Here is a 144179-nt window from a genome sequence, read left to right on the forward strand (position 1 = left end):
CTTCTTGATACAGTGTTCCGGATACCCCCGATTTAACAACTTCTCACCTAAAACTAGTGCTTGTGCTTTAAATTTGGATTTAGTGGAATAAATCCAACAGTAACGCAAAAATTGCAAATTAGGCAAGCTTTCTTTTAGATGTAATGGGTGGGAGCTGGAAAATTCTAAGAAAGTATTTCTGTCCATGTTCTTCCAGTGGACAGTAGTATAAAAGTCTTCTCCTTGCACTTTTATCACAACATCTAAAAAGGAGATCGGATGAATATCAAAAGACATCTCAAAATGTATAATTGGAAGGCAATTTTTCAAAAAAGAGATGAAAGATCGCAAATTCACTTCAGAATCGTCCCATAACAATGAAACAATCGAGCCCAGAGTTGTGCCGCTGAAGTTCTGTGAAGAACTGTTAAGCTAATGTTTATACTTGAGGGAACATTATTGTTGTATTCTTAAGCATATTCCTGCAAGTTAAAGAACTGACTGGTAGAAGATTGAATACATGCCCAAAGGTAGGCATGAATCTGTGGACTTAGGCTAGTATTCTTTAAGGACAATTCTGTGATCTAAATTTTGGCACTCTTTCTTGAATATACTCCTTTGGACCTAATATTTTTTAAAGACACACAGGCACCTATGGGGATCATAATCAAACAATAAAGATGTTCAAAAATCAGCATAAGTCAGCAGTTGGATGTCCTAATTGACGGTACATCCAAGTGCCAATTTCAAAATTGTCTTTCTCAATGTCTTGTGAGGCATTCTAGCCACTGTGCATCCAATGATCCAGTGGACATGTTGGGAGGTGGGCTATAGGTGTGCTTAGACTTGGACATCCTGCACCTATTAATTGAACCTTTCCCAAGATATCCTGTTTGGAACTTAGATGTTCTGAGCTAGACCTGTCAAAAAAGTACCCAAACTGACCATTGGAGTGATTAAATAATGACCCCCCACACACTCTCCAAGTTGTCACTAAATCCCTCCTATCCCCCCCCATATGAATGAAACAGTACATATCTCTCTCTAGAATAGCAGCATTTGGTATGGGAAATGTTATGAGCCTGGTGGGTGGGCCAATGAGCCATAGAGATGACCCAGGCCCATAAGCCCCTCCAACCACTACATTTATGGTAAAAAGTGTGAGCCTACCAAAACCCACCAAAATCCTACTATATGGCAATATAAGTGCCACCTGCAGTAATAAGGGCTATTGGTGTGGTAGACATGTAGGTATAGTAGGTTTTGGAGGAGTTTTGGAGGGCTCATCATACATTATAACAGATGTACACATGGCACCCTTTATGTGAAGTTCACAGCAGTGCCCTATAAGGTGCTCCAATGCTCTGCTTGCATGTTTGTGTCCATTACAATGCTGGCCCTTCCCATGTCCAATTAGTCTAGATTTGGATGTTTTCAACTTGGAATTTTCTATGGTCGGAAATGAGGAATAATGTTAGGCACCCTAAGGTTGGACGTCCTGGTGGGCAAGATGTTCAAATAGATGAATTTCCCCCAAAATTTTGGATGTCCAACAGTTTTGAAATGGACATTTCCCCACCCCTGACATTAGACATCTTGTGGAAAACATCCAAATCAAACTTAGATGTCCTTTTCGAAAATGGCCTTCCATGTGTCTTTATAAAGTAGGCTGGAAATAGGGATCCACTTGGCCTTCATGCATAGATGACCAGTTATAGAAACCTAATGGCAGATAAAGGCTAAATGGCCTATCCAGTCAGCCCATCCACAGCATTCACTGTCTCCTTTTCTCTCTAAGGCATACCTTTCCTATGCTTTCTTGAATTCAGACACAGTCTTCATATCCACCACCTCCACTGTGAGACTATTCCAAGCATCTACCACCCTTTCTGTAAAAAAGTATTTCTTCAGATTACTCCTGAGTCTGTCACCTCTTAACCTCATTCAATGCCCTCTCACTCTGGAGTTTCATTTCAGTTGAAAGAGACTTTCCTCATGTGCATTTATGCCACATGGGTATTTAAACGTCTCTATCATATCACCCTTGTCCCACCTTTCCTCCAAAGTATACCTATATTTAAATCTGTCTCCATACACCTTATGATATAGACCATCAACCATTTTAGCTGCTTTCCTCTGAACCTACTCCATTCTGCTTATATCTTTTTGAAACCACAGTCTCTAGAATTGTACCTTTGACAAAAACTGCAATTCTGTAAACAGCTCCATTGTGTGATTGACTTGCAGGTTTTTTAGGCAGCCTCCGATAATGGCACCGTTTACAGAATACAGCCCTAAATGTCTAATATGCAGTTTTGTTGCTGTATAACAAAGATACAGATGAAAATTAATTTTACAAATAGTTGTGACTTATATCTCTGTTTGACTGGGAAGGACTACTACCGGTAAATATTTGGTTTTTGTTTGAGCTCTTTTTGTGGCTCAAGGTATGGTTGGAAAATGCAACATCACATTCTCAGGTTACAGTACTTCTGAGTCTGTCCCTTTATCCTATGTCCCCTTGTTCCAGAGCTTCCTATCAATTGAGACTCCAGTGGTATTTAAATGTCTCTATCATATCTCCTCTCTTCTGCCTTTCTTCCAAGGTATACATATTGAGATCTTTATGTTTGTCCCTATACACTTTATAATGAAAACCAGTCACCATTTTAGTAACCATCCTCTGGACCTTCTCCATCCTGTTTAAATCTCTTTGAAGGTTCAGTCTCCAAACTGTACACAGTATTCTAAATGAGAATTCACCAGAGTCTTATACACAGGCAACATCACATCCTTTTTCCTACTAGCTACCTTAAGATCATCATATATGATGACACCCAAGTCCAGCTTCTCTTTCATGCACAAAAGATCATTGCCTCTTGAACTGTAATGTTACCTCAGGTTTTTGCAACCCAAATGCATAATGACCCTGCATTTTTTTAATATGTAGAATTTAGTTGTCAAATGCCAGACCATTCTTCAAGCTTGCTAGGTCCTTCTTTATGTTATCTGAACCATCAAGAGCGTCTACCCTATTGCAGATTTTGGTATCATTCGCAGAGGCAAACCTTACCAGAAAGTCCTTCAACAATATTGCTTATAAGAAATGTTAAACATAATTAGCCCCAGAGTGAGTTCCAATAACCACTACTCTCTGTTGCCTTCCACTCAACCACTTCCTAATCCAGTCAGTTTAGAGCCTAAACTGAGGGTACTCATGTTTATTTATTAGTCATCTATGCAGAACTGTGTCAAAGGCTTTGCTAAAATCTAACTATACCACATCTAGCACTCTACCTCAATCCAACTCTCTGGTCACCCAGTCAAAGAAATTAATCAGATTTGGTCTCATAAGCCTGCCTCTAGTGAAATCATGCTGCATTGAGTCCTGCAATCTATTGGATTCCAGAAACTTCACTAATCTCTGTTTTAAAAGTATTTCCCTTAATTTATATTATTTTTGTACTTACCATACTGCAAGTCCAGACAATCAATGTGGTTTACAATCTACAAATATAAGAAACGGAAGGGACCATCATAAATGACAGGAAAGAGCACACTCACCTCCTTTCCCTCTCCCCCCAAAAAAAAGTGCTTCTCAAACAAGAATATCACTAGTTTACATTGCATGGGAGATTAATTAAGGGCCTGCTCGAAAAAGTGTGTCTTTAGCAACACCTTGAGGCAAACACAAGCAAAGAATCCTACAGAACTGTAGTGATGTGTCAAATCAAAAAAGAAAAGAACTGCAGGAATGGTGTACAAGACGCCAAGTCTTTAATGAACAAACATATATATAATCAAGCACATAATTGTGAAACAGTTTGTATCCACAAGGGTTGGTGAACCCAGACCCGAAATGGTCCGTGTTTTGAAGAAACACTCCTTCCTCAGGGGTCTGAAAATATACCATATACGGAAAACCTTATGGATAACAACTGGAAGTAACGGTGTGGTGAACTGCTGAGCAAACTGTGTGAGCTCCTACGTGATGCAGGAATAAAAGCAACACCTTTAAATTCTTGAAAATAGGAATGTTTCTAATAGAAGGTGGGTGCTGCAAAAAAAATAAATAAATAAAAGCAACCTGGCGAGCAGCCTCATAGTGTGGGGTGTACTAGATGGTTCGCTTCCAGAGATCAGAGTGCTCTGGCTGAGGTATAGGGGAGGATCATATTTGCAAGGTACATGGGTGATCTCTGATGAAGAGCCTTGTGGACTAACCATAACATTCTGAAATGAAAGTAAAAGAAGACTGGTAACCAGTGTAAGGATTTCAGAAGTGATGACCAATACTCATATCTTTTGGCATTGCAGAGGAACCTGACAGAGATATTTTGTAAAGTCTGTAACTATTTAAGTTCACATGTTTTAAAGTATTTCCATTAATTTACTTACCACAGAAGTCAGTCTTACCATTTGGCAGTTCTCAATCTCTTCTTTATTTCTACTTTTGTGTAGAGGGACCACATCCACCCTTCTCCAGGCCGCTGGGATTTCTTCCAACACGAGAGAAGCATTGAAAAGGTCAGTCAGTAGAGCTGCCAGAACCTCCCTAAGTTCCTTCTGTACTCTCAGATGTATACCACCCAGTCCCGTTACTTTATCCGCCTTTAGTTTATCTATTTCGCACAGTCTTCTGAAAATCATTCAGGGTCTATGACACCTCCATTCCTATTTGTGTTTGTCTTCTGCACTCCTGCTCATGGCCCTTCAGCTGTATTTGTAAAGCAATTCTACATTATCTTTATCAGTTTCTACATATATCTCTCCTTCATCTTAAGTCTCACTATGACACTTTTGTACATCCTCCTATCACTAACATATCTAAGAAATGTTTTCCTCCCCATTTTACATTATTGCCTATTTTTTTTCTACCATTTGCATGTTTGCTTTTCTGACTACTCTACCAGCTTCTCTTAGCTTTTCCAGATATTATCAACTATCTTCCTTTTCTGTGATCTCTTGTATTTTATGAAGGCTAACCTCATTTTCCTTACCTTTTCAGCTGCTACTTTTGAGAACCATAATCAGCTTTCTTTTCCTCATTCATTTACTTTCCTTACAAAAAGATTTGTTGCCCTTAATAGAGCTCCTTTTAGTTTTGCACATTGCTTTCATACTTTTCCTTACTTTGCTTTTAGTAAAACTAAATTTTTGAAAATGGCTGTCACTTAAGCAAATGTGACTTAATAATCAAGCAAAGTTAAAAAGGTGCTCAACACTAGCACAAAGTGGATTGTTCAGTTTGATTTTTTTATTTTTTTAAAGTTCCTTCAAATTAGGCAAGGCTGCAGTATTACTGATGTCGTCTGACTTGGTCTGAAGGTATTGATCAAGGGAATCTTTCTGAATCACTTGACTTCCATATAGCAAAGAGTACTTTATCATCATTATTGTCATTACCATCTGCATTAGAAGTAGTGCTGTCTAATTCATCACTTGCATCTTCATCTTTATCTTCATTATCATCATCATGCTGTCCAATTATAAAGAAAGCTTTCATAAAGTCAGAATCATTGTTCTAACAATTTTTCATCTAATGGCAAATATCTTTGAGAACTAATGCAAGAACATTAAATGTGTGGGAACCCTTCGGTTTTGAGGACAGACAAGAAGACATCCCCTCTAAAGACTATACTAATCCAGTAGACAGTCACTCTAATGTAAAATTTTCCATGGGATCAGCAGTCTGTTGTTATAGAGACATTTGTCTGTTCACCAAGAATTCATGCTGGCTTCAGCTTCATCTCTACTTCAAAGTGACCCAACTCATCATTGTTGTGTTTGCCTGGAGATCAGTAACAACGCCACTGTTCTTAAAGGCTTCATTCACTGAACAGCAAAATTTAGAAAACAGAAAAATGAAGGCAGATAAAGACCATATGACCTATCTAGTCTGCCTAATCTGCCATCTACTATCCCCGCCTCTCCCTTCAATTCAGATACACTTTTTTGTCTCCACCACCACCATGGGAAGCCATTCCACACATTCACTACCGTTTCCATAAAAAGTAATTTTTTTAGATTACTTTTGAGCCTATCACCTTTCAAATTCATCCTATGCCCTCTCATTTCAGAGCTTCCTTTCAAATGAAAGAGACTCGCCTCATGTGCATTTATGTCATGTAGGTATTTAAATGTCTCTATCTCAGGGATCCCGTGGGGTTGGAGGCAGCTTGAGCCGAGAAGCTCATCTTCTTTTCCTACCTACAGCACGCACACGACCAAAAGTCATCCATCGATGTCAGAGCCTACGTTGGAGGGAGGGCTTCACGTCAGTCACATACAGCATGCAGGGCAAACCAGATGAACCATTATGGTCTTCATCTAGCATCATTTATTATGTTACAATGCCCTACAGATATCCACATACTAGAGCTGCTCACACCAAAGAAGCCGTACACGACAGGCATCTCCAACCAATCATCCGTAGACACTGTTAACCTTCATTTATTTTTCTGGGTATTAGGAGATATACTCACACTCAGCGATTCCACTTCCCTGATAGACAAATAAACCCCTAACACCACACGGCTGCTAAAATCGAGACTGATTACCGGCACCAGCCAACTCACGCCAACTTCAAATGGCTGCAGCTCACTCCGAGGTGCTTGGCCAATCTCAGCGCTCTGTCTGAGTAGACTGGCCAATCGCGACCAGCTATGGATATGAACTGTTTCGTGGTACATTGTATCAAGTATAATCTGTGTTGATCGAACCGGTGATCATATTATAACTTAGTAGGTAAGTTCTCATAACATCAATACTGGTAGGAAAAGAAGAAAGTAATTTGTGAGGTTTTCCTATCTCTCCTTTTCTCTCTTTTTTTTTTTCAACTAGGTTCTTCCCACTTTATTTCATCTCAGATTAACAGCCTTGTTTTCTGAGTGTGTGAGCAGTCCAATTTTGAAGGGCCCCTATTTCCTACAGATTTTACAGGTCCTTTTCATTTCCAGCATTCAGGTGGCCCTGCTGTCTTTTATGCCCGATAGCGTCCTGTGCAGGTACTGTGTATTTTATAAGCCATCACAGTATATAGTAGGCTAGTTTTCAAAGTAGGACTGCGGTAGTATGGGGTTGCTTTATAGAGGTATCTCTATTCTACTCCAAGCCAGGTGATGAAATGGCTTAGCTTTATAAAGTTGCAATCCTTCAACTCTGCACGTGACTGATGCGAAGCCTTCCCTCCAGAGTCAGCTCTGATGTCGGGGGAAGACTTCTGGTCGGCTGCGTGTGCGTGCTGCAGACAGGAAAAGAAGACAAGCCTCTCAGCTCTAGCTGCCTCCTGCTGTTATCTGGAACGCAAACATGGGAGGCAAGCACGGGACACAGGAGGGATCAAACGTGGGAGGCAAATGCAGGACAGAAGGGGTTGAATGTGGGAGGCAAACGCGGGGCACTGAAGGCGGGAGGGAGTGCATTTTTGGACACAGAAGGCATGAACTTGGGAGAGAGGATGGAGAAAGGGATGGAAAGAGATGCTGAAGTGGGGGAGGGAATAGAAAGGGAGAATTGGGTGTGGGTGTGTCAGTGAGAGGAAAAGAGAGATGGTCATGTACACAGGGAATGGAAGAAATGAGAATTTTTGATCATAGGGAGGTACAGATGAGAGGGAAGAGAAAGATGAGAGGGAGAAATGTTGTGGCGGAAAGGGAACAGTGGGACAGACTGAAAGGGATGCAAGAAGGAGGACTATTGGACATAGTGGTGAAGGGAATGGAGGGAGAGATGTGGCATGGTGCTGGAGAGGGGTGATAGAAGAAGAAATGTTGGGCATGGGGCTGGTGGGCAGGGGCGAAAGATGCTGCACATGGTCCAGGGAATGAGAGAAGGATAAATGCTGGACCACATAGGAGGAGCCAATGGACAGCAACAGAAGAATTTACAGAAGATGGGAAAGAGGAAAAAAGAACCAACTTGATGGAAAAATAAGTCTCCAGACAACAGAGGTAAAAAAAATAAACAACAGAATTTATTGACTAAAATATGTTAGCTTTGGAAAATGTATATAGCAGATGTCTTTGTATTGTGTTCAAAAGAAAAGGAAATGCATTTCTGGTTTTATTTCTACAGTGTTGACGTACTTGCTGACCCTTGCTATGGCTGGTAAGGATTCCCAAGCACCGCCAGCAGAGGACCTCCTTTAGAGATGGCCAGAACTCCCTCCACCAAGCGCAGCAGTCGCTGGCAGCATTCATGAGCCACTGAGGTACCAGCATCTGTTAATCAGGGATGCTACTGATGCCTACCAAGCTTGGCAAAAGGGACCTCCGTCCAACTGCAAAAGAAGTTCTCAGTTGACAGCTTGGGGGGTCCTCATCAGCTGAGTATTTATATTTTATATTTACATTAGAGGCTCTGGTAGAAACCCGTTTCTTCCCAATTAATATTTTCAAATTAATAAATTGTCTTTGCTTATTTGTAAATGGGTCTCTACCAGAGCCTTTAATTCAGTAGCATAATTAAATGAAATGACTACTTCAAGTTTATAGGGACAGGTGGGGACAGATTTGATTCCAGCGGGGATGGGTTTGATTTCTGTCCCTGCACAACTCTCTACTCTCAGAGAGATAAAAAAAAGAATGGTTACTGTGGATGGGCAAACTAGATGGGCCATTTGGCCTTTAACTGTCATCATGTTTCTATGTTTCTATAACTACTGCTATAATAACTGTAGAATCCCCACCTATTCCACACCCCAAAATACTAATATCTGCATTAGCCATTTAACAAAAGGAATTATAGCATGTTAACAGTTAACGCACTGCTGTAACTGGTAGCAAAGGCCACCATTAACTGAGCATACATTATTTCCCATGTTAAACTGCTAATGCAGCTTAGTAAATAGGACCTATAATGTATTAGTTTAATATCATATCCCTTTCCTATACCACAGTCTAGAATCAACCTGAGGGTGAAATTATGTACAAATTACTGCTATGCCATAAGCCATCCTATTAATCATGCTGCGCAAATGCTGCAGAATCTAACATATACTAAACAACATTTTTTTCTATAAAATAATGAGTCATGGTGTATTCTTTTAAATTACGCAGCACTTGGGGACCACATCCATTTACCAAAATAATCCCAAATTAGTATTGTAAATATTGAAATCAGACCTTTTAGACTAACCAGTGGCCTAATTTTCTCTTCAATCTGCTCTTAATCTGAATTCATCAATAACACTGCCTTATTATAGGACTCTGACAGCAAGCTAGGGCTTTTGATAAATTATACATCTCAAGCCAGATTTAAAATCTGAAGCTCAAGTGCTAATTATCTGTACAGGCCTAGTTAATAACGAGATTTCTTGTTAAGTATCTGATCACAGCATGGGCATCATTTGTCAAGAACCTCAAGTCTACCTTGGAGACCAACTCCTCGAATTCTCCCTTGCCTACCATATGTAAAATTGGGATCTTTGTTTCTATAATAACCTTTTATTAGGAAGCTGACATAATGATTAAGTTCACTGTAGACACATACAATGAATTAGACAATTACCCTTGCTGCTTTAAACTACTCAGGCTCCTAGCAAGACAAAATAATTAATATTGAATTTTAATTTGATGTGTTCCACATTGAAACCCCAATTTGCAAAGTACACCTGGAATGCTGCCGCTGTTTGCTTGCAGTTTGTGCTGATGACATAAAGGCTCCTGCCGTTTGAATGCAAAAGCACAGAAGGCGCGATGCACCGCAATCACTTCTCAGTGGAGCAAAGAAATTTCTAGCATTAATGGGCAAGGTAATTACCTAGGTCTAACTTTATAGCCTTATCTCTAATGAAACTATAATCTCCCAGGCCTATATGATTTAAGCATTTACATTTTAACTGTTTCAGTGCACTCACTATCACCACATCAGTAATTTCAAAACTAGACACCTACTAGTCAAGTTGCTAATTATATTTCTGCATTTTTATTGGAATAAATTAGAAAGTCACAGAATGAAATAAGTGAGATGCAATGGAAAGCAATGCTATGGAGGTCACTGTGGTGCCGGTAAGTTATCTGATTTGAAAACGGCAATTGATGTTGAAAGAATTTTGCATGCAAATGATTTTCACGGAGGTCTGCCATAATCCCATCCAATCAGTCATTGGAGAAAGCAAATGGCACATGCGTAGAGCAGACAGGGGAAGTTCCAAACAGCCGAGCGGCAGGGGAAGCCCTGAAAGAGCCTCCTGCTGCTCAGTTGTTTGGAGCAGGAAGAGTAGGTGTTTCTTTTTTTTAATGGTCACAATGTGCCCATTAAAAAAAAAGTTATGATAGCCCGCCCCGATGCCTCCCCCCTAAATTTTATTTAAAAAATCAGCAGGAGGGAAGGCCACTCCTTCTTGCATCAGCCACCTACTCCCCCCCCCAGACCCTGACCTCCCACCTTTAAATTGAAGATCGTCAGGAGGGATGCCCACTCCCTCCTGCCTCTGAGGCTCTCCCCCCCCTTGCAAACTCCCCAACTTTAAATTAAAGATCAGCAGGACAGATGTCCACTCCCTCCTGCTTTGGTCCCCCTGGACCCCCCACCCTGAGTCCCCACCTTTAAATTGAAGATTGGCAGGAGGTATGTCCATTCACTTCTGCCACTGGTCCCTCCCCCCATGAACCCCATGCCCCCCCAGTACCTCTAAATTGAAGATCAGCAGGAGAGATGCCCACTTCCTCCTGTCGGCAGGCCCACTTCTTCAAAATGTGCCCATTAAAAAAAGAAAGAGCTGGCTTTTTTAACACAACCAGCACCTCCAGACCTGTCAGAGATTTTGGAGCGTTAAAAACCAGCGTTTCATTTTGTGCATCATCTGGGCATCGATCAGAGTGCTCATTTTAATATTGATGAGTTCGCTGTCATGAATTTATATATGATTATTGGAGGCTGCTAGTGCATTCCTTGCTCTTAAACTGCTCCCAGGAAGACTTCTACTAAAGGCAGATTCAAGCACACTTTAGTACCACCCTTCCCTAAAGGTGCCAATCCCACTAGAACCTGAGCCTAGTACTTATATTCAAGAGTAAGCACCAACTACAATGCATGGACCCCCAAGAAAGGCAACTATCACTTACCTGTAACTTACCTGCTTCCTTACCTGTTTCTATAACCCAATTAATTTCTGGATAATTAACTTCCACCGCACTGCATGGACATTCTCCAAACCTGCTCAAGTAATATTAGTTAATTTTGCTTGCTAAGGGTATGCACAAAATTTTTGTTCAGTTTCATTTCTTTTTTTTTGTTTGTTTGTTTAGTTTTATTTATTCAAAATGGTTTATTATTAAATTTGTTTAATAATTTTTGTCAAAAATGTATAAGGGAGAAAACGGTAAAAACCATTTTGTTCTCAAACCAGTACATACCTGCCCTGAAACCTTAGAGGCCAGGTCCTAACGGTATACAAACAAAACCAATCATCTAAGACTCATTGCTGATAGTAGGGTATTTATTTATTTATTTAAAACATTTATAGCCCGCATATCAAATATCTATGCAGATAACACCATTACATACATAATAAAACTTAAACAGAACAGAATTGTTCACTACAGGTACCTTTCCACCAGCCCCATGTTTCCAGTTTAGTTGTGAATATACCGCTGTCACCATTACTACTGACCTGAGTATATGACAAAAGTACCCCAACCAAATGCCTCCATTACAATGTGAATGCATCGCTATAGGCCCTGACCCGAGATTATGCCAAATGTAATCTAATCAAATGCCTCCAAGTCAGTGTAAATGCGGCCTCATATGCCTCCGGCACTTACAAAGATACATCTATAACTTGTGCCAATCTAAACCTAAAGCCCCCAGCCTAGAGTGAATTTACCTTTGTAACCCCACTCTACCTCACCACTATACTGTGAATATACCCTAATGCTTTGCTCCAATATATTGTGAATGCACCTCCTTTCTCTTCTCCACCCTGCAGTATAATGTGAATGTGCCCTTAATCCTGTACCTCCAAAACACTGTGAATGTATCGCTGTAATCTGTTCTGGGCTCCTCGGTAGGACAGACTATAAAACTGAATAAATAAATAAGGAAAGGATTTGAGATTTAGCTCATGCCTTTTACAGTACTAGCTCAAGATGAGTTACATTCAGGTAAACAGGATGTTTTCCCTCGGATGTTTTCCCTCTTCCTGAAGGGCTTACAACATAAGAGGCTCTTTTACTAGATCTGAAAAGGTTATCATGCCATTATACTGGGCCGTGGTATGCCCCCATCTGGAATACTGCATCCAACACTGGTCGCCGTACATGAAAAAGGACATAGTACTACTCAAAAGGGTCCAGAGAAGTGCGACAAAAATGGTTAAGGGACTGGAGGAGTTGCCGTACAATGAGAGGCTAGAGAAACTGGGCCTCTTCTCCCTTGAAAAGAGGAGACTGAGAGGGGACATGATCGAAACATTTATGATATTGAAGGGAATTGACTTAGTAGAGAAAGAGAGAGTATTCACCCTCTCCAAGGTGAAGAGAACGAGAGGGCACTCTCTAAAGTTAGAAGGGAAAAGATTCCTTACAAATGTAAGGAAGTTCTTCTTCACCCAGAGAGTGGTAGAAAACTGGAACGCTCTTCCAGAAGCTGTTATAGGAGAAAGCACCCTCCCAGGATTCAAGTCAAGGTTAGACAAGTTCCTGCTGAACCAGAACATACGCAGGTAAGGCTAGACTCAATTAGGGCACTGGTCTTTGACCTAAGGGCTGCCGCATAAGCAGACGGCTGGGCATGATGGACCACTGGTCTGACCCAGCAGCGGCAAATCTTATGTCCTTATGTGCTACATTTTGGGCTCAATGCTTTATGACACTGAAGTTTAACTCACAGCAAGCCCAAAACTAATGCTGCATCAAGGAGTGTCCACACAGGTTTTTTATTGCATGTTATTAACATTTGGATTAACACATACTACTGCCCAGTGGTGTAGTGAGAGAGGAGGGGGGAGCGGTCCACCCCGGGTGCCATCTTGCTAGTGGTGCCAGCAGCCCTCCTCCTCTCCGCCTCCTGCTCCTCCCTCTGCTGCGCATGCCCCTTGCCTTCCCCCGTACCTTTTTTACTTCTCCGGCACACGTAACATTGCTGCCCTTGTCGGCATCGGCGCACTCTCCGCCACCGTTTCCAGCTCCCAAGCCTAGGAAGTGATGTCAAAGGGCGAGCCAACACCAACGAAGGCATGCTGCTCGTGTCGGCGAAGTTAAAAAGGTAGGGAGAACTATATATAAAACTTCAATAAAACTTACTGAACTTAAAAAAAAAAAAGGTAGGGAGAACGAGAAGGGGTGTGCGTATGGCAGGGTGGGGGTGGGGAAGAGGTGCCACCGCCCCGGGTGATTCTCACCTTTGCTACGCCACTGCTATTGCCAGTGGCGTACCAAGGGGGGGGGGAAGCGGTCCGCCCCGGGTGCATGGCTTGGGGGTGCACAGCCGGCCAGGTCTGGGTCCTCCTGCCCGGCCCACACCACTGCAATCTTACCTCCCCCTGCCGACAAGAAGTCTTTGCGACGTCAACTCTGACATCGGAGAGGATGTTCCAGGCCAGCCAGGCAGTGATTGGCTGGCCCGGAACATCCTCTCCAATGTCAGAATTGACATCGGAAAGACTTCTTGTCAGCGGGGGGAGGTAAGATTGCAGCGGCGCAGACTGGGGGAAAGGAAGGAGGCACTATTTTTTTTTCCACGGCAGGGATGGAAGGATGTCGGCAGGCAAGCTGGCTGGCTTTATCGCGGCAGGGAGGGAGGGAGATAGGTAGGCAGGCAGGCTGGCTTTGGGGGTGGACAAAATCTGGAAGGTAGTGGGGGGACATAAGAAGGAGGCACTGGGGGCACCAAGGACACGGGAAGGGGGCAATGGGGGCATTAAGGACACAGGAAGGAGGCACTGGAGGCACTATGGACACAGGAAGGCGGCACTGGGGGCACCATGGACACGGGACAGAGGCACTGGGGGCACCATAGACACGGGACAGAGGCACTGGGGCACTAAGGACACAGGACGGGGGCACTGGGGGCACTATGGATACAAGACAGAGGCACTGGGGGCACTAAGGACACAGGACAGAGGCACTAAGGACATGAGAAGGAGGCACTGGGGACACTAAGGACACAGGACGGAGGTACTGGAGGCACTAAGGACACGGGAAGGAGGCACTGGGGGCACTAAGGACATGGGAAGGAAGGAGGGAGGGAATAGAAAGGGACAATTGTTGGGCCTGAGTGCAGAAAGAAAGAAATGAAAGAAAGGATATACAGTCAATTAATAGATGTTCCCTTTTGATGAAAAAAATAAATGGTCACGTTACCTCTGACTTACTTTCTCTGCAGCAGAGTCGGTAGTTGCGCTGAGGTGCAGGAAGGTCCCGCAATGATTTGTCTGCCGGCTCTGCTCTGGAAGAAGTAAGTTACGTTGGAGGAGGTAGACCTGGCAGACGCAATCATTGCGGGATTTTGCCACAACTCCCTGCATCTGCCGGGTCCACCCCCTCCGACGTAATATACTTCTTCTGGAGCAGAGCCAGCAGACGAGTCATCGCAGGACCTTCCAGCATGCGGATGCTGAGTGCGCTCCAAAGCAAGTACGTCGAAGTGGGGTGGACTGGCAGCCGGCAGCTACAGTCATCGTGGGACCTTGCTGCATGAAGGGAGAGAAAGGAGCAGGATTGCTGGAATGAAAGAGTGGTGAAGGGAAAGAAACGGGGCAGGGTGGTATGGAAGGGTGGTGCTGATAGAATTGATGTACAGAGAAAGGGGAGAGACATAAGGGGGAAGGATATTGGAGGGAAAGAAATGGGGCAGATGCTGATTGAAGAGGGGTGGATGGCGAGAGAAAGGGCAGACATTGGATGGTAGTGGGGAACCTATGCTGGATGAAGTGCAGATGGGAGAGATAAGGGAGCAAATGCAGGAAGGAAATGGGAGGAGAGAAAGAGGGGAGCAGACGCTGGATGGAAGTGGACAGAGACAGGAGAAGGTACTAGATGGAAGGGTTGGAGAAAGAGGGTACATATGGAAGGAGGGGATAAATAAAAGGAGGGCACATGATGGGGAGAAAAGGAATGAGTTAGGGAAACACTGGAGGGGTGAGGGAAAGAGGTGGCAAGCTTTAGGTACACAGTAAAAAAGGACATTGATGAGAGGGTAGTAAGAATGTAAACTAGACAGATGCAGAAAATAAATTGAAAAGGAAAATGAGGGATAAAAGGGAAAGGGATTGCAGAGGAGAGGTGTGGGAGAGGGAAGGAAAGGAAAGAGATGCCAGTCCAATGGGGGTGAAAGGAGAGATGGAAGGGGGAGGCATACAGTTTCTGGAAGGGGCATAGAAGGAGAGAAGATGCCATATAGGGGAAGAGAAATGGCATACAGTGGATGGAAGGAAGAGAGTTTCAAGAAGATGAGGAAAGCAGAAACCACAGAAGACAAAGATAGAAAAAACATTTCTATTTATTTATTGCTTTAGGAGACGTGTCACTGTTTCTGTGGTGCACTGTATGCAGAGTCCAGCTTCTTACTGGTTCAATTTAACCTTTGTCTATGTATTTCTATTTTATCCCCCCTTTTACAAAACTGTGGAGCATTTTTTAGCACCAGCCGTGGTGGTAGCAGCTCTGATGCTCAGAATTCTATGAGCAACAGAGCTGTTACCACTGTGGCTAAAATCCACACTACAGTTTTGTAAAAGAGGGAGGAGATAGTTTGTGATTACATATGCCATACTAGGCGAAGGTGTTTTCTGTGTTCTGTGTGTTCGAAAGACATGGTTTTCAGTTAGGATTGACTGTGTAGAGATCTGTACTAGTCTGGCTTGTTTAGTTTTACAATGGGTGTATTGATGTTGTACTGCTCACTGCAGTATGTAAGATGCTGCCTTTTCCTAGGTACTCATGTGTGACATGTGGCTTGTTACTAAAAATCATGTTTTTCGTACAGATGGGGGGGGATCAAAAAATGATGGGCCCCGGGTGTCACATATGCTAGGTATGCCACTTGCTACTGCTACATTAACAGTGTGTTAACTGCAAAACCCTTAAGGCGGTCAACATTAGCCTGTTTCTGCATGTTAACCCCATGTTAGGGGCTTAACGCCCTTTAGTAAAAAGACCCCCAAAGGTTGTATGTGAAACAATGGAGGGCCAAGTGAATTGCCTAAGATCGCAAGGAACAGCACTGGGATTTGAACTAGGCTAGGTTTTTTAATTTAGCCCATGAAGTGTCTTCCCTTTCTAGTATGCTTTTTCGGTCTTGTACTTGCAGCATACGAGGATCTGAGGTTTTTTCCTCACACCTTATACATACTCAGATCAAGTGTAAGATTTTTGAAATTTCAAGCATTTGAAAAGAGAGGTATTTTTTTGTTGATTTGAACTAGGCTTCCCTGCTGTTACTGCTGCTGCTTCCCCCCAAAAAAAATTCCCAGGCCAGGCCTCCAAAACCAGCCCAACTCTTAGGACAAAACTAGGATGCAGCTTCTTTGGAGCAGTACACAGCACCTGCAGTCAAAGCAAACAATACATCCCGACAACTACACAAACTCAAAGAACAATCAGCACCCACTTTAACCTGCATTTTTCTAGGTTTGTGTGATGATCATTATTGTTGAGTTTAATTATCAAAATCCCTGGGGGGAGAGGGGACGCTGCAGGCTAGGGGCCTGAAAATTAATTAAGGGGGTATAAGGCTAAAATTTCATCTAGGGGGCCTAATACCTTTGAACCGGCTCTGCAGGCTCCACCGTAATCCTTCTGCAGCCCCTTTTACCACAGGAAATCTTTCTTCTCAGATCACAGCAATAACCAAGGCCAGTGCTATTTTTAATTTCTGCTATATATCTTGGCATCAGCTTCCATCATTGGCAGCAGCATATGGTATGACTGCTGGTGCCTCCCAGCCCTTTTCAACCAATCTATTAACTCTAAATTTAAATCAAAATATGAAGATTTTGTACAATATTTCTATTGTTTCTTATAAGGTAATAACCAGAACTAAGCTAACATTTATAAAATATCTTCTAAGTGTGTAAAAGCCTGACTTACGCAACAGAAATGTTTCTAATTGGAAAATAAATGGAGACACCATGTTTCACAAAATGCCATTTTTCATTATTTTCATACAGAAAGGAAATCTATGAATTATGGCAATAAAAATTGTATACTATATTTAGCTATACAAGGGTGGTTTGAAATTTTTGATTAAAAAAAGCAAGTTAAACAATGTAGTCTCCATCGAGGGATATATATACACTTAGGCCCCCTTTTGTCAAGCCACATTAGGGATTTTTATTGCCAACCGCTGCAGTAAAAGCTCCGCCACTCATAGAATCCCTATGAGTGTCAGAGCTTTTACCGTAGTGGCCTATGATAAAAAACCCTAATGCGGCTTGATAAAAGGGGGGGCAAGCTTTTTTTAGAATGGACATTTCCCTGCTGCCTACTTTCTGCGTCTAGGGACTTAGGCCAAAAGGGGACTGCCGATGAGGAACAGGAGCAGGAACAGGAGCAGGCCCAACACACAGCTCCATCTCCAGGGACAACTGACCGGCTCCCCCCAAAGAAGCGCAGAGTAATAGTCATCGGGGATTCCATGCTGAGGGGCACCGAGGGACCAATTTGCAGACCGGATATGCAATCTAGGGAGGTCTGCTGTCTGCCTGGAGCCAGGATACGAGACCGCCAGTCACCACCAGTCTGGATAGACTACTCACGCCCCGAGACCACTTTCCTATGCTTCTTGTCCACATAGGAACCAACGACACTGCCAGGAACACACCGGAGACCATCACCAGAGACTTTGGAGCACTGGGTGAGAGGCTGAAGCAGACAGGAGCGCAGGTGGTTTTCTCATCGATCCTCCCAGTTAGAGGTAAGGGAAGAGCCAGAGATGAACGTATCCTGAGGGCGAACGAGTGGCTACAGGGATGGTGCCGGGATATGAACTTCGGATTCCTAAACCATGGGGAAGCGCTACAAGGACTTCAGGGACCAGACGGACTCCATCTGACCAGTAGGGATAAGAACGTCTTCGGACACCGACTAGCCCGCCTGCTTCACAGGGCTTTAAACTAGGTAAGTCGGGGGAGGGTACCCATTCACATATTAGTGCAGAAAGGAATTATCATGATGAGGTGAGTCGAAACTCTGCTTCCATGTCCAAGGTAAGTACCCACATTGCAAACAGTTCTTTGGGAGTCACACTGACTCGGGTAGGATACGCCTCACAGGGACTTAGCAAACACAAGGGCCATGTATGTCAATGCACACAGTTTAGGTAACAAAATTCTAGAATTGGAGGCTGAAATAAGGAATGCCGACCTAGATGTGGTGGCAATATCTGAAACTTGGTTCACAGACTCACATGGGTGGGATATGGCTATACCGGGCTACAATCTACTTCGTCAGGACAGAGAGGGCAGGTTAGGAGGGGGGGTAGCTCTATACATTAAAGAGGTCATCAAAACCACCAGGATCACAGATGTCAAGTACACCGGGGAGTCCCTCTGGGTAAACCTGGCAAGAGGCAGAGAAAAATGCCTGTATCTAGGTGTGGTATACAGACCCCCAAGACAACTGGAAGACATGGACGCAGAATTAATTGAAGACATAGAGAATATCACTCTATGAGGAGAAGCTGTACTGCTAGGGGACTTCAATATGTCTGATGCAGACTGGAACTCATTTTCAGCGACAACCAGCGGTAGCAGGAGGCTCTTAACCTCCATAAAGGGAGCACGTCTCAAACAAATGGTAACGGAGCCCACTAGGGCCCAGGCGATCCTCGACCTGGTACTCACCAACGGGGAAAGCGTCTCAGAGGTCTCAGTAGGAGATACGCTAGCCTCCAGCGACCACAACATAGTATGGTTCAACCTTAGGAAAGGCTTCCCTAGATCAAACACGAAAACAAAGGTACTCAATTTCCGGGGCACAGACTTCGCACGCATGGGAGATTTCATCCATCAGACGCTGCAGGACCAAGCGGAGACCGATGATGTAGAAGCTAAGTGGTTAACACTGAAATCAACCATACATGAAGCAACTAGCCGCTTCATAAAATCAGTAAATAAACGACAAAGAAACAATAAACCCCTATGGTTCACCGCGGAGATCTCGCACCTCATTAAGGAGAAGAAAAAAGCGTTTCTCTCCTACAAACACACGGAGAAAAGAGAGGCAAAAGTAGAATATAGGACCAGGTCTACAGCGGTCAAAATGGCAGTTAGGGAGGCAAAACTTCGAGAGGAAGAAATTCTGGCAAAAAACATTAAAAAGGGGGACAAATCCTTCTTCAGGTATATTAGTGACAGAAAAAGGAACACAGGCGGGATAGTACGCCTTAGAAGACCGGACGGAAGTTACGTGGAAGCAGATTCCGATAAAGCCGAACTACTGAATGAATGCTTCTGCTCAGTCTTCACCTGTGAGGCACCGGGACACGGTCTGCAGTTGAAGGCAACACAAAGCACAGAAGACCCATTTCAGAATTTTGAGTTCACACCAGGTGAAGTTTACAGTGAACTGGCAAGACTCAAGGTGAGCAAAGCCATGGGACCAGACAATTTGCACCCAAGAGTGCTCAGAGAATTGAGCGATGTCCTGGCGAAACCGTTGGCTGAGCTATTCAATCTCTCCCTAAGTAAGGGGAAAGTTCCCCTGGACTGGAAATTAGCTAATGTCGTTCCTCTGCATAAAATGGTTGCAGGGCAGAGGCTGCGAATTATAGACCGGTGAGTCTCACATCAATAGTGTGCAAACTCATGGAAACACTAATTAAAAGCAAATTGGACACGATCTTGAATGAAGGGAATCTTCGGGATCCCAGTCAGCATGGATTCACCAAGGGTAGGTCCTGCCAATCCAATCTCATCAGCTTCTTTGACTGGGTAACAAGAAATTTGGACTTGGGAGAGTCTTTGGACATCGTGTACCTGGACTTCAGTAAAGCTTTTGACAGTGTCCCACACCGCAGGCTGCTAAGCAAGATGGAATCGATGGGGTTAGGAGAGACACTAACTGCATGGGTCAATGATTGGCTGAGTGGCAGACTTCAGAGGGTGGTGGTTAATGGTACCCTCTCTAAAACATCGGAGGTGACCAGTGGAGTGCCGCAGGGCTCGGTCCTGGGTCCACTCCTTTTCAACATATTCATAGGGGATCTGACTCAAGGGCTTCAAGGTAAAATAACACTATTCGCCGATGACGCCAAACTATGTAATATAGTAAGTGAATGCAGTTTACAGAATTATATGGCACAGGACCTGCTTACATTGGAAAGTTGGTCCTCAACCTGGCAGCTAGGCTTCAATGCTAAAAAAATGTAAGGTCATGCACCTCGGAAGCGGAAATCCATGCAGGACGTACTTCTTGAACGGAGAAACTTTAACTAGGACTTCAGCAGAACGAGATTTAGGAGTAATCATCAGTGCAGACATGAAAACTGCCAATCAAGTGGAGAAGGCTTCATCTAAGGCAAGGCAGATATTGGGTTGTATCAACAGAAGTTTCGTCAGCCGAAAGCCTGAAGTCATAATGCCGTTGTACAGGGCCATGGTGAGACCTCATCTGGAGTACTGTGTGCAATTCTGGAGGCCACATTACAGTAAAGATGTGCGCAGAATTGAATCGGTTCAACGGACGGCCACCAGGATGATCTCGGGGCTCAAGGGTCTCTCGTACGAAGAGAGACTGAACAAATTGCAGCTCTACACTCTTGAGGAACGTAGGGAGAGGGGAGATATGATCGAAACATTCAAGTACCTCACGGGACGTGTCGAAGTGGAAGATGATATTTTCTTTCTCAAGGGACCCTCAGCCACAAGAGGGCACCCGCTCAAACTCAGGGGCGGAAAATTTCATGGCGACGCCAGAAAGTATTTCTTCACAGAGAGAGTGGTTGATCATTGGAACAAGCTTCCAGTGCAGGTGATCGAGGCAGACAGCGTGCCAGACTTTAAGAATAAATGGGATACCCATGTGGGATCCCTATGAGGGTCAAGATAAGGAAATTGGGTCATTAGGGCATAGACAGGGGGTGGGTAAGCAGAGTGGGCAGACTTGATAGGCTGTAGCCCTTTTCTGCCATCATCTTCTATGTTTTTATGTTTCTAGACGTTTCTTTTGATTATGCCCCTCCACGTATATGGCGACTACGCTGTTTAACTTGCATTTTTGTACCAGACTTTTCAAACCACCCTCATATTTATGTTTCCCCATATGTGTAATAAGATTCCTTTCCACTCCTTCACCAGGTCTAGGTTTAATCTTTCTCTTTGGCAAGACTAGTACCTCAGTAGTTAGGAAAAAGTTGTGAGCTAAATGAGGTTAAATAAAATAAGCTACAAAAAATATCTGTTGTGACATATTAGACCATACCATAATTACGTACTTCCTCCGAGCCTTGAAATACTACTTGTATACTGATTTCCTGAGATTTGAGTACGTACACAAAGCAGAAGGGCTCTTCATGTTCCCAGAGCTGTTGTGTTAGTCTATTAAAAGAACCCATTTCCCTCCTGTATGATTTCTATCATACCACTATTGATGCACAGATTGTATGAGAAAAACAAATGTCCCTTAACAGTTGATGGTGTTAAGTGTTAGAATTTATCATGAATCACAGTGTTTGGAGTATTTCACCATTAAAATATGACAGCCTTTTTACAGTGCAGGGATGAATCCCAGTACTGCACGAATTACATTTCTAATGACAAGAAACTTATTTTCTGAAACCAGGTGGGTTGATTTACTAGTATAGTAATTAATCTTAAATTACAGTAGAAATTAAAATTAAAGAAGTTAAATATTTATTATTTTAAAGCTTAGAAGGAAGAGAGTCAAGAAATCAAGATTTAATTTATTCTCATCTTTCCAGACTGACTAAAGAAGAAAAGTCAAAAACATGAAACTAAGTACTGTATATTGATTTTGATTTATTCTATGATGTAAGACGCATCAGTATTACTTGCACAGATAGGCTTTTATACAGGTTTTCATGTATACTTCTTATCCATGCTCCTTCCTCATACTCATGTATGTTTGTTTTACATCACGTTCCCCAACTGGTAATCTTTTCAGGGTTCCCCCTTTCACTAAGACTTGAATTGATACTTCTTGATTTTCTGCTTTTTAATGTACTGTCCATCCTCTGTGGAACTCTTTCCCTGTAACTCCATCTCACCCTACTGAGATGAAGTTTAAAGCTGCACTCAAAACATGGTAATTCTGGTAGGCATTTACCATCTTTTCATTGATTTTTAAAATGTAGTTTTGCTTTAGATCTTTATCTTCCCCTCTCATGTTAATTAGTTCACCAATTACTTTGTTGTGTTATTCAGTTTCCTCCCCTTTTTTAGTGTCATTTTATCTTAATCTGGATACCACAGAGGTTGACCGACTACGGGACAATAGGTTAGTACCCAAGGACCCATAGCAGTAATGGGCCCACTCTCCCTTAGGCTTTATCTAGTTCAATCACTTTTGATAGTGACTAGGAGTCCATACCATTTAGGCCCAGATTCTATAAACTGTTCCTGAAGTTAGGCACCGAGATTGACATACCTAGCCAATCTAGGTGCCTAACTTAATTTTTCAATTAGGCTTAATTGGTGCTGATATTGAAGGTGTCATTAAAAAATTATTTAAAAAACACTTCAAAGTAGGCATCTACTCTGAGGTGCCTACCATAAAGTAGGTGTGATTAGTTAGGTGCCCTTGACTCATGTTCGAATCCTAGCAACTTGATGAATTACAGATCTAAATAGAAATTGGTTTAGGTAAGGGTGGATTTGGGGCATGATTTGATTTAAGCACCAATAAACACTTAACTTAGGCATAATCATTTAGGTCAAGAAAACCCTAGTATAAATGGGAGTGCACCTACTGGCACCTAAGACTGCTTAACCACCACCAGGCGTGATTCTATAAATGATGTCTAGTGGATGATTGAAGGTTGTGCTTATGGAATCAGAGCTTTACTGGAAAATTCTATAAAAGGCACCTAAAGTATGGAACATAAATAAATAGGTATCTAAAGTTAGGCACGTAACTTAAATTAGTAAATTTACTTCAATAATTAGCTTTAACAAGCTCATAATTGAAAAAAAAAAATTTATTTGGGAGGTAGGCGCCTTTCTTCTTAGGCTTCATTCTACAAAAAAATAGGTGCCTATCACATGGCGCCTAGCGGAGCCTAACAGCAAAGTAGGTAGGGTTTTTTTTGGGGGGGAGAAACACTTAGGCACTGCTAGACGCAATTCTCTAAAGGATTTAGGAGCCTATAATATAGGCCTTTAAAACCCTGGCCTACATTACAAGTGCCTACGTTTTAAGTTAGGTGCGATTCTATAATGGGCACCTAAGAGTGATTGACATGCGATAGGCACCTAACTTTAGACGCCAATTTCAGAATCTGACCCTTAGGCATAGATTCTGTAAAGTGCACCTACCTTTAGGCATGCTTTAGGCATCCGATTTAAGTGGATAATGAGCGATTTAAGGGTCTTAACAAGCGTTAATTGGAACTTAGACGGACATAGGTGTCCTTTAGGCGTCCGTAGAGCACAGACAAGAGATAGGTGCAGATTTAGGGAATAGTCGCGTCTAAGTTTGTTGACGTGGGCATAACATGGGCGTGGTTAAGGATATGCACCACATAGACGCTAGTTAGGCGACAGAGGGCGTCTAAACAGTGTGGAAAATGTAGGCATAGGAAAAGCTGGTCAAAGTGTAGTTTTTGCTTCATTTCAATGGATCTTAAGTTAGGCATACGTTAGGCTTAAGTTAGGCATACTTTAGGCCTAAATTAGGCATACGTTAGGCTTAAGTTAGGTATAAGTTAGGCTTATTTTCAAAATTTCAACTTTCTTGCTGATGAATGGCATGTGAGCTTGCTACACCCCTGCACCTCATCAGACACTGGGCTCTGCTTAAAACAAAGGAAAAGCTGGTCTAAGTGTAGTTTTTGCTTCATTTCAATGGAGTTTCAGCTTTCTTAGTCAGAGACTTCCTATAGACACAGATTAGGCGTGCTTTCAGCTTTCGCAATGATATTTCCTATAGTGAGTTTGAATATGTTTTTTTTTTCTTCTTTCTCTCTCCTAATAGATTTAATAAACCACCATATCAATAGAGCACATCAATATTAACATATACTGCATGGAAAACATAGTACTTTTCTGCTCATTACACCACCTTTGGCTTTCCTGCTTAAAAAGAACCTCCTTTTTTCTCAACAAACAGTGATGCAATCAGCTCTTTCTTGAAAGCAAAGAAAGAACATGAAAAACGTATCATTATTGCACACATTACTTCATTTCTCAGCGCTTAAAAAGAGAAAACCAGATACAAACCTTAACATGCATTTTCCCTCATTGCAAAATGGAGCTCTTTAGCTTCACAAAGCTGACCTCATTGTGAAATCATCAAGCTGCGGGGAGCCAGTTGCTGTTACTACCTGGGACGCCGGAGGATCGTTTTCGCTGCCCCGACCAGCCCTCTGCAGCAGCAGTTATTTGAATGGGATGCTTCTTAAATTTAATATAAATATTATGGAACAAGTGTCAAACCTTAAGAAAGGCAGTCATATTGAGCATTGGAAAATAACTAATTATAATTAACTAATACAAATAGTACACATTTAGGGCTCCTTTTACTAAGCTGCGATAGCGGTTTTACCACGCACTTACCTCGCGCAGAATTGTCACACATGCTAGACACTAACGCCAACATTGAGCTGGCGTTAGTTCTAGCCGTGTAGCGTGGCAATTCTGCACGCGCTAAAAACGCTATTGCAGCTTAGTAAAAGGAGCCCTTAATTTTCCCCACCACCAAATTTCCCCTTCCCGCCCCACCCGGCTACTTTTTCATGCCACCCGGCTGGAAAAAAATTTCTGGGGAGAACACTGGACAATGAACCTTGCTAGAGTCCTATAGATTGTGAGCCCACTTGGGTGAGAGAAAGTGCCTGTATATAATAAGTAGACTGTTTTGATTGTACCATAAAAAGGTAGTACATCAAATGCACTGTTCTGACCCCTTTGTATGCCCACAGTCAACACTGGGAGAACTGTTTGAAAATGAGAACTCATATTCCAGGAGTTAGAGCCTTTAATATATATGTTATGGGGCAGATAAGTGTTTTTTAACCAGTGTGCCACAAGTGCTCCCCAGGTGTGCTGCAGGAGTTTTCTATCACTCTTATCCTATCCCCAGCCAGTGGCCCAGCATTATAAGAATTCTTCTGCAGTAGTCAGCAGCTGCAGGCAGTGATTCAGACAGCCTGCTCACGCCAACCAGTGAATCTTCTCTCTGATGTAACTTCCCACTTCCAGATAGGCAGGAAGGTCAGACAGAAGCAATGGCGGGCCTTGACATATATATCATGCATATTCATTGTGGAAATTCCAAAAACCTGACTTGGCGAGGGCCAAGGTTGGTCACCCCTGCTATAAATGTCAAGGCCCGCCATTGCTTCTGTCTGACCTTCCTGCCTATCTGGAAGTGGGAAGTTACATCAGAAAGAAGATTCACTGATTGACCTAGGTGCCTAAGGCCCCAACCATAGGACAGGCCTTAGGCATCCAGGTCAATCGGGGACTTAGACACCCCCTTCCCGGTGCATCGTGGGATACTGTCCCCTCCCAGTTGTTGTTTTTTTTAGTATGCGGGTGTGTTCTGCACTTGTGCTGATCACTACAACCAGTGACTCATCTCATTGTAAGCAAATATATATCATGCATATTCATTGTGGAAATTCCAAAAACCTGACTTGGCGAGGGCCAAGGTTGGTCACCCCTGCTATAAATTTGCTTACAATGAGGCAATACATGCATTGGAGAAATCCTGAAAACCCAGCTAGATTGAGGCTCTCAAGGACCAAGGTTGGACACTCCTGTGCTAAACATCAGTGCAATGCATACCGTTAACTAAGGGCTCCTTTTACAAAGGTGTGTTAAACATTTTAGCATGCGCTAACCATGCGATAAATGCTAATGCATGCACTAAACCCGTACTAAAATATTTAGCGCACCTTTGTAAAACTGTTTGTGCTGAACGATGTCATGTCTTGGTCTATTTTTAAGTCACGTATAATATTTGCTACTTCTTTTGACTTCTGTATTGATATGAAATAAACTTAAGTTCTGGATCACTACCGCCTTTCATAAATCTATCCTTCAGAGTTATACATAGACTGACATTATGTGGTGTAGAACTGCAGAATCCATCAAAAAAATACTTTGAGCAATACAGACTTTATGATATTACGAGACTGAAGCAGCAAGTTATTGTAGATCAACAAACAAGAGGGAAAAGAGAGAGCAGCAGACATGACCTCCAGGGTGCATGCAACATAATAAAATAAGTTTTGCCTTGTCACCCATTCCTTCTTCAAGTCATAGTCAGATAGGGTGACAGTTGAAGATGCAAAGTCATTGTCACTATGAGCCAAACTGATGGCACAGTTGTCTGCAACAACCATGAAAATGTCCTTAACACTGGAAACAGAACTAGTTAATAAGCTCGCAAACCCTGTGGCTTTGGGCTGATTTGATGGTGCAGCTGCCTTTGACATTCATAAAAATGTCCTTAACACACTAACCAGAACCAGTTAATAAAATCTCAACATATAACACCCCCAGAGAAGCAAAAGGAGGGGGATCAGCAGCCCCAGCATATCACCTCAGACCCCCAGAGAAAATGGCAGCTCCATTATATCATCTCTCAATGGGAGGTGATAGGTTGGGACTACCGAGCCCCTCTTGTTTTTTTAAGACATGCTAGTTAGTTGCACCAACTTGAGCTGCCAATGCGGTGTCATAAGCATGCTCAGTTCATGCATGAGACCTGTGCATGCTTCTGGTGACAGTGTCAAGTTGCTGCTGACTGCCATCTATTTCTGAGACAGGACAGCAGAGGGGCTCTATATTACTTCAGCTGGTATGGATTGGGGATTCTTGCCATCTGAAGTATTGTTGCCTCCTTCCCCATGCCTTTTTGGCTACACTATTTGTGGAAATGCTCAATAATTTGAGTCTGTCTTCTTGATATACAGCTTTTCTACAAAATGAAAAACTTAAATGCCTTTCAAACTTCAAAAAAGCCATGGGGTAACCCCACACTGAATGGTAACTAACCCTAAACAAAACAGGAAAGGAGGTTAACCTGCATGGTACAACAGTTACAACCCTAAACAAAAGGTGAGGAGGGGGCGGGAGGTAATCCCCAAAGAGGGACACAGGTACATTTCTAGTTACCTTACTGGGCAGACTAGATAGACCTACCGTCAGTTACTATGCTTCAGTTGGAAGAAAGCCTGACCCTGGACCTCATCTCATTCCCTCCCCGGCAAATAGTTTTATAGTGAGGCTTCCCCTTCACCCATTTGGAAGCCTTTGCCTACTGAGATGAAAGAAGGACATCACTACAGATTGTGACATCATTAGAACAGTAACAGAACCTGAGCTCTCAAAGTTCCAAATAATGAGGCAACAAGGATCTATTCTATAATGTTACAAAATCTGATTAATGGCTCCGAATCCTCTGGTGAAGGATGATCCAGTTCTGGTCTCTCCTCACCCTCACCCCCACCCCTACCCCCACCCCCTCCATGCTGCCTTTCTTACAGAGATTAGACCGGTAGATCGGGAAGGCAACGTGAGTCGATCGCGGAGCCCATCCCGGGCTCCGAGTTCGACTCGTGTTGCTGTCCTGATCTACCAGGCCGATCAGCCTTCCTCTCCCCGACATCAAAGACGCTGACGCCAGGCATCCACTTTAGTCTGTTTTTGTCATTTCGTTGGGGGGAGGAGAGCGGTGGTGGCGGCAGCAGCCTGAACAAGAAATCATCCTGGCCAGGGTCGGTGTCATGCTCCGGAGCTTCTACCTCTTCCAGCAGCCTTCCTATCTGGCCCTCTCCGTTCTATCTGCATCCGGCCACACCCCCTGCTCCGCGGCTCTCTTCGGCAATAGCAGCGATCGACACAAGATTCTGACGTCGGGGCCTACCCTCTGTGAGTCCAACTTGTTTCAACTTCCTTTTTCCACAAAGGCAGGACTCGCAGAGGGAAGGACTCGATGTCAGCAGCCTGTCTTGATCATCGTTACTGAAAAGGGCCGCAGGGCAGGGTGTGTGGCTGGATGCAGGTGGAAGGGAGAGGGCCAGATGCAGGACTCGTGGGTGAGGGAGGAGAAGAGAGAAAGAAAGAGAGAGGGGAGGGAAACAAAAGGAAATATTTCATACTGGGCTGGGCCAGAGTGGAGAGAGGGTGGAAAGATTTTGGCTACAGGGTGCAGTAACAAAGGAAAAGGGGGGAAAGCTGAAAATGGAAATAGTGATACAAAGAAGAGAAAGGGTAAGCAGGACCTACTGAATAAGGATAGAGATACAGAGGGGACATTAAGAGGAGGTGAAATAGAGACAGAAGTAATGTTGAAAAGGGGGGGAGATAAAGACATTGAAAGGGTAAATGGTGAACATGGGGTAAAGACAAGGACAGAGACAAATGAAGATTCTGAAAAAGTAGTGAGATAGGGATATAAAGACACAAAGAAGGGTGATGCTGGAAAATAGGTGGAATGGTAATTCTGACAGACACAGAAGGGAAATGCTGGATCAAGGAGAGATGGGGCTCAGGCTGGATGGAATGGGGAGAAATGCCTGGTTGGCCCGGAACTTTCTCTCCTACGTCAGAATTGACGTCGGGGAGCGGAATGCTGGTCAGCGCGATGCTTCTGCAGGGAGAGCTTGGGGCGGCGGTGGCATGGGAGCTGTTCCCCGATGGCGATGGCGGCAAACCGAGTGGCTTGAGGGAGGGCAGGGAGAAAGAAAGAAAGGGGGCAGGCCGGGAGACAGAAAGAAGGGGCAACAGGGAGACAGAAAGAAAGGGAGGCAGGGAGACAGAAAGAAAAAGTTGGGAGGATGGCAGAGAGATGGCAGATGAAATTCAATGTTGAGAAGTGTAAAGTATTGCATGTAGGAAGCAAAAACCCGAGGTATAATTATACGATGGGAGGGATGTTATTGACTGAGAGTACCCAAGAAAGGGACTTGGGGGTAATGGTGGACATGACAATGAAGCCGACGGCACAGTGCGCAGCTGCCTCTAAGAGAGCGAATAGAATGCTAGGTATAATCAAGAAGGGTATTACAACCAGAACGAAAGAAGTTATCCTGCCGCTGTATCGGGCAATGGTGCGTCCACATCTTGAGTACTGCATCCAGTATTGGTCACCATACCTTAAGAAGGATATGGCGTTACTTGACAGAGTTCAGAGGAGAGCGACACGACTGATTAAGGGGATGGAAAGCCTTTCATACGCTGAGAGATTGGAAAAACTGGGACTCTTTTCCCTGGAAAAGAGAAGATTAAGAGGGGATATGATAGAGACTTACAAGATCATGAAGGGCATAGAGAGAGTAGAGAGGAACAGATTCTTCAAACTTTCAGAAAATAAAAAAAAAAGGGCATTCGGAAAAGTTGAAAGGGGACAAATTCAAAACAAATGCTAGGAAGTTCTTCTTTACACAACGTGTGGTGGACACCTGGAATGCAATTCCAGAGGACGTTATAGGGCAGAGTACGGTACTGGGATTTAAGAAAGGATTGGACAAATTCCTGCTGGAAAAGGGGATGGAGGGGTATAGATAGAAATTTACTGCACAGGTCATGGACCTGTTGGGCCGCCGCGTGAGCGGACTGCTGGGTGCGATTGACCTCAGGTCTGACCCAGCGGAGGCATTTCTTATGTTCTTAGGAGAGGAAACATACAGGAGGCTGAAAGAAGGGAAGAAGACTGGATGCACAGTCAGAAGAAGAAAGTGCAATCAGAGACTCATGAAATTATCAAACAACAAGGGTAGGAAAAATAAATTTTATTTTCAATTTAGTGATCAAAATGTGTCCATTTTGAGAATTTATATCTGCTGTCTATATTTTGCACTATGGCTCCCTTTACTAAACCGCAATAGCGTTTTTTAGCGCAGGGAGCCTATGAGCATCAAGAGCAGCATGGGGCATTCAGCACAACTCCCTGTGCTAAAAACTGCTATCGCGGTTTAGTAAAAAGGGAGGGGGTATATTTGTCTATTTTTGTAAGGTTGTTACTGAGGTGACATTGCATAGAGTCATCTGCCGTGACCTCTTTGAAAAACTCCCAGAATATAAATGATAATTAACATTTTCTCTGCCTTTCAGTGTGCTTTGTGGGTTTTTTTTTAATTTCATTGTTGGTAGATCATTTTGACTTGGTCATTTTAAATGTAGCTCGTAAGCCCAAAAAGTGTGGGCACCCCTGCTGTAGTTCCTAGCAATTATATAAAGCAACTAATATGTATTTAATTATTTTCCTTTTCTGCCGAGGGTGTGACATATTACATTACATTAGGGATTTCTATTCCGCCATTACCTTGCAGTTCAAGGCGGATTACAAAAGAATTATCCAAGATGTATTACAACAAGAACTTACAAAAAAAAAAAAAATTGATCATTTTCAAAAAGAGTAAGAAATGGGTAAGGTTATTTGTTTGGGGTAGTTGGCTTTAGTGAGAGGTGGAGTTTGAGACTTGCGGTATTATTTCTTTTTTCAGAGTTTTCTTGAAGAGTATGGTCTTTATTTCTTTTCTAAAAGTCTTGTAGTCGAGGGATGCCATCAGTAGATTGGCGATTTGGTTGTCTAGTTTGGCTGCTTGAGTGGCCAGGAGGCCATCATATAGTTTTTCCGTTTGACCTCCTTAATTGGGGGGTATGAAAATGGGGTGTGAGTTTTCCTATGTCTGGTTGCGGTGTTGTGGATGAGGCGGTTATTCAGATAGTTTGGACTGTCTCCGTATAAAGTCTTAAATAGTAGGCAGTAGAATTTAAATTGTATTCTTGCTGGGATCAGAAGCCAGTGCGATTGGAGATATGCTTCTGTAATGTGATCATGTTTCTTTAATGAGTAGATGAGTCTTAGTGCTGTGTTTTGGATAGTTTGTAGTTGTTTTGTTATGGTTGTAGGGCATGGGAGGTAGAGGATATTACAGTAGTCAAGTAGGCCTAGTATTAAGGACTAAACTATGAGCTGGAAATTGAGTTTTCTAGAAGAATTTCCAAACTTGTCTTAAGTTTCTCATGACTAAGAATGACTTTTGTATTGTTTTATTGATTTGCGGTTGCATGGTGCAGCATCTGTCGATAGTTATTCCTAGAAGTTTTAGGGTAGTTTGTATGGGGTAGTTGATTGCGTTGATTTCAATGTTGGTTATGGTTGGTATTTTGTTGTTTTCTAGGAGGATGAATTTCGTTTTATCTGGGTTCAATTTCAGTTTGTGATCTTTCATCCAGGTTGCTATTGATTTTAGTGTTTGGTATATTGTGTTCATCATGGAGAGTTCAGGTTGATCGAAGGGAATGAGAATGGTAATGTCATCGGCATAGCTGTAGGAGGTTATGCTTTGTTTGTCCAGGTGAGAGCTGAGGGAGGCTGTATAGAGATTGAAGAGAGTTGAGGATAGAGGGGATCCTTGGGGAACTCCGCAGGGGTTTGACCAAGGTTCAGATTTTTGTTGTCTGATTTTACTCTATAGGTTCTTGATTTAAGGAATCCTTCAAACCATGTGTATACTTTATCTGTGATACATATTGTATCCAGGATTTGTAGTAGAATGTTATGGTCCACCAAGTCGAATGCAGCAGTAAGGTCTAGTTGTATGAGCATCATTTTTTTCCTGTGCTGAGATGTTGTCTGGCTGTGTCCAAGAGAGATCCTAGTAGTGTTTCCGTGCTGAAGTTGTTTCTGAAGCCGGATTGTGTGGGATGGAGTATGTTATGGTTTTCTAGGTAATTGGAGAGGAATTTGGCAACTAGTCCTTCTATTATTTTGACGAAGAGTGGAATAGAGGCAATGGGTCTGTAGTTGGCTGTTTGGTCTATCGGTCCTTTGGGGTCTTTGAGAATCGGGGTGATTATGATTTTGCTGAGGTTAGTAGGGTAGTGGCCGTTTATTAGCAAGATCTGTATCCAGTTTAGAAGAAGAGTGCAGAATTTTGTGCTGGATGTTTTTAGGAGATATGGTGGACAGTTGTTGAGGTCACAGGATGCATGGCTGTATTTTTTGTAGTATTTGTTGAATTCGGGCCATTGTATGTTGGGGAATTGAGACCATATTCTATCTGCTGCAGTAGAATCTCTATCTGTGGGGAGAATTGTGAATTCGTTAGGATGGGTAGAGGTGTCATTGAGGGTAGCTCTTGCATTGGTAATTTTATTTTGGAAGTGTTCTGCTAATAGAGGCTGAGGGGGGGGGTAGTATTGTTAGTGGTCAGGTAGGGTTTGGTGTCGGTTAGGGTTTTTAGAATTTGGAATAGTTTTTTGGTGTCTTGGGTTTCAGTGCCTATTAGGTTGGTGTAGTGTGCTTTTCTCTTGTCCTTTAATTGTGATTTGTATTGTTTGTTGATTTTTTTCCAGGCGGATTTTGTATGATCCGAGTTCGATTTTCTCCATTTTCTCTCTAGTCTTTTGAATTGTAGCAGTTCGGAGTCGAACCATTTATCTGATCTCCTGCTGGGACTGGATTTGGTTTGCTGTGGGGCTAAATCATCAAAGGTGTTGGAGCAAAGTCTTTCCCAATGTAAGATGAAGTCCTCGGGGTTGTTTTCTTGAATAGTTTCATCTATTTTAGACCAGAATATGGAGGGTTCGATGTATTTGTGTGAGGTGTATTTTACTTTATTGAGTTTTGTTATAGTTTTTTTTGTTGTTTTTGGTCCAGTTGATGTTGAAAGTGTAGGTGTAGTGGTCTGACCAGATGGATCTGGACCATGTTCCGTTAGATGTATGAATTTCTGTTAAGGATGGAGGCTGCAATATCAAGTTGGTGGCCTTTTACATGAGTTGTTTGTGGATTTAGCATTTGGAAGGATAAGGCTTTGAGAAATGAGAGAAAGTTGTCTATTTGTTTGGATGATTGATCATCTAGGTGTAGATTTAGGTCTCCTAGGAGTAGGTTGTAGGTTGCTGTTAGTGAGTTTTGGTATACGAAGTCTTCCACTTCAGTTCTTGCTAAAGACCAGTTTCCTGGCACTATGTAGCAGAGCATGCAGTTTAGTGTGTCTTTTAGTGTGGTGCTTGAGAGTTGGCAAGCTAAAAGGTCCATGTACGGGTTAGATGTTTTCTCAATTATATTAAGGGTTAGATCTTGTTTGATTAAGATTGCTAGGCCTCCGCCTCTTTTTTTTTCTCTGCAGACCACTGTAATTTTGTATCCTTGTGGGCAGACTTCAGTTATTCTGGGGTCTGAGTCGGAGGTTAGCCAGGTTTCTGTGAGGAAAAGACAGTCCAGGTTTTCTTGGGTTATCCAGGTTTTTATAAGCTCTGTTTTTGGACCTAGCGCTCTGATATTTAAGTAGGCGCATTTGAGTGTGGATATCTCTGTGTGATAGTTGTGGGTTGTGTTTGGATATATAAGTGATTTGGTGTGCCGGTGTGGTTTAGTCTTAGTGTGTGTTGGTCTTCTTCCCCATGCTGTGGTAATGGAGTGTAGAGTGTTAGATTGTAGGTTTGAGTTTTTGTCACTTGATGGTCTCCTATTTTGGAAGAGAGATTTATTTATATCTGTAGCGGGTGTAGGGAGGAGGTTATTTGCTGCTGTCTTCCCGCTGGTTAAAAGAAGGATTAACAGTATGAAGTGCTGGGCTCGTGAGGTTAGCTTCATTTTGGGGTTTGTTTGTTTTTTTGTTTGGTGGTTGGTGGTTGGTAAAAGGTGGTAGAAGGGTCTTTGGTGGTTTGGCTGCTGTTTTTCGGTTGGTTTTACGTTTGGTAGTGTTGTGGGGTGGATCGCTTCTTGGTCGCTTCACAAAGGTGCTATGAGCGTCTTAGACAGCGTGCTGTTAGGCGCTGAACCTTTTATTGGTTCAGCATAGTCCCGTCGGGTGGGGAGAAGGGGTGGAGTGCGCTCCCACGCTGGCAAGTCTCCCTGCCTGCTCCTGGGTCCAGCGATGTCGGCCAAAGTGAGATTCAAATAAAGAAAAAAGAAAAAGAGGCAAACTAAAAACGGGTGCTGGGAGACTCCCTGAGCCTTCCAACTGGCTCAGTGTAGTCCTGTCAGGTGGGGGGAGGGGTGGAGTGCGCTCCCATGCCGGCAAGCCTCCCTGCCTGCTCCTGGGTCCAGCGATGTGGCCAAAGTGAGTTTCAAACGAGAAACAAGAAGTAAACAGAAACTAACAGAAACACGGGTGCTGAGAGACTTCCTGAGCCTTCCAACTGGCTCAGTGTAGTCTTGTCGGGTGGGGGGAGGGGTGGAGTGCGCTCTCATGCCGGCAAGCCTCCCTGCCTGCTCCTGGGTCCAGCGATGTGGCTAAAGTGAGTTTCAAATGAGAAACAAGAAGTAAACAGAAACTAACAGAAACACGGGTGCTGAGAGACTTACTGAGCCTTCCAACTGGCTCAGTGTAGTCTTGTCGGGTGGGGGGAGGGGCGGAGTACGCTCCCACGCCTCAAAGACTCAACAAAAGCACAGAGAGCAAGACAACTGCCCAAATGAACTATGCTTTTCTGGAGCACAGAAAACTATCACTGGCTGGTGTTTCCAAATTTTAATGTGGGTTTAACAGAGCTTAATCAGACCAAGTCTGAATCACATACCGACATCATCAACATGAATTCCCTTTGTTGGAGACATTCACTGCCATCCATCAGCAAAGAATGACAGCTTTGACAATAAACCTGAAACATATTATGCAGAAGAAGCAGTGACTCAGTAGCATATCACCCAGACAGAGAAAAGGGGGAAGTCTAACCTATATTGAGATATCTGAAGCTGATATAATACATATATGACTGATAAGAAATTGCATATGGCAATGGAAGGACTCAGCTCAACTATATCTCCATGATCCATCACTTGAGTTCCATTGCCTACTACTGTACCAGATTTATTCCAGCTACTGTTGGTGAGTGGAAGCCTGTGGAATTGCAGCAAATATGGAAAATAAACTAGAACCTCCCTCTTCACTCACAGTCCTTGAGGGCCACCAATGGGTCAAGTTTTCAGGTATCCTTAATGAACTGTTCAAAGTTATACACGAGTACTGGCAAAGTTATTAAAACACATGCAGACTGTGAAAAATAGCAGGCAGACCTTAGGAAATTGGAAGACTGGGTGTCCAAATGGTATGTAGGGGTGTTTCCTTATTTGCATCTGAAAGTTAGGCCTCTCTGATATCATCAAGCCTGATCCATTGTCTGCAAGAAATCATTCCAGCCTGAACCTAGCAAGAAGAGAAAGAAGAACACATCTTTGCTGTTTCTGCCTGATGCATTCTGGGTATGTATCAGAACTGTATTCTATTCAAGGACATCCAGTTATGCCTCCATGCTCAGCCTGTGTGAATCTTGGGGGAGGAATTGCTCCTGTGTTTCTTATCTAACGAAGGCGCCTCTGTCTCCCAGACTGTACGAGACTCTATACAGAAAGGCTATTCATCTAAGTTCTGTTTCTGGATTGGTCCGGGGAGGTCATCTGACGAGATCCAAGTGAAAACGTGCTAATTATAATTTAGTCTGTGTTAGGATGTGGGTGAACTTGCATCTTATCATAAGTGTTCTCCATGCACTTCTTTTATAATAATTAAGACCTGAAAAGTTACCTCTTGTGATTAGCTCTCGTCCAGGGAGTGAAGGAACAGGACTTTTATCCAGACCTGGTTTTCATATCACTTAAGGAACTTTGCTGCCAACCTAAATTACAGCTTCTCCAGTGGCTGACAAACTCTTGTTCCGGTACCAAAAGAATTCTTATCTTCAGAGCTGAGTAGAGGACGTCTTCCCTTTCACCTGATTTTGTGCCAAGGCCTAATTGGATGGTGAGAATACAAAATTCTATTATCTTATCAGCTGGGGTTAGATAAATGAATCCTATTGTGGTTCGGGATAAGGAGAAGTGAAGCTACTCTTGGTGATAACCTGTAATAGTTGCTGCTAATCAGGCATTATTATTATAAGGAATTATTTAGAGTGTAAGAATTAGTTTACTTATTTATCTAGCAAGTGTGTTGTAATAATTGTGTACTGAGTTTCATATATGTAATCAGATATTTTGTGAACAATAATTAGGTTATTGCTACTGGCTTTTGAATTATATTTTTCTGTTTTCATAATAAAAGTATTTCTCATTAGCCTGGGTCTGGTGTCGTGTAAGTTGGCAAAGATAGCTGAACCTGGATGAGATATTATAGTTTTCCCTAGAATACTAATAGGCACGTATTTGTTTATGTAACTGATTAGTGCACCATAAATCTTTCTACAGGTAGATGAAATTTAATGTGGACAAATGCAAAGTGATACACATTGGGAAGAATAACCAAAATCATAGTTACCAAATGCTAGGATCCACCTTGGGGGTCATCACCCAAGAAAAAGATCTGGGTGTTAATGTAGACAATACGCTGAAACCTTCCATTCAATGTGCAGCAGCAGCCAAAAAAGCAAACAAGATGCTAGGAATTATTAGAAAGGGATGGTAAACAAGACTAAGAATGTTATAATGCCTCTGTATCATTCCATGATGCAAATTCACCTTGCGTTCAATTCTTGTCTCCTTATCTCAGAAAGATATAGTGGAATTAGAAAAGGTTCATAGAAGAGCGACCAAGGTGATAAAAGGGATGGAACTCTTCTCGTATGAGGAAAGACTAAAGAAGTTAGGGCTCTTCAGCTTGGAAAAGAGTCGGCTAAGGGAAGATATGACTGAAGTCTACAAAATCTTTAGTGGTATAGAATGGGTACAAGTGGATCGATTTTTCACTCCATCAAAAATTACAAAGACTACAGGACACTCAATGAAGTTACAGGGAAATACTTTTAAAACCAATAGAAGGAAATATTTTTTCACTCAAGAGAATAAACTCTGGAATGCGCTGCCAGAGGATGTGGTAAGAGTGGTTAGCATAGCTGGTTTAAAAAATATTTCGACAAGTTCCTGGAGGAAAAGTCCATAGTCTGTTGTTGAGACAGAAATGGGGGACGCCACTGCTTGTCTTGGATTGGTAGGATGGAATGTTGCTACTATTTGGGTTCTTGCCAGGTACTTGTGTTCTGGATTGGCTACCATGAAGATAGGATACTGGGCTAGATGGACCATTGGTCTGATCCAGTAAGGCTATTCTTATGTTCTAACTCTAGTGCCCCCTACTTCCTAGTGGCGCAACTGTAGAACTGGTGAGGGAAAATCCCTTAATTCCTCACAATATCCATAATAATTATGTATAATAGAAACTAGAACATTTGAAAATGACAGAATTGGATAGAAATAATGACTAGGATGTAGATGTAGGATGTTCTTATGTGCATACTATTCAGTTGCATAATTTTGCAGTATTAGCCTCAATCATTCTCCTTCACTTTTCTATAAATACATATTAGATGAAAAAGTCTTTAGAAATCCTACTCACTAACCACATTCTGGGTTATGTAGGAGAGACTCCTTTGTATTTTCCTGATGGAATAGTGCTGACTTCAATCACCTAGGGGACTTCTGCACTGATGAAACCACTGATATGTGCCCTATCAGTCTCAAAGGAGTTTTCATAGCCCACTTTTCACCCTCTGCTTGCCAATTAAGCAGCAGAATTATGTAAAACAGTGAGAATCACTTATATTTCTGAATACTAGTATGCATTTGGAAAGATGACAGAAAGATACTAGAGAGTAATTAGAGTGAATTTTTTAAGCCCTGGAAACTGCATCTTGTTCTGCCATGTGCTATTTTTACCCTCATCTCACTCTCTTGGTTTGTAAGCCTTTTTTTTAATTTCTGTATAGCCTTAGCACACCAGGCTCATAATTATCTTAAATTAGAATTGCTAAACAAAATGAATGCAATAACCACTTTGCAAAAAAATAATAATAGCATAAAAGAATGCATTTAATTAGTACACAGCATCTCCTTTATTCTATCGAGTAAAAGGTCAATATTAGTGGCTCCAAAATGTTCTATGTGGTTCTTTCCTCTGAAATCATTAATTAATCCTCTCTCAGAGTGAAAATGTGCAGGTTAAAACCTTTTCAGTCGTGTATATTGCAATATTTATGTAATAATGCTCCTCAGCAGAAGTGTAACAGTGCCCTTTTTGATCATCAGCACTTAATTTGCCGAGATGATGTGTCTATGTGACCCTATGTGGTTTTCTGTCAAATTCTCAAAAGAACATGACCAAGCCATAATCACATGCGCTATGTAGTGCTATCTAATTAGCAGTATATTAGTAAGCTGTTTGCTTTATTTGTGCATTTTTGCAATTCCTAGACTTCTATAATTGGTAGTTTCGCTTAAACTCTAAAAAAGGAAAGGTTTCAATATGCCATTTCAGTGTCCTTCAAAATATGGCATCCGAGTAAAATGCATGCCATGCCATTCTGATTTGTATCTTTCTAATGAATTTTGAGGCCCTTTTACTAAAGAGTGATAAAATCTGGGCTTAATGGCCCTGCTTCTATAAATGGCGCCTAGCTGTATTCTGCGCAAAACAAAAAAATTTTCATTGGCTTAAATGGCGTGATGATTGAAAATGCCATTAAAAGTCAATTTAAAAAAAATTATTAGTTTAAGTTGTGTGTGGAATTCGGCACCTACACCGAGGCACATAGCGGCACCTATCCAAAAGATAGGCCTGGTTAGGGGCAGAGTTTGGGCATGGAATGTCTTAGGCGCCTAACATTATCATGCCTATTGATGCCTAAGTTGAATTAGGTCATGTAGGTGGAGAGGCCACGTAGTATCTATTTTACTTTATAAAGGCATATAAGAGCCTACGAGTGTGTTTTTATAAAATATCAGCATAAAACTTGTCAAAATTGTGACTAAAATGCTGCTGTGTATATTTACATCAGCTCAGGAGCAGAAGTAAATATAAGCAGTTGAAATATGCATGTAGGCATTTAATTTTTTAGATCCTATTGGCTTACTTCAGGACGCTGCCCAAATTCCTCCCCTGAACACACCTATAAGATGCTCAACACTCCAGCACTGTTAAGGTGCAGCACTGGAGAAATGCCAACCTAATTATAGCAACAGATGCTCAACACTAGCAGCATACAAATTATAAGCACACTGGATTTTGAACATCTGTCACTAAAGGGTCAGAATTTCGGGACATGTCTACAAGAGTTGTTCAGTAGGTACAACTCTTGTATGTATGTCCAAGGAACTCCAACCCCTGATCACTCCCGAGTCTTGCCAAAGATGGACCTGAGCTCACCCCACCCTCAAGACCTCCAAGAATGCCCCAATCTCCCGTTACCGCTCTCACTCAGCCCTCCAAAAATAGTTTCCCAATTCCCTCCTCCATGTGAGCCTCTCACCCCCCCAAAAAAAAATAACCTGGTGGTCTAGTGGGCTGGGCCACGCCCCCCCAGCTCAAGGACCTGACTCAAGGGCTGTATGTTCCGGGACCCCCACCTGATACCTCTGACACCCACTGACACTCCCCTTTTACCTAGATTTTAAGACTGGCAGGAAAGATGCCCATTCCCTCCTGCCTAAGGGCCTGCCTCTTCAAAATGGCAGCCCTGCCCCTGCCTGGTGCATACTGGGATGCACTGGGAGAGGTCTAAATACCATTTAAGGAGACCACAGAAGGGATACCCACTCTCTCCTGCCTCAGAGCCCACCTCTTCAAATTGGCAGCCCTGTCCCTGCCTGGTGTATACTGGGATGCACTGGAAGGGGTCTAAATACCATTTAAGGAGACCACTCTCTCCTGCTTTAGGGCCCACCTCTTCAAAATGGCAGCCCTGCTCCTACCTGGTTGGAAGAGGCTTAAATACCAAATAAGGAGGTTTTCTCTTTATATGGTTATTTAGGCCTCTCCCAGTGCATCCCAGGATGTACTAGGTGGGGCAGAGTCACCAATTTGAAGAGGTGGGTCCTGAAGCAGGAGGGTTGAGCATTCTTCCTGCCAGTCTTCAAATCTAGGGTTAGGGGTGTTGGAGGATCCTGGTCCATATAGCCAGGTCAGAGTGGGAAGGGTCAGGTTCTTGAGCTGGGGGGGACTCAGCCCGGCCCACTAGACCACCAGGATTTTCTTTTGGAGGATTGGTGGGAGAGAGCATTAGTGTTTTTTAGGGGGGTTCATAAGCAGCAGGTCCACCACCAGACCACCAGGGCCATTCTTGGAGGGCTCAGGGGGGATCGGTGGGAATTTTGGAAGGCTCAGGGGTGGGGGGGATCAGCAGTAGGGGTATGTGTTGTGGCTTCAGGGGGATTGGGGGTTTGAAGACATATGCAGGTCTGAACTCTCTATTATTTTCCTGTCAGTGCCTGAGCCAACCAGTGCTCAAGCACTGACAGGAAAGTAAGGCTATGAGAGCTCAGACCTGCTGCAAAAACTTTGCTTGCTAAAGGTAGGCATTCTTTGCTGTACATTACAGGGAGTGCTCATTGTAATACTAATGACCTCCTTGCAATACATTATTTTAGGATTCTCAGTGGCTGCTACCACCAAGAACCATTTTAAGCATTAGCGGCTGCAGTTACTCAAAAGCTAAACTGATTACAATCAGCCTTACTCAAAAGGTATGCTTTTGAACATCTGCCCCTAATACCTGGTTCACATGCTAGTATATGCTTACTTATAGCATATACACAGAGTGGGTAATTTTACAAGAAGCATATGTACATAAAAATCCTTTATCAAAATTACCCTCTTACTGCTGCTGGGCTTCAAGGAATATATGTTGGAAAGCAAGATCATCATTTGTCTTCTTAAATGCATATGTAGTACTGAACCCTTTTTGACGGTGTTGAAATTACGAAGGCAAGAATATTAGACTCAGAAGTACAGTTCTATGAAAACTATTTACCTTTTGTGGAAGATTACTTTTACGCTAAAATAAAAATAATCCTTTTCCTTTTTTATTAGGGTAGCAGCAGAGCCATCATCCCTGGCTACGCACTAGGGATGGCTGTTCATTGCAAGACCCAGATGCCAAGCTACAAAAGACATGCAATGGAACCTCAGGTAGCATCTGGCTTTTTGGCAAGCTCCACAGGCTGATGGGCTAATATCTCTGAATTTATTTTACAGTTTTCTACTAGTTAGGCAGTGGCAAGTTTTAAAGCCCCTTAATTTTTGCATATCTCATTTCATTCTGGCATCCTATATGTTTGAAATAATTCTCATTGTTAGATTTAAAAAATGTTCACATCAGTCTGGAACTCTATAAACCATGGGGTTTTTTTTTATATAGTAGTGTTGAAAGAGCTACAAATGTTCTTCTGTGGCAATGTAAAGATTACCATAATTGACGATTCAATCTAATCACAAATACATGTGTGCTTATTACAAGGAGAGGATGTAAGGTATATTTTCTTCTACTCAGATGAAACATATGCTTCCATGGCCATCAGAAGGCAATCCTGATTGTTAGACTGGAGCCTAATGAAGGTTCTGGAACATTTAAGATAACAAAACAAAGGTGAGATAAGGATGAGACATGTACTTGGACAGTGTTAAACATATACAAGCATAATGAGACCCTTTTGACTAAAGTACATTAAGCAGTTAATATGGCTATTAGAGCATATTGCTAGTGCATACCTGTAGGAACACAGCGGCTTAACACTTTCAAGGCGCTAATTTGTATGTTAACCCCATATGCTATAAAAAGTGCTAAAATTGCATATGCAGTTTTGGTTGCATACCAAGTTTCCAAGTTTATCCAAGTTTATTATATAGTTTGATTAATCGCCTATTCTACATTCTAGGTGATGTACAAATGGTTAAAAATATCTAAAATATGGGTAACATATTACATAGACATACAGTATATCATATTGAATTTAAAAAAAAAAGATATGGACATTCTTATACAGAGATTAAATTATTTAAATTAAATAGTTTGTAAATACAATATCAAAACAACAGGGAAATTATTTAGTGGTTACAATCAATATTAAATTTAATATATTAAGGTAAAAACATTAGGAGGGAAGACAAACATGAAAAAAAAAAAGAAATGTAAGATAAAGAGAGATAAAAGAATTATTTATTCACTAAAAGCATCATTAAAAAGGAAACTTTTAAGTTTGGTCTTGAATTTGTCTAAATTCTTTTCCTCTCTTATACCCAAATTATGCACACACTTTAACTGAATAACAAGCTAATTAGTGCTGATAATTGGCTTCTTAACAAGCAATTATTGGTGCTAACTAAAATCAATTACATGTTACGTGTGTAAATTTAGGCGTTGGATCCGTGCCTAAATTTTACATGAGAAAAAACAGGAGTGTGAAAATGGGTGGATCAAGGGCATTGCTTTCATTTACACGCAGAATTATAAACTACTACTACTATTTATTATTTCTGTAGCGCTACCAGGTGCACGCTGCACTGTACATTAAACACACAAGAGACAGTTCCTACTCAAAAGAACTTACAATCTAATTATAGCAGACAAAAAGGACTGAAGGGTGAATCCATACAGGCTGCCCAAGCTGCAAAGGGAATGATGAGGTAGATAGGGTAGGGGACTATAGAGGGAGTGACAAACAGATATGGGTGCTTTATAAGTGGGTCGGGGTTAGGACTTATACAGAGCTTCAAAAGGTGGACTTTCAGCCTGGATTTGAATACCGCCAGAGACGGAGCCTGAGTCAGGCAATTTGGTACAGGCATACAGCTCAGCAAGGTAGAAGGGCGGTGTCGGTAGTTGGCAGTAGAGGAGAAGGATAAAGGCAAGAGAGACTTATAGGGAGAGATAAGAGAGGAGAGGTACTGAAGAGATGCAGAGGTCAATAAGACTTGTAGGTCAATAAGAAGAGTTTGAACTGTATGCGGAAATAGACAGGGAGCAAGTGAAGTGATTGGAGGAATACGGACATCCATGCCTAAATTTAAGTACAGGATTTGCCCCATGTTTTCCGTGGTGCAAATGGCCATGCCTAAATTTAGTTACAGTTCCCAGGTGTAAATGCTATCCTATACACCCCACCTTACTTTAAATGCTGCTTATAGAATAGCGCTTTTTTGGCAGGTATATTTTGGGTACCATATATAGAATTTAGCCCTAACTGAGAAATGCAGAATGAGGAAGGGAAAGGGCGTGTATTGTGCCTTACATGTTAAGTCCATTTTAGACAGAATATAGAAACCAAATTGGAGATGTTCAGGTTGGGAAATGGGTTCTGCTAGTATTTTAGAAAAGGATCTGTCAGTATAGAGCCTGTTCTAAAATACATGAAGGAATGGATATGTATGGTTTATGGTTTATTTTATTTAAAATACCATCCTTCCTTATACAATAACAGAGTGGTTCACATAATTAATAAAACATACAGTAAAATTAGCTACATCGTGAGTAAAAACGAAAAAAATTAAATTAAAAATAATAGAAGTTAAAACCAAAAGGAAAAATTATTTTAAAAAATTGCAGGTTGTATTGCTAGTAAATCCGAACCATATCAGAGCCATCCAACTGAATACAAAAAACCTGTAACAAAGTTCTAAATCTTAATTATATGTGCACTGATAACATGTGGAGGGAGCATCCATTTTACAAAGATGAAGGTGGGTAACATCAACAGAAGAAACAGCTCAATTGACATCTATATGCATGCAGGTAGGTATTTCAGAACATATACGTGTGTGTGCCGGCATACAGACATGTATGCTATTGCGTGCCCAATATCATTTGGCAGTATTAATATTGGCAGAGAACAAAACACTAGACTAGGGAGTCAATATTCAATTTGATTGAACCAGTCAAAAATGGCTCCTGGCCGGTTAAATCACCTGTTTGGCACTAGCAGTCGTTTTCAGTGGTGGTTAACTGGTTAGCACCATTGAACAAAATCAGTTAGGACCAAACTCAAAACCAACTACTGTATTTTAGGAGCCTTCCAGGGGCACAGCCACCAATATTAAGCACTTAACTGGTTAGGTTAACCACATAAATAGGACAGCATAAAAGTCAGTCCGATCTTTGGGCTCCTTTTAGGAAGCCGTGTTTGGCCATTTTATTGCTGGGCCACGACAATAATAGCTCCAGTGCTCAGAGAATTCCTATGAACATCAGAGCCACGGCCAACAAAAAAAAGTCTAATACAGCTTCGTAAAAGGGAGGGTTTATGTGCCAACCCATAGTTGGTTCAGTGCTAAATATGGTGTTTAATCAGTTATATGTTAGCCAACTCTTCAAACAAAGAAAATCAATGGTGGTGTCCAGACATAGGTCAGCAATGAATTTCTGGGTTCATCGTTGTCAGTTGATTAAGGGGAAATCCTCCCTTAATCCCACCAGGACCTTTAAATTATTTTAGACATCCCTGATCTTAGAGGACATCCACTAATCGTAGAGGATATAAATGTGCATCCCCCTTCTGAAAAGGAGAATGCATGTATATTTTTAGCTCTGCTCTAGTCCTGCCTATATGACACCTAGATCATACCCCCTTATCATATGTACATATTTGCAATTTGGATGTGTGTAGCCTGATTTTCCCAAATTGGGATTTACAGATGTATGTAATATGCATGCCCAAATCATAAATAGAGCTTATAAAATAACTGAGTTAACGAGTGGGACTAAATTGAATGTTAGCTATTAATGCAACACATAACAGAACATTTAACTCTACCTCAATAAATAGAGTGCATTAAAAAGGTAATTTTGGAGAGACATCTTTTGACATGTGTAATATCACCCAAATTCTATTTAAAAAAAAAAGCTCTAAAAATTGTATGTGCAATTTAATTGAATAATGAGCCAATTAATACCAATAATTGGGATCTTAAAAAGCAATTATTGGCACTAATTGGAATTAAAATGTATGTGTATATTTCCAGGATCCTCGCATAAATTTTATGTGCAGTTCAAAAAAGAGGGCACAATCACGGGAGGATCATAGATGGATCAGGGACATTCCTCAAATTTACGCACACAGTTGTAGAATAAGGAGGATCCATGTTTCAGTTGATGTGAATTGCCACACCTAAAGTTAGGTGCGATTACCGGCACCAATCACTATTCTATAAAGAGCATCTAACTTTGAGCAACATTTATAAAAAAGCACTGAACACTTTTTTTTTTGGCACTGATATTTAAGGCAACTTTTATAGAATCTAGTATACAATATAACCGAATTGCACATCCTTTGATGCAACCTTGGTATGGGTGTATTCAGGTGTAGGTGTTAGGTGAATTATGAATGGAATCACTATTTACATTTGTACTTGAGATATGCTTCGTTAACTTTTTAGAACTGAGGTATGCTTTATACTGGTTTTCATTTTTTTTACATATATGTTGCTTTTGTACTTAATTCATTGTTGAGGCTTTTATTTATGAATTTATTTTTTTTTTAATCTAATATGAAATATGCTTCATTAACTTTTTAGAAGTGAGACATAATTATCCTTTCAGATTACAAACAACTCACCACTCTGTTATCTTCATCTACAGATTACAAAACCTTCAAGAAAGAAATTAAAACCATACTCTTCAAAAAACACGTTAAACCTATCCAGCACAACAATCCTAACCCAGCATCCAACACTCTATAAACCCTTAGTATTCTCTAATTTTTTTCTAATTACCAAACATTAGCTAAAACCCATAATTATCCCTTAAAATTTTATCTCATTGTTTATTCTATTACTTCAAAGTTGAAATGTAATTCTTGTTTTTAGTTTGGATGTAATCCGCCTTGAACTGCAAGGTAATGGCGGAATAGAAATCACTAATGTAATGTAATTACATTCCCATACTAGCTTTTATGAACTGTTTAGTATGTAGACATTACTATACATATATATATATATATATATATATAGGAATATCTACATATATATATCCTATATAATAAAACCCTAGCCGCGCATGCGCACTCCTACCTGCGTGTTCCGTTTTCCCTGATCCATGAGGCGTATGTCTGTGGCGGGAGAAGTGCGCATCCGCGAGTCCCCAGCCTTTCAGCACCTAACTACACTCGCGGCAGGACTGGCCGCCAGCGCTGAACTCCCTGCTCTCTCGCAGCAAAAAAACGGTAAGTTTTTCGCGGTCTCCCATCCCTTCCCGACGTCTGACCGGCCCCCCCTTCCCTTCCCGCGGTCCAGACTCCAAACCTGTCTGCAGCACTCTACAAACGTTGCTTTGGGGCCTTCTACTGCCCTGATTTGCTCTGCCGCGTCTCTGATGATGTCATCAGGGACGTGCCAGAGTAAATCAGGACAGTAGAAGGCCACGAAGCAGCGTGTGTAGAGTTCTGCAGACGCTGCTAGAGTCAGCAGGTTTGTCGGGACCATGGGAAGGGAAGGAGGGGGGGGGGGCAAGGGACTAAGGGAGCCGGCCACCGCGGCTGGCCGAACGGAGACCTATACTCAGTCCCCCAATCACAAAAGTCAGGATGGCTATGTGGTCTTATTCCCAATTTCCCTTTCCCCGGTATCTCCCCAGGCATACCACAACACTTGGGAAGGAAAATAAGACTGGTTTATTAGCATTCAAAAAAACCCACTACCGATTTATCTTTGTCAGGATATCAGGTTTCCAGGATTTTCACACATGAAAGCCAATAAGAAAACAAAGTCCAGCAAAACACTTTGCAAAAGAAATTCCTAGAGTCCCTCTCGGCTTTAGCAAAACTATAGTTCTCAGTCACCTGAGCAAAGCTCACACTTCTCGGTTCAATTGCTTTTGTTCTGGCAAACAGGTTTAAACCAAAGAAGAAAAAACGTTTCACAAAAAAAATGCTTTGTTATCTTTTCCAGCTCTGACCTTAGCAAGGCAGGTTCTCCTGGCTATGTCAGCGTCCCGCCCTACAAAGTCCTTAACGATAGCTTTTAAACAGAGCAAAGCTTTCTTCAGAGGAAAAAACCGTTTTAGCAAAAAGTTTACAGGGAGCACAAGAGTTCCTTCCCTGGGCTTTATCCTTATCAGTTAATTAGCTTTAAACAGTCTTTTCACACAGCAAATCAACAAGGAAAAATCAACTCAGCTTCAGTCTTTTCACAGAAAGGTTACTCACAATTCTCCATCTTGTAACACAGTTCAAAAGTCCCTGCTTTCCTCAGCATTATCTGGCAGTTCAAAAACCGGCTGCCAGTCCATACCTTCTTCTTGTGGGTCACAAACAGCCCTCTCTGAATCCAAATCCTGCATTTCAATATCAGTAACTTTTACCGACTCTTGTTTTCTCTCAAGCAATTTTCTTAGCCATGCCACATTTGGCTTCCTGGGCTGGTTCCTTCCTCTTTCGCCAGGTGCTGCTCCTCTCCATTTAGGTTCTGCTCTCCCTTTGCTAGGTGCAGCCCCCCCCCCCCCCCCCCCCACCTCTAGCAACCAGGGCTGCTCCTTAAAGTTCCATTCTACAGGGCCTCTCCCCCTCCCTCTGGCTGGGACAGGAGAAGAATTAAAGGGACCTGCACATTCAAACTGGGACTTAGCTTTTGCAGCTTTTAAAGGAGCAGTTTTCCATCTAGCACTTCTAAATAGGTTCTGTCTTTCTCTTAGGGGTTCTAAACCTTCCCTTTCTAAGCTGCCGGTAGGACAAGACTCATATTCCTGAGGTTCAGGCTCGGGGTTGGCAGGGTCCCTGTTACACTACATATTAAACAGTTCATAAAAGCTAGTATGGGAATGTAAGATATATATATATACACTAGTCCGTAAGCCCATTACATTAACGGGTGCTAGAATAGATGTGTGTGTCTGCCTTTCTTTCTTTCTCTTTCTCGCTCCTTGGCCGCTTTCTGTCTGTCTGTCTTTCTTTCCGTCTCTCTCTTTCCTCAGCTCAGGGCCGCCATCAGGGCAGTACTACCAGTCCTGCATTCAGGGGCCCGGAGCTGACAGGGGGCCCGGGCTCCCCCAGGGTCCTAGGCAGTGTTCTAAGGCAGGGGTGCCAGTAGCTCGCCAAGGCAAAGTGAGTCGATCACCCAGGACTCACTTTGTCTTGGCGATCTAATCTATCGGGCCGATCAGTCTTCCTCTCCCCGACGTCAATTCTGCCGTCGGAGAGGAAGTTCGGGCCAGCCAATCGCTGCCTGGCTGGGCGGAACTTCCTCTCCGACGGCAGAATTGACGTCGGGGAGAGGAAGACTGATCGGCCCGAAGCAGGGAGAGCATGCGTCGGCGTCGGCTTTGGGGCCTGTTATCCATTGATGGGTCCTGTTCCCCGATGGCAGCGGCAGTGGCAGTGGCTTGGGGAACGGCAGGGAGAAAGAAAGAAAGGGGGCAGGCAGGGAAACAGAAGGAAAGAAGAGAAACAGAAAAAAAGAAAGAAAGGTCAGGGAGAGAGGAAGAAAAAGTTGGGGGAGGGAATGAGGTGTGGAGGAGAGAAAGCATACAGGCTGATAGAAGGGAAGAAAGATTGGATGCACAGTCAGAAGAAGAAAGTGCAACCAGAGACTCATGAAATCACCAGACAAGGTAGGAAAAATGATTTTATTTTAAATTTAGCAAAGTGGAGGCAGTATTACCACAGTTTTCAAAGGAATTTGCCCAAATAACTTAATAGTTAACTGGGTAAATTCCCAGAGATGAAAACTTCCCTTCACTTACTATGCACAGTTCTGAATTTATATCTGCTGTCTATATTTTACAATATGGTCCGCTTTTACTAAACCGCAATAGTGGTTTTTAGCGCAGGGAGCCTATGAGCGTCAAGAGCAGCGCTGGGCATTCAGCGCAGCTCCCTGCTATTGTGGTTTAATAAAAAGGATGGAGGGTATATTTGTCTATTTTTGTATGGTTGTTACTGAGGTGACAATGCATAGAGTCATCTGCCTTGACCTCTTTGAAGAAAACCCAGAATAGGAATGATAATTTACATTTTCTCAGCGTATAGTGTGCTTTGTGTTTTTTAATTTTATTGTTGGTAGATCATTTTGACTTGGGTCATTTTAAACATAAGAACATAAGAAATGCCTGCACCGGATCAGGCCCGGGGTCCATCTAGTCCGGCGTTCCGCACACACGGAGGCCCAGCCAGGCACACAGTAGCTCACAAGCTTAAAAAGTTTGGGCACCTCTGAGCTAGAGCGTTGAAACTGTGTATTTCTATTTTATCCCCCCTTTTACAAAACTATGGAGCGTTTTTTAGCGCCAGCCGTGGTGGTAGCAGCTCTGATGCTCAGAATTCTATGAGCTTCAGGGCTGTTACCACTGTGGCTAAAATCCACACTACAGTTTTGTAAAAGAGTGAAGGGTTAGTTTGTGATGACATATTCCATACTAGGCGAAGGTGTTTTCTGTGTTCTGTGTGTTCGAAAGACATGGTTTTCTGTTAGGATTGACGGTGTAGGATTGATCTGTGCTGGTCTGGCTTGTTTAGTTTTACAATGGGTGTATTGATGTACTGCTCACTGCAATATGTAAGATGCTGCCTTTTCCTAGGTACTCATGTGTGACGTGTGGTTTGTTACTAAAAATCATGTTTTTCTTACAGATGGGGGGTGCCAAAAAATGATGGGCCCCGGGTGTTACATATGCTACGTACGCCACTGTATGTAAAGATACCAGAAAGCTGGCTTAGCAAAAACTTTAAGTAAATTGTTATTCTTCTAAGTTTTGAGTATTTAACCCTCCCACAATCTCACGGGCACTCGTTTCAAGTTTCAAGTTTATTGAGATTTTGATTTAAACGCAATATCAAATATTTTCAATGCGTATAACAAAAATAAATTTGGGGAAATAATAAAACCATTTGAACAATAAACATACAAACATATCCATAGATGATTAAAATTACATAAGGAGTACAAGGATAAACTACATTTGTTTAAAAATGCGTTCTCCGCGCCTGCTCATAAATTTGTTGACTGGAAGGATCCAGCAATGTGGCCAGATGCCATTCAGGACAAAGACAGAGAAAGAATTGTGCAATTTGGATTAATGATGGAAGATGATTTAAAGCAAATGGCACAGTCTATGAGTAAAGATCTTGACGGATGTTCTTTTTATGAATATCTCCTCTATGCCAAATCACTCAATGGACGTGAGAAGATTTTACGGGACTGGCTTAGGTGGAGCATTAGCAGAAAAGTATGTGTGTATTCGGCCCATGGAAGAAGGGGGGAGGGGTGTCGGGGGGGGGGGGAAGGGATGCATGGGGGGCCCAATAGGATTGCTCAGTAAGGGGCCCAGAAATTTCTGATGGCGGCCCTGCCTCGGCTGTCCACTACCACCAATTGCCTGCTCCCCCTCTCCAGCAGTAGCCCTTCTCCCTTCCTTTTACCTCCTCCCTGTCTAGCAGCACCCCTTCCCTGCTCCCCCTGTGCAGCAGCAGCCCTTCTTCCTTCGTTTTACCTCCCCCTGTCCAGCAGCACCCCTTCCCTGCTCCCCCTGTCCAGCAGCAGGCCTTCTCCCTTCCTTTTACCTCCCCCCCCTGTGTAGCAGCACCTTTTCCCTGCTCCCCCTGTCCAGTAGTAGATCTTCTCCCTTTTACCTCCCCCCTGTCTAACAGCACATCTTCCCTGCTCCCCCTGCCCAGCAGTAGGCCTTCTCTCTTCCTTTTACCTCCCCCCCTTCTAACAGCACCTCTTCCCTGCTCCCCCTGTCCAGCAGTAGGCCTTATCCCTTCCTTTTACTTCCCCCCCTGTCTAACAGCACCTCTTCCCTGCTCCCCCTATCCAGCAGCACCCCTTACCTGCTCCTCCTGTCCAGCATCTGGCTTCCTGGTCGTTGGTGTCTGCCCTCCTCTTCAAAGCAGCCTGGTGAGGATCGCGGCCACCTGTAGCGAACCTTGCAGGCCGCTCTCCACGTTGGCAGGCCCTCTCCACGAGGGCAGACAGAAAAGCAGCGTGCTCCCTGGTTGCTGTAGAGAGGTCTGCCGCTTCGGTGGACTGGATGGAGGACTGACTTCAATGGCTGGAGGAGCTGGAGAGCAGGGAGGCCCGCACTTTACAATTTCTCTGCCGGCCACTGGCACAGCTAAGCGCGCATGCGCACTCCTGCCGGCCACGGACCTACAGATCACGGATCACGCAGGTAGGAGTGCGCATACGCGCTTAGCGATTTATTATGATAGATACCTTTTTTATATGTCTGATATTTATTCAACATATATATATTCCTATATGGTTGATATTTATATCTTTTATATACATGTATTTATGATTTATTGTATTTTTATGAAATTTCAATGTGGTTTGTAAGTTATTTTATTTTCCATAGTTATTTTCCATAGTTATACATTTGTCCTCTTTTTAAATGTTCCTTGGGAATATATTTGTCTTGATATTCCTTTTTATTTTGGGCGTTCATGAGATTTTTCTTCATTTATGTTTACGTGTGTCATATTATTAAAATTGCTTGGTTTTAATGTATGTATTTATGTTTGTAGACTCCTGAAGCAGGCCATTTGGGCCGAAATGTGCGCATGTTGAGTCCATATTTGTTGAATTAAAGAATAAAGAATTTGCTGAAATATTCAGAGTTCACCAGTCTTTGTATGGACTTATCCACTCCATTGTGTTTGAGCATTGATCTTGTGGATTTGACTCTCCTGTGTTTTCCTATAACATACACATGGTTGTGCCTACTTTACATGTGGTCATTTATGTCTGCTTCTGAGCAGATGTAAATGTTTGTGGCTTATTTTATCCATGATTTCTGCAGCTTTGCCAGCCCAGTTTTAAGCACTTATCTTTATGCAATGGGCTACAAATAAGCACATTCCTGCCCTCTCAACCTAGGCAATCTGATATAAAATTACCCTTAAAGGATTAGATCCAGTAAATGGTACCCACTGAGAATCATGTTTATTTATTTATTTATTTAAGTCTTAAATCCCGCTTAAAACTGAAGCTGGTTACAATAATGAATATATAAAATCAAATAAAAAACATAAAACAATCACTAACATGATATAAAATCAACATCTTTCATCTACTATTTTTTAGTAAGCAATATCTCTTGTCTAATTTAAAAAGCTCCACAAATAGGGATGTTTTCAGAAGTTTCTTATAATGCTGACTGTTATCCACTATCCTCAACTGCCCAGATGGTTCCACAAATTCACCCCTGCTACTGAAATTCCTTTTTTCTAGTGTCAGCACATTTTACCCATTGTAATCCATTTATTGATAACTGTATTGTTGTTGTTTTTTTCAGATCTCAAAGAGCGTTGTGGGTGATGCCATTTATAGAGTAGTCTTATAAATTTCAAGACCTCAGCGACTATGCTCAGAGAACATTATCATTATGGTGCTTTGAGATTAATATAGCCAGCCTCTTAATTGGTGTCAGATATCACTCAAAGACTATCTCAAAGGGTAGGTAAACCTTAGCCACCCCTTCAATGCCCTTATGTACGTTATAATTTTACCACGATCCTCAGCGGCACCACTTGGAGCTCAAACAATCTCATTGCTTCAAGCTTTACGTGTCAATTCGTCATCGGATCACTATTCTTAGACTTTTTTTCTTTTTTTCTTTAACTTAACTTTTGTGTATTTTTATATTAGTAAAATTATTTAAGACTTAAATGTTAAATTGGAGCAATGAGATTGTTTTGAGCTCCAAGTGGTGCCGCTGAGGATCGTGGTAAAATTATAACGTACATAAGGGCATTGAAGGGGTGGCTAAGGTTTACCTACCCTTTGAGATAGTCTTTACTGACTGAGTAGTACCTTTGTGAAGTGTATGTTGTGTGCTATTACAGAATTCTATAGAGAGATATCACTCAAAGACATCTTTATATATATATATATATATATATATATATATATATAATTTTTTTATTTGTTTATTGTGACAGTAAAACATTCTGAGTTTTCAGGCCAGATCCTATGTTACAATATAAAACAGTTTATATTCCTTGTCTTAGGAAGCTTGCTAATACCCTGAACCCCAATAGGAACAAGGTTGAGGGAAGCTATGCAGAGCCTCACAGGAGGGAATTGCTGAAGCACCTGACATCTGGTGGCCAAAGGAGGTTGGGTGAATCAGGACACACCCAAGAAGCAAGGAACTTAAAATAATCTCAGAGGAGGGGCAGTTCACCAGCATATCATTCCTGATGTATAAATGGAAGAGCTACCAGAGGAAACTCTGCCAACTCTGACCTGTCTCTACTCAAGTTTGTGGAAAATACAGTGGCCTGCTGGTGAGGATTATTGGAGACACACTGGAAGTAGCCACAATATATCTTAAATAATAAAATGCTAGCCGCGCATGCGCACTTGCCTCGCTTGTTCCCTGATCTCTTTTCTGTCGGGATGTGGCAAGACAAGTGCGCATGCGCGCCCTTCCCTGCTGTGGCGAGGCCGGTACCTGTACTTCAACGGGGCCGGTCCACGCTCACCTTAGAGCTCCCTCTGCGTGCTTCCCATAAAGGAAGGAAGTCCTGCTGTACGACATTCACTCATAAAAAAAAATAAACAGGCAAAAAAGCAAACCAGAGTCAATTTATTTGTTCCTGCGATGACCACTTTATTATGTGGTATATTGCTGGGAGTAAACTTATAATCAGTCCAAATTCCCAAGTAGCAAAAATCACACTAACAAAAATTATATAGCCGACCAACAGGTCTAGGTTTTCAGCCGTCATCTACATCCTGACGGTTCAGGTAAGTAAAAATAAAACCAAAAAGAGTTGCTGTCTTTACATTCAGACTAACAACCACACTACTGTTAGCACTTCAGATAGTTTTGTGCACAAGCCTTTTAGTTATTGAGGCTTGGGCCCCAACCAGCTCAATGGGAGTTGGTGGGGGAAGGGGAGTAAGCGAATCCACCAATTTACTTGTCTGTAACACAGAATGCCACTAATGGCCCCACAATCCCAACCAGGATGGACAGTGGATTCTCCCCAAACATTACTCCCCAGGTTCACAATAACACAGTAGAAAAAAACCAGGTCAGCTTAACTAGGCTGGAACCTGGCAGTTCAAACAATACAAAAAATAAAACGTGTTTTTTTTTTTCCTCCTGCTTTCCTAAGCAGGGCAGCACAAGTCACCTTAAACTTTCAGCCTAAAGAACCTTTCCTGAACAACATACAAACGGGCAGAGTATGCTATAACTCCCCCAAACTACCCAGCCCTGCCACTTAGCTTTCCTGCATCAGGATGTCTTCAGGCAGACTGGGAGTTTCCATATAGTCCAGGGGTCTGCAACCTTTAAGACATAAAGAGCCACTTGGACCCGTTTTCGAAAAGAAAAAAAAACTTGGAGCCGCAAAACCATTATAAAACAAATCTAACACTGCATATATTGTTTCTTATCTTAATGCTATATACAGGATCACTAAATTGAAAATAAAATCATTTTTCCTACCTTTGCTATTTGGTGATTTCATGAGTCTCTGGTTGCACTTTCTTCTTCTGACTGTGCATCCAATCTTTCTTCCTTTCTTTCAGCCTCCTGTATGTTTCCTCTCCTCCAGACCTCATTCTCTCCCCCAACTTTTTCTTTCTGTCTCCCTGTTCCCCCTTCTTTCTGTCTCCGTGCCGTCCCCCAAGCCACTCGGTTTGCTGCCACCGCAATCGGGGAACAGCCCCCAAGCCACCGCCGTTCCAAGCTTTCCCTGCAGAAGTGTTGCGCTGACCAGCATTCCGCTCCCTGACGTCAATTCTGACGTAGGAGAGGAAGTTCCGGGCCAACAAGGCATTTCTCCTCATTCCATCCAGCCTGAGCCCCATCTCTCCTTGATCCAGCATTTCCCTTCTGTGTCTGTCAGAATTACCATTCCACCTATTTTCCAGCATCACCCTTCTTTGTGTCCATCTCACCTATATCCCTATCTCACCACTTTTTCAGAATCTTCATTTGTCTCTGTCCTTATCTTTACGCCATGTTCACCATTTGCCCTTTCAATGTCTTTATCTCCCCCCCACACACACACTTTTTCAGCATTACTTCTATGTCTCTATTTCACCTCCTCTTCATGTCCCCTCTGTATCTCTATCCTTATTCAGTAGGTCCTGCTTACTCTTTCTCTTCTTTGTGTCACTATCTCCATTTTCAGCTTTCCCCCCTTTTCCTTTGTTACTGCACCCTGTAGCCAGAATCTTTCCACCCTCCCTCCACTCCGGCCCAGCCCAGTATAAAAGATTTCCTTTTGTTTCCCTCCCCTCTCTCTTTCTCTCTCTCTTCTCCTCCCTCACCCACGAGTCCTGCATCTGGCCCTCTCCCTTCTACCTGCACCTGGCAACACCCCCCTGCTCCGCGGCTCTCTTCAGCAACTCGTCAGCAGCAGTGATCAAGACAAGCTGCCGACATCGAGGCCTTCCCTCTACGAGTCCCGCCTTTGTGGAAAAAGGAAGTTGAAACAAGCGGGACTCGCAGAGGGTAGGCCCCGACGTCAGAAGCTGCTGCTGAGTTGCCGAAGAGAGCCGCGGAGCAGGGGATGTGGCCGGAAGCAGGTAGAAGGGAGAGGGAGATAGGAAGGCTGTAGATCTCCGGAGCATGACACCGACCCCGGCCAGGATGATTTCTTTTTCAGGCACCTTACAAGTCCAGCGTCGCGGCGGGAAATAGCCATGCTGAGCAGTGAGCTCAGCACTACACAGATGAAAGCTTTGCTTGCTGATTGGTCCGGCGGGGCGGGGCCGCCGGACCAATCAGCAAGCAAGGCTTTCATCTGTGTATGTGCTGAGCTCACTGCTCAGCATGGCTATTTCCCGCCGCGACGCCGGACTTAAGCTGCATGCCTGCTGACACACTACCGGAGCCGCAGCAAAGGTGGAAAAGAGCCGCATGCGGCTCTGGAGCCGCAGATTGCCGACCCCCGATATAGTCCATAGGTTCTGGCTGGACTGGCTGGCTGGCCACAGGGTCAATGTCTGTCTCCTCCATTTCAATATCCTGGTTCACAGGAGAACAACCTGGATAGACCTCTTCCTAGGCTGGCCCAGAGTGAACTGCCCTTTTCCTCCTAAGAGCAGCCTCTAAAGTGTTCAGCCGAACACACCCTGCTCTCTGAGGGGGAGGAGCTGCCTGTAAAGTTTGCCTAGATTTTCTCGGCTTCCTCATTATCTCCCTCAGCTGAGAGTTTGAGGAGGGAGGGAGGTCCCTTGGAGGCTGTTCAAAGCCATTCTCCTCACTTTCCTCTCCTCCCTCACAATCAGCATTTTCAGATTTAAAGGGGAATGCAGCTATTTCCCTTCTCCTGGTCACAACCCTATCCCCATGATTAGCTCTCTGTATGATCGGGCTAGCTTTAGTGAGAGCCAAACCCGGTACAGACAGAGCATCGGGGATAGGATTGTGACACTGCTCTCCATCTCACAATACGGCCCTACCGGCCAAAGTTTGTAAAGGCAGTACGGAGCGGCGGCTGCCGGGAGGAGGCCGCGGCGGCTTGAGGCGAAAGGTGGTGCGGAGTGGCGGCTGCCAGCCGCTAGCACCCCCTGCCCTCTCCGTCGCGGCCCAGAAGAGACTTCCTGTGTCCGGGGCTGGCTCCCATGGAGATGTTGTTCAACACAGTGCATCTATGCCGCCGCCGCGGCTACTCTCTCGAACCGCACCAAGCGGGGATCGAGAGAGGAGCCTCGGCGTCGACTTTGAATTAAAAAAGGGAAGCGTATTACTGAAAGGGAAGGGCTAAGAAGAAACTGACCCCCCCCCCCCCTCGGTATAGCTGGAGTATTTGTGCCTTTTAAAGCTTGAAGTTGCTACATCACCATTCCTATGCCTGCATCGAGTTTGACTTCCAGTAGCACGTTTTAATTCAGCACACTGGAAAGCGATCAGGTAAGAGTTAATCTGTTCAAGCCTCCTTGCATCAGGCCTGCTAACGGCTGAAAGACCCGCCTACTGTAGAGCACAGACAAGACTTGCAACCAGTGCTGGGCCAGCATGCGGCAGGGGGAGCAGGAAGAGGTACTGATGGACAGGGGTGGAAAAAAAGGAAAGGAGGCCTACTGTTGGATAGGGGGAGCAGGAAGAGGTGCTGATGGACAGGGGTGGTAAAAAAGAAAGGGAGGCCTACTGCTGGACAGGGGGAGCAGGAAGAGGTGCTGATGGACAGGGGGGAGGTAAAACAAAGGGAGAAAGGCTGCTGCTGGATAAGGGGAGCAGTGAAGGGGTGGTGGTGGACACAGGGGAGGTAAAAGGAAGGGAGAATGGACAGGGGGAGCACGCAATTGGTGGTGGTGGTGGACAGCTAAAAGAAAGAAAGAAAGAAAGACAGAAATACAGAAAACAGCTGAGACAGAGAGAGAAAGAAATAAAGACAGACATACACACATATATTCTAGCACCCGTTAATGTAACGGGCTATAAAGCTAGTATATATATAATCAGTCTTCTTTTTTAAATCAATATTAGCATTAAATACTCAACTTAGAAATAATACTTTAGGGCTCCAACATGAATCCAAGTTTCACATCATGCTATTTCAAGGAGCCTCTCCTATAAAATATTAATTAAAAGACTTAAATATATGTTTCAATATCATTACCATTTATATATCTCACCTCTACCCACACTAACCTCTTGAAAAAATATCCCCATCATTCTCTAATCATTTTATCTTTAAGTTAAGTATCTAATGCTAATATTGATTTTAAAAAGAAGACTGATTTGCTACATATATATATATATATATATATATATATATATATATATATATATATATAAAGATTTCTGAGTGATATCTGAGACCGATGAAGAGGCTGACTATATTTGATTTCAAATATTTTTAAACAAGTGGAACATAACATATAGAACAGACATGTTAGCTGCCAGTGTTCAAGAACATAAATGGACAAATAAGGTTTTCAAATAGTAAACATGTAATAAGAATTCTGTAATTACACACGGCAACTCCAACGGAGTTGGAAGAAAATCCTGGAGAGGGAGGAGAGAATAGTACCTTGCTCAGTCAATAAGTACAGATGGAAGACTGTTCAAGAGGGGTGTTTTGCATTGTAATGTAAGTAGCAGGGACACTTCAATTCAGAATATAGTAAAGTGTGTGGCATAATTTCAAAGAAAATCGTGGTGGAAATATCATTGGCATTTAAGAAAAGTTCACTATGGGATCCCAAATCTTATTGACTATATTCTGTCTGTTGGAGAATTCTGCTGCTTTAACTTCATATAGGTGTATCATGAGGACTGTATTCCACTAGAATGTGACATTCAATAGGTCTACAGATTTCCAATTATGTAGTATCATTTGGATAGTAAGTGCTAGCAAAATGTTAAGTAAGGATTTTTGCCAGGTAGTCAAGGAGTCTTCAATGGCGAGAGCTCTAAAAATAAGACTATCAGTAGAGAGTTCTGATTGTATTGGAAGAATCGGTTTGATGATAAGCCATACTTGTGACCAAAAAGTAGCAATATTAGGACAAGAAAAAATCATATGACGTATGTCCCTCTATAATATCTCAAAACACCATAATAATAATGTGCTTTGAGCATAGCCGTTGAGGTCTTTCTTGAACGTAATAAAAAAAAAATTTCTGAATGAACAGTTGAATCAATGATCTGAAGGTGAAACCCTTGGATGAGATTTGTGATTTTTAGGATTTCTGCTAGACTGTATATATAAAGGCATTAATAAGAGTGTTTATAAAGGGAGCCTCTTGGCTTTGGAGGATATCACCAGAGAGGATTTGGAGCTGGTTCCTGGCCTCCTGCAGCAGCGGTTTGGGCCAATTTTTCCCTCGCTGACAGGCACTCACAGAGACGGACCCCCTGACGTCACCGGGTCCGTCTCCAACCTTTCAAAACCGAGCCGCCGCTGCGGCTGATTCGGGAGCCTCTTGCCTTTGGAGGATATCACCAGAGGGGATTTGGAGCTGGTTCCTGGCCTCCTGCAGCAGCGGTTTGGGCCAATTTTTCCCTCGCTGACAGGCACTCACAGAGACGGACCCCCTGACGTCACCAGGTCCGTCTCCAACCTTTCAAAACCGAGCCGCCGCCGCGGCTGATTCGGGAGCCTCTTGCCTTTGGAGGATATCACCAGAGGGGATTTGGAGCTGGTTCCTGGCCTCCTGCAGTAGCGGTTTGGGCCAATTTTTCCCTCGCTGACAGGCACTCACAGAGACGGACCCCCTGACGTCACCGGGTCCGTCTCCAACCTCTTAAAACCGAGCCGCCGCCGCAATTGCGGCCGCAGGGCGTGGCCCCTTGGGAACCCCTTGGAGCCACGAGGAGCCCGGGAGCTGGAAGCCGGTTGGTAATATAAAAGTCTTCATTTAACTTTTATATAACTGTTTAATATGGGAAAAAGAAAGATAAAACCTAAAAGCTCTACACCAGTGGTATCGGGCCCAATGGATAGACATTTATCATTATTTTCTGATAACCCACCAGTGGCACCACCAAATGTAGATTCCTCCTTGTCAGGAGCCTCAATAAGTCCACTCAATCGTACTCCTCCCCTTCATCCGGTACCCAGTGATAGTGGGAATATAATACCCACTACATCCGAAGCTCAACTGATTTCATCTACCGACTTAAGTAAATTGGTATATGCTGAAGTACCTAAACCATTGATATTTACTAGTGGCGTGGAGGAAAACACACGAACAGAGGAAACACAGGATATTACATTAAAAGACTTATGGTTAGGTATATCCAGAGTTGAAGGGTTTCTCAGGACAACGATGAAGCAAATGGGAGATTTTTCTCAGTCAGTTTCTTCTAAATTTGAAAATGTGGATGCTAACTTAAGTTGTTTGGATAAGCGACTAAATGTGGTGGAAAATCAATGTAATAATTTGCAAGCTGTCTCTGTATCAGCTGTTAAAGATTCAACAGTAATACACTCTAAAATTGAATCTATTGAGAACATGAATAGAGTGAAAAATCTACGCTTGGTCAATTTTCCAGTAACTCATTTATTGTCACCTGAGATTTTATTAAGGAAATTCTTTAAAGAAGTACTGGGAATGACCAATGCTGAGAATTTTCCAATAAATAATTATTATTACATTCCTTCAAAAAAACTTGAATCTGCCCAGGAGGTGGACCATCTGACCACACAGAGGTAAATTTGACTGAATTCCTAGAAGATACTCAGGATGTGATTCAGACTCGGTCCACCCTGGTAATAACATGCATGAGCGAGATGGATAAAATGTTGATAATGCGACTTTATTTTAAAAACAGGTTAATGAAATTTTGTGGAGATTTGGTTAGGATTTTTCCGGATGTATCCAGAACCACACATTTGAGGAGGAAAGAATTTTTGAAATTGAAGGAAAGAGTGTTGGCACTGGATGCATCCTTCTATTTGAAATTTCCCTGTAAATGTATGATTAAATTACAAGATAATGAATATTCTTTTTGGGATCCAATACAACTACAACAATTCTTAATTGCAAGAGAAAAGAAATAGAAATGAGATTTGTTTCACCTTACTGAGGAATATGAGGAGAATTAATATAATGTTATCCCAGTTTTAAGGAATGATTCAGGGTTCGTTAATTATGAACCAAGAATCATTATCCTTTATATTTCTTGAACTTTATATTATTAGAAATAGCAAGATATACTCACCATTAATGTGGGCTTGAAAGGAGCTTTGTATGTATGATTTGATTATATATTGTTTTATGTGATTTTCCTTTTCTTATGAATTTGTTGGATATTGTAAAGTATTCAAAATTATAAATAAATAAAAAAATAAAAAAAGAGTGTTTATAAAGTAGTATCAGGATCCACACCCAACTTTGGGCATGAGGGTTTACATCAACTGAAACCTGGTATAAATCCTTGTATATAAACTAGGTATGAATCTCCCCAATTCTATAATACTGTGCACATCTTTAGTGAATACTCCTGATCTACCCATGATCCTTCCATGGCCACGCCGCCCTTTTCACTTACAAGCTAAAAGATTTACATGCACATCCAGGGCCGGTTCATAGGACTGTGTTGCCCTGAGCCAATCTTTGCATTGGTGCCCCTCCCCCCCCCCCCATGATCTAGTAGCTCCCCCTTCATCTCAAGTCTAAGGGTGCCAAAATCCTGAATCGCAATTCAGCATCTCTCTCTCCTCACCTGCAGAGGGGCAGGAAGAGAGGTGAGATACTGGACAGGGATTTGGTGCCCTTTATCACTGGCACCCTGGGCCAGAGTGTCACCTGGTTCATAGGTTAAGCCAGCCCTAGGCACATCTTTATAGAATAGCACTTAACAAGATGTGCGTGTAAATCCAAATTGCTGCCAATTAACACCAATAATTGATTCTTAGCACATAATTACTGGTGCTAATTGGTTCATTAATTAAACTGTGCGTGCACACACAATTTTTAACACCATATATAGAATCCAGGAGAAAGTGTATTTTCTCTGCATTGATAAGATGAGCAGAAATTGGGAATGCCACCCCAACCTCTTCCCCAGTTACAGAGAAGCTTTGCAGATACTGCTGGATAATTTTGGCTATTACTGCACTTTAGTAAAAGACTCCCATTGTACGTTACACCGTTATTTGAGACATATTTAGGTTGCTCTGAATATCGAAAGTTAGAAGTAAATCGCATGCCTCTAATGTTTTATTTAAATTAATAAAGCAACGTACAGCATTATCACTGTACAGTTTCTATGTATACTTTTTGCTAAAGACTTTTGCTATGATATTAAACCTTAACGCTGTATGAATTCATCCCAGGATGCAGCAGCTTTAAGGTTAATAGTCCTTTTAATTAAAGGATAAGCCAGTTATTGAACACTGAAGCTAATCACAAAAGGATTACCAATGAAAATGAACATAGTCTGTGCAATTAGTCTGATAATTAAGACTTAAGTACTGGACAGAGATCAAAGTGCTTGTAATCTGCAATAAAGTTCATAGAGTTGTAAGGATTTTCAAAATGTTAGCTCTTGTTTTATTGCACTTTTCATTTACTGTGTACCCAAGGCAGCAACAAACACGTTTCCCCCGTGGATATCAGCCTGTATAAGTACAACAGCTGTTACTACATAAGCCTGGTGTTTCTCACAATATGATTACTCTGTCAACCACTACCATAAAAGGTGGCATCTGTGTTCATCAAACAGAGTTATCAATAAAAGTAAAGCCTTACAACAATTAGGGATCTCAAAGGAAGAACAAATCCAGCAGAACAAAAATGTCAACTACAGTTCTTAATTACGAAGATTGTTAATCAATAAAATGCCTTCATAATTTTTAATTAAATTTTTATTTGTACTAGATGTTTAGAGGATCTGATTCTTTGTTATCATTATGTTTAACACTTGCAGTAGGGAGGTGTTCCCGGCATTCGTGAATAGGCATTCCCAAGAGAACACTTCATGTCTGTAATTGCATTTTGTCCCCTACAGAGGGTGTTAACAATCCTTGTTAAAAGTAAAGGAAATAGTTAAGAGACATCTCACAGTAGCCATTATTAGGGAGAAAATTACCAGGCAGAGCAATCCAGAAACTGTCAGGAATGGTTAGTAAGCAAGAGTGTCAGGAAATCAAGTATTCGGCAATTCATCATGACCTAACAGCAGCTCTAAAGTGAAACCCCTTAAAAAGGGATTGCTTTATGAAGCAGAATGCATTCCATTTATTTATAGCAGTGTGTACCGATTGCAAGGCAGGTGTTATTGCGTGATTTTGTAAGATATTGTGATGCAAGGCTTGTTTAAAAATACAATTAAACTCATCACACAAAGGAGGAAAGCAACTTTCAACACTACAAAAAGGTGCTGCCCTCTGTTTGCTCTAGATAGATATGGTGTTTGAGTTACCCACACACTGTAAATCTATTTTATTTGTCTAGGCCAGTAGCCTGGTCTGATTTATGCAATCCATGCTGTCAATTCTTAACAAGATTTCACACACAGTGCATTTAATTTTGAAGCATTTTCTTCAATTGATTGGCCTAAATAGGACTTTACCCTCTCCAGTGTTCTGAAGTTAACAAGACTTATTACTCATCTGCTATTGATAAGAAAATGAGTGTGACCTGCCTCTTCTCAGCCTGCAGGACCTCACAAATGGGAATTTAGCACAGTAAAAGATATTGTTTCACTGTTTACACTTGTTGATTCTTCAACTCCACATAATGGTTTTCTGAATAATATTTCAAATGTGGGGAGCACAGGTGATTTGAAATACACCACTGTGCTATGGCTTTTAGATGTTACTATTTAACGGGCACTTTCCTACTCTAACTGCTCTCAATGTTAATGAAACAATTTGTCTATTTTTCCAAAAGCAGACAACAAACTTACATTTCATTAACGTCACTTGTGTTGAAATGCTCCATAATGAAAATACCGTTCTATGCTACCTATGCTTTCAGAGGACATTTCTGTGAAAGGATCTAGGTGTCACTGTTGAGAATACGTTGAAACACTCAGCACAATGTGCGGCGGCTGCTAAGAAAGCAAATAGAATGTTAGAAATTATCCGGAAAGGAATAGAAAACAAAGCTGAAATATTATAATGCCCTTGTATCATTCTATGGTACAGCCACGCCTCGAATACTGTGTGCAGTTCCGGTCACCATATCTCCAAAAAGATATAGCAGAATTAGAAAAGGTGCAGAGAAGGGCAACAAAAATGGTAAAAGGGATGGGACGACTTTTCTATGATGAAAGACTAAAGCAGCTAGGGCTCTTCAGCTTGGAGAAGAGATGACTCAGGGGTGATATGAAAGAGGTCTATAAAATAATGAGTGGAGTGGAAAGGGTAGATATGAATCACTTGTTCACTCTTTCCAAAAATACTAGGACTAGGGGGCATGCGATGAAGCTTCTAAGTAGTAGATGTAAAACATAACGGAGAAAATATTTCTTCACACAATGTGTAATTAGACTCTGGAATTCGTTGCTGGAGAATGTGATGAAATCAGTTAGCTTAGCGGGATTTTAAAAAGGTTTGGATAATTTCCTAAAAGAGAAGTCCATAGGCCATTATTGAGATGGCTAGGGGGAAATCCACTGCTTATTCCTAGGATAAGCAGCATAAAATATATGTTTTACTACTTGGGATCCAGCTAGGTACTTGGGACCTGGGTTGGCTACTGTTGGAAACAGGATACTGGGCTTGATGGACCTTCGGTCTGTCCCAGTATGGCAATTCTTATGTTCGTATGTACTGGCTTTAGTTCTTCAGTATATACCCATTATTTTCTGATTAGAGATCCTTTGTGTACATCCCATGTTTTTTTGAACTCTCTCACCATTTTTCTCTCCACCACGTCCCTAAAGAATAGATGCATATATTGTAACAAATATAAGCACCCATATACGGTGGGGCATCCAGAGATAGTGCATGTGCATATGCACAATGTACACGATGTCGCAAGGCACAGGAACAATCACAAAATGGCTGCTATCTCCCAACTGCCCAATTTCAGAGCTCAAGGTATTCTCTTTTTGGCCAGAGGAGGGATCACCTGCACTTATGGAAAATGCTCAAAAGTGGTGCAATAGGCAGCATTGTCTCCCATAGAGATGGGACAGAGCTGGGAGGATAGCACTATATAGGATATGTAATCTCTCCCACTGCCAAGTGACCCCCCCCCCCCAGCAGCGGGAGAGATGCCCATTCTCTCCAGCTGTATCACAACACACACATCCCACCTCTGACCCTTCTCCCCCATACCTTTAATTAAATGGCTGATCGGTGGGATGCCTAATCCCTCCGGCCAGCTGGCCCGCCTCTTCTACAATGGGCCTTCCCCTCTCCAGTGCATCTGGGGGGAGACCTATAAAGGGGCATCAACACCTCCATTCTACTGATTACTCCTTTTTCTATACATCCTAGCATCCTTCTGACTACAGCGACTGCCTTATCACACTGTTTTGACACCTTCAGATCCTCGGACACGATCACCCCGAAGTCCCTCTTCCCATCCATACATATCAGCCTCTCACCTCCCAGCACATATGGGAGAAAGATAGGACTTGGGCTGGAAAGGAGATTAAAAAAAAAGGATGTCACATATGGCCAGCATGCATACTATTACTACTAATAATCATTTCTATAACGCTACTAGTCATATGCAGCATTTTATTTATAGCATTTATATACCACTTATAACCTAAATGGTGTACATTCAGGTATTTTTCCCTATCTGCCCTGGCAGGCATACTCTATCTAATGTACCTGGGGCAATAGGGGATTAAGTGACTTGCCCGGGGTCACAAGGAACAGTGTCGGATTTGAACCCACAACCTCAGGGTGTTGAGGTTCTGGCTCTAACCACTGCACCACACACTCTCCACATTATACATCAAAATACAGAAGAGACAGTCTCTGCTCAAAAGAGCTTACAATCTAGTCAAGACAGACAAACTGGACAAGAAGGTGCATCAATACATTGCATTCGACCCAGAAGTATTCACAAAGGTACATCCCATTTTACCTGCCCAAACACAAGTCAATTCATAATGTGGTACAGATTGACAACACGTATACCCATATTCTATTTAGGGGGGTGCAAAATTGGGTGCTGATCCAAGATGTGCACCCAACTAAATTGGCTAACAAGCCAATTAATGTCGATAACTGGGAGCTAATTGGCACCAATTTGAAATTGTGCACACATCTTGCTAAATACTGTTCAATGACAATATGCACCCAAATCTCACAGCATTCAACCCAAAAGGGGGCAAGGCCATGGGAGGTGCATGGGAAGGTCAGGGGAAGTCCTAAAATGTGCACACAGTGTTACAGAATACCAGGAATATGTGCCTAAATTGCACACCGGCAATTACACCTGGTTTCAGCAGTCCTTGTGCCAAATTTGTACACCAGAATTGGCACTCAATTCTAATTCTATAATGGGTGCTCATCTTTAATCACCCATTATAGAATCATATTGAGCGTTGATTCAGTGGCATAGTGAGGGTGAGAGGCACCCAGGGCAGTGATGCCCCTCCCATGCCCTTGTCTCTACCCCCACCCCTGTACCTTCCCCAATCTCGCCTGCCATATGCGCCCCCACCCAGCAATCCTGTCTGCCCTCCTTCTGATGTCACTTCCTATGCGTAGCAGCGGGGTCACAAAGAGCGCATTGTTGATCGCCACGAACAACAACTTCAACTAGAGCAAAGGTCTCAAAGTCCCTCCTTGAGGGCCGCAATCCAGTCAGGTTTTCAGGATTTCCCCAATGAATATGCATGAGATCTATGTGCATGCACTGCTTTCAATGCCTGCAGCTATTTTAGCCACCATTTTAAACTGCTGTAACTTTGTTTAAGTTTTAATTTTCTTTTACTTACCATTTTATCTGTTGCTATCGGCTCTCTTCCTCCCCAGGGGGATCGCCGCCGTCTGACCATATCCTTATTAACTGGCAACTAGACCTCCCTACGCATACATGTTACGCTCCACAAAATAAAACTTACAAGTCCCGAAACACCAAGGAAATAACCCTCTCTGCTATTGAAAACTCTTTTAACATAAATCTGGAAAATTTCTCCTCTCTCTCCATTGATGATCAATTCACTCTTTGGGAAACCTCCACCAAATCTCTAATAGATTCTTTAGCCCCTCAACGGGAAAAAATCCTCCACGAATCAGACTCAAAAAACAAAAATAATAAACCTTGGTATAATGATAACCTTGCACTGCTTCGACGTCAACTTCGTTCGGTAGAATAAAAATGGCGCAAATCACGCTGTAAGAATCTTCTTATTCTTTTCAAAGAAAAAGCCTCACATTATAAAACTATCATTCAACAAATTAAGAAAGAATACTATTCCAAATTAATCTCTTCTACCCGTAATTCTTCTGCTCTTTTCAACATAGTTCAATCGCTCTCTTCTTATTCTAAAAAGAAACCTTCACCCTTAACCACTCAACCGACTGCCACTGAGTTGGCATTCTTTTTTGACACCAAAATTAAAGACATCAGATCCCATCTCGGACCTTCCCCTCCTGTTTCTCCTCCAGCCATCCCTGATGACTCTACTCACCTGCCATTTAGTACTTGTTCAAACTTTAAACTGCTTTCCCTAGCAAATCTTCTTTCTATCTTACAATCCCTAAATACTCCCAGTAATCTTATGGAAAGTATACCCCCGTCACTTCTTAAATAATTTTTTTCTTTCTTCGGCCCATTTATTCAGGAAATGGTATCGAAGTCTCTCTCAGACAGCTTTGTCCCTACAGCATGGAAAACAGCTCTTGTCATTCCAAAACTGAAAAATCACAATCTAGATCCCTCTTTACCAGCCAATTTTCGCCCTATCGCTAACCTCCCATTGATTTCCAAACTAACCGAAAAAATCATTCATAATCAACTTACCGAATTCATTGACAATACTCATGCCCTACATCCATGTCAAACTGGTTTCCGCTCTTCACATTCTACGGAACTTTCATTACTAGGTCTACTCTCTACTATACATTACTATCATGACCAAATCGGTTCTTCTCATCTCTCTTGATTTATCAGCTGCCTTCGATACCATTGACCATTCTCTCCTCCTTAACCGACTCAAAGATTGCGGTATTGCAGGCCAGGCACTTTCATGGTTTGCTTCTTACTTTACTGAACGCTGTTTTAAAGTTCATGTAAAGAATGAAACTTCTACCCCCATTTCACAAACCTATGGTGTCCCGCAAGGCTCTATCCTATCTCCTCTATTATTCAATATTTTTCTATCTCCTCTTTTAACACTAGCACAGTCTATCGGATTCAAGATTTTCGCGTATGCGGATGACATACAACTCCTTCATTCTATTAATACCTCAAACATCTCATTAACAATAAACTTGATACAATTAGTGACTGGCTTTACACAAATAAACTCTCCCTCAATATTGACAAATCCTGTGGTCTCTTACTTCCAATTAACAACAGTGAGACTCTATCAGGAAAAATTTCCATCAAATCCATTCCTATAAAAATAGAACCAAAAATAAAATTACTAGGAGTTATCATCGATAAAGATCTCACTTTTCATGATCACATCAGCTCGGTCGCTAAGATTTGCTTTTTCAAACTTCGTCTTATCCGCTCTTTAACTTCGATCCTTGAGACAGATGCGATCAAAATTCTAATTCATTCTCTAGTTATCTCCCACCTCGATTACTGCAACTCTCTCTACAACGGACTTCCTTAAAAAGAAATTCGACGTTTACAACTAATTCAAAACACAGCAATAAAACTCATCTATAAAGCCAGGAAATTTGACCATGTTACCCCTCTTCTGAAGGAAGCACACTGGCTCCCCATTACACACCGTATCACTTATAAAACCATTCTGCTTACTTTTAAAATCAGACTTTCTCACCTGCCCGCATACCTAGACAAGCTTCTCATCCCACACCACTCAATACGTCTCCTAAGGTCAGCAGATCAGAAACTCTTGTCAATTCCTACTATAAAAGATTTTTTCTACACTAGGAAAATAAACTTTGCAGTAGTAGCTCCCACCTTGTGGAATGCTCTGCCACAACTACTCCAATCCGAAAATCAACTCGACAAATTTAAGATAAGTTTGAAGACCTTCTTATTTAGGGATGCTTTTTCCTGTATTTAGATCTTCCTTTAAATGCGTATAGTTTCTTTTCTTCCTTCTTTCCTTATCTCCATTCTTCATCTTTTTTTTTTTATCTTCCTTTTTACATTTAACCAACCGCTTTTATAAAGCGACCCCCACCCTATTTGTTTTACCCTCTTCCCTCTTTCTACTTTCTTCTTTTAACATGTAACTTTCCCCCATCCTCCCCATTTTTCCCTCACTTTCAAGTTTGTCTAGTTAATGTCCTCAGTGTACACTTCGATTATTTTTAAACTATCTATTTATTTTTCCTTCAAATTTTTTTATTGTAAACCGGCCAGATACTAGCTGATGGTCGGTATATTAAAAGCCAATAAACTTGAAACTTGATTGGGGAAATCCTGAAAACCTGACTGGATTGCGGCCCTCATGGAGGGACTTTGAGATCCCTGAACTAGAGGTATGGGGGAAGGGAAGGGGGTGCGTATGGAGGGGAGGAATGGGAAGAGCTAGGGGGATGGAAAGAAGGGTTGCCAGCGCCCCCACAAATATGGTGCCCGGGATGAACCACCCCCCTCCTTACTATGCCACTGTGCTGATTGTTCTGGTGCCAATATTTGAGTGCTATTTATTGAATCTCTAGCCCAGGGGTGGGCAATTCCGGTCCTCGAGAGCCAGAGTCTAGTCGGGTTTTCAGGATTTCCCCAATGAATATGCATTGAAAGCAGTGCATGCAAATAGATCTCATGCATATTCATTGGGGAAATCCTGAAAACCCGTTTGGATTCCGGCCCTTGAGGACCGGAGTTGCCCATGTCTGCTCTAGCCCAGGGGTGGGCAACTCCGGTCCTCGATAGCCGGAATTCAATCAGGTTTTCAGGATTTCCCCAATGAATATGCATGAGATCTATTTGCATGCCCTGCTTTCAATGCATATTCATTGGGGAAATCCTGAAAACCCGACTAGATTCTGGCTCTCGAGGACCGGAATTGCCCACCCCTGCTCTAGCCCATAACCCTATGCAAAGGGGGAGAACAAGGCTCAGATGTCTGCCAGCAGTATGCCCTCCTCCTCAGTCTACAGAACACTACATTTCCAAAAGCAGTAGCATCTTTTCTAAAATATGATGAAAATGGTGATTAATTTGTCTAAAAGCTGTTTCTGACTGCAGAGATGTTTCATTTTAGTTTCATCTATTGCCAGGCTGGGGCTTGGAACCAGCTGTCTATTATGGACTGGCAAAATTCTTCATGCCACTTGGAAGTCTGCAAGTTGCCATTGCAGGATTTTGTTCCAATGTTTTACCAGTCTTGTCCCAGATTAGAACAGATTTGCTCCAATGGAGATATATAGCAGGCTCTCTCATTACTAGAGTTAATGTCATTAAAATTAATATTGCCTCTAGACTGCGGTTTCTCTTCCACATGATCCCCTGCCATATACCAGACACTTTTTTATGGAGATTAATAGACTATTCTTCCTTTTTATCTGCACAGATAAAGGTCCTGGGGTCTCATTAAAGCTGCTTTGTCTCTCCAAAATGTTAGAAACACTTGCCTTACCATCCTTTAAAGAGCAGCATTGAAGGCTGTTTTTTCCTGGTTTACCAGGCCCCCTGATCAGCTGGATAGAAACAGAAAATTTAGAAGTTCATTCATTCATTTTACCTCAGAGCCCCATTTGCTTTTAGAAACCAACTGAAAAAAAAGATGAATTCTTACCTTTTTGTTAGGCTTATTTAAAAATTAAGGTAGTATGACCTGGTTATTTTACTTACTCATAGCAGTTTCTCCACTACACTATTTTATGCAATTTTATTCAGTCTTAAAACTGAATCTTTTCAAATTTTGTCATGGGGTCATCTTTGGACTTGTGCCCTTGAAAACTCATATTTCAATAAATTAATTGGTCTATAGTGCCACTAGCCTTTGTGGTGTCTTTGCTGCTACAGATTAACTCAGCAACCTTTCTGGAAGATTCCTCTGAAGTTCAAAGGAGACTTTTAGATTCATTTTGGAAAGGTAGTTATACTATCCTTTTAATATAAGCTACTTACATATGTTTTGACTTTTTTTAACCACAACTGAATAAAGTGAAAAATTACCACATACCATTCCTTTACTTTAGGGCATCTCAGCATGCCCTGCGGTACTCTATTGTTTGCTGCGGTAAGCATTAGTGGTTACCACAGCTTTGTAAAAAGGTACTTTTTTTATTTTATTTTTTTATATCAAACACGGTTTGCATATGCTCTGGAAAAAAAATGTTTTAAAAGGCCTCAGATGAGCAGAGTTTTAAGGGTCAATTCTGTAAGTGGGTGCCTCCATTTAGAACCCTTATGCTATGTACTTGAAAGCCTATTTGATAATGGCATCTGGAGGCCAGATTCTGTTGTAGCAGAGGTTGGCAACATTAAATATATCGTGTGCCACTTTTTTCAAGATTTATTTACAATGAGCAAACTCATGCCACCTCAATAACAAAGATTCATGCTTTCTTTTCACTACATTATTGTGGATGGGGGGGGTTGTTTTTTTAAAATAATAATAGCACAATGCATTACATTGCAGAGGTGCAGCTTGGGGCCTTGGGGGATGGATGTGCTGCATGATCAGCCATGACAGGGGTCCTTTTAACAGAGGCACAGCAAACACCCTACATTATTGTGGATGGGGGGTGTTTGTTTTTTTAAATGATAATAGTACAGTGCATTGCATTGCAGAGGTGCAACTGGGGTTTGAACTGGCTCCATCCTGGGGTCATGGGGCGGATATGCTGACTGATGAGCCATGACAGGGGTCCCTTTAACAGAAGCATAGCAAACACACTACATTACTGTGGACTGGGGGGGGCGTTTGTTTGTTGTTTTTTTTTAAATAATAGTAGCACAATGCATTGCATTACAGAGGTGCAGCTGGGGTATGAACTGGCTCCAGCCTGGGGCCTTGGGGTCTATAGGGCAGATGTGCCGACTGATGAGCCATGTCCAAGATACATGCTACAGGTGCATACAATCTCTGCTTGAGGAACAAAATCATCTCTCTCCATTGTTCTTGACAAAATTGTGCCTTTTTATGTTGGGAAAGGCTTTTATTGTTCAACTCTTTCCTGCTTGAAAGGTTTTTTCCTCCATACAACCATCTCATCTAAATTGAATTTTGCTGTCAAATATGGCTGCCAGGCACACCTTACAATCACGTGTCAAGACATTTCTATGTGATCTGTCTACTCTGGCCAATAACAATCAGCTAGTTAGGAGCACAGGACATGAGACACATGAAAAATGACACCAGTGTAGTACAGGAAAACACAGCTACATCTGGATAAAAACTTCTGAATAAAACAGACCATATAAAAAATATCAAAATCTGTAAAAGCATTTTATTGGTTTATATGTCAAAGCAAGAGAAACTGTGGAAACAGATGTTCCCAGTGCAGGCTTTATTCAATCTATAAAAAATAGTAGGACAATTTACATGTGTATAAGATGAAGGCAACCCAGAATGGTCCATGTTTCGACTAACATGTCTTCTTCAGGGATCCCAATGTAAGCAAATATATCAAAAAAACATATGTGGATGTTGTAATAAAAGCGCAAGTGCATGGGAAACACTCAAAAAAGTTTGCTCCGGTAAAACGGTGGTGCTCCTCAATATTTTTTAGGATATTTTTAGATCTTGAAAACCCTTTCATGGCTGGAATGCACCAGTGGCATCACTGTGATGCATTGTTGTCACTGGAATGCATTCCTTTGAGATATATGTGTTCTACCACATTTTAACCTTTTTACATTTTTGTATAGCTTTAAGTTGATTTTTCACAGCATTTTAAGTAGTTACAGATTTTTAAACAAATCACAATGATTTGTAGCAATTTTGAAAATTTAAACAGACTTTAGGAGTACAGTTTTCAGCATGAGGAGTGACCTAGTGGTAGAGTTGTTAACTCTGCACCAAAAAGGTTGTGGGATCAAATTCCAGGGCTGCTTCTTGCGACCCTGGGCAAGTTACTTCATTCTCCACTGGCCCGGGTATGTAAGTTCCACTGAATTTTTTTTATTGTTTTAACTCATCCACGATCATTATTCATGATCATTCAAAATTTGTTTGACCTTACAATGAAAAAAAACAATAGAAATCAGCCTATATTCAGGAACAAGTATATAAGGTTTTGAAACATTCTTCTTTGCTTCAGGAAAAAGAAAGTCATGAGCCTTTACTAGTAGTACTATTTATCATTTCTATAGCACTGAAAGGCAAAGGCAGCGCTGTTCATTTAATATTCAATGGCTAGTCCCTGCTGAGAAGAGCTTACAATCTAATTTGGGCTTCTCAGGGTTGGGGAGTTTCTGGTAGAAGGAATGATACATTGGGTATAGGTATCTGACAATGAGTGGGAGTTAAGAGTTGAAAGCAGCTTCAAAGAAGTGGGCTTTTAGTTTGGATTTGAATACTGCTAGAGACAGAGCATGATATATTGACTCTGGCAGCCTGTTCCAGGCATACAGCGCAGCATGAAAGAAGGGATGTATGGAGTTGGCAGTGGAGGTAAAGGAAAGAGATAAGAGGGAGTTACCAGATGAACGGAGTTCAAGGGGAGTGGAGGGGGACATAGGGGAAGATGAGTGAGGAGAGATATTCAGGGGCTACAGAATGAATGCATTTGTAAGTCAGTAAGAGGAGTTTGAACTGTATTTGGAAGCGGATGGGGAGCCAATGAAGTGATTTGAGAAGGGGCAATGTGAGCATGGCAGCTCTCACAGAACATGAGTCAAGCAGCAGCATTTTGAACAGATTGAAGGGTTAAGAGATGGATGAGTGGGAGACCTGAGAGAACTACATTGCAGTAGTCTAAACAAGAGGTGATGAAAGCATGGATAAGGATTTTGGTAGTGTGCTCACACAGGAGAGGTCGGATTTTGGTAATATTATAGAGGAGGAAGCGACAAATTTTAGCGGGTTGTTGGATCTGAGCGGGAAAGGAGAGAGAGGAGTCAAAGATCACTCTGAGTTTGCAGGCTGATGAAAGAGAGTGTTATCCACAGAAATAGAAAATGGTGGGAGGGGGAGGTGAGCTTAAGCAGAACAATAAGGAGTTTGGTTTTAGCCATATTCAGTTTTAGATGGTGGTGAGACATCCATGCGACAATGTCTGACAGGCAGCTGAGATATGGGCCTGGCTTCCTGTAGATATTGGGTGTAGAGAGATAGATCTGGAAGTCATCAGCATAGAGGTGATATTGAAAATCATAGGAGGAGATCAGTGTACCGAGACAGCGGGTATACATGCAGAAGAGGAGAGGGCCCAAGATAGAGCCCTGAGGTACACCGACAGACAGTGGGATGGCAGCAGAGGAGGATCCACTGTAACATACACTGAAAGTGTGATGGGAGAGATAAGAAAAAAAAAACAGGAGAGAACAGAATCCTGGAATCCCAGTAAGGATACCATGTCAAGGAGCAGGTGGTGGTCAACAGTATCAAAGGCAGCAGACAGATTGAGGAGGATGAGGATAGAGTAGAGGCCATTGGATCTGGCATGGAACAGGTCATTAGAGACTTTAGCAAGGGTAGTTTCCATAGAATGGAGAGGGCGAAAGCCCGATTGAATCATATCAAGTATCATGAAAAGAAAGGAAGTCCAGGCAGCGACAGTGGACAAGCAGTTTGAAGACATCAGGAGCTGTTGCAGTGGAGAGTGTTAGGTGAAAGGAGATGGGGGGGTGTCAAGTGAGGGTTTTTTTGAGGTGTAACTACGACATGTTTGAGGACATCAGGAGCTGTTGCAGTGAAGAGTGATAGGTTGAGGATGTGATAGATTGGAGGGATGACAGTGGGAGCGATAGCTCCAAGTAGGGTTTTGGAATCTAATCACAAGAACAGGTGGTGGGTTTGGAGAAGGAGAGAAGATGAGCAGAAGATGAGGAAAAGATGGCAAGGGTTATTGAAGGGAAGTTGGCAGAGTGGACAGCTGGAGAGGGTGGTGGGGGAGGTGATTTTGTTGAGAATTCAAGGTGGATCTTGTTGTAGAAGAACTCTGCTATCGTCTGGGGGGAAAGCGAGCAAATAGACGCATAGAGTGAATTTCAGAGAAAGGAGAACAGTGAGATTGAGGTAGGAGAAGGGATTGATATTTACAGGATGGTGAGAATAAGAATCCAACACCACCTCTACGGCCATCTGGGTGAGATTTGTGTGAGAAAAGGTACCCTCCATGACACAGGGTGGCAGCTAAAGCAGAGTCTTCAGGGCAAATCCAGATTTCAGTTAGTGCTAGAAGATGGAGCTTTCTAGATATAAAGAGGTCATGGATGAATGTAAGCTTGTTGGAGATAGAACGGGCATTCCACTGGGCACATGAGAAGGGTGGGGAGAAAAGAGGGTGGAGAGGAACAGAAATAAGGTTGGTTACATTGTGGTATGATCCCCATGAGTAATCTGAGTACTGACTGAGAGGACTAAGGTTAGATTGATGTCTCCAGCAGAGAGCAAGAGAAGGAGTAGAATACAAGTCAGTGTGGGAAATGAGCTTTGTGGTTTACTTTTTATTAATCTTTATTTCTCTGTATGAAATGTTTGACATCTAAAATATTTTTGCCTGATGTCCTGTTCTTAGGCAAAGCTAAAATTTCTTTTTATATATATATATATATATATATATATATTTCTGATTTGACTCATTAGAAGAATTCTATGTACTGACAGTTTGTCCCCCTAACCCCTCTTTGTCCTGTTTTTCTGTTTTAATTAGATTGTAAGCTCTATTGAATATCCAGCACTGTGTATGGTTAGCAGCGCTATAGAAATGATAAATAGCAGTACTAGTAGATATGGAATAGTTCTGTAAACAAATGGAAGGAGTTAAGGAAGACACAAATCTGTTTAGATTCAAATGACAAAATGATTGGTAGATTATGTTAAGAACAACATGATACCTTGGGGACTTCATATTAACAAGGAGCCCAAAGTTTCTTGGATAGGAGAGTTTTTGGAAGAGATAGGTAGTGATTTTCAATACATGTGCCATGGACTTGATAGTATTAATCATAGAAACAGCACAACAGGTGGTGGAAGCCACCCAAGAAAATTTTGAAATAGTGTACAATTGCATTCATTGTTGGATCAAACACAAATTGGACAATTTGCTGGAAAACAGATCATTTCAGAATGTCATTAAAACAGGCAAAACTTAAGAAATTCCAAAGAGATCAGACTGACTATGGTATAGGACAAGTCTGTTTAGGGTTACCACATGGCTCCAGAAAAAGGAGGACGGATTTAGACATCCAGATTTTACTTCCATTGCGTTCAATGGAAGTAAAACACAAATGTCTCAGTCTGTCCTCCATACTTCCATTAAAAGCAATGGAAGTAAATCCCGGAGGTCTCAATCCATCCTCTTTTTTTTTTCCTGGAGCCATATGTTAACCCTAAACTGTCTATTCATAATTAAATAAAGGCTCTGATAAAAGGTATGGAAAACTTTTCATATGCTGACAGGTTGAAAATGCTGGGGCTGTTCTCCCTGGAAAAGCGGAGACTTAGAGGAGACATGATAGAAACCTTCAAAATCCTGAAGGGCATAGAGAAGGTAGACAGGGACAGATTCTTCAGACTGTGGGGAACCACAAGTACAAGGGGTCACTCGGAGAAACTGAGAGGGGACAGGTTTAGAACAAATGCTAGGAAGTTCTTTTTTACCCAGAGGGTGGTTGACACATGGAATGCGCTTCCGGAGGATGTGATAGGCCAGAGCACATTACAGGGGTTCAAGGAAGGTTTAGATAGGTTCCTAAAGGATAAGAGGATTGAGGGGTACAGATAGAAGTAGAGGTAGGTTATAGAAATGGTCAGGAATCACTTCACAGGTCATAGACCTGATGGGCCGCCGCGGGAGCGGACCGCTGGGCGTGATGGACCTCTGGTCTGACCCAGTGGAGGCAACTTCTTATGTTCTTATGTTCTCTATGAGAGTGAACCAGTACAGAGTTTCATTTGATTTTATAGCAGAAGCTATAAAGATACAAATCTCTGCTTCTAAATAGCATTATCCTTTTTTAGAACGAAGCAGAGGTCAGGACTATGGAAGTTCATGAGGGTGCAGGAGAGGATTGCACAATCAGACCCCACCTATGGAATGGGACAGACCAGTGATCAGCTCACCAAGCACGAGGAACCAGCAATAATAAATTCAGGCATTTCTGGAAATTCATTGATGCCATAACTGGAGAGTATAGTAAACAAAGATTTGTCTTTTGTTCTTATGATCAGATACAATTAGTGTTACCAGATTTTCCATTCGGAAAATCCAGAACCTCCTTAGACCTGCTCCCAGGCCCGCACAGTTCCACCCATCCCTACCCCATCACATCCCCAATCCCATCCTAGCCCTGCTCCAGCCATGCCCCCTGATGTCTGCTCTAGTCAGGTAGAAGGGCATCCGCACATGCAATGCAATGACATCACACGTATGCGAGTGCGCCTGATCTCATTGTGTTGCTCTCTGCCCGAAGGCGATTTTGAGGGAGGCTTTTCAAGACCCGGACAAAGTGTCAGGTTTTGAAAAGCCGACCGGACTCCCGGACATGTCCTCAAAAGGAGGACATATCCGTGGAAATCCGGATGTCTTGTAACCCTAGATACAATTCAATTCAAGCTTGGCTGGATTTGACATGTATTATATGTGGAAGAGCACTTTCAATATGATGTCTAACTCCACAACATCTCAAAAAAATTCTACTGAATCAATCAATATGGAGATCAGTATGGGGTAGAATAAATAACATTTTGGAATCATCATTTCCTTTAATGTATGAGGCAGTTATTTGTGGTACAATATTACATGTTAAACCCCTTATAGATCAATATAAAAGTCGTCTTTTCCTTATAATGGCTGGGATAGCCATCCAGATGATCACCCGAAATTGGAAGAAATGTGATCGTTTAAATTTTTCATTCTGGTGGGCAAGTCTTTGCTCTAGTTATAGATTTGAAAGAATAAATGCTGAAAATTTAGGACATGGTAATATATTTAAATTAATATGGGGCCCATTAGCATCTTATGTTACCTCATTGTAATTGTTTGTTGACTGTGAATCAGTTTGTTCTTTACTATGGTACATATCCAGGGCAGGGGGGGGGGGGAGGGATTCTTTATGTCATAAATTGATTTTTGAATATTTATAACTGGGATGGGTGTGAAGATATCATTATTCAGAATAGATAGGATATTTATGATAATATATGTTTGTGTTATATGGAATGATAATTATTTGGGTGGGTGGGGGGGAAAATGGATGATTATGAACATGAGAAAGATGAATGTGCTTTTATTGTATTACTATGTGATTGCATTGCTTGTATTGCACTGTTGTAGTTTTGAAAATTAATAAAGAATTTAAAAAAAATTAAGAGGGTTATGTCTTCATCCCTCCAGTGGTCTGTTAGTCAGATAGGGCATCTTTTCATGATTGAAACAGATCTAGATAGAAACATACTACTTTTCTGCCCTGGATTTTTTTTCTGTTCCATTATTGCAGAAAAACATACAAATTGTAAGCCTGCCCTAGTCTTGCCCAAGATTTGCCTCCAAGATACCCACTTGCTATTTGGACACACTCAGTCCAAATGTGCCAATTCTGCCTTTTCAAAAATCATGATTTAGATGTTTTGGCAGAAAAAATGTCCATCTGCTGCTTTTGCCACTTTCAAGGCATTATTTGCTTTTGAAAATGAGTGTCATAATCTTCAGGTTAAATTGGTTTGGGATTTTTTTTTTTTCTAGATCAAAACTCACTGTCTTAGGATGGTTAAGCCTAAGTCCACTTGGATTCTGCCAGGCCTTCTTGACCCTAAAATTGCAGCCATTAGGGATTTGGTACTTTCAGGTTTAGAATGATTAGATATTAAACACAGATTAAATATTTCTAAAGGGGTAAAGGGTTATGGCAGTGTATCGCAAACTGTGCGCCGCAGCAAGATTCTGGGTATGCCGCAAGAGATAGGTCATGTACACATCTGTCACTGCTGGCACCAGCACCTCTTCTCCTCTCTGCTTCCCGGCGTACTGGAATTTTAGATGGAGGGATTTCCAAAACCCAGCAGTTTGTCCAGATTTTGGAAAGTCCCCAAGCTCCAAGCCGCGTCTGGAGGGCCTCTGAGCATGTGTGGATGTCGATGTGATGATGTTATGCCCCACGATACAAGGCACACAGATACTACTCAGCTGGCCATTTGGCACAAATCTGGCATGAGTCAGGAGTAAAACAGCCTGAGGAATCCATCTCTAATGATTTGAAGCAAACTCGAGGCGTATTGAGGCAGATAAAGGCTTTTTAATCAAAATCAAGAAATCCAAGATGGCCACCGAGGCAGTGTGGTGGCACCAAAAACGGCCCAGGAGAGCAATATTAATGCTCAAAAAAATTCAAGGAAGGGGTTTTTGTTGATAGAGGACACTAAACTAAGCCCAAGCAACAATTTTCAAACCCCACTGAATTCTCCCAAAGGCCATAATAGCCTGTACTCATTGTTATATGCTGGTGCTGTCCCTGTTTCAGCTCACACTGTGGCTGGATAATGGAGAAGACCTCTTCCTCAGACAAGCATGAATCAGAGCCCAAGCATAGACCTCAGCTCCCTCCTGCCCCAGCAACCCAGTTATGCTTCCGGGCCACCTGAATTTCCCCCCCACCCACACACCCCCGGCACTCCCTCCCCTTCCCCCCCCCCCGAATTCCTCCTACTCCCCCATGCTCCCTCGACACCCCCAACAATCATTAGATGATCGGAGACTTTGGTGCATCTAGTCCCAAGTTCTTTATCAGAATTCAGTCTTCTGTAGTGAACACCATGGTCATGCAGAGACTGTTTACAAACTATCATCTGCTTCTGCATGTATCCCATAGCAACAATTCATTTTTACAAGGTAGTGTTGTGGTATGGTAGGAAATATTTACATTTTACATCAATTTCATTCAGGACACTACACTCTAACCCCCTCTTTTACAAAGGCGCACTGATTTAGCGCACACTAATCGATTTAGCACGTGCTAAATGCTAATGTGCCCATTATACTCTATGGATGCGTTAGCATTTAGCACGCGCTAAATCGATTAGCGTGTGTTAAATCGGCTACCGCACTTTAGTAAAAGGACCCACAAATTTCATAAGGATCGGTTGAGTTCTGTGGAAGATAAGACAAAAAACATTTTGGTGTGGTTTTTTTTTTGGTTCACAGTGTATTAACAGGGTGCCTACAATTATACACCACTTGTACATGTAAAATTATAGAATACTAGCATTTTTGGGGGTAAGAGTACACTTGCCACAATTATGCCAGGTCTATGGTTGCTATAACTGTAGAATTGTAAATGTTAGATACCGAAGCTGAATTAGTCTAGCATTCTATAATGGAATTCAGGCACCTAGATGTCACTGTAGAATACGATCTCACCACATGACATTGGAGTGCCTAACTGGATGCTCCCATATGTATAATTGCCTCCCAAGTGTTTATTTTCCTTTATTATACATATTTATTTATTGGTATTTATTGACTGCCTTTATGAAGAGATTCACCCAAGGAAGTATATGTTTGATTTTTCAACCAGGCTTTAAAGAAAGATCTAACTTGCTAGTCATACACACACACACACACACAAGGAATGACACTGACTGCACATAGGAGTACTATAGCAAGACATGTTTAGACTCTGCCACCCTAGCTAAGAAAATATTCAAGCAACTTATCTATCTATATATGCCATATTTGCTTATACACTATAACAGTGAGTCCCAAATTGGTCCTGGAATATCTACTTACCAGTCAGATTTGTAGCATATCCACAATGAATATGTAAGAGATTGATTTGTATATACTGCCTCCATTGTATGCCAATCATTTTTATGCATATTCATTGTGGATATTTTGAACACCTGGCTGGCAAAGAGGTACTGCAGGACCAACTTGAGAAATGTTGCCCTGTGCTATTAAAATGTTTTATTGTGTATTGTATTGACATTGTAATGTAGCATTCTATGCCATGCTTTGTATTGTTATTTGAATATTTCTACTGCTATAATTTTCTATTGCATATGTTTGACTTACTCTTGCTTTACATCGCCTTAATGAATTATTTCAAAAAGGTGGTAAATAAATCTTATCGACTCTCTCCAGATCCTGATGCATATTATATCTATCAACCTTGTAATCTCCCTGGGAATACCCAGGCCAATTCTTTTTATAAACCGCCTAGAACTGAAAGGTATTGGTGGGATAGAACAGTGTTTCTCAACTCGGTCCTGGAGTACCTCCTTGCCAGTGAGGTTTTCAAGATATCCACAATGAATATGCATGAAAGAAATTTGCATGTAATGGAGGTAGTGTATGCAAATCAAGTTTATGCAAATTCAGTGTGGATATCCTGAAAACCTGACTGAAAAGGGGGATACTCCAGGGCCGAGTTGAGAAACACTGGGATAGTAGACACCAATGTAATGTAAATAAAAGTCGCTATCATATGATGTTGAGGAAACTTGAAAGATTATCCCTATGGAGGGCTATACTCATTTATAACTTGTTTCGAGCATACCATCAGCAGGATGCAGTGGTATATTAATTGAGAACTCCTGTTTCTCATTCTAATATTAAAATTTATTTTAATCTATTTTTAATTACAAATAAAAAAAGTTACCTCCACCCCCCCTCTTTTAAAAAACCAAAGCGTGCTTTTTAGCGCCAGCCGTGGTAGTAACAGTTCCGACACTCATAGGAATTCTACGAACATCAGAGCTGTTACCACCAAGGCTGGCACTAAAAACTGTGATACGGTTTTGTAAAGGGGGGGAGTAATATACCAATTCATTTAAAAAACAAGAAACACTAATCCTCCCCCTTTTACAAAACCAGCAGTTTCTAGCACAGACCAGTGCACTGAACACTGCACTGCTCCCCATGCTCATAGGAACTCTATGAGTGTTGGGAGCAGCGCAGAGCATTCAGCGCACAGGCCTACGCTAAAAACCACTATCACAGTGGGGTAGTGAGGGGGTAAATTCATATTCAAATTTCTATTGGGAAATATCTTTTTTTGTATTTAGATTTAGGTTTTCCCTGGGTTTTCCTTATTGTGAAGTATCTTCCATTGATACCAGCGGAATCCCCCTCTCACCACCAACATTCCAATTATCCTAGTCACCAAAGTATCTCCCCACCAGTACTACTAATATCTCAACACCAGCAAACAGAAACTTGCACACCACCAATACACAATGCTACATATGAGTACTATCAATATTCAGACAGTAACACAGAGAAGGAGTAGATGGAGGACCCGTAGAGTATGGAGTGACCAGCAAGGCCTCAAGCTTGATGACTGGTGATAGGACTGGTGAAGTATACAGGACCCATGGGGACCCAAGAGTCTGGGGAATAAAGGACTGGCAGTGGCCCCACAAGCAGATGGAGGAGTCTACGGTGTGAGGTTGTTGGTGACTGATGGGTGGCCGGCAGAGGGACCAGCTCAACTGGTGGCAGTAAATGGTACCAGAACTGCCAAAAGACTCAAGCAGAAGCTGCCTGTAGACCCTGAGAACATTGGCTAAAGGTGACTGGTAAATGACCGGCAGAGGGACCAGCAGGGCCAATGGTGGCCAGTAGAGAGACCGATAAATGGTACCGGGAGTTGCCCAAAGACCCGAAGAGCCAATGAGGGTCAGGGAGGACCCAGAGATGACCAGAGAGGACCCTCCAAGAAAGGCCTGGAGGGACCTAGTCATGTGTTTTAACAGAGTTGTGTTTGTTGATTTTGTTTTAGTGCCTGAAGATAGGTGTGTGATGGGTTATGATCACACATAGTCACAGAACAGAATGACAGAGGATAGGTGGGGCTGGGGAGACTCTCAGGCAACACGGCATAGGTAGAAAGGTACATACTGGGCCAGGATGACCCTACAGATAGGGGATGATGATGAGAGGTGCAGCAGGGTACAACTCTGCACAAGAAGCCTAATGAGAGAAGGTTGTGCAAAAATAATGCTGAACCGTGGAGGGTTAAGAAATGGACAGACTAGGATAGAAAAAGATGCCAATCACACACAGGTTGACCTCTGCTAGTCAGCTATAATGCAATTAGTTCGAAAAAAGAAGTGGAGCCAGTGTGAAGATGTCTTTTATAGCAGATGTAGATAACTGACGTTTGCATCGCCTGCTCTGCACACTGATGTGCTATACGTATTTGCTCCTGCACGTCCATAATGCAGCACTGCCCGGGCCTCACCCTCTGCTTCTTTCCTAGGTGTTGCCCTTTCCATATTGACAGAGGATTAATGCTCACAGTATGCAGTTTTCTAAAATGGTGATTTCAACATGAAAGCAGTATGAGTAAGGATATGCTGGCATATTCACATCTATTTTATGAACAGGATTTCTAAAATATGCACCTTTATCTCTGAAAGTGTTTTGATTTGTCCTTTTTTTCAATGTACAGTATTAATCTTCTAGCCAAGTAGCTCAAGGCGATGTGGACAACATTGAAAATAAAACGGGAATGCTTAACAAAAATACATACAGGCAATGGCATTAACAAGTATTACAATAATTAATCTTACAGATCTGGAGTACTTCTTTTTCTTGAATCATATTTGGTGGCTACTCCATAGCTTAAAGTATTCATTAATTGCAGTTGTGATTTTATGATAAACTTGGAACTCATTCCACAAGTTCAGATTGAGACTGATCAAAGAATCTCTTTAATCATGTGGTCTGATTGTCAGCTCTATCAGTTGTCTGGCAGACTTTTGCTGACTTACAAATCTTCTACTTTATTGACTGTCTCATTTTGCTTTCTTTCATATTTCACTTTTATGATGCATTCAGACATCCTCCTGTTTTGGTAAGTAGGAATCGGTGTGGTCTTTGATGTGAGACATAATTTATTTGACAAGGAAATATGAGACTGTGCCTTGAATCTGCATTTCATTGATGAAGTGAGAGATTAAGTGGTGCAGCAAGGCATTTTCAAGCAGAATGTCTTGGAGGGATCTTTTGTTAAACTATTTTGAATTAAAATAAAACACACAGATCTAGTTAATGCATGCCAAATATTGTTTTTATGTGGACTCAAATCATTCTAAGCTTCTGGACTGAGGAATTTGAACATGTAAAAATATTGTTTTCCATTTTTCTTGCAGCATGAGAAAAATGCTGTTGGCTGTGTAGCCTGACGCGTTTGATCATATATATGGCCTAGAAGTTCAGCAGAATAGAGATCCTTCCGATTTCTAATCAACAGTAAAAAAAAATAACTATTCTTTTTTGTTTTATTGAGACTTGCTATTCCACCTTTACTATACAAAAAGGTCAAGACAGTTTACATTTTAAAAACACATCAAATCAGTAAAGAATGCCAATCAATAAGGATAGGAAAGAAAGTAATCATTACAAAAGGAGGGAAAAGACCTCAAAATAATGAGGTTAGTGCCTGTTTCATTCATCAGAAATGGACAATGAGCATCCAAATGCTGATTCTAAGAAAAATGTTTAAAGAGACAATCTGGATATTAGAATATTTTTGTTCTAGAGGTTAGGGGCTAAAAGAAGAAAGGCAAAATGCCTAGAGGACTCATGACATACTTGGGCTGGAGAGGGGAGCACTAAGCAATGAACATTAATGGATCTAAGAGCTCATGAAAGAGCAAAAGGGGAAAGTAGCTTAGACTGGTAATTTGGTGCCCCTGTATGTATCATTTTATGGACTAGACACAAAATTTTAAATGAAATACAGTACTCCCCCGAGAACTTGCGGTTCAGAGTTCACGGCCCCAGTCATTCACATTTTTTTCTGTCCGCCTCTTCTGGGACCCCGCTGTGCACATCCTCCTGCCCCCTGATCCTCTCTGCCTGACCAGTGCCACCGCCCACGTTGGCACTCGCAGCAACAGCCGCCGCCCCTGCAGCTCGCTCCCGCCTCCAATCCCGCATCCAACACTCACTTTTTTTAAGTTTGCGGGCTTTTTAAGTTTGCGGGTTTTTTAAAGTTTGCGGGTGCTCCTGGAACACAACCCCCGCGAACTTCAGGGGTATACTGTACAGTAATTAATTGGTAGCCAGTATAAATGTTACAGTGGAGTCACATGATCATACATATTCTTCACTTAAGAGTTATAGAGATCAGAAAATGTTCATCCAACCTCCCCTGGTATTTTAGAAAAGTTCCATAAATGTGGAGCCTTTTCTAAACTATTTATAGTACTGTCAAAAGTACACGTACATTTTGGGCCACATTCTGTAAACGGCGCCTACATCAGGTGGTGGCTACAAAAACGACACCGTATGCATGTCAATCATGCATAGGTGTCGTTAATATGATCATGGCAACAGAAAAACAGGTGACAGTAATGTAGACCAGGGTTCTAAAGGCCTACATTACTGGTGCCTAAGTTTGACTGAGAATCATGGCTAACAGTGTCTAAGGTCATCTCTGCCCCCTAACCACACCTGCTTTGACCATAGGCATCATGCTTTGACATGATTCCAGCTCCTACTTTATTTTTGTTAATGAGCTTTTAATCATTTTTAACAGAACAGTCAATTATTGTACCAATGAAAAACAACTAAAGCAATTAAGTTAGGGGTGGTAGGCACCTACCACCACCTAACTTACAGTGCTGTTTTCAGAATCTGAACATTTGTACACTGCACTAGTGAAACAGCCAATTTACATAACAAAAGGATCAATAAAAAGCAGCACTACCCAACCTATCACTCTCTACTGCAACTGTCCCTGATGCCTTCAAGCATGCCATTGTCACACCGCTCCTACAAAAAACATCACTGGACCCCACGTGCCCCTCCAACTATCACCCTCATCTCCTTCCTCCCCTTCCTATCTAGATTTCCTCTCATCCCACGCTATTCTTGATCTGCTTCAGACAGGCTTTCGCCCACTGAATTCCATGAAAAATGCCCTTGCTAAAGTTTCCAATGACCTGTTCCTGGCCAGAACCAAAGGCCTCTACTCTATCCTCATCCTTCTCGATCTATCTGCCACCTTTGATACTATTGTTCACACCCTGCTCTTTTATATGCTGTCCTCTCTGGGATTCCAGGGCTCTGTTTTCTCCTGATCTTCTTCCTATCTCTCCCATCGCACCTTCAGTGTATGCAATAGTGGTTTCTCCTCCACAGCAATCCCACTATCAATTGGTGTACCTCATGGCTCTGTTCTGGGACTGCTCCTTTTCTCAAGCTACACCTGCTTACTTGGAGTGCTGATCTCCTCTTATGGTTTCCAGTATCACCTCTATGCTGACGACTCTCAGATCTACCTCTCCACACCAGATATCTCTACTGCAACCCAGACCCGAATCTCAACCTGCCTGTCTGACATTGCCACCTGAATGTCTCACCGCCATCTAAAACTGAATATGGCTAAAACAGAGCTGCTCATCTTCCCACATAAACCCACCTTCCCACTTCGCCCATTCTCTATCTCTGTGGACAACACTCTCTTATCCTCCATCTCAGGGTAATCTTTGGCTCATCTCTCTCCTTCTCTACCCAGATACAACATATTGTTAAAACCTGATGCTTCTTCCTTTGAAATATTACCAAAAATCCGACCCTTCCTCTCCGAGCACACTACCAAAACCCTTATCCACGCCCTCATCATATCACACTTAGATTACTGCAACTTGCTACTCTCAAGCCTTCCACTCAGTCATCTTTCCCCCCTCCAATCTGTCCAAAATTCGGCTGCATGACTCATATTCCATGAGAGCCACTATACTCACATTACTCCTCTCTTAAAGATACTTCACTGGCTTCCCATCTGTTTCCGAATACAATTCAAAATCTTCTTGCTGACCTACAAATGCATTTACTCAGCTACTCCCACTCTCTCCTCATTTATCTCCCCTTATGATACCCCCCACGAGCTCTGCTCAGCTGATAAGTCCCTCCTATCTGCGCCATTCTCTTCCTTTGCCAAATTCAGACTCCATCCCGTCTATCTTACTGCGCTGTATGCTTGGAACAAACTGCGCAAATCCCTACGGCAGGCTCTGTTTCTGGCAGTCTTCAAGTCCAAGTTAAAAGTCCACCTTTTCGAGACTGCTTTCAATGCCTAACTCCTCTCACCTTGGATTCTACATCTCCAACCCTATAAGTCATGTCTGCCTATCCAAGTTAGATATTAAGCTCTTCTGAACAGGGTCTATTAAATGTCAAATGTATAATGCTGCATATACCTTTCAGCGCTATAGAAGTGATAAATAGTAGTAGCAGTAGTAGGGATTTGCACATATAAATAGAGCTACATGCATTTTGCTAGTTTTTTATGGCCTTATTAAAATATTAAAAGTATAAAACATGTAAACAAAAATTGCCTTCATTTGCAGCTTAATTTAAATAATGAGTTACCGATTGAATTGTTAAAGCATACATGGAACATAATAAAAGATGTTTGTCTACGTGTTCCACAATTTTATTTTTATAATTGTTTCCACTATTTTGCCCAGCACTGGTCAGGCTTACCAGTCTGTAATTTCCCAGATCTTCCCTGGAACCCTTTTTAAAAATCGGTGTAAAATCACAGGTAAATAAATTCTTCAGAATTCAACAGGTACCTTCCATACAACAGGGACACTATAGGAAATTTATGGATGTTTGGGAGCCATTGACAAAATTCTGTAAGGAGTAATTGTTGATTTTCCCCTTTGATCATACACGTCCAGGGTGGGTGGGTGGGGAGATACTATCAATTTGAGTGGAATTGTTGGATATGTAGAAAGAGGGGTGATATATATATTTGTCATAAAGTGGAAAATGTCTGTACAAATTGTTGCACTTATTTTTTGGCTTTAAAAATGAATAAAGATATAAAAAAAAAAAAAGAATTCAGCAGACACTTTTATCATCTCATTCCTTCATGATTACACTTGCAGAACTCTAGCAACTACTACTACTACTACTAGAAGTCATTTGATTATGGCAGTATAGAAAAATAAAGTTATTATTATTATTATTACTACTACTATTTATCATTTCTATACTGCTACCAAATGCACACAGTGATGCACATTAAACAAGCAAGAGATGGTCCCTAATCAAAAGAGCTTACAATGTAATTATGATAGACACAGTGGATAAAATGGTAAATCAATATAAGCTGCTCATGTAGGGAAATACAAAGGGATGAAGGGATAGAGAGGGTAGAGGACTACAGATAGAATGATAACAAATAACTTCACCCTTAAGCTCTCATCACTAGCCAAGGGGGGGGGGGGAGAAGAAGGGAGGATTTATTTTCCTTTTCCCTTTTCTTTTCCTTCTTTTCCCTATATCAGCTTTGCCTAGGAAGGGTAAAGGATTATGAGTTTGATAAACCACTTTTCTGTGGTATAACTAAAGTGGTTTACACTTATTATAACTCAGTTCTTCAGAGTCCAGGAAAAGTCCTATTCAGTTCTGATTGCTCTACAAGGGTTGAAAGACTTCCCAAAAGAAAGACACAAAAAAAATCCCTCCTAACAAAGAATTTTGTACAGAAAATGACATCAGGTAAAAAAAGAAAAGAAAAGATACTCAGGGTCTTCAACAAATAATCCCCATTCATTTTTTGCCATAGAAACAAAATGGTTTAGTTGGTATCATTTTGTTGTATGAAAAAGTGTTAAGTGATGCTAACTGCAGATGAGCCAACATCAATCTTAAATATTAGACTGATGGAGCATCGACCGACAATTGGTCTTGCTCCTGCCACTGAAGACCCCAAGGATAGAGCAAGATAATGTATTGGGGGAGTTGGAGGGGAGGGGAAGGTCTTGTTTATAATTTTGAGGGTTCAGAAGGGTTTGATATAGGAGGCAACAGGTCATAAGATGAACGTTGATATTATTTGAAAACAAAATGAACATATTTTTGGTTTTTCTTTCAAATAAAATAACATCCCTATAATATATTCTTTATTCCTAAAGATTAGTGTTCCAGACTAGAACTATACCTCCTCTTTTACAAAGCCACGCTAGCGGCTGTCGCGCAGCAACAGCCTCGAAGCCCTTTAAATCTCTATGGACTTCGGGGCCATTACCGCAGCGGCCCGCGCTAAACGGCTTCGTAAAAGAGGGTCTATGTGGTTAAGAGGTTTTCCCCACCTACATCATAAATGCAGAGGGCAGGGGGAATCAATAGGATTAACAGTCTAAATAATTAACACTAGTATTAAATAGATATATAGTACCTGATTCTAGAAAGAAAAGGAACAGCTTAGTAGCAGCAGGATGCTAACTGTATTATTGTAAGATTGATTTCTGGGCATTCTTTTCATGTGCTTCCTATGGCTACACAATTTAGTTTTATGACAGAAATGAAACAAATGGACTTATTCAGTTTTTGAATATTTTTTTAAATAGGAACATGATTACTCAGATCTCTAAATTTATCCCTTCTTGATTATATGCTAACTGGTGAGCAAAATTACCACTGCATTAGCAAAATACAATGCAGTAGTTTTATCAGTTGATAACTTTTGGCTAACACAGATAAGTATCGCTGGGTTTTACTAAGCAGCATAAGAGCATTTTACCGTAGGCCGATGAGGTAAATGCTCCGATGCTCATAAGAAGTCAATGAGCGTTGGAGCATTTACCTTACCAGCCCGCAGTAAAATGCATTATGCTGCTTAGTAAAAAGAGCCTCTTTATTAGTAAAGAATACCATGATATCTTGAATTTTGATTTAAAAATAGCACCTACTTATCAATGAGATGAACAAAAAGTGTACTTCTTATGTTCTTAAGGGTAAATTAAGGGCTCCTTTTACTATGAGCACTAGCGTTTTTAGCGCACACCGGATATTATCGTATACTACGTGGCTAGACCTAACGCCAGCTCAATGCTGGCGTTAAGGTCTAGCACGTGCAGCAATTCAGCGCGTGCTATTCCGCATGTTTATGTCCTAATGCAGCTTAGTAAAAGGAGCCCTAAGTATCTGGTCAGTAAAAAAAAAAAAAAAGGCATTATGCAAAGATAAGCCTCCAGCTGACTGTTCTCCTATGACCTACACACACACCCCACAAACCGCAGACCACCAGAAGAGGGAATGACTATATCAGTTCAATCCAATAAATAATAGAAAATAAGATTAAAATGCTTTAATTATAAAATCATATACTTTATCATAAAAAAGAGACAGTGAGGGGCGATATGATTGAAATCTACAAAATCCTGAGTAGTGTAAAACGGGTGCAAGCGGATTGATTTTTTTATTCCGTCAAAAATTTGAAAGACTAGGGACACTAAGTGAAGTTAGGGAAATACTTTTAAAACCAATAGGAGGAAATTTTTTTTCACTCAGAGAATAGTAAAGCTACTGGGCTAGATGGACCATCAATCAGACCCAGAAAGGCAATTCTTATGTTCTTATATTGCAAAGATATTGATTAGTATGGAATATTAGAAGATTTATAAAGATAACCTTTGTTTATAAGCTATCATTTATAACATGATCCGTTGGCACTATATTGCTATAATTTATTTGCAATAGAGTTATTTCATATTTTTCTATGAAGCAGCCTGAAGAAAAAAAGGCAGCTTTTGTTAATATCCTGTATGTGAGTCTCAGCAGTACAGATGTACTGACTGTCCTGATCTGAGTTTATATGTACAGTTGTCATAAAATTTCTCATTGTTAAAATTCACTTCAAAGTTAAAATAGATTGTATTATATTGCTTATTGATAATGTAATGGGTTGTATCACCAGTAAAAGCAGTTAATTGGGAATTTACTTTTAAAGATAGTGGTTTTCAGCAACACTGACAAAAAATAAGGTACCTGGATTGATACAGGAAGAATAAAGGGGAGCTGCTTTATTCCTGTTGGAGCGTTTGAGGAGACCTTTTCTCGCTGCCTTGTGTCTCCCGTAGCAGCAGCAGGGCTCGGTGGTGGAATCGGGCAGGCACTGCAAGAGATGGACCCCTGACGTCATCGGGTCCATCTCTTTCTTGATTTGATCTTCCTTAAATTCAAGACCGCGGCCGCAGGGCGTGGCCAAAGGGGCATGCCCTAAGGAGCAGGTCCCGCCCCTTGGGAGCCTCTTGGAGCAATGAGGAGCCGGGGAACGGGAAGCCAGGTCGTATAACTTTAATCTGTCATATCATGGGGAAAAGTAAAATTAAGCCTAAGAGCTCAACACCTGCTGTTCCTGGTCCCATGGACAGGCATTTGACTTTTTCTACAGATAATCCACCACAACTTTTACTTGATATGAACTCTCCCATGTCGGGTGCATCAATGAGTCCCCTCAAAAGGACCCCCCCTTCACCCAGTATCTAGTGATAGCGGGAAGATTACCCCCGCTATTTCTACTGAATATGTGGTACCCTCTACGCAAATAAGTAAATTATCTTTTACTGATATACCTAAAACACTTGAATTTTCAAGTGTATAGTAGAGGATCAACCACTAGCAGTGGAAAAACAAGATATTACCCTTAAAGATTTGTGGTTAGATATTTCTAGAGTTGAAGGGTTTCTCAGAGAATCAATGAAACAAACATTGGATTATTCACAGTCTGTGTCTCAAAAGTTTGAGAATGTGGATTCTAATTTAAGTTGTTTGGATAAAAGATTAAGTGTAGTAGAAACTCAAAGTAATACACTGCAAGCTGTCTCAGTATCTGCTGTTAAGGATTCTGCGGTTTTACACTCTAAAATGGAAATGATGGAAAATATGAATAGAGCGAGAAATCTCCGCTTGGTTAATTTCCCAGTGACTCATTTATTATCTCCTGAAATTTTGTTAAAAATTTTTTTTAAAGAAATACTGGGATTACCCAATGCGGAAAATTTCCCAATTAATAATTATTATTATATTCTGCAAAAGAAAATACAATCCAACCAGGAGATGGACCATCTGGTCACAAATGAAATAAATATGACAGAGTTTTTGGAAGATAGCCAAGATGTGATCCAGAGTAGGTCCACTCTGGTAATAACATGCATGAGTGAGATAGATAAAATGTTAATAATGAAACTTTACTTTAAAAAATAGGTTGATAAAATTTTGTGGAAATTTGGTTAGAAATTTTCCTGATGTTTCAAGAGCTACACAACTAAGAAGGAAATAATTTTTGAAATTAAGAACAAGAGTTTTAGCTCTTGAGGCATCATTTTATCTAAAATTTCCATGTAAATGTCTTGTTAAATTACAGGACATTTGTTCCGCCACTAATTTCTGTTTAATGGGATGATCAGTGACACTCAGAAAAGCACACAGACAATATAAAGCATAAACAATAACACTTTATTATAATTATATATATATAGATGAATATAAGAATAAAATAGCATCACCGTATCTCAGGCAAACAATCTTCCTTCACAATTGGAAATCCCTGCAACTGATAGGCGAGTAGACACGGGAGACTGCCCCTTTAGACATCTTTTAACTTTTCTGTTCCTGGAGACGTCTTGGATTCTAATGTTAGGAGCAGAATCCCGTCCTTATAAAAGGGTGAACGCTGTTGAGTTCAAAAGCATAAACAGCTGGTCCTGCTATTACGATTAGTAAAACAGCTGGTCCTGGTCTTTTGTTCCTTGTTTTGACAACACCCAGGTCAGGATATCAGAAGGAGGTGTTGCAGAAACGGCTTCCCATCTGGTTCCCATTGATGTTGTTTTGGGCAACACTCAGGTCAAGGAGGTCAGAATGTTTCAGTTACCCCCCTGGCCAGTCCTTTTGATGTTATCAAGGGGGTGTTACAGAGACCGGTTTCCCATCTGGTTCCCTTTGATGTTGTTTTGGCAACTCCCAGGTCAAAAAGGTCAGATAAGCAGACTTGAGGAGACATATTACGTAGTTTCAATTACCCCCTGGTCATAGGCATAACAACATTGAATATGTATTTTGGGATCCTATTCAATTACAACAATTTTTAATAGCTCGAGAACAAAAATGAGGTTTGTTGTCTTAATGTTTAACTACTGAGAAAGTTGGAGGATGTAAGAGTTCCAAATAATGGGAATGGTCAAGATTCATATGACTCAAAACCAATTCTTAGTTTTCTTTGTATTTTTTGTTAGTTGATATGTAGCATGTCTCCCCAGATTTGAGGGCTTGAAAAGGAATTTTGTGTTGTATGTATAATTATTGTTAATTTTTGTGTAAGAATCCTTTTTTCTTGGTATCATCTGATATTAAAATTGTTAAATCTGTATATAAAAATAAAAAAAAATAAAAAAAGGAAGAATAAAAAGGTCCAAAAGATTGTAAATGGTAAAAGGTGGCATTTATTAAGAGCAGTAAAAAAAATACCTGTGATGATGAAAAAGGACCCAACAAGGTCTGTGTTTCAGTCCTTGGCCTTCCTCAAGAGTCTATGCATATCCGTCCTGTATGCCATGTGCATTTCAGGGCTGATCGGGAGGACGTGGTTAATCAGGCATGCTATCTCGCCATCTCTCAGGGAAGGCAAACTGTAAAGCAAGGCCTCTCTGGAACAATATCTGAAGTGACACTCGCGATTAACTTTGGAGCACCTGCTTTTGCACTTAATATTTAACCAAGCATTAGCACAGAAAGGCAGTCTTTTTTTCTGTTATACGCTTGATAAAAAAAATTGTATCTCACCTACAATTTAATTCTTTAGTTCCATAATTTTAAGTATTCCCTCTCCTGTCCGGCAATGCTTCTTCTGCAAGCGGTGCTTCTGCTGCTTGGCCAAAGCTGCCCCTCTGACGCGAACCATCCAGACGGAAACAGGAACCTGCGTCAGAGGGGAAGCTATTGGCTGAGCACCGCTTGCAAAAACGGTTGCCGGAACTTGCCGCCGAAGGGGAGACGGGCCGGCAGCATCAATCTCCCAGTGTTGGTGATCTTTCCCGGTGGGGGGGGCCCGACCCGACCCGATCTTATCTTTCCTAGGGCGGGGCCACATGCGTTGCCAAAAAACCCCCAAAACCCAAACAAGTCCTCTGTTTGTTTCTTCAGCAGGTCCCCATGACAACTTCGGGCTCTAGGCACGTGCCTACTGGGCCTATCCATTAATCCGGCCCTGCCTCCACCTCCACCTCCCTAAAGTTTGAAAATGGAATCTCTACCTCCTCCCTAATATAACCTACTCCATCTCCAGAAATTCAAATGGGTAAGAGCAATCCCCTGTTGCTCCTATACCACAGGATCCCCATTTCAAAAGGTATCAACTGGCATTGGCCAATAGATCCAGCTGAACAGAGCCCTGTGTATACATGCTTTGATACCACATACAAGATTGTGTCTCTATAGGCAACTGTCTATTCTGCCTAATAGAACAACAGGCTCTAGGTTTGATTCAATGAAATTAGAACAACTTTTCATCATGCAGTGGCAGAATAATGGTCAGAATAAAGGTACAAGCCCAGGGTGGTTCCCTTTTTCCAGTGATTAGAAATCTTAAGATGCACCCCTCCAATCTATGGTAATGACTTGGAGGGGATGGGAAAGCTGAGCAGATCTATCAGTTTCAACAGCCTGTGCAGTTTCTTTGCTGAATGGGATCCAAACATACCAGGATAGACTTAGCTGGAGATTAGCCCCCTTCCCACCCCCACACAACAGTTATCTCCCACCTCTCCCACCATCATCATGAGAAAGCAAAATTTATAGATTAGTCAATTTCCAAATAAAGGGGCATTTTTATACATATGAATTAAGAAAAAGGGATAGGTCTTATATTAAAATCCAAATAGAATACAATGAATTGAAAGGAACAGTTCAGCCCAGTCAGCCATTTCAAAGAATACCTTCCATCAATAAAGTATGGATTTCTTCTAGTTTATAAGTTTAGCTTTTCCTTGATTCTTTTTTATTTTAGATGACACTTTCATTATATACTGTGACATAAATTTCCAAGATATTTGTATCGTCTATTTATATAAAGCATAAATTACTGTTCAATAGGAGCTCGTAATGTCTGAGCATGGACCGGATGGTAATACATCCCAGAGAGCTGATAGAATTGAAAAATGAACTTGCAGAGCTATTGTTAGTAATTTGACATTTTTCTTTAAAAAGCAGTATAGTACCGGAAGACTGGAGGGTGGCCAACGTGACGACGATTTTTAAAAAGGGTTCCAGAGGTGATCCGGGGAATTATAGACTGGTGAGTCTGATGTTGATGCCGGGCAAAATGGTAGAGACTATTATAAAGAACAAAATGACAGAACATATACATAAGCATGGATTATTGAGAGAAAGCCAACATGGTTTTAGTCAAGGGAAATCTTGCCTCACCAATCTACTGCATTTCTTGGAAGGGGTAAACGAGCATGTGAACTGGTGAACTGGTTGAGATTTTGAATTTGGATTTTCAAAAGGCATTTAACAAAGTACCTAATGAAAGACTTCTGAGGTAATTAGAAAGTCATGGGATATAAGGTAATTGGTAATGGCCTATTGATGAAAAGGGACTGCTAACCTTCTCATAAACTGACCTCACAACAACCCAATTGCTGTATATAATATAGTTTTATTAGCAATAGACAAAAGTCAGCTTTCATGGAACAATAGTACAGCACATTGATCCAATGGATAAAATACAAAGTGGCCTGCTCTTATATATATCCATCCTAAAGTCTAAGGCTACTTATATACTTTTAGTTCAATAGCCTAGAGCAGTGGTATTCAACCCAGTCTTCAGGGACCACCTGGCCAGTCGGGTTTCAGGATATCCACAATGAATATGAATAACAGAGACTTTGAAAACCCAACTGGCCAGGTGGACCCTGAGGACTGGGTTGAATACCACTGCTCTAGGCTATTGAACTAAAAGTATATAAGTAGCCTTAGACTTTAGGATGGATACATATAAGAGCAGGCCACTGACCTAGAGTACCACCCAGTTACCACTGACCTAGAGTACCACCCAGTTGCAGATTACAAACTCACTTTCCATTGGTTTGTCACATTCATCATTTCTATTGGTTGTACTGGTTGTATGGTCTACATACTTATCACGGAGCCATATTGAAGCATGATGTCACCTAGTGTCAAAATCTGACCTTTCTATTTCCCTGACAATGCATTCCTAATACTAAGTTCAATAATTTCTGAGAGTAGGCCCCTCTCCCCTCCTGAGCTTCATTGTCCTTCATTAGTAGTTTAGATAACTTTAGGTAGGACATCTTATCCTGCAGTAATGGTGCCTGGGCTTATCTTCTTATTCTTGTTTTGGGTTCGTCGTCTTCTGGAAAGTCCTAAAGTTTCCAAGACTGTTACTGTCAGCAGATAAACAATGTTGTAATAAGTCAGCAGATGCTTGCCAGCTTTTTGGGGCAAAAATTAATCTCTTACAGTGCATATTGTTTCTTGCTGACAGGGAAAGATATAATTGTTCAGAAACTAGAATTCAATAGCACAATGTGTCTCTTCAAAATATAACTTTTGGGGTCTCATAGAGGTCTTCACCTACATTTTCATGAAGTTCTTACTCCTGATTCTTCCTCCTGATTCTTCTTCATTCCCCTCTTGAAGCCTAAGGATGCTTCACCCCTCTAGATCAAAGTGTAGATAAGGTTTGTTGTTGTTCTCACGAAGTCGTCCACATCCAGGAGGAGGAAAGGAAGAAGGGCTATTACTCAGGAATCAAGCTTAGTAAGATCAAGAAAACAATTGTCGCTACCACTCCTAATCTAATGTGATACCAGCTTCATTAGGACTCAGGATAAATTATGCATATGACAATAATACATGAAAGCAAAAGAAAACAAACAAAAAAACATTAAGCATAGAACTAGCTAACCAGAAAAACATCTGGAAAATTCTTACACCAGCGGGAGACAGTGTATCCAGATTGATCCCGAAGAGAGGCAGCATGGGAGCCCTGCTCCGCCCCTCTCCCTGACCGAAAGGGAACATCTAAAAGAGCACAGCAGCCAGCCGGGCCCCCTTTCAGGCCACCAGCGGGAGACAGCGTATCCAGATTGTTCCCGAAGAGAGGCAGTGTGGGAGCCCTGCTCCGCCCCTCTCCCTGACCGAAAGGGAACATCTAAAAGAGCACAGCAGCCAGCTGGGCCCCCTTTCAGGCCACCAGCGGGAGACAGAGTATCCAGATTGTTCCCAAAGAGAGGCAGCGTGGGAGCCCTGCTCCGCCCCTCTCCCTGACCAAAAGGGAACATCTAAAAGAGCACAGCAGCCAGCCGGGCCCCCTTTCAGGCCACCAGCGGGAGACAGCGTATCCAGATTGTTCCCGAAGAGAGGCAGCGTGGGAGCCCTGTTCCGCCCCCCCTCCCTGACCGAAAGGGAACATTTAAAAGAGCACAGCGCCAACGGCACTCAGCCGTTTGGCGCGCCTTTGTGAAGCGCCTGCAGTGACGACAGTTGGATTCTGAAGCTAACAAAATAACAGGCTCCAATCAGCAGGAGCACACCAGCACTTTACGAGAGCGATGGAGGACCCAGGATCCCAGAGGTACTTTCCGGTATACTGCACAGAGTGCAATATGTACGACTACCTCCCCTTGGGAAGGCGGGAGTACATATGCAGTCGGTGTCAGGAACTGGAAAGCCTGAGGATGGAGGTCGGCAGATTGAGGGTCAGGGTCCAGGAACTGGAGGGACTGGAGGGACTGCGCACCACAGAGGAGACGAGCTGGTCAACCCAGAACACAGATGGAGCAGGCCCCATTGTGGACCAGGTGAGAGACCTCGAGAGATTCGTCGAGGAGGCCTATAGGAAGGTGGAGGAACGGGACCAGCAGCTGCACAGACGGATGTCAGCAGATGAGACCCAGGATCCACAAGGCGACACCGGGGAAGGACCTAGCGGAGGAACCATGCAAGAGGAGGAGACCGTGACTCACCGGGACCCCGAGGGAGAGACACCGCACTACACCAAGGACACGGACCTGAGGCAGAGGAGGATGCTGAGGAAAGGGAAGTCTGCTATTGTGGTGGGAGACTCGATCTTGAGAGAGGTAGACAGTCACTTAGCTGGAGGAAGGGAGGACCGGCTAGTGACTTGTCTCCCAGGGGCCAAGACACGAGACATCACTGATAGGATCGAGAGGATCCTGGACGGAGCAGAGACAGAGGAGACTGCGGTAATAATCCACGTCGGAACGAATGATGTGAGCCAGAGGAACTTCAGCATGGCCACACTGATTGACCAGTTCAGGGTCCTGGGACGAAAGCTGAAGCGGAGCACACGGAGGATAGCATTCTCGGAGATCCTGCCTGTACCGAGAGCAGATGCAAAGAGGCAGGCAGACCTCCAGGCTGTGAATGCATGGTTGAGGAGATGGTGCCAGGAGGAGGGCTTCCACTTTGTGAGGAACTGGACGTCCTTCTGGGGAAAGAGCAAGCTCTACCGGCGAGACGGCCTGCACCTGAGCACAGCGGGAACTAGACTACTGGCAGCCAATGTGAGGAAGGAGATCGAGAGGGCTTTAAACTGAGGAGAGGGGGAAAGCCGACAGCTGATCTGATGTTGACGCTTCGGACAACAGTATCCAGAACAGATGCTGAACGGGCTGACTGCAGGGAGGAAGCAGAGGGACCGGAGGATCTTATGATCAGACAGCGAGGGAAACCTCAGGTAAAGGGAGCTTGCTGGGAGAAGACTAAGGGGCATGGAGACACAGGGGGACTGGGTGGCACGAGGGCGAAAGCTGAGGGCAATATAGAGGTACCACAAGGCGAGGGGGATCAAACAGAGGCTCAAGGGATGATAGCCCAGGAGGGGGCCGGTAGGGCTAGAAAACCCAGAGGAAAAGCGGGGAAGTGGGGTGGCGGGAATGTGGGGAAGCTGAAAGCTAAGAGGGTAAAGGCTGAGGGCAAAGCAGAAGCACAGGGAACGGGAGAACTGCCCGAAATCCAATGGCAGGCGGCCCAGGTAAATGCAGAGGTGGAGGAAAAACGACGGGACCTGTGGTGCTTATACGCAAATGCAAGAAGCCTCATGGCCAAGATGGGTGAACTAGAAGTCGTGGCCAAGGGGGAGGACCTAGATATAATTGGAATTGCAGAAACCTGGTGGACAGAGGAAAATCAATGGGATGTGGCGCTGCCGAGGTACAAGCTCTACAGGAGGGACAGGACCCACAAGAAGGAGGGAGGCATAGCACTATATATAAAGGACTCTATCCACTCGGTCGGGATGGATATGGCAACGAAGGCAGAGGGGCTGGAATCGCTATGGGTCAAATTGCCGGGAAACAAGGGTGCAGGCATAAAACTGGGGCTGTACTATCGCCCACCTGGTACGCCAGAAGGAGTCGGACACGACTTGGAAGCGGAATTGAGACAGGAATGCAGGACTGGAAGTGTAACAGTGATGGGGGACTTCAACTACCCGGGAATAGACTGGAGTACGGGTCACTCCAACTGCACTAGGGAAACAGGATTTGTAGAAGCTGTGAGGGACTGCTTCATGGAGCAACTAGTCAAAGAACCGACGCGAGGGGGTGCTACTCTTGACCTCATCCTAAATGGATTAGGGGGGCCTGCAAGAGGGGTAGAAGTGGGAGGACCACTAGGCAACAGTGATCACAACGCGATCAGATTCACATTAGAAAGGGGGACACGCATAGTAAGGAGGACCGCAACAACTGCGCTCAACTTCAAGAAAGGGAACTATGTTGCTATGAGGGAAATGGTGGGGAGGAAGCTCAGAAACATCTTTAGGATGGAGACTGTGGGAAGCGCCTGGACCCTATTCAGGGACACCCTGCAGGAAGCACAAAGAATGTACGTCCCCAGTTTCAGGAAAGACCGCAAGAACAAGCGATCAAAGGACCCGGTTTGGATGTCAACTGAAGTAAAGAGGGCAATAAATGACAAAAAAGTATCCTTCCGGAGATGGAAAAAGGACCCAACGAAGGAAAATCACCAGGCGCACAGGAAATGCCAAAAGGAATGCCACCAAGAGGTTAGAAAAGCGAAAGGGGAATACGAAGAGGGGCTGGCCAGGGAGGCGAAAAACTTCAAGGCATTCTTCAGTTACGTAAAGGGGAAGCGACCAGCGAGAGAGGAGGTGGGGCCATTGGACGATGGGGATAGGAAGGGAGTGATTAAGGAGGATAAAGAGGTAGCTGAGAGATTGAACACGTTCTTCTCGTCGGTTTTCACAAGCGAAGACACATCTAATATACCGGACTCAGAGGAGCTCATGAGTGGGGAACAGGCCGAAAAATTGGAGCACATAGAGGTAAGTAAGGAGGATGTCCTCAAACAGATAGACAGGTTAAAATGCGGTAAATCACCAGGCCCGGACGGGATCCACCCAAGGGTTCTGAAGGAACTAAGACAAGAAATAGCGGGCACAATCCAGCATGTTTGCAACCTATCCTTGAAAACGGGTCAGGTACCAGAGGACTGAAAATTGGCGAATATCACACCTATCTTCAAGAAGGGATCGAGGGGTGACCCCGGGAACTACAGGCCGGTGAGCCTGACTTCAATTATAGGGAAGATGGTGGAAGCTATGATCAAGGACGGCATTTGCGAGCACATCGAGAGGAATGGCCTACTGAGAACAAGCCAGCACGGATTCTGTAAGGGAAGGTCGTGCCTAACAAACCTTCTGTACTTCTTTGAGGGAATAAGCAGTCGGGTGGACAATGGGGAACCCATAGACATCATTTACCTCGATTTTCAAAAGGCTTTCGACAAGGTGCCACATGAAAGGCTGCTTAGGAAGCTGTGGAACCACGGGGTGGGAGGGGATGTGCACAGATGGATCAAGCACTGGTTGTCGGGTAGACTGCAGAGGGTTGGAGTGAAGGGCCAATATTCTGACTGGCGGGGAGTCACGAGCGGTGTGCCAAGGGATCGGTGCTGGGGCCGTTACTCTTCAACATATTTATCAATGACCTGGAAAAGGAGGCAAAGTGCGAGATTATAAAATTTGCAGACGATACCAAACTGTGCGGTAGAGTTAGGTCCAGGGAGGAGTGTGAGGACCTGCAAAGGGACCTGGACAAGCTGGAAGACTGGGCAAACAAATGGCAAATGCGCTTTAACGTGGAAAAATGCAAGGTCATGCATATAGGGAAAAAGAACCCGTTGTTCAACTACAAATTGGGGGGGGGGCATTGTTGGGAGACAGCAGACTTGAGAGAGACTTGGGTGTGCTGGTGGATGCATCACTGAAGCCATCTGCACAGTGCGCAGCAGCCTCGAAAAAAGCCAACAGGATGCTGGGCATCATAAAGAGGGGCATAACAACCAGGACGCGGGATGTCATCATGCCATTGTATCGAGCGATGGTGCGTCCACATCTGGAATACTACGTTCAGTATTGGTCGCCACACCTCAAGAAGGACATGGCGGTACTTGAGAGAGTCCAAAGGAGAGCAACGAAACTGGTAAAAGGGCTGGAACACTGCCCATACGCCGAGAGGTTGGATAGGCTGGGGCTCTTCTCTCTGGAAAAAAGGAGGCTCAGGAGAGATATGATAGAGACCTTCAAGATCATGAGGGGCATAGAGAGGGTGGATAGGGACAGATTCTTCAGACTGAAGGAGACAACAAGTACGAGGGGGCATTCGGAGAAACTGAAGGGAGATAGGTTCAAAACAAATGCAAGGAAGTTTTTTTTCACCCAAAGGGTCGTGGACACTTGGAATGCGCTACCGGAGGAAGTGATCAGGCAGAGTACGGTACAGGGATTCAAACAGGGATTGGACGGATTCCTGAGGGATAAAGGGATCGTGGGATACTGAGAGAGGTGCTGGGATATAACACAGGTATAGAAAGCTAACCAGGTAATAAGTATAGAAACCCAACAGGTCGTGCATGTGCAAGACCGGAGGGTAAGGACTACGATGGGAAGATAGGACTTCAATGAGAAACCAAGGTGGCAAGGGAGCCCCTTCTGGTGATTCAGACAGGTCGTGACCTGTTTGGGCCGCCGCGGGAGCGGACTGCCGGGCAGGATGGACCTATGGTCTGACCCGGCGGAGGCACTGCTTATGTTCTTATGTTCTTATGAATGTACATTTAACATTTAAAGGCTTCATCCTGTCAAGAAATCTATCATGGCTTCCCCTCTAGGGGAATAAATTAACAAAACTTTTAACTGCAAGCTAGATCTTTCCAGGCATTTCCAAAGGAGCTGAGAACAAAGCAGACCTGGTTGACTACAAACATTATTAGTTCATGCTCACAGGTCAAGACGGAAGTTCAGGTAAACACATTAGATCTCCTTATGCTATCATATCTCATATTTTTAATTCAGAAACCACTACCCCTGGATCAGAGAAGGCAGTTGGGTTAAGTCATGAGGCAGCATCTGTGGCATCAGGCATGGTCCACATTCCGTATCAGCCGATGGTATCCTCATCCTTTCTGCATAACACTACAGTGTAATTGGGCCATAAGAAGGGCATAGGAAGAGCCCCTTGAAGTAGGGAATGGTAGGATACAGTTCAAGATTTAAAAAACTGGATGGAAAAAACATACAAGCATTCTATTTTTTATATATATATATATATATATATAAGTCCATAGTTGCAAAGAAAAAAAACCAAATTAAACTAAAAAGTCAAAGTCTAGTCTTATGCATTTCACTCTGCCATTGTAGGCTGAAGACCCCCGTGGCAATAGTAAATCAGGCAATCCATCCTTTTGCAGTGGCAAATGAAGAAAAATCTTGGTGCATCGCATAGGTCCACGTCAGGCCGCAATACTCAACTATGGGCAATTTTTCCAGAAACTAGGCACATGTTAAGTCTCTGTCTTTGTAGCTTAGTCTTTTCTATGTGGGAGAACTCATCTCTCCTTTGGATAATCTGTAAATGGAAGCCCTCAACAAAAGTTTTAAAAAAAAGATGATTCTACCAGAGTTCAAAAGTGCAAACAGAAAAATTAAGTCGTCATAGCCATCTGCAGTTTATTGGAACATGTGCATCACATTGGTATAGCAAATGTCCCAAAATGCAGCACCTAAATTTTTTAAATATATATATACTTTTCCAATGGTAAGCAAACTCATCAGACATGCTATCACCAGCCATATGCAATTTGGGAAGGCTGTGCATTTCACTAGTGGCATATATTCATCATCCGTGCTGTTTTTATATGTCATTATGAATTGAGAACTGGTTGAATAAATAAATAAAACAGAGAGTGGGTTTAAATGGTCAATATTCTCAATGGAGAAGGGTAAATAGTGGGGTTCTAATACTAACAAATATGAGCTGCAAATAATCTAAATGGATGAAATAGCAGTGTGTAACGTCTTGCCAAAAGGAGGAAAAGCCTCAGAACCCCGTTAGAGAAGAACCCTTCTTTAACTAGAGAGGGTATATTACATCATCGGCACAAAAACTCCTTAACTGAAAGATGAAAATGTTAAAATGTCCTTGTATTGCTCTATGGTACAGCCACACCTTGAATACTGTGTGCAGTTCTGGTCGCCATATCTCAAAAAAAAGATATAGTGGAATTAGAAAAGGTACAGAGAAAGGCGACAAAAATGATAAAAGGGATGGGACAACTAGCGGCTAGGGCTCTTCAGCTTGGAGAAGAGATGGCTAAAGGATGATATGATAGAGGTCTATAAAATAATGAGTGGAGTGAAAAGGTTAGATGTGAATCGCTTGTTCACTCTTTCCAATAATACTAGGACTAAGGGACATGCGATGAAGCTACTAAGTAGTAGATTTTAAAAAACCTGGAGAAAATATTTCTTCACAGAACATGTAATTAAACTCTGGAATTCATTGCCGGAGAATGTGGTGAAATCAGTTAGCTTAGCGGGGTTTAAAAAAGATTTAGATAATTTCTTAAAATAGAAGTCCATAGGCCATTATTGAGATGACTTTGGGAAATCCACTGCTTATTCCTAGGATAAGCAGCATAAAATATATGTTTTACTACTTGGGATCTAGCTAGTTACTTGGGACCTGAGTTGGCTACTGTTGGAAACAGGATACTGGGCTTGATGGACCTTCGGTGTGTCCCAGTATGGCAATTCTTATGTTTTTATGTTGATGCTGACAGAAGGTTGTTGGTGAGGAAAGAGGATTGCTGTTATTGGTCAAAAGGGTAACAGGTGTTGCAGATGAAATAGGCCAGAAGTTGATGGGGAGAGTGAACTGCTACTGCTAGACTGAATGATTGGGGAAAGAGAGAGGGGGAATTCTGCTGGGCAGAAGGTAAACAGAAGAGGTGCTGGGTAAGGGATGAGACAGGTGGGATGCTACCAGACGAGAAGTTGAGGGGGACAGGAAAAGAAAGAAGAGGATTAATGGCATGGAATGGATGGGGAGAGAAAAAGAGCCATATAGAGCAAGCACTGGGGTGCAAGAAAAACGGGGTACATAAGGCAATCAATGGACCGGGCAAGAAGTGAAGTGGTGAAAACGGAGATGCCTGGTAAGAGGAGGGAAAAAGCATATAGAGTGCTGTACTGGAACCATTGCTTTCAGAGATGCAGTTGTGCCTCCACCACCAAAGGACAGAGTGTGCTGTACCAGAGCAGCCACTGCTAAGTTAGGGAGAGGAGTTCATAATTCTTAATATCTACCCCAGATTAAGAAACAGCTGGTCAAGATACATTTGTAGCAGACTGTCAATAAGTCATGTCATTGTAGCTGAAGACAGAACATTCTGGTCCCCTACTTCAAAAAACAGATGCCAATCAAAGTGTAATAATAGGAGGCGTTTTCAGAGAGCCTGATACAATCAGATTCAATCATGAATTTTGAAGTGAAGTATAAAACTTTACATTAAAAAAGGTGCCTTGTCTTCCTAACCCACAGGAATTCCAGTTAGAAGAATGCAGAGGAGAAGTTAGGTGGGGAACCCCACCCAGAGGCCCATATCCTAGGGGCCAAGGAAGAAGTAAGGAGTAGCTGCAGAATAAGGGCTGCCAGCTTGTCAATCAGCTGTCCCCTAGAGCCATAAGGAGCAGAAACAACAGAAACAAGTGTTCCCACCTGCACTGACTTTTTCAGAGAGGTTAATCTGATCCACAGCTGCCTCTCTGAAATACAGAGTACCCTACAGCAAAAGATCTAGTCACGGAGAGACTAAACTCTTGACAACCATTAAGTCCCAATTAGGGTAGCGTTGAAAGCTGAATGCAGTGAAATTGGTGAGTGCTAACTACCTTAATTGTCAAGAATAATTTACTCATACAGGGCCTATCCATAACCTGTTCACCAGGCAAGCTTACAGCATTCAGGGAAGACATATATAAACAAATACCATTGGGATAAGTTGATAGTAACCCTGGTGCTTCCCAACTAAGAGAATTAGAGATGCAAGAAGCTCAATAATCCATCCCACTTAACCATATTATCCAAGCTGAGGGGAAAGGGAGATAGAATATCTAACAGACACTTTGAAACACCATCTTAAGGAGCAAGGAGTTGTACTTTTCCACTTTTGCAATCTGCAATTCATATGAAAGATGCTGGAATTAGAAATGAGAGAAATTAGTAAAGAAACATTGAGAGGTCTCCTTGGTATAAAGTACCAATTTCTAAATTGGGTTGGGTTCCACTTAACTGTTTTCAGGGGTTCTGCAAGCAAGGAAGTCAGTGGCACAAGTTAGCCACCAACATCAGCACTCCGACACATACTCAGTTTAGCAACATGAAATGGGCATGCATGGGAGTGCTGGCATTATGCTGACCTTTCATAGGTGTTCCTAAGGAGTAGCTTGGGTACTTTGGGTACTGGGAAGATGAAGTTGCTATGTACACATATGTTATAAAATATCCCAATGTAAGTATAAAGTGCCTATGCAAATTCACACTTCAGAGGATGTATAAATTTGCGCATGTGAATTTGCATGCAGATAGGGCTCATTCTAGGTGCCTATCTTATAAAACACGTAGGTGACTATGGACCTTATTTTAGAAGCTCTATTAATGTTTTGGATGTTTTGGATACTTATCTTGCATATATGTCCAAATTCTGATTTTATAAAGTTGAAATATGGATATTTAAAATTGCTGTATGTTCTTATGATAAGGAGGCATGGTCTGGGTCTGGCCAAAATATGGACATCCAATTTCAGTTTCAGAAGGAAAGGGATATCTATGTCCAAAAAGATGGATGTTCGTATTTAGACCTTGCACCCAAAAAGTCCAGGTTACGTAAAGGTGTTCCGAATGAGCAGCTCTCCACTAGAGGGATTAAGGGAAGTCACCCCCTTAATCCTCCAGTGGTTGCTGCCCTACCTTTCCCATAATCAAACTGGCAAGGGATACTGAGCTCTGTGATAACTTCAGGAACTATTGACATTCATGGCACTAATTTTTTTACACTATTTTTTAATATTCTATCTGCAAGTCCAAAGTCTATTAAAGCAGTGTAGATTCAGGAACCATAGGTATTATCTGTCCCTGGAGGGCTCACAATTAAAAAAAAAAAAAAAAAAATCACAAAGAGCTGCAGCATGATTTTGAGCTAGAGTCCCTGGGCTCTAAACCAGCGGCTCTAATCATTAGGCTAGGGCAGTGGTAGGCAAACTCATTATTAATAATAATAATAATTTTATTTTTATATACCGCCAAAGCCATAGTAGTTCAAGGCAGTTTACAACAAGAAGAGCTGGACAGTCAGCGAAAAAAATAACAATGAAGCCTTTGGTTACATAAAGTCACAATGTAGGGATATCGAGTATATGTGATAAGAGTACAGGGGAAGGTTTAGTCAAAAGAGCCAAAGATCAGCAGTACAACGATTAAGATTTCTTTTGAGAGCCACACCCTGCGCCCGCTTGCGCTACGATGGCTACATCAACCCGACTGAAACCCTGCTCACCCATACGTAGTCGAAATCGATTCGTGGCAGAGCCTAGAGAATGACATGGGGAAAAAAATTTGTCCCCGTCTCCACAAACCATCTAATCCCATCCACACAAGCCTCAAATAGTTTTATACTGAACTTATATTAAAGTATAAAAAGAAACAATATTCTGTACAACTGTCAATTTATAAATCAGCGTCTTCTCCCCACTCTCTCTTCCCCATTTCCCTTCAGCGTCCTCAGCCTACTCTCTCTCCACTTTCCTTCAGCGCATGCACATAAAAACAAGCAAGCAATTTTATATCATTTTCATTCAACTCATTCATAGAAATTAAAGTCTAAATAATGCCAGTCACGTAACAAAACATGATTTTACAAAAATAATTCCCTACACAGTCAAGCCTGCAAGGATTACTAGATGTCTTTCAGCAGCTCTCCTCCCTCTCTCCCCCTTACCTTCATGGCCAAGTCAAAATGATCTACCAACAATAAAATTAAAAAAAAAAAAACACAAAGCACCTGTTAACAGAGAAAATGTTCATTTATATTCCACGGGTTTTCAAAGAGGTCAAAGCAGATGACTTTATGCAATGTCACCTCAGTAACATCTATACAAAAATAGACAAATATATCCCCTCCCTTTTTACTAAACCGTGATAGAGTTTTTTAACACAGGGAGCTGCGCTGAATGCCCTGCGTTGCTCTTGATGCTCATAGGCTCCCTGCACTAAAAACCGCTATTGCGGTTTAGTTAAAGGGGGCCATAGTGTAAAATATAGACAGCAGATATAAATTCTCAAAACAGACACATTTTGATCACTAAATTGAAAATAAAATCATTTTTCCTACCTTTTGTTGTCTGGTAAATTCATCAGTCTCTGGTTGCACTTTACTCTTCTGACTGTGCATCCAATATTTCTTAAGAACATAAGAAAAGCCTTCACCGGATCAGACCGAGATCCATCCAGTCCGGTGATCCGCACACGCGGCGGCCCATTTAGGTACTCCTGATTGGAGACCCAGATATACCGTAGCCCTCAATATGATTTGCCAGGTGTGCATCCAACTTGCGCTTGAATCTTCTTTCAGCCTCCTGTATGCTTCCTCTCCTCCAGACCTCATTCCCTCCCTCAACCTTTTCTTTCTTTCACCCTGCCCCTTTTTTCTTTCTCTCTCCATGCCCCCTTTCTTTCTGTATATCTATCTTTCTCTCTCTCCGTGCCCCCTTTCTTTCTTTTTTTTCCTCCATGCCCCCTTTCGTTCTTTCTCTCTCCATGCCCCCTTCCTGTCTGTCTCCCTATCTTTCTCTCTCCATGCCCCCTTTCTGTCTGTCTCCCTGTCTTTCTGTCTCCCATATCACTTCTTTCTTTCTGTCTCCATGCCCTACCCAAGCCACTGCCATTGGAGTGGTCGCCATTGGGGTGGTCGCCACCACCTCCAGGGAATAGGCTGCCACTGCCACCATCGGGGAACAGGCCACCACCGAGTTCTGAGCATTCCCTGCTTCCCTTCCCTGTTAAGAGTATGCTGAAGCACCAGGCCGACCATCCTTCCTCACCCGATGTCAATTCTAATGTCGGAAAGGAAGTTCTGGGCCAGCCAGATAGCGATTGGCTGGCCCAGAACTTCCTCTCTGATGTCAGAATTGACTTTGGATGGCAAAGGTTGGTCGGCCAGGTGCTTCAGTGTCCTCTTTACGGGGAAGGGAAGCAGGTTGGGCACCCCTGCTCTAGACAAGCTGCGAGCTGCACTCAAGTGGCTAAAGAGCCGCATGCGGCTCGTGAGCCACGGTTTGCCAACCACTGGGCTAGGGTAAAGGGGAAAAGACTTGATATACTGCTTTTTTTCTATGTGGTTACAATTAATGGTTTACATATTTTATACCTGGATCAATGAAGTGATTTTGCCCAGAGACACAAGGAGCTGCAATAGGAATTGAACTCACAACCTCAGGGTGCTGAGGCAGCTGCTCTAACCACTAGGCCACTCCACATGGATGTCTATGTGGCCATTTTATAACATGGAAGTTCCTATGCTGTCACAAAGACATTCATGGCCCTTGTTTGGCCCCATTCATAGTCTGTAAAATGGAAGGTTATACGGGATGTAGCCAGCACATGAATGTCCATTTCTCATGTACTTTAGAACAGGCTGTAAATCACCAGATCCTGTTCTAAAATAAGACCACCACCAGCAACGTACCAACCTGGTTGTCTTTATTCTGAATTGGAGGTCCTTTCTAAGATGCAGCTCTCTGTCACTTTTGTAAAGTAGCTTAAATGAGCTACCTTTTGGGAGGTTTTACACCACCACCAATCCCCCACCATCTGTGTATAAGAAAAATGCTTTGCACATCTGGCCCAATATTCACAAAGACCCAAGTTAAGATTTTTATTCTGTCTTAACATTAAATTAGAACTTTCTTAATAATGCACAGACTACCTACTGTAGGTGCCAATTAAAATGATGCTTCCTAATCTTTTTCACTTGACCTCAGTCAGCTACTCTGCCTTTAATTCTCTCAAGAATAAGTGTTAATGAAGCCTCAGTGTCTAACTTTTGCCTATATGAAATGCTAGACTATATTACACAGGATCTCGACTCAGGGCACTGTTTAAGTCAGTTCTACTAAATGTGAAAAAGAAATACTTCACAGATATGTTCAGTTAGAGGGCAATTTTTAAAGCCATTTGTGTGATTAAAAAGTGATTTATGTACGTAAATTGATTGTGTGGAAAATGCCCTCTCAGTATGGCTTAAACTAAAGTATGTACATTGCAGGACTGTGTTTTAGTTGAGAGAAAGATAACAGATGTAAATTGCATTTTCATCTTTATGTGTGACTTGCTTTCACTAGAGCAGGGATGTCAAAGTCCCTCCTCAAGGGCCACAATCCAGTCAGGTTTTCAGGATTTCCCCAATGAATATGCATGAGATCTATTTGCATGTACTGCTTTCATTGTATGCTAATAAATCTCATGCACATTCATTGGGGAAATCCTGAAAATCCGACTGGATTGCGGTCCTCAAGAAGGGACTTTGACACCCCTGCACTAGAGGCAAGGAATTGTGCCAATGTAACACTGTGGTGAGGACAAACAGTTGGTCAGAATATAATGTTATAAAGCTGAAGCAAAAATTGAAACTTAGCTCAGTATTTTATCATAAGTCAGTATGGGGAACCAGTGTAGAGTGTATAAAACAGAAATAACATGTTTCCTGGTATCAGTGACTGATATCAACCAAGTTGCAGCATTTTGAGCCAACTGTAAAAGCCACGGGGCACTCTCATGCGAACTAAGGTTTGATTAAAATGCTCTACTAATCTGTCGGTTTGGGGATGGTATACAGCTGTTTTGATGTGTTTAATCCCAAATGTTTTGAATATCTCTCCTAAAGTTCTGGACATAAAATTAGTACCTTAGTTGGTTAATATTTCATGGGGAAAACCCACCTGGCAAAAAATATTCAGTAACTCCCTGGCTATACTTTGGATGGAGGTTTTCTTCATCAGTATGGCCCAGGGATATCTTGTTTCATAGTCTATCAATACCAATAGCAGGTCGTTCCAGGGGTCCCACTAGATCTTTGGCTACTCTTTCCAATGGGTTCTTTTTAACAGGTAAGAAAATTAAGGGAGCCTTCTCAGAAAGTTTATTCAGCATCTTCTGACAAACCGGACAAAACCAACAATAGTGACAAAGATATCGAGCAGTCAGCCGGTCTGAAGTCTCAGTTTCTGCCAGATGTTAGGCCAGAGTATGCGAATGAGCTAGGATCGACAGTGGTGGTCTAAAAATGGTAGGGACCATCAACTGTCTTATTTCCTTCAAACAGTCTTATAAAGGTCATATAATCGGAACTCTTGGACGTCTAGTAGAACGGGTTTTAGGTGGCGATTTTGCAGACATTTAGCTACTTGATTTTCAGCCAGGCACGCGTAAAAGTTTGGCACTTATTTTACAAATAAGCATATACATAGGCAGCGTCTGGGCAGAGCATGGGCAAGATTCACATTTACACACATACTCACAAATTCTATATATCACATTGAAAACTGGGTACTGAATTTGGGACATGCTCCCAAGATGCATATACTGTACAACTGAATTGACTAAGGAGCCTTTATCTGTCAATAACTGGATTCTAACTACAGATTATTGCAGTTACTTGGCTTTGATTGGCAGTTGTGTGAACCATCTTGCTGAATGCTATTCTATACAGATCCACGTGTGACTTTTATTGAGCATATCTGAAAAGGGTCTTGGCCAGGACACATGGCAACAGCAGGTTTTGAGTCCCGTGCCCATCAATTAAGTGCAAATCTATAAAGTATGTGCCCTATATAGAATTGAGCTTAGTGCTGATGTTTTGGGGCAAAGAATTTTGCACATCATTTACTGAAGTCCCTCTAAAACATGCACAATACTATAACATATGTGTGCGTCCAGAATTTAGGTGCATGCATTTATACAATCTCTTTGGCTGGTGTTCCCACTTCTCCCCCACACAGTGTTTTCTGTCTTTAAAAACTGGTCCACATCTTGCTGTGTGACAGCACCTATATGTGTTTCTTATTAACTTTGTAACCCTTAATAAGTTGACATATGCATCTTTTGTGTATTCAATTTGCCTTTTTATTGCAATGCCCATAAAATGTCTTGCAGCATTCCAGAACTTTCTGAATGTTTAAGTTGCTACTGACAGAATGCAGCTGTAAGACCTACGACAAGGCCAGGTTTTATGAGCAATCTAAATTAGGATGCAGGTTAAGCAGATAAAGTCCATGAGATATAGTAACCTCTTGGAAACTGTACTTGTCCAGGCACAGAAAAGAATCCAGTGCTATTACAAAAGCTGTTAAACATAAATGATTAGAATGAGCACAAATGTTGCAGAGCACGCACTTTCCTAGACAACAAGCTTAAGTATTAAAAGAACTTACCCCCCTATTATAAAACAGTAGCGCAATTTTTAGCGCCGGCCACGGCAGTAACAGCTCCAACACTCATAGGAATTCATATGAGCATCAGAGCTGTTACCACCATGGCTGGGGCTAAAAACCATGCTACTGTTTTGTAAAAAAAAAAAAAAAGGGGGGGAGTTAATGCTGTGGAGTAAATAAAAGACTTAAAGTGGCAGTACACTTTTTGCCTGTCTATCGAATCTGACTTAGGGATATCCGATTTACTGTTATTTAACTAATTTAACTGTTAATTTAACTGTTGTTATTGAATCTGATCTAGTGCCATTTGATTCACTGCTAATTAATTACCCTAGAAACTGGAAGTAAAAGAAACACCAAATAGCCATTAGGACAAATAGGAGTCAGTTTATTCCGCAAGCATGCGTCTCCTACTGATTCTACTAATCTATCTAATATGTAATAACATCAAGGATGTTAAGTCACTCTATCCACAGTTACACTCAGCCCACTATCCTGATCTACCCATCAGGCTTATAATTAACCAACAGGAAGACAGAGCAAACCATATCAAAGTAATCTCAAGCAACGGAAAACATTAACGTACCCCAAAAAATAAAAGGATAAGGGAATCAAAACCACTACATCCACCAAACCTATCACAGCTACTTCCGTTCCCTGTGCATATCTTAACACCAGATCTGTTAGGAACAAAGCATTTTTAATTAAAGATTGGATAATCAACAAGCAAATAGCCTGTCTTTTCCTAACAGAAATGTGGCTACTTTCTGAAGATGACCCAATAATAAATGACCTACTACCAGATAATTTTAAAATTCACATGCTAAATCGTGATGGAAGAAGAGGGGGAGGATTAGCAATTGTCACCAAGGAAGGATTTGTAGTTGAACTATTAGATTCCAAAATGACCAACCAATTAGAAATATTAGCCTGTAAAATTAGCAATAAGGAACTAGAAGATTCCCTTACTTTCATATTATTCTATGTTCCGCCGAAAAGCTGGCCAAAAGCTAGAGAGGACTTCCGCGAATTTGTTCTACATAACTCAATCACTTCATCACATAATCTAATTGCGAGAGACATAAACTTACATCTAGATGAAATAGACAATCTAGAAGCAAAAGATTTTTTAAAAACTTTCTTTCTTTACTCAATTACAATCTCCCTTCACCCACTCAAACACATGAAAAAGGCCATCATTTAGACGTGGTAGCGATGTCCATAAAGGAGATCATAAATCCTCCCATCTCTCTTTTTGACGGTACTTGGTGTCATGATATCTGATCTGACCATTACACTTATTATTTCAATCTATTCTGGACTCGGCTAAAATCTAAGACACGCCCACGGACAAAAAGAGAACACCTCACAAGGGGCCATATCAACCCAGAGGAATATTGGTCACAATATAATCTACAAGCGAAGATAGAAGAAGGAGTTGATTTCCATGACCACTGGATGAAAACTAGCACATCCATTTTAGATAATATTGCCCCTAAACGAAATATTAAAAGCTGCTCAAACAAATACAACAAATGGTTTGACATCGAACTCCTAACAATGAAACAATCAGTAAGACGATTAGAAAGAATCTGGAAAAAAATGGGTAAGCTGTCAGACCGGAATAACTGGAGATCCAACATTAAACTCTACAAACAACAGATAAAAGAAAAACGTAAAACATTTTACTTCTCCATAATTAACTCATCAAACGGAACTAACACTAAAGAACTGTTCAACATAGTTACGAATTTATTTGACACCACACTCTACACTAAACCCATACATAACAACAAGTTACCCTCTAGCACAACATTTCGATTCAAAAATTAAAAACCTAAGAAATAGCTACTCAATAATTGCCGAATACGAACATCAATCAACTGATATACAAAGAAATGAAATACCATTGGACATGATTTGGAGTTCCTTCCACAATTTAGAATGGAATAACTACATCAAGTTATATAACAAATACTCTAAATCATACTGCGTCCTGGACTCATGTCCCCCAGAAATTATGAAAGCAGCTCCATTAGACTTTAAACTATCTCTAATGAATTACCTAACTAATAACCTAAACAATGGAAAATTCCTTACTAATAATGGTCATATTATAATAACCCCAATTCCAAAAAATCGTAAAGAATCACCAACATCAGTAACTAACTATAGACCAGTAGCATCCATCCCATTTATTGTAAAAATCGTGGAAGGAATGGTACACACCCAACTGATGGAATATCTCTCTCTTGCACGAAACTCAATCTGGTTTTAGGCCTCAGTTTAGCACTGAGACAGTAATTGCGGCTATCCTGGACAATGTGCATTACCTGTTTAGTAAGGGCCTCAATGTCCTAATCATGCAATTTGACATGAGCTCTGCCTTTGACTTGGTGGGCCATGGGAAACTATTAAAATGCTTAGACGCAATTGGAATCAGAGGAGAGGTATTAAACTGGTTTCGAGGCTTCCTTATATCATGCACCTACCAAGTACGTTTTAATTGCAATCTCTCTGATACTTGGAGCAATCCATCTGGCGTGCCACAGGGATCACCATTATCCCCACTGCTCTTCAATGTTTACATGGCCTCATTGGGTGCACAATTGTCCCAACTGGGGATAAAACTATTCAGCTATGCTGATGACTTCATGATAATTATCCCATTTACTACCTCTGTCTCAGAAGTCACCCCCAAAGCAACAGCAGCACTAAATCGGATGGAACAATGGATGACTGAATTCAGACTAAAACTAAATTCAGAGAAAACAAAATTTTTTATAGCATCGCCAAGCCCACTTGACACTAAAGCATCATTGTGCATCAATAACCTTACTTATCCCATTCAACCCACTTTGAAGATATTGGGAGTAACTCTGGACCAGAGCCTGACCATGAAAGACCAGGTAGATTCCCTGATTAGAAAGATCTTTCTCACCCTCTGGAAGCTTCGGTCCATCAGAGCTTACTTCGATGTCCTATCAGTTAGAATTCTGGTACAATCTCTCATACTGAGTCAACTCGATTATTATAACATCGCCTACCTGGCACTCTCCCAGAAGAACATGCGGCGATTGCAACTGGTACAAAATGCATTGGTTTGGTTACTTTGTGGACTGAAGAAGTTTGATCACGTGACACCTTCCTATCGACTTCTGCACTGGCTGCCGATGGAGGCACATGTGAAATTCAAGTTTGGCTGTTTTTGCTTCAAGGTACTTTATGGCTTAGCCCCTAAATATATAACAGACCTTTTCTCCTTCACAACCAACGGATTCAAGAGAACTTCACATCCAAACTTTGTAAATTTAAAAGTTATCACCAATATCTTTTCTCACATCAAGCAGCACTATGGGGTAAAGACCTGGAACAACTGCTCGTGCCTACTACTTATAGGGAATTCAGGAAACGCCTAAAAACACATCTGTTCCTGAAGTACTTAGGTAACTGACCTATACACTCATAGTCCTCAACAAATGATCTTTAGAACTGTTATTCTCCAACTCTGAACTTTGTTTATTCCACTTGATCTATAATACCTTTTAATCATTGTAAACCGCATAGAATTTCATGGTACTGCAGTATATAAACTGTTATTATTATTAATAGTATACCAGGGCTCCATGGATGACATCACAGATATGTGAGAATATGCTGCCTGCTTGTCCTCTGAGACTAACAGTTTGGTTAAGGTGGTATATAAATGTAAATAACAATAAAATAATACCTCTTAACAATAGCCCACAATGATAACTTTCCCCCTAAAGGAGCAGAGGTGCAACTGGTGGAATCAAGGACTGTAAAAATGGCACATCGAGGATGATAAGGAGGAAATTTTATAAAGGATTGCTCATATACACAATAAAAAAGGCATGTACTTGTATGCAGCATGTACTTGTATGCAGCTTGGGTGTGTTCAGGGAAGGAGTTTGGGCTTAGCATAGATGGAATCACAATTTACATGCAAATTTTATAAAATGAATGTGTTCTTTGCACATTAACATTTAAGCCTGCTCCCAATTTAAAGTTGTAGGGCCAGAAGGTCAGAATGTTTCCAGATGTGACACAGGGGTGACTCAATTTTGGAGGAAGATTTTCCTTCAGCTCTGATCCCAGGTCCCTACGGTAGGAGCTTCTTTTTTATTATTTTTAATTCTTTTGCAAGTGCCTAGTTAGCTACTGTGGAAGCAAATATGCCTTTTTGAATCCCTTATGGGTAGAACATTTTCTGACAGATAAAGGGATCCTTTAGCTAAAGTGTGTCAAGCAGTTAGGTGTGGTTTATTGAATATGTGTAGTGGCCGGTCCCGCGACTAAAATTTAGACATGACCATTTATGCCAACTAAAACCTGTGCTTAAGTTCTGCTCAGATTGGGAGTATTCTATAACATTGCACACAATTTTTAGTAATGCCCATGCCTCTTCCATGGCCACACACCCCTTTGAGGTCCATGCATTAGAATTTACATAAGAACATAAAAATAGCTTTACTGGGTCAGACCAATGTTTCATCTAGCCCAGTAGCTTGTGTTAACAGTAACCAATCCAGATCACTAGTACCTAGCAAAAACCCAAATATTAGCAACATTCCATGCTACTAATTCCAGGGCAAACAGTAGCTTCCCCCATGTCTGTCTCAATAAGAGACTATGGGCTAGATTCACTAAGCAAACCGATCATGTACCGATTTGCAAGCCCTTTGCGACCCAATTTCCCTCCGACCCGATTCACTAACTTGTGTACCGATCCGATCCCAATCCGTGCATGCAAATGAGGGAGATCGGCATGCAAAGCAGGAAGGACGCGATTCACAAAACTTCTTCTGGCACACCGATTGGCTGGCCGATCAAAAAACTAGTGACTGGTGAGGACCAGTAGCTTGTGCTAAAACCCTGCTCTCTGTCCCAATTCTCCTGCTCGGGCTGCCCTGCTTTCTGCTCTCTTCTCTGCCCCGATTCTCCAGCTCTGGCCACCCTGCTCTCTGCCCCGACTCTCCTGCCCTGCTCAGCCCCTACTTGCCTGCCCTTCCCCGCAGTGCAATCCTGTGGTTTTAACCCGCGGGTTCAAAGTGAGTTAAAACCACGGGCTTGCGAAGTTAAAAAAAACAGTAAAAGTAAAGTAAGTAAAAAAAGAAAAAAAACACGGGCACCCAGGGCCAGCACATGCGCAGACCATCTACATTCAAGGAAGATGGTCTGCACATGCTCATGGATCGCTCTCCAGTGATCTGTGCAGTCTGAGGGGGGCATGCCAATGATCACCTCCATTTAGTGAATTCATCGGCCTGCATGCAACCGGGCATGGATCTCAGGTTAGTTAATCTAGCCCTATATGCTTTATAGAATACACTTAGAAAGCTGTATGAGTAAATTCTAATTTGTGCCAATTAATGCTGATAACTGTGTTAGTGGCCAATTCAGTACTAATTGGCTTGTTAAACAATTAAGTTGTGCATGTAATTTAGCCACATGGTCAAATTTGTGCATGCAACTTTAGTTGCCATATATAGAATTCTGGGTTTAATGTATAGTAGCTGCTAGCACTTAACCACAGTATAGGATTTTGTGGTATTCTAGCAGTAATTGCACAGTAAACCACATATTAAGAGGCAGATTCTATAAAGTTGTTCACTCAAATTTCCTACTAGTGGGCACATCTGGGCATACAAGTTATAAAATAGTGCCAGTTGCACACCTAAATTAATTGTTAAATTAGACACCAGTTCCTCTTAATTACCAGTAATAGCCTTAAAGTGGCATTAATTGAAGGACAGTGTGGTGCAGTGGATAGAGCTACAACCCTGAGGTTCTGGGTTCCAACCCTGTGCTGCTCCATGTGACCCTGGACAAGTCACTTAATCCTCCACTACCCCAGGTACATCAGATAGACTGTGAGCCCACTGGGACAGATAGGAAAAATGTTTCAAGTACCTGTATGTAGAACTGATGCTCAGCGCCCATAATTTTCCATGACTAATTTTTGGTGCGCTTTCTTGAATCTATCCTTAATTGCTTTTTCTGCTAGGGAGCAGGGGCATAGGCAGAGAAAGGGCTTGAAGGTGTTATTCAAGTAATACGCTGTACTTACCATGCACTAAGGTGCAGTTAACATGGGACCACTTACTGCCTCCTATGGAGGTGGTGCTAGGTGCTTCCCCATTAACTGCCATCAAGTACCACATGCTAATAGGATCATTAATTCAGGACCTAAATAGGAAAATGCTAATGATGCCCGCACTAGGTACAGCATAAAATTTGCAGCCACCATGTAGTAAAGTCCTGCATTAAGCCACAGTAACTGCAGATTGTAGTAAAAGGACTCCTTTGAGTCTGTTTAAAGCTTAGTATCCATTGTGATGGGCTAAGGGATACAAACAGCTATTCTCAGGTAGTTAACATTGGGATTGTTTTATAAGATTTCTTTATTTTGCAGTAATCTCCTTCTTATTAAAGTCTTGCTGTTTGCTTTGTTGCTTTTGTTTATATGTATAATAATGTAAACTTTCAAATTAAAATATGGAAAATCTGTATAATTCGATTACATGGTCATATTGCTACAACCTCCCACAATTCCAGTGATTATGGTAATTTATTAATGAACACAGTGAAAACAACAATATTTTCTGTGTTGAAGTGCAAAAATATACCCCCTCTTTTATGAAACTGCAATAGCAGTTTCTAGTGCGGGGAGCCGCGCTGAATGGCCTGCGCTGCTCCCGACGCTCATAGAAACTCAATGAGCGTCGGGAGCAGCATGGCTCCCTGCGCTAGAAACTGCTATCGCAGTTTCGTAAAAGGAGGCCATAGTCTCTGATTAATAATGCAAAACAATCTAAACAAGTACTGTATTGTAAAGATTTGCACAAATTAATCATTATGGCTCCCTCTACTGGTCTTGAAAGATAAACAAAATGTAAACATATTTGGCATTTTAAATAAATTATTGTTGTTGTGGCTGTTAGTCCAGTTGAATGCAGAGAAATAAAGGATAACAAAGAAAATATCAATTTATAAATTATATTGGACATACGTAATAGGATCACCAATAAAGATGTTTGTGATCATATAAACCCAGAATTGTCCCATGATTACCAGATAGAAACTTACCTATTTTGAACATGTGATGAAGGTGAATTCAATAGAAAAGGAAGTGCTACTTGAAATGGTCAATGGTAAAAGGAAGAAGGGGAGATCAAAGGCCCGGTGGTTGGATACCATCAAGAATGGCACAGGAATGAACATCAAACAATTGAAAGAAGCCATGGAGGGGGAATAATAAGTCCTTTAATGATGTCTGGAGTCCATTGACTAATTTTATTGCATTATAATTAGGGTTATGTTTCTTTCTTTCTTTCTTTTACATTAGATTTCTTTACACATCCAGGGAGGGTAGAGAGGTGGGGGGGGAATGTATTTTAAGGAGTTAAATTATTTCATTATAATATTGAAATCATATCATATGTATTATTGTTTTAATAATTAAGATAAGAAGGTGAGAAAATGATTGTTTAATGTAATAATTATATAATTAATAGTGTGTTTTTATGTAGTTTATATGATTTATCATTTCTATTACACTTTCAAAGTTTAAAAATCAATAAAGATTTACAAAAAAAAAGAAAAGAAATAAGCCGTGGAAAACAGGGAAGCATACGATTTTCTCACTACGATTTTCTCGGTCACAGCCGCCCAAGCTCTTGAACTCCCTTTACATCAGGGAGAAGACCACTCTAAAGAGATTTAAAGGCTCCCTCAAATGCTTTCTTTTCAAGGATGCATTTGAAAACTATGATTAGGGCTTTAGCAACACTCACAGCCTCTTCTACAAAGCCGCGTGGCAACAGCCCCGAAGCCTTTTAAATCTCTGTGATCTTTGGGGCTGTTAGCACAGCGGGGCCGCTAGCGCGGCTTTGTAAAATAAGACGTCAGTTTACTTACCTAACCATTAGGGCTCCTTAGTTTTGATTTTTTTCCCTTGTTCTTTACTCAACCCTCCTTTTGTTCATCCCTTAAATGTCTCCTTTACTATAAAATTGTAGTTCTTCCCTCTTTTCCAACTTGTTTTCTAGTCAGTTTAATTTTAGTGAATGTACATTTTTATGTGTCCCTCTTTTTAATCTATGTAAATCGCTTAGAAATTTTTATAAGCGTTTAATCAAATTTTAAATAAAACTTAAAAACTTAAGGACTGGCCAACAGAGTATCCAAGGGTCCGACACGACTGAATGGACAGTAGTAACATATTTCTTGACTTGCATCAGACTTAGGGATCAATTCTACAAAAGGGCACCTCCTTTAAGGTGCCCTGAGGCCACACTAGGAGCCTATTCTATAATGGAACTTGGGTGCCCATGTGCCTAAATGTGACAGGGATGCATGTAACTTACATTAGTCTGTAAGTTACGCATGTAAGTGGGAGCTCCACTCATGCTCTGCCCTTGTGTACATCCCCCTTGCAAATACACACTCTCTGTAGTCTGTACCTGTATATAATATGTAAACAGCTTTAATTGTAACCACAGAAAAGAGGTATATCAAGTCCTATCCCCTTTCCCTAGCCTGGATTCTATGTGGGTGTGCAGCCAAGATGGGTGTGCAAATTAATTGGTTAATGTGACCCCGCTCAGTGGCACCGCCACTGTGCTTTGATGGGGGAGCTGGTACCTCTCCTCCTCTCCGCGCCCCCCCCCCCCACCCACTCCTTCCCACCCCTCCCCTGCCACGCATGCCTTCAATTCTCCACCACCGTACCTCTAGTTCTTTGCCGGCAAGCAGCAGCTCCAACCTGCTGCTCGCGCTGACCTCAGTGCTCCCCTCTAACATTACATCTGGGTTCCACAACTAGGAAGTGACGTCAGAGGGAGAGCCGACGCTGCCAGAAAGCTAGAGATGCTGCTCACACCGGGGAGCTAAACAAGTGCGAGGGAAGGGAAGGGGAATGAACTCAGCGGGGGGGGGGGGGAGATGAGGGTGAGGGGGCGCCAACGCCCCGAGTATCTCCCGCCCTCACTACACCACTGATCCCTCCCTCAGGACAGCACTTGTATCTCTAGTTTACTAGTAGATATTATCTGCTCACTTTTAACCACAGTGCCCTAATGAGGGTGAAGCACTTATTTAAAAAAAAAAAAAAAAACCCTAACCTCGTCCTATCACCTCTGAAGGCAATAGGAGGAAATTTAAACTAAGAAATACTCAGGAAATGATGGTACAATTATCTGAGTAATAATTTATTCTTATACAGTATTTAGATTAAAAATTATAAAAATGCAATGATAACAAAATTTGATGATAACACATAAGCTTACAGATGTGTTTTCCTTTCTTAACAGGTAGAAAACATTGGCCAAAGCTAAAACACCACTTTTAAGAAAATTTCACCTTTCTTTTCAAAGAAGAGCAAGTAAACTTCTGCAATAAACTAATCAGTGATGTGAACAAATGTGAACTTATTAAATAATAGAATCTGATTCATTCTGTAAATGTTCTGTCCTACAGGTGTTTCTGAAGACAGCTAAAGGGAAAGTAGATGTGACTTGTAACCCGCCTTTTTGTGGCTACACATTCAAAACACTTTATATATATATATATATATACATATATATATATATATATATATATATACACACACACACACATACACACACAGATATTTTGTACCTGGGGCAGCGCGGGTTGTATAGCCGAGCAGCAGGCGGTGTAACTGCACCGCGGAGAACCAGCGTTTGATCCGTAATGCTTTGGGAGATGCCCCTGAGGTTGCCCATGACAAAGGACATGAAACGGGGCTCTGTAGGGCAATCAGCTTGCATCCCGCATGAAAAAACAAAATAGCGGTTTACAGTTCCTGTTTTTCAGCCATTTTATTAAGGGTTTAAAATTCACTAGGCTTTATATATCTCAGGAGCTTTTCACGAATGTCATTTAGAAGTGTTATTGAACTGTTGAATTATTTATTTGAATTCTATTTAAATTTAATTCTCCATATTATATAGACACCAGGGCTTTGGGAGATTGATGATAATAATAATCTTTGTATTAATTATAGCTTAAAAAGAAAAAAGCAGTCAAAAATTTTTTTTGTATTATGAACCACAGACTTTTAGATTAGTTTTAAAATGATGTGAGTAGTTAATGTCTGCCAAGCACGAATGTGCATTTGGCGGTATTGAACCCTGGTGAACTTGGATAAAACCTTTCACACAAGTTCCCACTTACTGATGTAACACTCTGTATGTAATATCTGAATAAACACTCGGTATAAGGGGTCCAGTTAGCCCGAAACCCTATAGGTGTCTGCAGAATAGAGAGCTGGTCTGGTTTTAGTAGGATTAAGTGACTTGACCAGCGTCACAAAGAGCAGTGCTGGGATCAATTCCTCTATACAAGTTGTTGGTGAGGCTTCACTTGTATTGTACCATTTTTGGATTTTATATATCACTAACCATTGTAAAAAGACTTAGGAATATAAGAACATAAGAATAGCCTTACTGAGTCAGACTAATGGTCCATCAAGCCCAGTAGCCCGTTCTCACAGTGGCCAATCCAGGTCACTAGTACCTGACTAAAACCCAAGGAGTAGCAATATTCCATGCTACCGATCCAGGGCAAGCAGAGGCTTTTCCCACAACCTCTGGCAATACGTTCCAGATCTTAACTATTCTCCGAGTGAAAAAATATTTCCTCCAATTGGTTTAAAAAGCATTTCCCTCTACCTTCATAGTGTCCCCTAGTCTTTGTAATTTTTGACGGAGTGAAAAATTGATCCACTTGTACCCATTCTTCTCCACTCAGGATTTTGTAGACGTCAATCATATCTCCCCCCCCCTCTCTTTTCAAAGCTGAAGAGCCCTAACCTTTTTAGTCTTAAAACAGTTCAGATGAAGACAACATAAATGGTTTTGGGTTTGTGCCAAAAGACATAAGAGAAAAGATTTGAAGTCATGAATATGTAAACCTTAAAGCAGGGGTGGCAACCTATGGCACAGATGGCAAGCTAAGAGGATTTGTGCAGCACACAGTCAGTGTTGCTGGCAGGGGTTGCCCAAGCCCTGCTAGTTGAAGATGCTCTTTGCCAGAGCCCCCCGTGACGTGTGGGCAGCAGGGAAGTTGGCAGCGTTCTTCCAGCCACTGACACAGAAGCCCCACACATGCTCGGGTTTCAAAAATGACAAAACACAGATCAGGATCAAGCATGCGTATGTGCGTGTGTTCACAGTATCACAGTTCAATATGCAACATTTTTCCCGATGTAGTGGTAAGAACACTGTGAAACGCTGTCCACTGTCAGAAATAATTAGATTGGGAGTGCACACTGCTGTTTTAACACAACCCCCCTTCCCCCCCCCCCCCACACACACATACACACACACATATAGTCTTTTACAAAGCCATGCTAGTGGCTGCCACACAGCAAAAGCCCTTTAAATCTCTATGGGCTTCGGGGCAGTGGCAGCCACTAGCGTGGCTTTGTAAAAGTGGGTGTAACTTTAAGTGTTGATTTTGTTTACAATTTTGGTTGAAGTTTGTGGTTGAATGGTTCACATATTTATTAGCAGGAGGTTTTGATGGCAATGATTGAAAGCACATGTGAGCACTGATTAGTGCCTAGTTCAGCTTCTGCTTTTCACATGGTGATTAAGATTAGTTGTGAGACAGTAATTTTGTATCACATTATATTACACTCATATCATATGCTAAGATTGTGGGAGCTGTGTATCTCAATAGGGAGAGGAAGACCTAGGTGATATTTGTAACTATGCTGAGGCTATAATAAACTCTTTTTGGACTAGCATGGTGCTGTGGCATTATGTTACAAGACTGATGTAGCATAGTAAGGGGGGGCAAGGGGGAGGCGGTCCACCCTTGGCGCCATGTTGGTAGGGGCACTGGCCTCCTCTCTGCCTCCCCCCCCCCCCGCCTCTTCCCATTCTTCCCCTCCACACATGTGTCCCCCCTTTCCTTTCCCATACCTCTAGTTGAAGTTGTTCATGGCGGTCAACAATGTGCTCTTCACGACCCCATCAGCTCTCCCACTGACGTCTCTTCATAGGAAGTGACGTCAGAGGGAGAGCTGATGGGGTCGCAAGGAGCATGTTGTTGATCGCCACAAGCAACAACTTCAACTAGAGGTACAAGGGAAGGGGGAACGCACAGCAGATGGCATCAGGGAAGGAGCAGGACTGCATCATATATAACTATCTATATATAACTGCACCATAGAAAATTGCCAGCTACCTGTTTGTGATGCCCTGCTATCTGCACAGAATGAAAGATATGACTCTGTGATCAGGGGGATGGATAGTGGGGGGTTGTGCCTTCCTGGGGTGTCAGGGTAGAGAGGTGTATGCTCACCGGGAGGATGTCCTTAATTCCTTATTTATTCAATTTTCTATACCGTTCTCCCAAGGGAGCTCAAAACGGTTTACATACATTTATTCAGGTACTCAAGCAGTTTTCCCTCTCTGTCCCGGTGGACTCACAATCTATCTATCATACCTGGGACAATGGGGGGATTAAGTGACTTACCCAGGGTCACAAGGAGCAGCGTGGGTTTGAACCTACAACCTCAGGGTTCTGAGGCTGTAGCTTTAACCATTGCGCCACATAAGGTATGTTGGGTGGACTACATGGACAAAGCAGATCTATTTACCATCATTTACAATGTTGCTATGTTAAATGCTTCATATCTGATATTTCAAGTCTTCATGTCAAGCATAGGAATAAAAAAAGAAGTGGGGAAGAGACACAAGTCAAACCACTGTGCAGACAAATACGTTTATTTAAAATGTCAAACAAATTTCAGCTAAAATCGCATAAATATATAAATAAATAAAATGAGGCAGGCATATAAAAGTCCTTTGTAAGAAACATGTGCTGGACCCTAACACGGTCCGTGTTTTGGCCACAACAGCCATCTTCATTTTTAATAAACGTATTTGTCCGCAAAGTGGTTTGACTTGTGTCTCTTCCCCACTTCCTTTTTTGTTATATAGTTCGCCCGTGGGGTTGTGTTTTTTCCTTTGTATTGTATGATACACGCATAGGAATAATCTATATGAAGTATTAATGCCCATTGCTGTTTTTAATTGTTATGAGAAAAGTTCAGGCTTTTTTAAATTATTATTTATTTGGTTACATGACATAACAGAAAGAATCAAGAAAAAGCAGGAAAATACCATACAATAATACAATAAGTAACATGGTTTATTTAGTTATATCCCCCCTTTAACAAGGTAGGTTACAATACCACATTCACAATAACCATTACAAAACAGCCATAAGACACAGATGTATATGTTTCATCAACATATCATAAAATTTACCCACTGAAAAAGATCAGCATCCATTAATTTTAGCTCACATTATTGGCTATTCTTGTTCCTTAATGGGTTAAGAAATATTTTTTAAGTATACATATTCATCACTATTATTTCTACAGACAGGCAAAGAAAAATTAGTTCAGGTTTATTTTCCTCAATACAATACTAGATAAGAACATAAGAACATAAGCAATGCCTCTGCTGGGTCAGACCTGAGGTCCATCGTGCCCAGCAGTCCGCTCTCGCGGCAGCCCAACAAGTCCTGGACCTGTGTAGTAATCCTCTATCTATACCCCTCTATTCCCTTCTCCAGCAAGAAATTGCCCAATCCTTTCTTAAACCCCGTTACCGTACTCTGCCCTATTACGTCCTCTGGAAGCGCATTCCAGGTGTCCACCACACGTTGGGTAAAGAAGAACCTCCTAGCATTCGTTTTGAATCTGTCCCCTTTCAACTTTTCCGAATGCCCTCTTGTTCTTTTATTTTTTGAAAGTTTGAAGAATCTGTCTCTCTCCACTTTCTCTATGCCCTTCATGATCTTGTAAGTCTCCTCTTCTCCAGAGAAAAGAGACCCAATTTCTCCAATCTCTCAACATATGAAAGGTTTTCCATCCCTTTTATCAGACGTGTCGCTCTCCTCTGACCCCTTTTGAGTAACGCCATATCCTTCTTAAGGTACGGCGACCAAAATTGGACGCAGTACTCCAGATGCGGATGCACCAGCACCCAATACAACGGCAGGGTAACTTCTTTCGTTCTGGTCGCAATACCCTTCTTGATTATACCAAGCATTCTATTCGCTCTCTTAGCGGCCGCTGTGCACTGTGCCATCGGCTTCATTGTCATGTCCACCATTACCCCCAAGTCTCTTTCCTGTGTACTCTCATTCAATAATATCCCTCCCATTGTATAGTTGTACCTCAAGTTTCTGCTTCCCATAATAAGCTATGTTCAGTTTCAAATTGAGTTCATTTGCATATTACTATTTTATTCAGTTTGGAATCCATGGTAACAATATTTGAAACAGACCAGGAACATAGGCTCCTTTAAAACCTTGTCAATGCATTTGCTCAGCAGCACCTTATTTCCACAGACACCACCTTCCCAAACATCATTTAGCAGGCAAGCTGTTCTTTTTTATGCGCATTTCCTTCAGTAAGGGGCCCTTTTACCAAGCTGTGTTAAGGCTTTATCATGCATTTTAGGAGTGGCCTAGTGGGGCAAGACACTTAATCCTCTATTGCCCCTGGTACGTAGTTAAATTGTGAGCCTGCTGTGCAGATAAGAAGAAATACTTCTACAGTACCTGAATGGAAACTGCTTCAAATAGAAGCGGTATAAAAGAAATATAAATAAATAAAATCACCACCTAAGTACAAAAGCTTACCACACTTTAGTAAAATGGCCCCTGAACCTGAACTCCCAGACTGCTATACCATACTCCTGGATTCCCCCGAACATGTCCTCAAAAGGAGGACCTGTCCAGGAAAATCCAGACATCTGGTAACCCTAACTACGGTTATGGCTATGGTTTATTTATTTAGGGGCCCTTTTACTAAAGTTTAGCGCACACTAATGAAGACATCCAATCAGGGTATGTCAAGTTCCATTAGTATTTTAAAACATAATTTCCTGACCGAGCCTGTTCTAATAATACATCCAGGAATAGACATGTATGTTTCAGTTACGTGCAGTGAGGGCATCCACTTCACAAGCATCAACAAGGCAAAATAAACATGAATGGGCCAAGCAGTGGTATAGTAAGGGGGGGACAGATCACCCCGGTCGCCATCTTGGTGGGGGCACAGGCACCTCTCCTTCTCTTGACCCCCTGTACCCCTTTGTCAGCACGAGCAGCATCTCCAACCTGCTGCTCGTGCCAGCCTCAGTTCTATCAGGAAGTGACATCAGAAGGAGAGCCGAGTCCGGCGCAGGCAGCAAGTTGCAGATGCTGCTCACATTAGCGAAGAGTTAAAGAGGTACAGGGGGAAGGGAAGGCATACACGCAGCAGGGGGAACGGGGAAGAGCGGGGGCATAGAAGAGGGTGGGGGTGCGCCTCCTACCCTTGCTATGCCACTGGGACCATGAATGTTTGTCTGTTATAATGAGCTTGTAAGCTCTTTTGAGCAGGGTCTGTTTCTTGTGTGCACTACAGAAATAATAAATAGTAGTAGAAGTAACATATACATGGAAGATAGACATTTTAGAAACCTACACTCAGTGGCATAGTAAAGGGGCAGGGGGGCGGACCTTCCCGGGCACCTTTGTGGTGTGGGTGCCAGCCACCTTTCCATCCCCTCCCCCCCACACCACGCTTACACCCTCCCTTCCCCACCCCACCCCTGTACCTCTTTAAAATCTTTGCCAGCACGAACAACTACTCTAGCCTGCTGATCGCGCAGGCCTGGCTCCCTCTGAAATCACTATGGGCTCTTTTTACAAAGGTGCGTTAGGGCCTTAACACGCGGAATAGCGCATGCTAAAATGCTGCGCGCGCTAGCCACTACTGCCTCCTCTTGAGCAGGCGGTAGTTTTCTGGGTAGCGCGTGCTATAGTGCACTAATCCAGTGCGTGCGCTAAAAACGCTAGCGCACCTTTGTAAAAGGAGCCCTATATTACAGGCATGGACAACCTTTATACCTATACATAGGGGTGCACAAACATCAATACTATCCCTAGCAGGCCACAATATTAAATAATGTGGGAACCGGAAGTGCATTGAACTCCATATTCCTGTGATAAGTAAAAATTTAGCTAAAAACAATGGAAACAAACTGCTAGTCTGGTTATTCTAAAAATATTTGTGAAATGTGATATTTAAAAATCGCCAAAACTCTGGTTAATGGTATTTTCTATGTATACTACCCATGGTCTTGTGGGCTGCTTAAAATTCAGTGGCAGGCTGCATGTGGTTTGCGGGCTGAATGTGACTGTGTTGCATAGACCAGGTAGCATTAATATATTACAAAGCAAAAAAAGCAAACACTTTGTTGAGAATTATGGTGGAAACAGCAGTGAGGGGATGTATTAAGCTCTAAGCACTGTGTACCAGACAATGTGGAATGCAAAAGATGAAAGAAGGAAAATTGCCAAGATGAAATTACTACTACTACTTATCATTTATATAGTGCTGAAAGGCGTACGCAGCACTATACATTTTGAGATTTATAGGCAGTCCCTGCTTGGAAGAGCTTACAATCTAACTTGGACAGACAGACATGACACATAGGGTTGGGGATGCAGAACCCAATATCATAGAATAATCACGTCTTTAACAGAAAGTTGATATTTAGAGTATCCATAATTGCCACTATAATTTCAAATACATTTTCCTTTATTTTACAAATTCATATATTTCTAGATAGTTCATACAGTCCTATTGTCAAATGCAGAAAGGAAAATATCTCTCATCAACTGAAATCTTTCTATAAAATTTCCTACAACAGGCCTAACACAAACACAATTCTGAAATTTTCTAGCAAATTATTTGCTTTCTCAGTTGCTTAGCTTGTGTGATATTCTTCCTGAAAGTAAACACCAGTTATCTTTAGCACCAATAATCTCCACGCAACTAACAAATAAAGGGGTCCTTTTACTAAGGCGCGCTAGCCATTGTAGCGCGTGCGGCCATTATATTCTATGGAAACATTAGCGTTTAGCGCACGCTAAAATGGCTAGCGTGCCTTAGGGCTCCTTTTATGAAGGTGCGCTAGTGTTTTTAGCACATGCACCGGATTAGCGCACGCTATAGCGCGCGCTAGCCGAAAAACTACCGCCTGCTCAAGAGGAGGCGGTAGCGGCTAGCACGCATGGCATTTTAGCACATGCTATTCCATGTGTAAAGGCCCTAACGCGCCTTTGTAAAAGGAGCCCTTAGTAAAAGAGGGGGGAAACTCTGCTCAAGTCCTAAGGTCTGGACTCAAAAGAACCAACTTTATCAATTCCTGGTTACTGAAAAATTATTGCATCAGCAGCATTACAGAAGTAAACCTCAACTTTTATATGATGTCTTTTCTTTTATATATATGTTGTCATTCTATCTCCTCAGCAGTAGTGTGGTATATTTCAGATTCAGATTGAAATATTTTACAGGTAGCATGAGTATATTGTCTGCACACAGCAATTTTTGCTATAGCAAAAATGAAGTGATCTATTTACAAAATATGACTGATTTGTCAGGGAAAACTGCATTTGGTTGAATTACCTGCATATATGTGATGAAGAATGAGGGTTCATTAATATGTTTTACTGTGTGGAAATTAATTGGCATAGTTGTTCCTATCCTACAGGACACAGTACAATTATGCTTGTAGCCCAGGCTTTAAAATAAAGGTGAAAACTGTTGCAATAGAAAGAAACTAGTACTGTAGATACAATCTAATATATAAAATAATTTTCCATAAAGCCCTGTATCAACAACTGCTGTACTATGGCTAATAAACAAACTTTATATAATTTTTTCTTGTAAAGTGATATTTTGGAGCGATAACCCTCTAATTTGCATGCATGGGAATGTTGGTACAATTAAGCTTTGAATATAAAAGTAAAATTGTTTTGTTTGATCTAGTTCTGCAACTGTTTGATGAAACCACCTCAGCAGCTCCATCTTGTGGACTACATTTGAGTGCAGCACAGATTGGAAATTACAAAAACCAGAAGATCTCAAAAGTTCATGTAGAGTATCATTGTTTGATAAATCATGCTTCTCTACTAAGAGAATTTGTAACTTCCAGGGAATCCAGACTAGAAATCTTGGAAATTCAGAGGCAATTTCAACCAGGTATGACTGTTTCTGTTTATTGTAGCATTAAATAAAAAAGGTTCACAAACTGCGGCAGCAAAAAAAATGAATTGAGGTACAGGTGCATGTGTGAATAAAATCCAGTTGAAAGGCAAAATAACCAAGTCAGTAGACACTTTCTTCATTAAGGCTTTCATTTTTTATTTTCTAATATTTAGAATCTTAAACCAGAGTTTCAGGGGGAGGGGGGGTTCAAGGCATCTGGTAATTTCTGAATTTCCACCAACAAATTGTCATATAGTAGCTTAGTACAACACCCAGCCTCATTAACTGAACTGACAGTAATTTCACCATGCCTGTTCCACGATAAATACTTTCATTTCTAAACTCACACTAAAGTGTACCTTCACTATGCAGAACATCATCTCACCTGAGCTTCTCCTAAACAAGGTCAACACTACAGTGGGGCACAATAAACAAAACACTAGGGGGGAAAATTAAGTAGTGGGATGGAAAGATCACAGCCTGAGAACTAAGAAGAATTATGATGTGCAATATTCCAGTTCACTTAGTACATGATTTAGGGATACACCAAAAGCAAACAGAAGCATATTTCCAGCACATTCTCACTGGGTCCAGTGTAAATTTTTACCTGGACAAAGAAATGTATAAAAGTACAGTATGTAATAATTTTCTTCTAAATAAATGGAATACAAAGCAGTTACAAAGAAGATTGTCCCTACAAATGTAGTGTTCAATAATTCCTAGTGCTGCACGTCTGGAAATTCAAAGCATGCCTAGCAGAGTGGAAGAAGTACATAACCAGGCTGTTACCTATGCCCTGACATTAAAAGAAGCAATGATTCAGCACAATCTTTCACAAAAACAAGAAACTGGCAAATCATGAAAACAGCAATTTATTTTTTTTCTCTTCTCCATTGGCTTTATTTCTGTTCTAAAACTTTCAGGCAAGGGTCCCATGCACAGCAAGAGGACGAGTGTGCTCAGACTTACCCTTAGGTCTCCATTCACTATTCTGTGAGTGTGATTAAATCGTATGTGTGCAAAATCCTAAGGAAAGATCTGTCCTTCTTTCAACGCCGGTCCTATGCTACCATCACCTGACAAATTGGCCACGGCAGTGATTCCGAAATGCTGCCTATGGCTTCCTCCCTGTTTTCCTACTGCCACGTGGAAATAGGAAGTTGCATCATTGGGGGCAGACCGCAAAAGAAGGAAAGCACAGAAGGGGCCATGGGCAGCACTTCAGAATCACTGAATCAGTGAATCCAATTTTTAATGAAACAAATTGATTTGAATCGATTCTGCTAAACCGAATCGGTGAATCAATGTGAATTGGGCAGCTCTACTGTATCTACAGGGATGTTATCTACAGACCTCCAATACAAATGGAGAAGCTGAATAAGGATCTGATCAAAGATATCCAAAAGCTTGGAATGAAAGGGAAGGTGCTTTTGCTGGGTGATTTCAACTTGCCTGTCAATTGGTACGTCCCGTCAGCAGAGTCGGAAAGAAGAGATCATAGATGACTGTCATAGCGCTTTGCTCAGACAAATGGTTATGGAACTTGCAAGCAATGGCGTATCTCTGGATCTAATGACATGGACATTCAATAGAGTTGGTACTGCAGTAGAGTTGATAGTGCAGTTATTAATATAGTTATGTCATAGTTATAAACACATACGGCCTCTTTTACAAAGCCACGCTAGTGGCTGACGCGCGGCAGCAGCCCCGAAGCCCCTTAAATCTCTATGGGCTTCGGGGCCATTAGCACAACACAGCCGCTAGCGCAGCTTTGTAAAAGAGGCTGATTGTTACAAGTTTAATTAAGTCATCTTTGGCTCATCCTTATGTCCCAAGAATTGCACTGGACAGTTTAGAAATGAGCTTTTACAAATATTAGTTACTTCCAGGCCTCTGCATTGGTACAGAAATGCTGTTAAAAGTTTTCTCAACCTGAGATAGTAGCCACAAGATCGCAGTGTAAGTGATGGTTGGTTCCAGCATTTTGCTAACTGATTTTGGATGGATAAGGTAATTTGCCTGGTAGACTTTATATTGTTGCATGCTGGGAATTTTATGTGGAAAAGATTTCTGATGGAATATCTGTTGGAGGCATCCTGGAGTTAGGTGGCCAACTCTGTTAGGTAGTCAGGGGCATTCCCTGTCAGGATCTTAAAGACAGTGATGCCTAATTTAAAAGTTATTCTTACGGTTATGGGCAGCCAATGTAGTTTCATATATTAGGGCTGTTGGTGTTTTGATTTCCATAGTCCATAGTCTTACTGCTGCATTTTAAACTAGTTGTAGATGTGATAGCAATGTTTTAGAGGAAAGAACTAGTGTTACATTTCAATAGTCTAGTCGAGATAGGATTAGGGATTGCACTAAAATTCAGAAAGCTTCTGATTCAAAGTATTTTCTGATGGATCTTGGCTTTCTCATTACAAGAAAAGATTGTTTGATTGTATGTGGCACTTCGTGGATAGGTGGCTATCAATTTCTACTCCTAAGATTTGGATTGTAGTTCTAATGGAAAGTCTGTCATTTGCTGTAATCCTTAGAGTATAGTGTGGGTCATTTGAGAGTCCTAGCCAAAGGAATTTGGTTTTGTTCTTATTTAGTTTGAGGTGGTGTGTTGAGGTCCAGTTTTCTATGACGTAGACACATTTTTTTGACAGCGGTGAGAGTGTTGGCTAATGCAGCTGTTACAGGTAGCATGATCACTATGTTGTCTGCATAGGTGAAATGTTTTATTCATGCAAAATCTAGGTTGGTTCCCAAGGAGTGGATTAGAAGATTGGACACTGATGGTGAGAGTGAGGATCCTTGGAGGACCCCACCGGGAGGGTGCCAGCTGTCAGAAAGTATACCATCCTTACGTACAGCATAGTGCCGAGTGGTTAGGAAGCCTGGAGAGGACTGGGCTGCTAAATCTGAAATCACTGAAGATCTCGGACATTTGATCAAATTCTACTAGGTCAATGCACTGCTTAGGTTAAATTGGATTATGATTGCACTGTGACCCTTGCTTAATAGTTCTTTGCTGTATGTTACTAGTGCTGCATCTACTGTCTCAGTGCTGTGATTTTTCCTGAATCCCAATTGTGAAGGGTGGAGGATATTGAAGCATTGTAAGTAGCATTTGAGTTTTTCTGTGACATATCCTTCCATCATTTTGATAAATAGGGAGATGGAAGCTACTTGTACATCAGAGGAGCTGAGTCTTGGGTTCTTGGGAATGGACATTAAGATAATTCCTCCTCCTGATTTCGGGAAAAGTCCAGTTTTTAGGTGATAGTTGAACCATTGGGTTATTATTCCTATGATTGTTGTGGTGGCTGCTTTGATCAGTTAAGATGGACAGGTGTTGAGGCTGCAGTATGCTTTGGAGTATTTTAGAAGCCGTTTTGTGCCTTTGAATTCAATCTCTTCAAAATCACTCCACGATCTGTCTGCTGGTATTTCAATAGATGGTTCCATAAATGGGTCTAGCTGGACTGGTGGGGAGTAGCTAGTCTTATGCAGATTGAATCTTTGTTTTAAAAGAGTTAATTAACTAGTTCTGAGGCTGTTGGAATAGAGTTGTTAATACAAAGTTTAAATATTGGAGTGTCAAAGCTTAATGCAGGGGACTCCAAAACCAGCCTATCTTCTAAATATTAGACAAAAGGACCTCAGCATCCAAAGGATAAACCTCCCTAAAGCACAAAAGGCTTAATAAAGGGAGAGATTCAGATTATCACTGGTCCTGCTCTGGGAAAAACAGACAGAGAGAAAACCCACAACGGGAAAAAAACTCTCAAACTTAAAAAAATCCAGGCTACACAATAAGGCTTAAAATATTAAGGAGCCCTTGCATTAAGACACAAAGTCAACAGGAGGTAAGTTGTCAAAAACCTGGGCTGGCAACAAGAGTTAAATTAATACTGAAATGATATTGTATTTTTTATTAAACTAAAATAGGAAAGTACTGAAATTATACTGTTTTATGAAAATTGAATATCTTGTTTCAACAATAAAATCCCCATTGGTACCAAGTGAAAAATAATCATACATCTCTCCCTGGTAACTAAAACCTAATCTACTATCACTATAACTGTTTATATCCATTTTCCAGGCAGCCTGCATCCTGGTGAACATACACTTTGTGACCTTTGCTTTGTGCTCTAACCTTGCTCCCCTCTTGCCTATACTGCCTGTACTGTCCTTTCTTCCCTCTCCATAACCCTCTTTCCAGAGCAGCACTTGTGGTCAATGATGTACATTGTCAATATGCTGATATGCTCCCCTTCTTGTCCCTCTTGCCCCTGCTCAGGTGTCCCAGACCTTCATGTTACTATACAAGCTGTCATAATCCGGGTTCCTGAACCGCGCAGCAAGCCAGGTTCACAGCGACTGCTACTGCTCCCAGCACGTTCCCTCCAACTAGGGAATCCTTCAGGCTCCCTAAGCACCAGCCTAGGGTGGAAACCAACAGGTAAAATGATCACAGTAAAAGCAGGCAAGGAAATCACACACACCCAGGAATCAAAAATAAAGGTAACCTTTTATTCCTGACCCTGAGTCAGGTTACTCTGATGTTGTCAGTAAGTTGTGATATTTTCCAGTACATTTGTTCAGAAACCAAAACAAGCAAAACAGGGCCAATCTGGCCACACTGGCTTCATAAACACTAGAATGAATGTTATAACAAAAATCAAAAGCAAAGAACACAAAACCAGACTTATGGCTGGACTTCAGTCTCTGCGACTCAGTCCTCTTCACCAGCCTTCAAGGATAAAGGTAGGTTCAGCAGTGCTCTCTTTCTATGGAGCAGCAGTAAAGAAAAATTCACAAGGCTCTGGTCACATGAAATAAAACTTTTCCAAAATCAAAAGTACGGTATACTGCTCAAAGCTAGAACGCTGGCACAGGCTGACTGCAGCTAGGAACTATACAAAACAGAGCTCCTCCGTGGCTGAGGTTCCCTGCAGTAGCTTATCAGTAATTAATTAGCTTCCAGCTGTGAGGAGAGGAGAGCAAGCAGAAATGCTCCCTCATTTGCAAATGTCCCAGCAGTTTAAAGCACCAAACAGTGTGAGAGAATACCTCAGAGCCTAGCTCTGCGAAGTGAGACAATTCTGCCCACAAAATAAACTTAGTCCCAAAACTTCACAAAAACAGATAAGCATCAACAAAGTATCATAACACTTCCAACCTCTTAGCTGGTGTCCATGGCTTCCAACCTCTCCCTAGAAATACTTGGCATATCAGTGTCCATGGGTTCCCAACTCTCTTACTGTCTCTCTGGTTTCAGACACTTCTGACAAGTCCACCATATCACAGTCTCGTCCCAGCTCTTCAACATTCAGCTGGGGAGCTGAGTTGTGCTGCCTTGCAGGCTCACGTTCCCAGCTTCTCTGCTCCTCCCCCCTCCCCCTGGGTCTCAGCTGCCTCATTCTAACAGGCTCCAAATTACCCCTCCCTGCTCTAAAAAGGGGAAAGGGAGAAAGCTCCCTCTGCAGCTGTGACACATGACAGCTCACATGACAGCTCACATGACAGCTTCCTACTAGGTCTCTGCCTTTCTGGGAGATGTATGAACGGACACGTATCAGAACTTTAGTAAGTGTCCTTAGGCATATGTTGTTTAAAGATGCAAAGGTAGGCCCTGTTTATCTTTCCCTTCTTTGAAGATGGTATAAGGACATCTATGTTTGTCTTTCTTTCTTTGACATGAATGTTTAAACAGAGTTGTAGTGAAGTGAATTCAATTGTTTTGTTAAGCCGTATTTACAGACAGCTTTAGTTAAGAAGCTCTGCTGGTCAAGGCTTTTTCTTACCTTTTGGACTTCAATCTCTAGATAGGAAAAATGCTGATGTGTTTAAAGTTTCATGTGACCTGTATCCATATATGGTTTGTATTTACGTCACATGCCATCACATGCTGACAAACCTGATTCGTATAAAAGATGTGAAACTCATAGTAAAAGACGGACATGTTTTGAAAGATGGTTTCTGGTCTTTAAGATGTGTCCCCAGGTACCTGACTTACATATGACAGAGACAGAGAAAGTATGGGGCAGGAATTGGGACCTGAATCCTTTTCAGTTGGGGGCTTGTCCGCGATGGGCAGATGATATCACCGGTATTTTGTGAGTATTTCTGAATTTTTTCTGTTCTTTAATACTCACTGGGTAGTGGTGACCTGTACCCAACCCTTTATTTTAAGTTCAAGCTTTGGGTTCTATTATGGAGTTTTTTTGGGAAAAATCTCGGGGTACTTTCGGTAAGCGCCCCTCATGAATATATAAGCAGCTGCCATTCTTTCGGGAAGAATGAAATTATTTATAGAACCCCCCCTGCCCACTCTGTCATTTGTAAGGTTAAAACTTTTATAGAGTATAAGATTTTATTGTCTCTTATTACTGTACCTCGCTTATAAGGTAAGATAAGCGAATATTTTTGCATTGTTATATTGGCTTTGTAATGAGTCATAAGGCACTTAGGTTACTCCTAGACAAATGAGACTTGTACGGCTGTGTGTGTGTATGACATTTTTCCTTCAGCTCCCATCTTTCTGTGTCACCAATGTTTAATACTGAGGTAGGACAGGCTGTTATGTGGAATGAATTGAATGCGCTGTTTGAATCAGTCTAAGATCTTTCCCTTGTAGTTAAAAAAAGAAACAAGAAAAAGAAAAAATTCCGTTTTAGAGGTTTTCTTTCTTGTGCAGAGCAAAGCTAATCTGTTCTTTGCTTTCATTATCAGGGTCTGTGCATGAATGTTTTTGTCCCTTCCCCCAGACTTCTCTGTTTGGGCTTCCACTGACCCCCTATAGTGCTTCTTTGAAGTTACTCATTCTTGGTTTTATAAAGCAGTAAGGTGAGATTCCACTGCTTGTCTCTTGACTTTTCTCCGGCATTATCAAAACCACCATCTCTTCTTATAATACGCCCATCGCTCTTGTTGTCAAAGTTGATGGCATTATTAGGGCTGTTAGTGTTTTGGTAATTCTCATTGCACTTATGTTTCTTCCACCATTCCACCGGCAGCCAATGATTTTTTTCTGTCATTGTCCTAAAGAATGTTTTATTTTTAGTCCCTTTGGTGAGGCTGCCTTCACCTTTAAGCAACAGTATACCTAGTGTGGAATGTCCTTTTGGCTATTCTACAAGTCATGCACTGCCCCTCATGGTCCTATTCTTATTTTGTACAACTTTTTGTGTTCCATAATTCAGGAGACCTGTCCGATTGATAATTTTCACCTTTTATAATGATTGTCTGTGTGTGGTCACAAGGTGTCATGAAATAAACTGCACTGGTGTACATCTGAAGTGAAATACCTGGGTTTTGTCCTGTCTCATGGTCAGAGGAAAATCTGCACTTTCTGCATTGCTGCTGTTCTGCCCCGCCCAGCTAACAAGAAAGACATGCTTACTTTTCTTGCTATGATTGGTCACTGCCGCCAATGGATCTCTGCTTGTTCCTTCTATGACCAGATTTTGAGACAGACCCTGGTTTCTGAAATGACTGCTCTTATCAGATGGACTTATGAAATGTTGGACATTTAAGATGTGCTTTGGTTTCTAGCTCAAGTTTGGGTTTTCCTGCTTATGCCCACATGTTTTATCTCTTTGTTTGGGACTATTGTAACACCATGAAGGGAGAACATGGCGGTAAGTTACGCTCTGTTGCCTTTTTTATAGTCACTCCTGTTCAAGTTCCCTGGCTGCTTGTGCTATGGTGGTAGAGATGGTTACTTTTCTGATCCTAGGTCACCCCATTACCCTTCATACTCTTCACGATGTTCAAGCCCTTCTTTTAAATGGGTTTTTGGGTTTCACGGGTGAACAGGATTCTCTTCCTCTCTTTTTTCACAGCTCCCTCTGAATTTGATGCCTGGCGTTTGGCAGGTGCCCAAAGCCGCCCTTTTGGACGGACTTTGGTGCAAAGAGGGGAAACCCTGGATATTCTTGACCTTTTGCTCCTTGATACAGAGATATATAGCTCAATAATTACAGCTGGCACGGTTGTGAATTGAAAATAAATTGGAAAATACAATTCCTTTCTATTGTTTTAGCTGAAATTAGGATGTTGCTAATTTAAAATGGGTTTTTCCGGATTTATACATAGCCATCCCAGATCCATTTTGGCACAGATATTTCTAATGTTTTCCACGGGTCCTCTTTATCACTGCAGAGATAGAGACGCTCCAAAGAGACATTAGCTTTATGCCTTTTTTCAAATATGAGATGGTTATGATATACATTATTTGTAGTTTTGGTTTTTTTTATATCAATGTGTTTATTTGCAGAGTTAAATTCAGCCCTGCACACTTGACAGATGGAGAAATAGCTCCACGTTTAAAAAACTTTATGTTTTGTCTGTGTCATGTCTACTTGTTTTAGTTTAGTGGGTACCCCAGGATACATAATATTGGCCATTTCTAGAGCTCTTTTTCCACTTCTTACTAGCCTAACTGCGCAATGTTCTTTTACTTATAGCTTTTATATTCTGAATGAAGTTTAGTCAGGGGTTATATGTTTAAGAAAAAGTTTTACTTTATGCAGCGTTTATTTCGTGGTGTTCCCTACATATGATCCATTCAATATACATTTCTGAATACATTCAGTACATCAGTATGGTCTCTCTGAAGTGCATAATAGTTATATGAAGCACGAAAAAACATATCCTTTTGGATTGTTCAATTAAGAACCTTAAGTAAGTGAGTATTGTCTCTCTTTTGCCATAGCGATATCAAGTGAATGAATTGGTATTGTTACATGTTGCCACATTCAGTACAGGCAACATGGTTTCTCTTGTTTTCTATCTCTTATTTGGATCACATTGGAGTACAGCTGCTGAATGATATTTGGAATGCTTTCCAAGCATCTCTTTTCAAGTATCTCTTTCTGTATGCACAGACATCTGGCAGCTCTCCCTTTGAGGTTCTCACGGGATGACCTTTCCCCGCCCCATGGGTAGATTTTCCCTTGATACAGGAGGAATACGTCTAAAAGCTAATTGAAATATTAGGGCTTGTTCAAAGAAACGTGTCTTGCACTTCTCCTTTCTCTCCACAGATTCCTACCCATTTTTTCCAGCCTGGTGATTATCCAGCAGCTTTCCAAGGATCGGAAGCAGACGGATTTCCCCTTTGGCCTTCCCACTACTGTGATCGCTGTGCCCAGGCCCGCTGCACTCACTGAGGAGTTTCCTGTTTGGATCCACGCAAGTCGCTTGAAGAGGGTTAACCTAAAACCCCAGAAGCAAGTCTTCCCTGCGCAGATTTCACCTCCTCCAGTGGAACAACATGATGATCTCATTGCAGCATTCTACCAACTTTATCATTCTCTTACTGGCACTGCTGCTGCTAGTTTTTCTCCCTGTATGGATCATTTCTAACTGGGTCTACAGGGATGATGTGTTCTGGGTTCACGACACTTTCTGCCCATACCCATCTGTAAATGACACTCCTGCTGTAAACAGCACCCCCGACACCTCTTTGCGAACACGACGTCAAGCTGGACTACTCCCTCGCAAAGGCTGTCCTTCAATTGGAATCCAGAAAAGACCGATAGTATGCTACCCTTTGGTATAATTCCAGCAGTGTACAAGTTGCCACCTTCTCCTTTGAGTATTGTGACATTGTGGACTGTTCATCAATTGATATCCCAAGGCTGTGCTATTGGTCCTCAGAGATTCCTAAAACTAAGGACATATATGTATATGTTACTGACTTACGTTGGGGGGATAAGTGTGCATTCTGGGGAGTGGTAGGGTGGAATATTAATACTGACTGGGCTTATAAACTAGAAAATACCCTGAAAAACAGTGGACCAAAATGGTAAATCACTGCTTACTTGTATGGCCCTTCATAAGGTTGGACACTGTTATAGGAAAAGTGTTCCTGCACAAATTATTAAGCTTTCTCTTACTATTGACAACCCTAGACCTACTGATGAAGGTATGTACATTATGGACATGTGGTTTAAGGGTGGGTCTAGCTATCATCAGTTTTCTTACGGGATCTATCTACCTCCACTCATCCTCTCCCGCCATCTTGTGGGGGCCCCAAAAAATACTAACCCACTGGCCCCTACATTCAATAAACTTACTGACATGATGGCTATTGCCAATCCCACTTTTGAAGATACTATGGCTGTTGAGGTAGGGTTTTCAGAACGTAACCTTTGGTTAGAATGGATGAAATTCACTGCTGATCAACATAATAAGAGTAATTGTTACATATGTGCTCAAGCTAGACCCCATCTAGGAACCGTACATCTGGACCTCCCTCCTGGTATCCAACCATGCCTTTTTGGGTTATTTACCTATCCCCTTTGTGCACTGTAGTGTTCTAAATACCCTTTGTTGCCAGGACAGCAAAAGCTTGATATTGCCGTTACCATCTATAAGGGCAATTACACATGTCATGTTTCTAATCTGACACAGGGTAGTTTTGTAGGTAATTTACCCCCAGGTTATTGTTTTGTCTTGGCTCATAGGTATGCCCTATTGTTGCTGCATCAGATTTGATATTTACTGGCTTTATGGAGACTTTTGGCTCCCTGTTAAGCTACCCAGCCAGTAGATAGGCCAGTGCACTTTAGTTAAGGTTACCATGCTCCTGCATATTTTTCTGAAAGGCATCCTTCCTATTCACATGGTTTTTCCTTTTATTTGTCTTGATATAAATCTGATCACATGTATACATAGATGCTATAGGGGTCCCAAGAGGGGTCCCAGATGAATTTAAGGCCCGAGCTCAGGTTAAGGCTGGGTTTGAGTTCCTTATTCCCTTTATTACTATTAATAAGAATGTTGATCGGATTAGTTAAAATTATTATAATCAGCAACGCTTTGTGAACTATTCTAGGGACGCCTTGCAAGGTATTACTGATCAATTAGGCTCCACTTCTCAGATGGTTCTCAAAATCATATGGCCCTAGATATGATTCTAGCTGAGAATTCTGAAAAATTCTCCTCAGTACTTTAAGCTGTTGTACTTTTCTTTCTGACAATATAGGTCCTACTATGGACATTCAGAAATTAGCAGACCTCTTTGCTGAGTTCAAATGTAACTCTGATTTATCTAATTCTTGGGATCAGCACTTTAGTTGAATGCATAATCTCTTATTATTTGCACTCTTGTCTTGACTGCTCATGTACTGTGTTATTCGTATTACAGCTCCTAAAAAGACCCCTCCTTGAGAGACATACCTAGAGTATCACTCCCTTCCAGCTCATGCTGTGTATTTGTGACGTCATTTACATGACGTAAGAGGGGAATTGAACGGACACGTATCAGAACTTTAGTAAGTGTCCTTAGGCATATGTTGTTTAAAGATGCAAAGGTAGGCCCTGTTTATCTTTCCCTTCTTTGAAGATGGTATAAGGACATCTATGTTTGTCTTTCTTTCTTTGACATGAATGTTTAAACAGAGTTGTAGTGAAGTGAATTCAATTGTTTTGTTAAGCCGTATTTACAGACAGCTTTAGTTAAGAAGCTCTGCTGGTCAAGGCTTTTTCTTACCTTTTGGACTTCAATCTCTAGATAGGAAAAATGCTGATGTGTTTAAAGTTTCATGTGACCTGTATCCATATATGGTTTGTATTTACGTCACATGCCATCACATGCTGACAAACCTGATTCGTATAAAAGATGTGAAACTCATAGTAAAAGACGGACATGTTTTGAAAGATGGTTTCTGGTCTTTAAGATGTGTCCCCAGGTACCTGACTTACATATGACAGAGACAGAGAAAGTATGGGGCAGGAATTGGGACCTGAATCCTTTTCAATGTAGTTTCCTGTCCCCTGAGGTCTTATGAGCTCGAACAGCAGGCTTGGAAGAGTAACCTGCAGCTGGTCTGTACTCTCCTTGGCTGTCACTGTCTGACTCAACAATCTCGGTGCAAGGGAGAACAGCGCTCTCACACTCAGCAGAGCCAACCTGGTCAGCTCTCCTGCATAGGGGCTTCCTGCTCTTCCTAGTTACTCCTATGACAAAGCTAGGAGGAGAGCTAGATTTGTCACAAAGCGCATCATCATTGTGCAGTTCTTGGTGGCCTGATGGTTCCTGCTTCAAATCATAAATAGGTGAGAGTTCAGCATATCAGTGATACTTTTGTGATCTTTAGTGTGTGCTATCACCTAATTCCTTATACATACCCTTCACTTTACTGTTGCAGTTGCTCCTGTTTGCTCTCCTCTTACTTGCACTGTCATATATTCCCTCCCCAAAATCCTCCTTTATCCTCCTCCCACTGTTATCCAATCATGTACCCCAATCCAGAGTGCAAGTTGCTTTGTTTGTGGCAGTAGGGGGCGGTCTGCTCTTCCCCATGCTAATTCTAACCTCTTCCCTGAGCAGCCCTTGTGAACAGTGGTCTACATTACCAATGCACTGACATGCTCTCCCTTCTTGTACCTGTTCAGGTGTGCTGGACCTTCATCTTCATGTGGCTATGCAAGACCATCCTTGTTGTGCAGTTCTTGGTGGCATGGTGGTGGCTGCTGTTCCATATCACTGATAGCGCTCAGGTGCACATGAGTTAGTCTTTGGCACTACAAGTGTGTGTTGGTGCTTTCTGTGATATTTTTTGTGACATGTCCCAGCCTCACTTCCTATTACCCTCCTGACTCAGACTACCCTTTACCAATCTAGTGTGTATAGGTTGCTTTGTGTGGTCATGGCCAGAAGGATGCTAGGCTTCAAAGAGAGGAGTATGAACAATAGAAAAAAAAGTTGTTGATGCCACTTTATAAGTTATTGGTGAGGCCTCACTTGGAATATTGTGTTCAGTTTTAGAGGCTGTAACTTACTAAAAAAAAACTTAAAGTGGTCCAGAGAAAAGTGACGAAAATGGTATGGGGTTTGTGCCAAAAAATGTAAGAGGACAGACTTGATTACCTGAAGAAGTATACCCTGGAGGAAGGGAGAGACAGGGGTGATATAATATAGACATTCAAATATGTGAGAGATATTAATATACAAACAAACCTATCAGAAACTGAAAGGCAGTAGGACATGAATTTGGGATCTAGAGGGCCGACTCAAGGATAACATCATAAAGTACTTTTTTCACAGAGAAGGTGATAGATATCTGGAGTGCCCCCCCCCCCCCACCCAGACAGCAGATGGTAGAGAAGAAAACAGTAGCAGAATTAAAAATGAATGGGATAAACATATACAAGAATCCTGATAGAAAGAATGAAACCAAGCAAACTTAGCAGTGATTAGATAGCAACTCAGTAACAGGGAAGCAAAGACAGTGCAGGGCAGACTTCCATGGTCTGGGCCTAATTATGACTGGACAGATTTGGATGGGCTGGAGTGGGGCTTTGATGACATTTTCAGTAGTGGGAGAACACGGCCAGTGCCAGGCTGATTTCTACAATCTCTGCCATAAAAACAGCAAGGACTAATCAAGATAAATTATGCATATGTAGTATTGCGGTCACCAAAAGTCCAACAGGATGAGAACTCACAGGTACCAAACAGCTTAGAAGACAGTGGGAACGGACAATGAGCACTCCACAAGAGCCAGTAAGATGAAGAAAAGTATTTTTTATTTCAGTCTGGGTCTATGTTATTGTATGTCTCAGACTGAAATAAACAAGACTTTTCTTCATCTTACTGGCTCTTGTGGAGTGCTCATTGTCCGTTCCCACTGTCTTCTTTGCTATGTAGTATTGCATCGCACATTTTGCTATCGGTTTTATTTTGTTGAGCAAACTGGATGTACCATACAGGTCATATCTGCCATCATCTATGATCTACTGTTACTATGGCGTTCGTTTTATTTTTCAAATCATATTGGTCTCAGGCTCTGGTTTCTGTTTTCTTCTGACTTCTCTTAATTCATTCACTAGGGTCTCCTGACCATTTTACTTTTCTTTCTTCTCCATACTCACCATCCATCTTCCATCTCTATGTATGTATTTCCCCCCATGTTCAGCATCTCCCTTCTCTGTGTCTCCTATACTTCCTAAACTAAAAACTAAACTAAACCTTAATTTTATAGACCGGGTCTTCAACCAAAAAGGTGCTCGACTTGTTTTACAGTAATGTAAGTATAGTACATAAATATAGAAGAAGAATGTAATCTAGAATGACTTAATTTCCAAAGTGTTTAGTAAACAAAAAAGATTTCAGAGCTTTCTGAAATAAAATGAAGGTGCCTAGACTTCTAAGTGAAAGCGGTAACTCATTCCAGAGCTCAGTTAGTTTGAAAATGAAAGAGTGGCTAAATCTCTTGAAAGTTCTATTTTTACCCCTAAGGGAAGGAAATGTAAGTTTTAATTTATTTGAACTCCTAGCGAGATGAGATCTGTGTATATTCCAATCTAAAGAAACCAAAGCAATAAAAATGCCAAAGAGAATTTTAAATGCAATACAAACGCACTTAAATTGAATTCTAAGATACACTGGAAGCCAATGTAATTCATTTCTAGTATTTCCCCTGTGACCATCTCCCTACCTTCATCATCATTATTCTATGTCCCTATTTCCTCCCCGTGTCCAGTATCACTCCTCTACATCCAGCATCCCTCTTCTGCATTCCTATTTTCCCCCATGTCTAGCCATCTTCCCTCTGTGTCCATATATCCTTCCATGTCTGTGTCCCTATACCACCCCATGCAGCATTCCCCTTTGTTTCCCTGTCTCTATGTTCCCATCTTCCCTCTTTTCGTACATCTCCCTATGTCCAGCTTCTCCCCTCTTTTATTCCTTTACACCCTCCCTCCTTCCTCCCTCCCTCTGCTACAAGGGGGTGCTGAAATGTTCTCAGCCCAACCAACTTCCAAAATTCTGAGCGTTATTTTGCCACTGTAGCTGAAAAGAGTGTTATTTTATTTTGCAAAGTGCCATTTTGCAGGATTGTAATGCTATGTTTTCACATTGTTTCAGATTGTTGATTAAACCATGTCCACGTAAAGTGTGGAATTTTTAATTGTGGAACTCTGAGCCGTCATGAAGTTTCCATTCCTGCAGAAGAAAACCCCAAAGGAATTCCTCCATAGTCCACAGTGAAGAAGTGGTGTACAAACTCTTCAGTATGGTGATTTCGAAACCAAAGATGCAACAAGATCTGGGATGCCT

The sequence above is a fragment of the Geotrypetes seraphini genome, chromosome 5, assembly GCF_902459505.1.
Source record: "Geotrypetes seraphini chromosome 5, aGeoSer1.1, whole genome shotgun sequence".
In the NCBI taxonomy this organism is placed as follows: Eukaryota; Metazoa; Chordata; class Amphibia; order Gymnophiona; family Dermophiidae; genus Geotrypetes; species Geotrypetes seraphini.